This window comes from Rutidosis leptorrhynchoides, chromosome 2, assembly GCF_046630445.1.
Source record: "Rutidosis leptorrhynchoides isolate AG116_Rl617_1_P2 chromosome 2, CSIRO_AGI_Rlap_v1, whole genome shotgun sequence".
NCBI classification, from domain to species: domain Eukaryota; kingdom Viridiplantae; phylum Streptophyta; class Magnoliopsida; order Asterales; family Asteraceae; genus Rutidosis; species Rutidosis leptorrhynchoides.
In genome coordinates this window covers 161463267-161607445 of record NC_092334.1, presented here as the reverse complement: position 1 = coordinate 161607445, position 144179 = coordinate 161463267, and positions in this window count along the sequence as shown.

The following is a 144179-nucleotide window of genomic DNA, read 5'->3' as shown; positions in this document are numbered from 1 at the left end:
GAAAGGCGTTGTTCGATTTGGTAAACGAGGGAAATTAAATCCAAGGTATATTGGACCATTCAAGATTATTGATCGTGTCGGACCAGTAGCTTACCGACTTGAGTTACCTCAACAACTCGCGGCTGTACATAACACTTTCCACGTCTCGAATTTGAAGAAATTTTTTGCTAAAGAAGATCTCACTATTCTGTTAGATGAAATCCAAATCAACGAAAAACTTCAATTCATCGAAGAACCCGTCGAAATAATGGATCGTGAGGTTAAAAGACTTAAGCAAAACAAGATACCAATTGTTAAGGTTCGATGGAATGCTCGTAGAGGACCCGAGTTCACCTGGGAGCGTGAAGATCAGATGAAGAAGAAATACCCGCATCTATTTCCAGAATATTCGTCAACACCTTCAACAGCTTAAAATTTCGGGACGAAATTAATTTAACGGGTAGGTACTGTAGTGACCCGAACTTTTCCATGTTTATATATATTAATTGAGATTGATATTTACATGATTAAATGTTTCCAACATGTTAAGCAATCAAACTTGTTAAGACTTGATTAATTGAAATAGGTTTCATATAGACAATTGACCACCCAAGTTGACCGGTGATTCACGAACGTTAAAACTTGTAAAAACTATATGATGACATATATATGGTTATATATATAGTTAACATGATATTATGATAAGTAAACATATCATTAATTATATTAACAATGAACTACATATGTAAAAACAAGACTACTAACTTAATGATTTTGAAACGAGACATATATGTAACGATTATCGTTGTAACGACATTTAATGTATATATATATATATCATATTAAGAGATATTCGTACATCATAATATCATGATAATATAATAATTTAAAATCTCTTTTGATATTATAAACATTGGGTTAACAACATTTAACAAGATCGTTAACCTAAAGGTTTCAAAACAACATTTACATGTAACGACTAACGATGACTTAACGACTCAGTTAAAATGTATATACATGTAGTGTTTTAATATGTATTCATACACTTTTGAAAGACTTCAAGACACTTATCAAAATACTTCTACTTAACAAAAATGCTTACAATTACATCCTCGTTCAGTTTCATCAACAATTCTACTCGTATGCACCCGTATTCGTACTCGTACAATACACAGCTTTTAGATGTATGTACTATTGGTATATACACTCCAATGATCAGCTCTTAGCAGCCCATGTGAGTCACCTAACACATGTGGGAACCATCATTTGGCAACTAGCATGAAATATCTCATAAAATTACAAAAATATGAGTAATCATTCATGACTTATTTACATGAAAACAAAATAACATATCCTTTATATCTAATCCATACACCAACGACCAAAAACACCTACAAACACTTTCATTCTTCAATTTTCTTCATCTAATTGATCTCTCTCAAGTTCTATCTTCAAGTTCTAAGTGTTCTTCATAAATTCCAAAAGTTCTAGTTTCATAAAATCAAGAATACTTTCAAGTTTCCTAGCTCACTTCCAATCTTGTAAGGTGATCATCCAACCTCAAGAAATATTTGTTTCTTACAGTAGGTTATCATTCTAATACAATTTAATAATCATATTCAAACTTTGGTTCAATTTCTATAACTATAACAATCTTATTTCAAGTGATGATCTTACTTGAACTTGTTTTCGTGTCATGATTCTGCTTCAAGAACTTCGAGCCATCCAAGGATCCATTGAAGCTAGATCCATTTTTCTTTTTTCCAGTAGGTTTATCCAAGGAACTTAAGGTATTAATGATGTTCATAACATCATTCGATTCATACATATAAAGCTATCTTATTCGAAGGTTTAAACTTGTAATCACTAGAACATAGTTTAGTTAATTCTAAACTTGTTCGCAAACAAAAGTTAATCCTTCTAACTTGACTTTTAAAATCAACTAAACACATGTTCTATATCTATATGATATGCTAACTTAATGATTTAAAACCTGGAAACACGAAAAACACCATAAAACCGGATTTACGCCGTCGTAGTAACACCGCGGGCTGTTTTGGGTTAGTTAATTAAAAACTATGATAAACTTTGATTTAAAAGTTGTTATTCTGAGGAAATGATTTTTATTATGAACATGAAACTATATCCAAATATTATGGTTAAACTCAAAGTGGAAGTATGTTTTCTAAAATGGTCATCTAGACGTCGTTCTTTCGACTGAAATGACTACCTTTACAAAAACGACTTGTAACTTATTTTTCCGACTATAAACCTATACTTTTTCTGTTTAGATTCATAAAATAGAGTTCAATATGAAACCATAGCAATTTGATTCACTCAAAACGGATTTAAAATGAAGAAGTTATGGGTAAAACAAGATTGGATAATTTTTCTTATTTTAGCTACGTGAAAATTGGTAACAAATCTATTCCAACCATAACTTAATCAACTTGTATTGTATATTATGTAATCTTGAGATACCATAGACACGTATACAATGTTTCGACCTATCATGTCGACACATCTATATATATTTCGGAACAACCATAGACACTCTATATGTGAATGTTGGAGTTAGCTATACAGGGTTGAGGTTGATTCCAAAATATATATAGTTTGAGTTGTGATCAATACTGAGATACGTATACACTGGGTCGTGGATTGATTCAAGATAATATTTATCGATTTATTTCTATACATCTAACTGTGGACAACTAGTTGTAGGTTACTAACGAGGACAGCTGACTTAATAAACTTAAAACATCAAAATATATTAAAAGTGTTGTAAATATATTTTGAACATACTTTGATATATATGTATATATTGTTATAGGTTCGTGAATCAACCAGTGGCCAAGTCTTACTTCCCGACGAAGTAAAAATCTGTGAAAGTGAGTTATAGTCCCACTTTTAAAATCTAATATTTTTGGGATGAGAATACATGCAGGTTTTATAAATGATTTACAAAATAGACACAAGTACGTGAAACTACATTCTATGGTTGAATTATCGAAATCGAATATGCCCCTTTTTATTAAGTCTGGTAATCTAAGAATTAGGGAACAGACACCCTAATTGACGCGAATCCTAAAGATAGATCTATTGGGCCTAACAAACCCCATCCAAAGTACCGGATGCTTTAGTACTTCGAAATTTATATCATATCCGAAGGGTGTCCCGGAATGATGGGGATATTCTTATATATGCATCTTGTTAATGTCGGTTACCAGGTGTTCACCATATGAATGATTTTTATCTCTATGTATGGGGTGTGTATTGAAATATGAAATCTTGTGGTCTATTATTATGATTTGATATATATAGGTTAAACCTATAACTCACCAACATTTTTGTTGACGTTTTAAGCATGTTTATTCTCAGGTGATTATTAAGAGCTTCCGCTGTCGCATACTTAAATAAGGACGAGATATGGAGTCCATGCTTGTATGATATTGTGTAAAAACTGCATTCAAGAAACTTATTTTGTTGTAACATATTTGTATTGTAAACCATTATGTAATGGTCGTGTGTAAACAGGATATTTTAGATTATCATTATTTGATAATCTACGTAAAGCTTTTTAAACCTTTATTTATGAAATAAAGGTTATGGTTTGTTTTAAAAATGAATGCAGTCTTTGAAAAACGTCTCATATAGAGGTCAAAACCTCGCAACGAAATCAATTAATATGGAACGTTTTTAATCAATAAGAACGGGACATTTCACCTTTAAAGCTATATCTATTTTTCTCATTTCCAGTAGGTTTATATAAGGAACTTGAGGTAGTAATGATGTTCTTAACATCATTCGATTCATACATATAAAGCTATCTTATTCGAAGGTTTAAACTTGTAATCACTAGAACATAGTTTAGTTAATTCTAAACTTGTTCGCAAATAAAAGTTAATCCTTCTAAATTGACTTTTAAAATCAACTAAACACATGTTCTATATCCATATGATATGCTAACTTAATGATTTAAAACTTGGAAACACGAAAAACACGGTAAAACCGGATTTACGCCGTCGTAGTAACACCGCGGGCTGTTTTGGGTTAGTTAATTAAAAACTATGATAAACTTTGATTTAAAAGTTGTTATTCTGGGAAAATGATTTTTATTATGAACATGAAACTATATCCAAAAATTATGGTTAAACTCAAAGTGGAAGTATGTTTTCTAAAATGGTCATCTAGACGTCGTTCTTTCGACTGAAATGACTACCTTTACAAAAACGACTTGTAACTTATTTTTCTAACTATAAACCTATACTTTTTCTATTTAGATTCATAAAATAGAGTTCAATATGAAACCATAGCAATTTGATTCACTCAAAACGGATTTAAAATGAAGAAGTTATGGGTAAAACAAGATTGGATAATTTTTCTCATTTTAGCTACGTGAAAATTTGTAACAAATCTATTCCAACCATAACTTAATCAACTTGTATTGTATATTATGTAATCTTGAGATACCATAGACACGTATACAATGTTTCGACCTATCATGTCGACACATCTATATATATTTCGGAACAACCATAGACACTCTATATGTGAATGTTGGAGTTAGCTATACAGGGTTGAGGTTGATTCCAAAATATATATATAGTTTGAGTTGTGATCAATACTGAGATACATATACACTGGGTCATGGATTGATTCAAGATAATATTTATCGATTTATTTCTGTACATCTAACTGTGGACAACTAGTTGTAGGTTACTAACGAGGACAGCTGACTTAATAAACTTAAAACATCAAAATATATTAAAAGTATTGTAAATATATTTTGAACATACTTTGATATATATGTATATATTGTTATAGGTTCGTGAATCAACCAGTGGCCAAGTCTTACTTCCCGACGAAGTACAAATCTGTGAAAGTGAGTTATAGTCCCACTTTTAAAATCTAATATTTTTGGGATGAGAATACATGCAGGTTTTATAAATGATTTACAAAATAGACACAAGTACGTGAAACTACATTCTATGGTTGAATTATCGAAATCAAATATGCCCCTTTTTATTAAGTCTGGTAATCTAAGAATTAGGGAACAGACACCCTAATTGATGCGAATCCTAAAGATAGATCTATTGGGCCTAACAAACCCCATCCAAAGTACCGGATGCTTTAGTACTTCGAAATTTATATCATATCCGAAGGCTGTCCCGGAATGATGGGGATATTCTTATATATGCATCTTGTTAATGTCGGTTACCAGGTGTTCACCATATGAATGATTTTTATCTCTATGTATGGGATGTGTATTGAAATATGAAATCTTGTGGTCTATTGTTACGATTTGATATATATAGGTTAAACCTATAACTCACCAACATTTTTGTTGACGTTTAAAGCCTGTTTATTCTCAGGTGAATACTAAGAGCTTCCGCTGTTGCATACTAAAATAAGGACAAGATTTGTAGTCCATGTTTGTATGATATTGTGTAAAAACTGCATTCAAGAAACTGATTTCGATGTAACATATTTGTATTGTAAACCATTATGTAATGGTCATGTGTAAACAGGATATTTTAGATTATCATTATTTGATAATCTACGTAAAGCTTTTTAAACCTTTATTTATGAAATAAAGGTTATGGTTTGTTTTAAAAATGAATGCAGTCTTTGAAAAATGTCTCATATAGAGGTCAAAACCTCGCAACGAAATCAATTAATATGGAACGTTTTTAATCAATAAGAACGGGACATTTCAACTATTACGATTATACATAAAGGAAATTGTTTCAAGGCATGGAATACCTATTTCTATTATATCCGATCGTGATAGTAGATTTACATCAAAGTTCTGGCAATCTCTACAAGAGGCCCGGGGAACTCGTTTGGATATGAGCACCGCATATGATCTGCAAACTGACGGGCAGAGTGAAAGAACAATTCAGACTCTTCAAGACATGCTCAGGGCATGTGTGATCGATTTTGGAAACGGATGGGATAAATATCTACCATTAGCAGAATTCTCGTATAATAATAATTATCATGCGAGCATTAAAGCTGCACCATTTGAAGCACTGTATGGAAGGAAGTGTAGATCCCCTATCTGTTGGAATGAAGTAGGAGATCAACGATTAACTGGTCCCGAGATCATACACGAAACTACTGAGAATATAGTACAAATCAAGGAGAGATTGAAAACAGCCCGTAGTCGCCAAAAGAGCTACGCCGATGTTCGAAGGAAACCATTAGAGTTTCAGATCGGTGACATGGTTATGCTAAAGGTGTCACCTTGGAAAGGTGTAATACGTTTCGGCAAAAGGAGTAAACTGAACCCAAGGTATGTAGGCCCATTCAAGATCATCGAACGCATTGGACCGGTAGCTTATCGACTCGAGTTACCACAATAACTCGCCGGAGTACATAATACGTTTCACATTTCAAACCTTAAGAAGTGTCTTGCAAAGGAAGACCTCACCATTCCCCTTGAAGAAATCCAAGTCAACGAGAAACTACAATTCATAGAAGAACCAGTCGAAATCATGGACCGTGAAGTTAAACAGCTCAAGCAGAGCAACATACCAATCGTTAAGGTTCGTTGGAATGCTCGAAGGGGTCTCGAGTTTACTTGGGAACGAGAGGATCAGATGAAACAAAAGTACCCACATTTGTTTCCCGAGAACGCAAAATAGGTACAACTTTAAAATTTCGGGACGAAATTTATTTAACGGGTAGGTAATGTAACGACCCGAATCTTTTTCGATCGTTTTATACATATGAGATTAATATTTACGTAAATTAAACATTACCAACATGATAAGAAATCCAAATTATTGAGTCTTGTGTTTTTGAAAAGAGTTTTACACAACGTTTGACCGTCCAATTTGACCGATGATATCACGAACTATATAACATACGATAATTATACGGTTGTGTACATATATGTATTTATACATATTTAACATGATCTAAGGATGGTTTAACATATCATTGTGTACTAATAACAATGAGTTATAAGTATACTTTGAGACTACTAACTTAAGTTTTTAAAACGGTAACTATACGTAACGTTCTTTGACATATATACCTATAATCTATAATGCTTATACAAGTATCGTATAAATACATATTTAATCACTTTTAAAGGGCTTAAATACATAAAACAACATAAGTATATTCACAAAAGATAGTTATATTTGAATTCTCGTTCCATTTCCTCAAGATTTCTACACGTATACTTAGGGTATATGTACCCTTATTATACGCAGCTTCTAGATGTATTTACTATTGATAAATACCAATTATTAGACCTCAATTATCTGCTCTTAGTAGCCATTATCAGTCAACAACATGTGGGATTAATTAGGAAGACTTATGTGTAGTGACCCGAACTTTTCCATGTTTATATATATTAATTGAGATTGATATTTACATGATTAAATGTTTCCAACATGTTAAGCAATCAAACTTGTTAAGACTTGATTAATTGAAATATATTTCATATAGACAATTGACCACCCAAGTTGACCGGTGATTCACGAACGTTAAAACTTGTAAAAACTATATGATGACATATATATGGATATATATATAGTTAACATGATACTATAATAAGTAAACATATCATTAAGTATATTAACAATGAACTACATATGTAAAAACAAGACTACTAACTTAATGATTTTTAAATGAGACATATATGTAACGATTATCGTTGTAAAGACATTTAATGTATATATATCATATTAAGAGATATTCATACATGATAATATCATGATAATATAATAATTTAAAATCTCATTTGATATTATAAACATTGGGTTAACAACATTTAACAAGATCGTTAACCTAAAGGTTTCAAAACAACACTTACATGTAACGACTAACGATGACTTAACGACTCAGTTAAAATGTATATACATGTAGTGTTTTAATATGTATTTATTCACTTTTGAAAGACTTCAATACACTTATCAAAATACTTCTACTTAACAAAAATGCTTACAATTACATCCTCGTTCAGTTTCATCAACAATTCTACTCGTATGCACCTGTATTCGTACTCGTACAATACACAGCTTTTAGATGTATGTACTATTGGTATATACACTCCAATGATCAGCTCTTAGCAGCCCATGTGAGTCACCTAACACATGTGGGAACCATCATTTGGCAACTAGCATGAAATATCTCATAAAATTACAAAAATATGAGTAATCATTCATGACTTATTTACATGAAAACAAAATTACATATCCTTTATATCTAATCCATACACCAACGACCAAAAACACCTACAAACACTTTCATTCTTCAATTTTCTTCATCTAATTGTTCTCTCTCAAGTTCTATCTTCAAGTTCTAAGTGTTCTTCATAAATTCCAAAAGTTCAAGTTTCATAAAATCAAGAATACTTTCAAGTTTGCTAGCTCACTTCCAATCTTGTAAGGTGATCATCCAACCTCAAGAAATCTTTGTTTCTTACAGTAGGTTATCATTCTAATACAAGGTAATAATCATATTCAAACTTTGGTTCAATTTCTATAACTATAACAATCTTATTTCAAGTGATGATCTTACTTGAACTTGTTTTCGTGTCATGATTTTGCTTCAAGAACTTCGAGCCATCCAAGGATCCATTGAAGCTAGATCCATTTTTCTCTTTTCCAGTAGGTTTATCCAAGGAACTTAAGGTAGTAATGATGTTCATAACATCATTCGATTCATACATATAAAGCTATCTTATTCGAAGGTTTAAACTTGTAATTACTAGAACATAGTTTAGTTAATTCTAAACTTGTTCGCAAACAAAAGTTAATCCTTCTAACTTGACTTTTAAAATCAACTAAACACATTTTCTATATCTATATGATATGCTAACTTAATGATTTAAAACCTGAAAACACGAAAAACACCGTAAAACCGGATTTACGCCGTCGTAGTAACACCGCGGGCTGTTTTGGGTTAGTTAATTAAAAACTATGATAAACTTTGATTTAAAAGTTGTAATTCTGAGAAAATGATTTTTATTATGAACATGAAACTATATCCAAAAATTATGGTTAAACTCAAAGTGGAAGTATGTTTTCTAAAATGGTCATCTAGACGTCGTTCTTTCGACTGAAATGACTACCTTTACAAAAACGACTTGTAACTTATTTTTCCGACTATAAACCTATACTTTTTCTGTTTAGATTCATAAAATAGAGTTCAATATGAAACCATAGCAATTTGATTCACTCAAAACGGATTTAAAATGAAGAAGTTATGGGTAAAACAAGATTGGATAATTTTTCTCATTTTAGCTACGTGAAAATTGGTAACAAATCTATTCCAACCATAACTTAATCAACTTGTATTGTATATTATGTAATCTTGAGATACCATAGACACGTATACAATGTTTCGACCTATCATGTCGACACATCTATATATATTTCGGAACAACCATAGACACTCTATATGTGAATGTTGGAGTTAGCTATACAGGGTTGAGGTTGATTCCAAAATATATATAGTTTGAGTTGTGATCAATACTGAGATACGTATACACTGGGTCGTGGATTGATTCAAGATAATATTTATCGATTTATTTCGGTACATCTAACTGTGGACAACTAGTTGTAGGTTACTAACGAGGACAGCTGACTTAATAAACTTAAAACATCAAAATATATTAAAAGTGTTGTAAATATATTTTGAACATACTTTGATATATATGTATATATTGTTATAGGTTCGTGAATCAACCAGTGGCCAAGTCTTACTTCCCGACGAAGTAAAAATCTGTGAAAGTGAGTTATAGTCCCACTTTTAAAATCTAATATTTTTGGGATGAGAATACATGCAGGTTTTATAAATGATTTACAAAATAGACACAAGTACGTGAAACTACATTCTATGGTTGAATTATCGAAATCGAATATGCCCCTTTTTATTAAGTCTGGTAATCTAAGAATTAGGGAACAGACACCCTAATTGACGCGAATCCTAAAGATAGATCTATTGGGCCTAACAAACCCCATCCAAAGTACCGGATGCTTTAGTACTTCAAAATTTATATCATATCCGAAGGGTGTCCCGGAATGATGGGGATATTCTTATATATGCATCTTGTTAATGTCGGTTACCAGGTGTTCACCATATGAATGATTTTTATCTCTATGTATGGGATGTGTATTGAAATATGAAATCTTGTGGTCTATTGTTACGATTTGATATATATAGGTTAAACCTATAACTCACCAACATTTTTGTTGACGTTTAAAGCATGTTTATTCTCAGGTGAATATTAAGAGCTTCCGCTGTTGCATACTAAAATAAGGACAAGATTTGGAGTCCATGTTTGTATGATATTGTGTAAAAACTGCATTCAAGAAACTGATTTCGATGTAACATATTTGTATTGTAAACCATTATGTAATGGTCGTGTGTAAACAGGATATTTTAGATTATCATTATTTGATAATCTACGTAAAGCTTTTTAAACCTTTATTTATGAAATAAAGGTTATGGTTTGTTTTAAAAATGAATGCAGTCTTTGAAAAACGTCTCATATAGAGGTCAAAACCTCGCAACGAAATCAATTAATATGGAACGTTTTTAATCAATAAGAACGGGACATTTCATTATGAGCTAAAAAAACAAACTTAAGGATTTTTTTTCTATATAACAAGTAAATTCGTTTTTATGATTTCACCCCATTTTTCCATTCCATTTTCTCATACTTACACTCCAAATTCTCTCTCAAAATACTCCTAACATCATACTTGATCATCTCCAAGCATTTTCACCATCTTTTAGCTTCATAACCAAGGTAAAACTATGTTTAAACTTTGATTCAATTCATGTAAGTTATTTATCTTAAATCAAGATATAAACTTACTTACAACCTTTGTTTCTTTTCATGATTTCACTTCTTAATCTTCCAAGTCATCAAGAACAAGTTCATATCTTTTTTATTCAATAACTTTCTTCATCATACTTGAGGTATAACCTTTGTTCATCATCTTGTTCAATTATAACTATCTTATTAAGGATATACAAATCATAACAACAAGAACATAGTTTGAATGATTTCAAACTTGTTTGCAAACTAAATAGATCCTTCTAACTTGACTTTTAAAACACTTCAAGACCTGTAATATATCATAATGATATGCTAACTTAACAAGATACAACTTGATTTTACAAAGAACACCTTAAAACTGAATCTACATAGTTGGAGTGCAACCGGGGGCTGTTTTGGGTTGGATAATTAAAAACCATCTTAAACTTTGAATTTGGAAGTTTATATTCTGGAAAAATGATATATCTTATGAATATGTTAATAAATAAAAATCTCATGGTGTAACTCAAAGTGCAAGTATTTTTGTAAAAATGATCATCTAGGTGTTGTTTTTACAACGGAAATGATCACTTTCATAAGATTCACCAAAGTTTGACCTATAACCTGTGATTTTGAATGCAAACTAAGGTATTTAAAGTTCATAGTCATAAATAATGGCTCGATCCAAGAAAGTGGCAAGTTGAACCAACAAAAACGGAGTTGTATTGAAGAAACTGCGGCTAAAACAAAATTGGGTATCCGAAGCTAGTTTAGCTACGAAATTAATTGGAGTAAAACTAAACTAATCATGTCTTTGCTAATTAATATGATATTTTATATATATTTACTTATGATTTGATTTTATATATTTCAGGACCACCCGTAAACAACACGAGAGGATTAATTATAAGACCTCATGATTGTACGCAACACGTCATTTGACAACACGGTACTTTATGTACGCAACACGTCATTTGACAACATGGTACCATGGGTCAAGATTAATTCCGATCAATACGAATACGATGGGGTCTTTATTTATTTTATTGAGCAACTAATTGTGGACCACTAACATCGGACTGCTAACTACGGACTAATAGATATTAAAAGTATTATAAGTATATATGGAACGATTATCTGAAAAGAAAATATGTTGATACATTATATATATAGTCAGGTTCGTGATATCTATCGAAGACCAAGTCGTGTTAAATATCTTCAAGGTAAAAGTGAGTATATAGTCCCACTTTTAAACTCTAAATATTTCGGGATGAGAATACATGCATTTTATGATTTACGTTATGGACACAAGTGATAAAAAATATATATTCTACGTTGAGTTGTACCACTGGCATACTTCCATGTAACTTGGTAACTACTATTTACATGCGGTATTGTAAACGCGAATCCTGTTGATAGATCTATCGGGCCTGACAACCCCAACCGGACTGGACGACCAGTATTTAACGGTTGCACAGTACTTCGTTTCGGTAACTATACTTGGTACGGTGTAGTGAGATTTCATAATAAAGGGAATATGCGACGTTGATTAAATGTTAAGTATGGTTATCAAGTGCTCAACCACTTAGAATATTTTTATTAAAACGTTTGTGTATATGAAATCTTGTGGTCTATATTTATAACGCTGCTAGCATTAAACCTATATCTCACCAACTTTATATATATATATACATATATATATATATATATATATATATATATATATATATATATATATATAGTTTATTCTCAGGTGATAATTAAAAGCTTCCGCTGCATTATGCCGAATTTAAGCAAGATTTGGAGTATGCATATTTGTGTCAAAAATAAAACTGCATATCGGAAGATTTGTAATGTGAAATATGTTGGAAATCGTACTGTTATTATCAAATGTAAACTTTGTAAGACTAAGATTATCGCTAAACGATAATCATTATTATGTTGTTTAAGTCTTTGGTTATAATAAAGTTTATGGTTTGTATCATAAAAACGTATGCAGATTTTTTTTTTTAAAAATGTCACATATAGAGGTCAATACCTCGCAATGACACCAATGAATACGTGACGTTTATATTCGATATGAACGGGACGTCTCAAATAATAAACCTACTTAGGTCGATATATTATCTTTAACATCGGAATGTTCTCAGTATGGTAGTATCAACAAACATACCATAGAATTTCACTATGAAGAATTTCCAACGATTAGTAGTCACAAGCAACACTAATGCTTTACCAAAAACTAAGACTATTTTTATACATAGTTCAGTCAACATTCCTATAGAGGGGAATCACCTAAATTTGAAAGGAACTCATCGACCATGTATCAAACTGCTAAAGCATGTTGTACGTGTGACATTGCGGAGATAGTAAATAAAGGACCATCACAAAACATAATCGACCAAATCTAATCATTTTTATCCCTTTGACCTGCAAGTGTTTAGATCCACCCCAAATCGACTAATTCATTCAAAAGATCATCAACGTCTATTATAATCAGATATATTTTACTGGTAGTGAGAAAAAACAAACATTTTCTTGAGAGTGAAAGAGTTTAGTTATCACTTGTCTCTGTCGTCAGTCTTTATTCACGTTCAATAGCAATATACATTTAAGCTTTCCACTGTTCGAGATCAAGAACCTTGTTTAGACTTTCATCAGAAAGGGAAGGCGTGCGTATACTGTATGAAATTTGATAATTATTTTAATAAAAAAACTGAGGGTGGGAGCATATAAAAGAGGTACAGACTCTTACATTTAAAGGGAAACGGTTTGATAATCAAATAACACTTCTAATTAGACAGTGTTAACTTTTACGGAGTAAAAAATACAAATGGAACTTTGTAAAGTGCAAATGGAACATTACCTAATTTAAAAAGGCGACTTCAACCCACTGGCTCATGAACAGAAGTCAATATGGGTAAATTTAATCTCAAATGGAACTAAATGGCTACAAGGAAAGGGTATTATTATTCTTGAATAGAAGTTTCAATTTTATAGCATCTGTGATTGTGAGAAAACATACCAAATCCACATTTGGTTTTGCAAAAGTAGTTCTGGTTGATCAGAAAGCCGTTTCTCATTAACTATGCTGCCATTGGTTCAAACTTCGAATACAATAATTATATATATTAAATACAGTAAGTTAAAAACGAACCATGAGGCTTGGGAATCAGAACAATAAACACAGGTGGCCCTTGCAGTTCAGATACGATACTTTGTTTAACACATACCAACTATTAATCAAATTGATTCGACAAAAAAGGTAGTGACATAACTACTCAGTACAAAATGGTCGATGAAATTAACAGAATGTCTGTATGATTATACGAAGTGATGTACCTTGTTAATATAAAAATTATTTTCAAACTATTCAGCAGATTATATCGAATATGCAATTTCAATAAATAAAAAAATATATTTTACAATGGCATTTCATAAAACACATGGTATGCATCCATCAAAAACATACATTTGTGTATAGCTTATCAATGTGTCGACCGTATGAATGTACATAACCACACGCAAACAAAACAGATGAACGGGGAAAAAATCAACGTGAAACAATAAGCACTACAAACTAATTCCAAAAAAACGCACCTTTAAATCATACTCATCATACCCGTAATAGCGAATAAAAAAACTGAACTAATGGTAAACAAAGTTTTTGTCTGATTCACCGCCAAAGCACTCAAAATGTAATAGTTAAGTAAAACTAATCGTACCTATCTTAGGAACTTTTTGTCTAGATTAATTACGAATTGTTGTATGAATCGCATACGGAATTGCAGAGGAATTAAAGCTTGTTGATGTGTGGATTAACTATCGTCCGGCCTTTCTTCAACGACGTAACAATGGTTAAAACATGTTTGAGAGGTTTTGATAGTATATGAAGACGTACCCGAGTAGCCGACGATGGTGAATTCACGCAATTTGAAACCTCAATCATAGCCAGGCCGTCAAATGCAATCGACGTCTCAAACCAAACCCTAGCAATTATAAAAGGTTAAAAATGCAATCGTTTATCAAATTTTAAACGGATTATTTATCGATTTTGAACTCGATTTAAGAAATCGATTAAGAAATATAAATATCGATAGTAGTAACATCTTAAAAATACATATCATGCTAAGATTAAGACTGTATGATTATAACTTTTGTTCTCTTATAACAGTAGTACTCAATACTGAATACTCAATTTTGGTTCTCGTATAATTAGAAGAGAGATTTGAAAGAAAAAAAAACTACGACTCAGATTCAGATTAGTACTTATCTAATTAATAAACAAATAACAACTATTTTTATGAAAATTGGGAGATTAATTCAAACATAATACCATGAATCCAGAAATGTATCACCTTTTAATCCCCTCATACTTGAAAACATTATATATAAAAATTAATAAACTTGGACAATGAGGTTTTTTGAGCAGTTTGCCTAATCATGTTAAAAAATACCCGTGTTGACCCAACCCGTTTTGCCTGGTTATACAACCCATTTGAGTTTCTCATCACTAAACAGGTACTTGTAGTTACACTTACCATTGTAACTATTCATTAAGAATAAACATCGATTGTGATGATCGAATATTTTTCACTTGCCATTGTGGCTGAACTGTATTTGGCATCACAACGCAAGCTTATTGAAACCAAACAATATTTTTCACTTTCTCAGCATCTACAATTATATAATTACATATATTAATATAAAAATTAATTATAAATATGTATTAGGGAGTCACATTTCCCTAATTGTAACAAACATGTGTAAATAAATAGCATAATCGTAAATAACAATAAAATGTGAAACATTTCAACTTAACATGCTCACCAAGCCTTCAGCCCATCATAAACCGAGCCTGCTTATATTCCAAATTAACATGCTCACCAAGCCTTCATTCCATCATAAACTCATCCATTAATTGCCAATGCAAAGATCAAAATAAAACCAAAACCACCACCATTCTGCAGTTTGACCTAAAAAGGTCAAACTGTCTAAAAATCTCATCCTGCATAAGCTGCAAACTACCCCACAACACATCAACCCTTCATCACTTTTGAAACCTTCCTGCCATTCTATAATCCAACAGTTTCTAGCACAAATGATCCAATATAAGCATTCAACAAAATCACCAACTTTGACTTTAAGTCCACTCAAGTCAAAATAGCCCTTTAAATAACATATCCGGCCTAAACTCCAATTGCTGCCATCTATACCATGCATGTAGTGACCCAAACTTTTCCATGATTATATATTAAATGAAATTGATATTTACATGATTAAATATTTCCAACATGTTAAGCAATCAAACTTGTTAAGACTTGATTATTTGAAATGAGTTTCATGTAGACAATTGACTACCTAGTTTGTCTGATGATTCACGAACGTCATAACTTGTGATAATTATATAATCGTTTTATTTTTTTATGATGTAAGTTTTTATTTTATATATATATATATATATATATATATATATATAAGAAATACAATTAAATGAAAGATGTACAAGTAAAACACTATTTGCTACAGTAAAACACTATTTGCTACAGTAAAATACTATTTGCTACAGTAAACACAATTTACTCATATTCAATCCGTATTCGTACTCGTACAATACCCAGCCTCTAGACGTATATACTATTGGTATATACACTTCAATGATCAGCTCTTAGCAGCCTTAATGAGTCACCTAAACATGTGGGAATCATCATTTGGCAACTAGCATGAAATATCTAACAAAAATACAAACTAATGGAACCTTATATTCAAGGGTAGGATCACGTTTTTATTCACCAACCATAAAACTTTCATTTTTCAACTTTCATGCATCAAACTTATCTCTCTTTTGTTCTCTCTTGATGTTCTAAGTGTTCTTCATCACCTTCATCAAAATCTAGCTCAATCTAGCTCATAAATCCTAACCTAGATCAACTTACAAAACAACTACTCAAGAACACCTCAAAAACACTTTCAAGCTTACTAGCTTACTTCCAATCTTGCAAATCCATTTCAAGTGATCATCTAATCTCAAGAAATCTTTCTTATTTACAGTAAGATATCTTTCTAATTCAAGATAATACTCATATTCAAAATTTGATTCAATTTCTATAACTATAACAATCTTATTTCGAGTGGAAATCTTACTTGAACTTGTTTTCATGTCATGATTCTGCTTCAAGAACTTTCAAGCCATCCAAGGATCCTTTGAAGCTAGATCTATATTTCTCATTTCTAGTAGGTTTATCTACTAAAATTAAGGTAGTAATGATTTTCATAACATCATTCGATTCATACATATAAAACCATCTTATTCGAAGATTTAAACTTGTAATCACTAGAACATAGTTTAGTTAATTCTAAACTTGTTCGCAAATAAAGTTAATCCCTCTAACTTGAATTTTAAAATTAACTAAACACATGTTCTATATCTATATGATATGCTAACTTAATGATTTAAAACCTGGAAACACGATGAACATCGTAAAATCAGAGATACGACGTCGTAGTGAAACCGGAGGCTGTTTTGGGTTAGAAAAATAAAAACTATCTTAATCTTTGAATTGGAAGTATGTTTTCTGAAAAAAATGATATTTCATATGAACATGATACTATATCCAAAAATCATGGTTAAACTCAAAGTGGAAGTATGTTTTTCAAAATGGTCATCAAGATGTCGTTCTTTCGACGGAAATGACTACTTCTTTAGTAAATGACTTGTAACCTGTATTTTCAACTATAAACTTATACTTTTTCTATTTAGTTTCATAAATTTAAGTTCATTATGAAACCATAGCAACTTGAAACACTCAAAACGGATTTAAAACGAAGAAATTGTAGGTAAAACAAAATTGGAAAATTTTACTTGTTGTAGCTACGAAAATTTTACAACAAATTTACACTAATCATATCCTAGCTAACTTATATTGTATTATACATGTATTCTAACATATATTATGTAATCTTGGGATACCATAGACACGTATACAATTTTTTAACATATCATATCGACCCATCTATATATATTATTTGGAACAACCATAGACACTCTATATGCTGTAATGTTCGAGTTCGCTATACAGGGTTGAGGTTGATTCCAAAAATATATATACTTTGAGGTGTGATCTAGCCTGAGACGTGTAAACACTGGGTCGTGGATTGATTCAAGATAATATATATTGATTTATTTCTGTACATCTAACTGTGGACAACTAGTTGTAGGTTACTAATGAGGACTGCTAACTTAACAAACTTAAATCATAAAAACGTAATAAAAAATGTTGTGAATATATTTCAATCATACTTTGATATATATGTACACATTTGTTATAGGTTCGTGAATCGACCAGTGGCCAAGTCTTATTTCTAACGAAGGAAAAATCTGTGAAAGTGAGTTATAGTCTCATTTTTTACTATATAATATTTTTGGGATGAGAATACATGCAGTTTTATAAATGTTTTACAAAATAGACACAAGTACTTGAAACTACATTCTATGTTGGATTATGAATACCGAATATCGCCCTTTTTAGCTTGGTAACTTAAGAATTAGGGAACAGTACCCCTAACTGACGTGAATCCTATAGATAGATCTATGGGCCTAACAAACTCCATCCGAGGTACGGATGCTTTAGTACTTTGATTTTTATACAGACGAGAGGATTCTGTTATACAGAAGAGAGGATTCTGTTTTGGAGATATTCTATATGCATCTTGTTAATGTCGGTTACCAGCTGTTCATCATATGAATGATTTCACCATAATGCAGACGAGAGGATTCTGCTTGAGGATTATGTTTATAAAATGAAATTATGTGGTCTATTATTATTACAATTTGATATATATATAGATTAAACATATAACTCACCAACATTTTGTTGACGTTTTAAGCATGTTTATTCTCAGGTGATTATTAAGAGCTTCTGCTGTTGCATGCTAAATTAAGGAAAAGAATTGGAGTCAGCATGCTTGTATAATATTGTTTAAAAACTGCATTCGAAGACTTAAGTTATTGTGTAATATTATTGTAAACCATTATGTAATAGTCGAGTAAAAACGCTATATTTTAGATTATCATTATTTGATAATCTTCGTAATGTTTTAAACATTTATCGATAAAATAAAGGTTATGGTTTGTTTTAAAAATGAATGCAGTCTTTGAAAAACGTCTCATATAGAGGTCAAAACCTCGCAACGAAACCAATTAATATGAAACGTTTATAATTGATATGAACGGGACATTTCAGTTGGTATCTGAGCATTGGTCTTAGAGAACCAGAAATTTGCATTAGTGTGTCTTATCGAGTTCGTTAGGATGCATTAGTGAGTCTGGACTTCGACTGTGTTTACTTGAAAAACGATTGCTTAACATTTTTTTGTTGGAAACTATATATTGTTAACATGTAAATATTATGTGATATATTAATCTCTTAACGTGTTTGATATTGTGTGATAGATGTCTACCTCTAGTACAAATCCCATCGACTCACCTAATAATAATGAAGAGTCGAATATATATTGGGAAGATTCACAAATTCCCGAAGAGTTACCGGAAGAGGAGGAACCGAAAGAAGAGGAACCGGAAGAGGAAGAACCGGAAGAAGAGGAACTGGAAGAAGAGATTCCGGAGGGGGAAATATTAGAAACCACATAAAAACAGATAAATAAAAGAAAATCCTCAACCAATGGACCAAAGTTAATAATGGTCAATGGTGTTTCCGCCAAGGAAACAAAATATTGGGAAAATTACCAATTTTCTGATGAATCGGATTCCGATGAGGATTCCGATGATGTTATATAAATTACCTCGACCCAATTTGAAAAATCTAAAGAAAATAATAAGGGAAAGGGCATCAAAATAGGGAAACCTGATTCCAACCCCGATGAATTTTATATGTATCGTCAACACCCGTATTTCTTAAGTTGTAACAATAACCCGGGAACCTCTAAGCCACCAGGTTTTTCTAAACCATTTGTGAAAACAATGGCTCGTATTAGAGGAACATCATATATCCCTAGGAAATTAGCGAAATGAACCATGTCCGAATTGGAAGAAATGAGTGAGTCGGAATAAAGAGTTGTAATCATGTTGTGCAATATATGTATTGTAGTATGCTTGTATTTTCATGTTATATGTAAAAATTGCTTGTATTGTTTGTTAATTATCTTTTATGAATCTAATCCTCGTCTATTTTACAGTATAAAAACACACAATGGACGTTAAGGATAGACAACCGAATATTTTAGAAGACCTACCCGGGGACATGATTGATGAAATCTTGTCTAAAGTCGGTCAGAATTCGTCGGCACAATTATTTACGGCAAAATTAGTTTGTAGAACATTTGAAGAACTTCCAGGCATGCCTTAGTTTATAAAAGGCTTTCATTTGAAAGATGGGGTATATCACATTGGGGACACCGTAAGTTACGCCGTGTTTTCTTTAAAGCGTTAAATGCGGGGAACCCAAATGCAATTTTACGCTACGGGTTAAGAACCTATTTTAACTCAACATATCCCAACGTAGGACTTCATGAGTTAGAAAGAGCTTCTTACATGCAACATAAAGAAGCATGTTATGCTTACGAGTTAGTGATGTTCGCTTCTCACCAAAGTGAGAAAAAGAACATCGGATTACAACTTTTAAATAAAACCTTCCCACAAGTGACGGATTCAGTAGTTGGGGTGAGAAACAAGGTTTTTAGAGTATTACGGGGCTGTTGGACATTACGAAACCCTCGTCCCTTTGACGATGTTACAACATGCTATCTTGTCAACGGCCACAACGGCTATGTTCTACAAGACCAAGGATGGAAAGTAGTCTTAGTAAAACTAGAATGCATGACTTGTTTCTGGACTTATGAATTACGTGTTTTTATTGGCTTTGCTGAATGACTTGCGTATTAACTAGGATTGTTGTCACAACTATTTTGTATCAAAGTTATTATGTGCTATATTTCATGCTATATGTATAATAGCGGTATTGTAAGTTTGTAAAATATTGTATAAAAGTTTGAACGCGAAATATTATTATAATCAGTTTTTCATATAGAATTGTAGTAGTTGAATTGTATGTTAGCTACTAAGTATGAACTTAATGGGTAGGTACTACCTGAATTAAAAATTATAAAACGCTAATATGAAGAAAAAACTTTTATAAATAAGTTCATATTATGCTATGAAATACTATTGACTACTCTTAAAATTCTATATGATTAACTCAATTCTTTTGGCTATTTTTGAAGGAAATGGCACTGACTACTCATCAGAATTTGAATATGAGCGAGGAAGATTTCCGTGCATTCCTTGCTGCAAACATAGCCACAGTCCAGGCTGCGATGCAAAACAACAACAATAACTCTGGGTCTAGCAGTGGAGTTAACTCCACAGGAAACCGTGTAGGATGCTCCTACAAGGCTTTCACTGCCTGTAAACCTCTAGAATTTGATGGAACTGAAGGACTAGTCGGACTGAAACGATGGACCGAGAAGATCGAATTTGTGTTTGCTATAAGCAAATGTGCCGAAGAAGACAGGGTTAAGTACGCCACGCATACCTTCATAGGTACTACATTAACATGGTGGAACACCTACCTCGAACAGGTGGGACAAGATGCTGCTTACGCACTACCGTGGCCAGCATTCAAACACATGATGAATGAGCAGTATCGTCCCAGAAACGAAGTCAATAAGCTCAAGACAGAGCTTAGAGAATTACGAGCGCAAGGATTTGATATTACCACATACGAATGACGATTCACAGTGTTGTGTTTATTGTGTCCAAGAGTGTTCGAAGATGAAGAAGAGCAGATCGATGCATTTGTAAAAGGGTTACCAGAGAGAATTCAGGAGGATATGAGTGCGAGCGCGCCTACCTCAGTGCAAAAGGCAAGTCGAATGGCTCACAAACTTATAAATCAGATTGTGGGGAGGATTAAAGAGCAGGCGGCAGAGGAGGCCAAAATGAAACAAGTCAAGAGGAAATGGGAAGAAAACAGTGATAAGGGTCACCAACACAACAACAGTAACTATCGTTACAACAGTCAACCCAACAATCACAACTACAATCGCACCATTTTTCGCAAAAACAAACGCAACAACAACCATCTCAACAACAACAACTACAACAACCGTTCCAATAACAATAACAACCACAACAACAATAATCCCAGTAATAACAACAAGGGGCAGAAACTGTGCCAGAGGTGTGAAGGATACCATCTGAATGGGTTCTGCACGACATTTTGCACCAAGTGTAAGAGAAATGGTCATAGTGCGATGAAGTGTGAAGTCTACGGACCAATGACCAATAGAATTAAAAGAACAAATAATGTCGGAACAAATAATGTCGGAACAAATAATGCCGCCATTATTTATTATGGATGTGGGAAACCGGGCCACTTTAGGACTAACTGCCCGAACCAAGGGAATACTAATGGGCAAGGCCACGAAAGAGTCTTCAATATTAATGCGGCAGAAGCACAGGAAGACCCAAAGCTTGTTACCGAAACGTTTCTTATTGATGAAAAACCTGCTTATGTTTTATTTGATTTGGGTGTGGATAGAAGCTATAAGAGTAGAGATTTTTGTGCTAAATTGAATTATCCATTAACGCCTTTGGATAATAAGTTTTTACTCGAATTAGCAAATGGTAAATTTATTACAGCGGATAAAATATGTCAGAATCGAGAAATTAAATTAGTTGGCGAAACGTTTAAGATTAATTTGATACCAGTAGAGTTAGGGAGTTTAGATTTGATAATTGGCATGGATTGGATGAAAAAGGAGAGAGCAGAGGTTGTATGTTACAAAAACGCGATTCGCATTGTACGCGAAAAAGGAAAACCCTTAATGGTGTACGGAGAAAAGAGCAACGCGAAGTTAAATCTTATTAGTAGCTTGAAGGCGCAAAAACTAATAAGAAAAGGTTGCTATGTCATTTTAGCACACATCGAGGAAGTCAAAACCGAAGAAAAGAACATCAGTGATGTTCCCATCGCAAAAGAATTTCCCGATGTATTTCCGAAAGAATTACCGGGACTACCTCCACATCGATCCGTTGAATTTCAAATAGATCTTGTACCCGCAGCTGCACCAATAGCTCGTGCTCCATATAGACTCGCACCCAGTGAAATGAAGGAATTACAAAGCCAATTAGAAGAACTTTTGGAACGTGGTTTCATTCGACCAAGCACATCACCATGGGGAGCTCCTGTTTTATTTGTCAAGAAGAAAGATGGTACATTTAGATTGTGTATCGACTACCGGGAGTTGAACAAAGTTACCATCAAGAACCGTTATCCACTACCGAGAATCGACGACTTATTCGATCAACTGCAAGGTTTGTCAGTTTATTCGAAGATCGATTTACGTTCTGGGTATCATCAAATGCGGGTGAAAGAGGATGATATTCCAAAGACGGCATTTAGAACACGTTATGGTCATTATGAGTTTATGGTTATGCCGTTTGGTTTAACTAACGCACCAGCCGTGTTCATGGACCTCATGAATCAAGTGTGTGGACCATACCTTGACAAGTTTGTCATTGTTTTCATCGATGACATACTCATTTACTCAAAGAATGATCAAGAGCACGAAGAACATTTGAGAAAAGTGCAAGAGTTGCTGAGGAAAGAAAAACTGTATGCTAAGTTTTCAAAGTGTGCATTTTGGTTGGAAGAAGTTCAATTCCTCGGTCACATAGTGAACAAAGAAGGTATTCAGGTGGATCCGGCAAAGATTGAAACCGTTGAAAAGTGAAAAACCCCGAAAACTCCGAAGCATATACGTCAATTTTTAGGATTGGCTAGTTACTACATAAGATTCATCCAAGATTTTTCCAAAATAGCAAAACCCTTAACTACAATAACGCATAAATGAAAGAAATTTGAATGGAAGGATGAGCAGGAGAAAGCGTTTCAATTGTTGAAGAAAAAGTTAACTACGGCACATATATTGTCATTGCCTGAAGGGAATGATGATTTTGTGATATATTGTGACGCCTAAAAGCAAGGCCTCGGTTGTGTATTAATGCAACGAACAAAGGTAATTGCTTATGCGCCTAGACAATTGAAGATTCACAAACAGAATTATATGACGCATGATTTGGAATTACGCGCGGTTGTTTTTGCATTAAAAACTTGGAGGCACTACTTATATGGGGTCAAAAGTATTATATATACCGATCACAAAAGTCTTCAACACATATTTAATCAGAAACAACTAAACATGAGGCAGCGTAGGTGGATTGAATTGTTAAATGATTACGATTTTGAGATTCATTACCACCCGGGAAAGGCGAATGTGGTAGCCGACGTCTTGAGTAGAAAAGACAGAGAACCTATGCGGGTAAAAGCTATGAATATAATTATTCGTACTAACCTTACTACTCAAATAAAGGAGGTGCAACAGGGAGTTTTAAAAGAGGGAAATTTGAAGAATGAAATACCCAAAGGATCGGAAAAACATCTTAATATTCGGGAAGACGGAACCCGGTATAGGGCTGAAAGAATTTGGGTACCAAAATTTGGAGATGTGAGAGAAATGGTACTTAAGGAAGCACATAAAACCAGATATTCGATACATCCCGGAGCAGGGAAGATGTACAAAGATCTCAAGAAACACTTTTGGTGGCCGGGTATGAAAGCCGATATTGCTAAATACGTAGGAGAATGTTTGACGTGTTCTAAGGTCAAAGCTGAACATCAGAAACCATCAGGTCTACTTCAACAACCTGAAATCCCAAAATGGAAATGGGAAAACATTACCATGGATTTCATTACTAAATTGCCAAGGACTGCAAGTGGTTATGATACTATTTGGGTAATAGTCGATCATCTCACCAAGTCAGCACACTTTCTGCCAATGAGAGAAGATGATAAAATGGAGAAGTTTGCACGACTATACTTGAAGGAAGTTGTCTCCAGACATGGAATACCAATCTCTATTTGTCTCAAGGTTTTGGCAAACGTTACAACAAGCATTGGGGACTCGTCTAGACATGAGTACTGCCTATCATCCATAAACTGATGGGCAAAGTGAAAGGACGATACAGACTCTTGAAGACATGCTACGAGCATGTGTTATTGATTTTGGAAATAGTTGGGATCGACATCTACCGTTAGCAGAATTTTCCTACAACAACAGTTACCACTCGAGTATTGAGATGGCACCATTTGAGGAACTTTATGGCAGAAAGTGCAGGTCTTCGATTTGTTGGAGTGAAGTGGGGGATAGACAAATTGCGGGTCCAGAAATTTTCCAAGAAACTACCGAGAAAATCATTCAAATTCAACAACGGTTGAAAACCGCTCAAAGTCGACAAAAGAGATACGCGGACAGTAAAAGAAAGGATATAGAATTTAAAATTGGTGACATGGTCATGCTTATGGTTTCAACTTGGAAAGGCGTTGTTCGATTTGGTAAACGGGGGAAATTAAATTCGAGGTACATTGGACCATTCAAGATTATTGATCGTGTCGGACCAGTAGCTTACCAACTTGAGTTACCTCAACAACTCACGGGTGTACATAATACCTTCCACGTCTCGAATTTGAAGAAATGCTTTGCTAAAGAAGATCTCACCATTCCATTAGACGAGATTACAATTAACGAAAAACTACAATTCATTGAAGAACCCGTCGAAATAATGGATCGTGAGGTTAAAAGACTTAAGTAAAATAAAATACCAATCGTTAAGGTTCGATGGAATACTCGTAGAGGACCCGAGTTCACCTGGGAGCATGAAGATCAAATGAAGCTGAAATACCCGCACCTATTTCCAGAAGATGCGTCAACACCTTCAACAACTTAAAATTTCGGGACGAAATTTATTTAACGGGTAGGTACTGTAGTGACCTGAACTTTTCCATGATTATATATTAAATGAAATTGATATTTACATGATTAAATATTTCCAACATTTTAAGCAATCAAACTTGTTAAGACTTGATTATTTGAAATGAGTTTCATGTTGACAATTGACCACCCAGTTTGCCTGATGATTCACGAACGTCATAACTTGTGATAATTATATAATCGTTTTATTTTTTTATGATGTAAGTTTTTATTTTGTATATATATATATATATATATATATATATATATATATATATATATATATATATATATAAGAAGAAATACAATTAAATCAAAGATGTACAAGTAAACACTATTTGCTACAGTAAAACACATTTTGCTACAGTAAAACACTATTTGCTACAGTAAAACACTATTTGCTACAGTAAATTTTTGCTTTGCTGCGGTGAAATACTATTTGCTATAGTAAAATACTATTTGCTACAGTAAACACAATTTACTCTTATTCAATCCGTATTCGTACTCGTACAATACCCAGCCTCTAGATGTATATACTATTTGTATATACACTTCAATGATCAGCTCTTAGCAGCCTTAATGAGTCACCTAAATATGTAGGAACCATCATTTGGCAACTAGCATGAAATATCTAACAAAAATACAAACTAATGGAACCTTATATTCAAGGGTAGGATCACGTTTTTATTCACCAACCATAAAACTTTCATTTTTCAACTTTCATGCATCAAACTTATCTCTCTCTTGTTCTCCCTTGATGTTCTAAGTGTTCTTCATCACCTTCATCAAAATCTAGCTCAATCTAGCTCATAAATCCTAACCTAGATCAACTTAAAAAACAACTACTCAAGAACACACCAAAAACACTTTCAAGTTTACTAGCTTACTTTCAATCTGACAAATCCATTTCAAGTGATCATCTAATCTCAAGAAATCTTTCTTATTTACAGTAAGATATCTTTCTAATTTAAGGTAATACTCATATTCAAAATTTGATTCAATTTCTATAGCTATAACAATCTTATTTCGAGTGGAAATCTTACTTGAACTTGTTTTCGTGTCATGATTCTGCTTCAAGAACTTTCAAGCCATCCAAGGATCCTTTAAAGCTAGATCTATATTTTTCATTTCCAGTAGGTTTACCTACTAAAATTAAGGTAGTAATGATTTTCATAACATCATTCGATTCATACATATAAAACCATCTTATTCGAAGATTTAAACTTGTAATCACTAGAACATAGTTTAGTTAATTCTAAACTTGTTCGTAAATAAAGTTGAAATGTCCCGTTCATATTGATTATAAACGTTCCATATTAATTGATTTCGTTGCGAGGTTTTGACCTCTATATGAGACGTTTTTCAAAGACTGCATTCATTTTTAAAACAACCATAACCTTTATTTTATCAATAAAGGTTTCAAAAGCATGGCGTAGATTATCAAATAATGATAATCTAAAATATACTGTTTACACACAACCATTACATAATGGTTTACAATAGAAATATATTACATCGACATATGTTTCTTGAATGCAGTTTTTACATAATATCATATAAACATGGACTCCAAATCTTGTCCTTATTTTAGTATGCAACAGCGGAAGCTCTTAATATTCACCTGAGAATAAACATGCTTTAAACGTCAATAAAAATGTTGGTGAGTTATAGGTTTAACCTATATATATCAAATCGTAACAATAGACCACAAGATTTCATATTTCAATACACATCCCATACATAGAGATAAAAATCATTCATATGGTGAACACCTGGTAACCGACATTAACAAGATGCATATATAAGAATATCCCCATCATTCCGGGACACCCTTCGGATATGATATAAATTTCGAAGTACTAAAGCATCCGGTACTTTGGATGGGGTTTGTTAGGCCCAATAGATTTATCTTTAGGATTCGCGTCAATTAGGGTGTCTGTTCCCTAATTCTTAGATTACCAGACTTAATAAAAAGGGGCATATTCGATTTCGATAATTCAACCATAGAATGTAGTTTCACGTACTTGTGTCTATTTTGTAAATCATTTATAAAACCTGCATGTATTCTCATCCCAAAAATATTAGATTTTAAAAGTGGGACTATAACTCACTTTCACATATATTTTACTTCGTCGGGAAGTAAGACTTGGCCACTGGTTGATTCACGAACCTATAACAATATATACATATATATCAAAGTATGTTCAAAATATATTTACAACACTTTTAATATATTTTGATGTTTTAAGTTTATTAAGTCAGCTGTCCTCGTTAGTAACCTACAACTAGTTGTCCACAGTTAGATGTACAGAAATAAATCGATAAATATTATCTTGAATCAATCCACGACCCAGTGTATATGTATCTTAGTATTGATCACAACTCAAACTATATATATTTTGGAATCAACCTCAACCCTGTATAGCTAACTCCAACATTCACATATTGAGTGTCTATGGTTGTTCCGAAATATATATAGATGTGTCGACATGATAGGTCGAAACATTGTATATGTGTCTATGGTATCTCAAGATTACATAATATACAATACAAGTTGATTAAGTTATGGTTGGAATAGATTTGTTACCAATTTTCACGTAGCTAAAATGAGAAAAATTATCCAATCTTGTTTTACCCATAACTTCTTCATTTTAAATCCGTTTTGAGTGAATCAAATTGCTATGGTTTCATATTGAACTCTATCTTATGAATATAAACAGAAAAAGTATAGGTTTATAGTCAGAAAAATAAGTTACAAGTCGTTTTTGTAAAGGTAGTCATTTCAGTCGAAAGAACGACGTCTAGATGACCATTTTAGAAAACATACTTCCACTTTGAGTTTAACCATAATTTTTGGATATAGTTTCATGTTCATAATAAAAATCATTTTCCCAGAATAACAACTTTTAAATCAAAGTTTATCATAGTTTTTAATTAACTAACCCAAAACAGCCCGCGGTGTTACTACGACGGCGTAAATCCGGTTGTACGGTGTTTTTTGTGTTTCCAGGTTTTAAATCATTAAGTTAGCATATCATATAGATATAGAACATGTGTTTAGTTGATTTTAAAAGTCAAGTTAGAAGGATTAACTTTTATTTGCGAACAAGTTTAGAATTAACTAAACTATGTTCTAGTGATTACAAGTTTAAACCTTCGAATAAGATAGCTTTATATGTATGAATCGAATGATGTTATGAATATCATTACTACCTCAAGTTCCTTGGATAAACCTACTGTAAATGAGAAAAATGGATCTAGCTTCAAAGGATCCTTGGATGGCTTGAAAGTTCTTGAAGCAGAATCATGACACGAAAACAATTTCAAGTAAGATTTCCACTCGAAATAAGATTGTTATAGTTATAGAAATTGAATTAAAGTTTGAATATGATTATTACCTTGTATTAGAAAGATAACCTACTGTAATTAACAAAAGTTTCTTGATCTTGGATGATTACTTGGAATGGATTTAGAAAACTTGGAAGTAAACTTGCAATCTTGGAAGTATTCTTGATTTTATGAAACTAGAACTTTTGGAATTTATGAAGAACACTTAGAACTTGAAGATAGAACTTGAGAGAGATCAATTAGATGAAGAAAATTGAAGAATGAAAGTGTTTGTAGGTGTTTTTGGTCGTTGGTGTATGGATTAGATATAAAGGATATGTAATTTTGTTTTCATGTAAATAAGTCATGAATGATTACTCATATTTTTGTAATTTTATGAGATATTTCATGCTAGTGGCCAAATGATGGTTCCCACATGTGTTAGGTGACTCACATGGGCTGCTAAGAGCTGATCATTGGAGTGTATATACCAATAGTACATACATCTAAAAGCTGTGTATTGTACGAGTACGAATACGGGTGCATACGAGTAGAATTGTTGATGAAACTGAACGAGGATGTAATTGTAAGCATTTTTGTTAAGTAGAAGTATTTTGATAAGTGTCTTGAAGTCTTTCAAAAGTGTATGAATACATATTAAAACACTACATGTATATACATTTTAACTGAGTCGTTAAGTCATCCTTAGTCGTTACATGTAAATGTTGTTTTGAAACCTTTAGGTTAACGATCTTGTTGAATGTTATTAACCCATTGTTTATTATAACAAATGAGATTTTAAATTGTTATATTATCATGATATTATGATATATAATATATCTTAGTATGATATATATACAGTTAAATTCCGTTACAACGATAATCGTTACATATATGTCTCGTTTCGAAATCATTAAGTTAGTAGTCTTATTTTTACATATGTATTTCAATGTTAATACACTTAATAATATATTTACTTATCATTTAACATAATTAACCAAGTGTATCAATATCTTAATATGATTCATACGTACCTAGTAAGACGTTGTTATAACGATAATCGTTATATATATCGTTTTCGAGTTTCTTAAATTAATAGTCTCATTTTTATGTATATAACTCATTGTTAAAATACCTAATGAGATACATACTTATATTAAAATCATGTTAACTATATATATAACCATATATATGTCATCGTATAGTTTTTACAAGTTTTAACGTTCGTGAATCACCGGTCAACTTGGGTAGTCAATTGTCTATATGAAACCTATTTCAATTAATCAAGTCTTAACAAGTTTGATTGCTTAACATGTTGGAAACACTTAATCATGTAAATAACAATTTCATTTAATATATATATAAACATGGAAAAGTTCGGGTCACTACAGTACCTACCCGTTAAATAAATTTCGTCCCGAAATTTTAAGCAGTTGGAGGTGTTGACGTATCTTCTGGAAATAAATGCGGGTATTTCTTCTTCATCTGATATTCACGCTCCCAGGTGAACTCGGGTCCTCTACGAGCATTCCATCGAACCTTAACAATCGGTATCTTGTTTTGTTTAAGTCTCTTAACCTCACGATCCATTATTTCGACGGGTTCTTCAATGAATTGAAGTTTTTCATTGATTTGGATTTCGTCCAACGGAATAGTGAGATCTTCTTTAGCAAAACATTTCTTCAAATTTGAGACGTGGAAAGTGTTATGTACAGCCGCGAGTTGTTGAGGTAGCTCCAGTTGGTAAGCTACTGGTTCGATACGATCTATAATCTTGAATGGTCCAATGTACCTTGGATTTAGTTTCCCCCGTTTACCAAATCGAACAACGCCTTTCCAAGGTGATGAAATGTCCCGTTCTTATTGATTAAAAACGTTCCATATTAATTGATTTCGTTGCGAGGTTTTGACCTCTATATGAGACGTTTTTCAAAGACTGCATTCATTTTTAAACAAACCATAACCTTTATTTCATCAATAAAGGTTTAAAAAGCTTTACGTAGATTATCAAATAATGATAATCTAAAATATCCTGTTTACACACGACCATTACATAATGGTTTACAATACAAATATGTTACAACAAAATAAGTTTCTTGAATGCAGTTTTTACACAATATCATATAAGCATGGACTCCAAATCTTGTCCTTATTTAAGTATGCGACAGCGGAAGCTCTTAATAATCACCTGAGAATAAACATGCTTAAAACGTCAACAAAAATGTTGGTGAGTTATAGGTTTAACCTATATATATCAAATCGTAACAATAGACCACAAGATTTCATATTTCAATACACATCCCATACATAGAGATAAAAATCATTCATATGGTGAACACCTGGTAACCGACAATAACAAGATGCATATATAAGAATATCCCCATCATTCCGGGACACCCTTCGGATATGATATAAATTTCGAAGTACTAAAGCATCCGGTACTTTGGATGGGGTTTGTTAGGCCCAATAGATCTATCTTTAGGATTCGCGTCAATTAGGGTGTCTGTTCCCTAATTCTTAGATTACCAGACTTAATAAAAAGGGGCATATTCGATTTCGATAATTCAACCATAGAATGTAGTTTCACGTACTTGTGTCTATTTTGTAAATCATTTATAAAACCTGCATGTATTCTCATCCCAAAAATATTAGATTTTAAAAGTGGGACTATAACTCACTTTCACAGATTTTTATTTCGTCGGGAAGTAATACTTGGCCACTGGTTGATTCACGAACCTATAACAATATATACATATATATCAAAGTATGTTCAAAATATATTTACAACACTTTTAATATATTTTGATGTTTTAAGTTTATTAAGTCAGCTGTCCTCGTTAGTAACCTACAACTAGTTGTCCACAGTTAGATGTACAGAAATAAATCGATAAATATTATCTTGAATCAATCCACGACCCAGTGTATACGTATCTCAATATTGATCACAACTCAAACTATATATATTTTGGAATCAACCTCAACCCTGTATAGCTAACTCCAACATTCACATATAGAGTGTCTATGGTTGTTCCGAAATATATATAGATGTGTCGACATGATAGGTCGAAACATTGTATACGTGTCTATGGTATCTCAAGATTACATAATATACAATACAAGTTGATTAAGTTATGGTTGGAATAGATTTGTTACCAATTTTCACGTAGCTAAAATGAGAAAAATTATCCAATCTTGTTTTACCCATAACTTCTTCATTTTAAATCCGTTTTGAGTGAATCAAATTGCTATGGTTTTATATTGAACTCTATTTTATGAATCTAAACAGAAAAAGTATAGGTTTATAGTCGTAAAAATAAGTTACAAGTCGTTTTTGTAAAGGTAGTCATTTCAGTCGAAAGAACGACGTCTAGATGACCATTTTAGAAAATATACTTCCACTTTGAGTTTAACCATAATTTTTGGATATAGTTTCATGTTCATAATAAAAATCATTTTCTCAGAATAACAACTTTTAAATCAAAGTTTATCATAGTTTTTAATTAACTAACCCAAAACAGCCCGCGGTGTTACTACGACGGCGTAAATCCGGTTTTACGGTATTTTTCGTGTTTCCAGGTTTTAAATCATTAAGTTAGCATATCATATAGATATAGAACATGTGTTTAGTTGATTTTAAAAGTCAAGTTAGAAGGATTAACTTTTGTTTGTGAACAAGTTTAGAATTAACTAAACTATGTTCTAGTGATTACAAGTTTAAACCTTCGAATAAGATAGCTTTATATGTATGAATCGAATGATGTTATGAACATCATTACTACCTTAAGTTCCTTGGATGAACCTACTGGAAAAGAGAAAAATGGATCTAGCTTCAATGGATCCTTGGATGGCTCAAAGTTCTTGAAGCAAAATCATGACACGAAAACAAGTTCAAGTAAGATCATCACTTGAAATAAGATTGTTATAGTTATAGAAATTGAACCAAAGTTTGAATATGATTATTACCTTGTATTAGAATGATAACCTACTGTAAGAAACAAAGATTTCTTGAGGTTGGATGATCACCTTACAAGATTGGAAGTGAGCTAGCAAACTTGAAAGTATTCTTGATTTTATGAAACTAGAACTTTTGGAATTTATGAAGAACACTTAGAACTTGAAGATAGAACTTGAGAGAGTTCAATTAGATGAAGAAAATTGAAGAATGAAAGTGTTTGTAGGTGTTTTTGGTCGTTGGTGTATGGATTAGATATAAAGGATATGTAATTTTGTTTTCATGTAAATAAGTCATGAATGATTACTCATATTTTTGTAATGTTATGAGATATTTCATGCTAGTTGCCAAATGATGGTTCCCACATGTGTTAGGTGACTCACATGGGCTGCTAAGAGCTGATCATTGGAGTGTATATACCAATAGTACATACATCTAAAAGCTGTGTATTGTACGAGTACGAATACGGGTGCATACGAGTAGAATTGTTGATGAAACTGAACGAGAATGTAATTGTAAGCATTTTTGTTAAGTAGAAGTATTTTGATAAGTGTATTGAAGTCTTTCAAAAGTGTATAAATACATATTAAAACACTACATGTATATACATTTTAACTGAGTCGTTAAGTCATCGTTAGTCGTTACATGTAAGTGTTGTTTTGAAACCTTTAGGTTAACGATCTTGTTAAATGTTGTTAACCCAATGTTTATAATATCAAAAGAGATTTTAAATTATTATATTATCATGATATTATGATGTACGAATATCTCTTAATATGATATATATACATTAAATGTCGTTACAACGATAAACGTTACATATATGTCTCGTTTCAAAATCATTAAGTTAGTAGTCTTGTTTTTACATATGTAGTTCATTGTTAATATAATTAATGATATGTTTACTTATCATAATATCATGTTAACTATATATATAACCATATATATGTCATCATATAGTTTTTTACAAGTTTTAACGTTCGTGAATCACCGGTCAACTTGGGTGGTCAATTGTCTATATGAAACATATTTCAATTAATCAAGTCTTAACATGTTTGATTGCTTAACATGTTGGAAACATTTAATCATGTAAATATCAATCTCAATTAATATATATAAACATGGAAAAGTTCGGGTCACTACAGTACCTACCCGTTAAATAAATTTCGTCCCGAAATTTTAAGCTGTTGAAGGTGTTGACGAATCTTCTGGAAATAGATGCGGGTATTTCTTCTTCATCTAATCTTCACGCTCCCAGGTGAACTCGGGTCCTCTACGAGCATTCCATCGAACCTTAACAATTGGTATCTTGTTTTGCTTAAGTCTTTTAACCTCACGATCCATTATTTCGACGGGTTCTTCGATGAATTGAAGTTTTTCGTTCATTTGGATTTCATTTAACGGAATAGTGAGATCTTCTTTAGCAAAACATTTCTTCAAATTCGAGACGTGGAAAGTGTTATGTACAGCCGCGAGTTGTTGAGGTAACTCAAGTCGGTAAGCTACTGGTCCGACACGATCAATAATCTTGAATGGTCCAATATACCTTGGATTTAATTTCCCTCGTTTACCAAATCGAACAACGCCTTTCCAAGGTGCAACTTTAAGCATGACCATCTCTCCAATTTCAAATTCTATATCTTTTCTTTTAATGTCAGCGTAGCTCTTTTGTCGACTTTGGGCGGTTTTCAACCGTTGTTGAATTTGGATGATCTTCTCGGTAGTTTCTTGTATAATCTCCGGACCCGTAATCTGTCTATCCCCCACTTCACTCCAACAAATCGGAGACCTGCACTTTCTACCATAAAGTGCTTCAAACGGCGCCATCTCAATGCTTGAATGGTAGCTGTTGTTGTAGGAAAATTCTGCTAACGGTAGATGTCGATCCCAACTGTTTCCGAAATCAATAACACATGCTCGTAGCATGTCTTCAAGCGTTTGTATCGTCCTTTCGCTCTGCCCATCAGTTTGTGGATGATAGGTAGTACTCATGTCTAGACGAGTTCCTAATGCTTGCTGTAATGTCTGCCAGAATCTTGAAATAAATCTGCCATCCCTATCAGAGATAATAGAGATTGGTATTCCATGTCTGGAGACGACTTCCTTCAAATACAGTCGTGCTAACTTCTCCATCTTGTCATCTTCTCTTATTGGCAGGAAGTGTGCTGATTTGGTGAGACGATCAACTATTACCCAAATAGTATCAAAACCACTTGCAGTCCTTGGCAATTTAGTGATGAAATCCATGGTAATGTTTTCCCATTTCCATTCCGGGATTTCGGGTTGTTGAAGTAGACCTGATGGTTTCTGATGCTCAGCTTTGACCTTAGAACACGTCAAACATTCTCCTACTTATTTAGCAACATCGGCTTTCATACCCGGCCACCAAAAATGTTTCTTGAGATCCTTGTACATCTTCCCCGTTCCAGGATGTATTGAGTATCTGGTTTTATGAGCTTTTCTAAGTACCATTTCTCTCATATCTCCAAATTTTGGTACCCAAATCCTTTCAGCCATATACCGGGTTCCGTCTTCCTGAATATTAAGATGCTTCTCCGATCCTTTGGGTATTTCATCCTTTAAATTTCCCTCTTTTAAAACTCCTTGTTGCGCCTCCTTTATTTGAGTAGTAAGGTTATTATGAATCATTATATTCATAGATTTTACTCGAATGGGTTCTCTGTCCTTCCTGCTCAAGGCATCGGCTACCACATTTGCCTTCCCCGGGTGGTAACGAATCTCAAAGTCGTAATCATTCAACAATTCAATCCACCTACGCTGCCTCATATTCAGTTGTTTCTGATTAAATATGTGTTGAAGACTTTTGTGGTCGGTATATATAATACTTTTGACCCCATATAAGTAGTGCCTCCAAGTCTTTAATGCAAAAACAACCGCTCCTAATTCCAAATCATGCGTCGTATAATTTTGTTCGTGAATCTTCAATTGTCTAGACGCATAAGCAATCACCTTCGTTCGTTGCATTAATACACAACCGAGACCTTGCTTTGATGCGTCACAATAAATCACAAAATCATCATTCCCTTCAGGCAATGACAATATAGGTGCCGTAGTTAGCTTTTTCTTCAATAACTGAAACGCTTTCTCTTGTTCATCATTCCATTCAAATTTCTTCCCTTTATGCGTTAATGCAGTCAAGGGTTTTGCTATTCTGGAAAAATCTTGGATGAACCTTCTGTAGTAACCAGCTAGTCCTAAAAACTGGCGTATGTGTTTCGGAGTTTTCGGGGTTTCCCACTTTTCAACAGTTTCTATCTTTGCCGGATCCACCTTAATACCTTCTTTGTTCACTATGTGACCGAGGAATTGAACTTCTTCCAACCAAAATGCACACTTTGAAAACTTAGCGTACAATTCTTTTTTCCTCAATACTTCTAACACCTTTCTCAAATGTTCACCGTGTTCTTGGTCATTCTTTGAGTAAATAAGTATGTCATCAATGAAAACAATAACAAACTTGTCAAGGTATGGTCCACACACTCGGTTCATAAGGTCCATGAACACAGCTGGTGCATTAGTTAAACTAAACGGCATGACCATAAACTCGTAATGACCGTAACGTGTTCTGAAAGCAGTCTTTGGAATATCATCTTCTTTCACCCACATTTGATGATACCCGGAACGTAAGTCAATCTTTGAATAAACAGACGAGCCTTGTAGTTGATCAAATAAGTCGTCGATTCTCGGTAGTGGGTAGCGGTTCTTGATGGTAAGTTTGTTCAACTCTCGGTAGTCGATACACAACCTGAATGTACCATCTTTCTTCTTGACAAACAAAACAGGAGCTCCCCACGGTGATGTACTTGGTCGAATGAAACCAAGCTCTAAAAGTTCTTGTAATTGGCTTTGCAGTTCTTTCATCTCGCTGGGTGCGAGTCTGTAAGGAGCATGAGCTATTGGTGCAGCTCCTGGTACAAGATCTATTTGAAATTCAACGGATCGATGTGGGGGTAATCCCGGTAATTCTTTCGGAAATACATCGGGAAATTCTTTTGCGACGGGAACATCATTGATGCTCTTTTCTTCAGTTTGTACTTTCTCGATGTGTGCTAGAACAACATAGCAACCTTTTCTTATTAGTTTTTGTGCCTTCAAATTACTAATAAGATGTAGCTTCGTGTTGCCCTTTTCTCTGTACACCATTAAGGGTTTTCCTTTTTCTCGTATAATGCGAATTGCATTTTTGTAACAAACGATCTCCGCTTTCACTTCTTTCAACCAGTCCATACCGATTATCACATCAAAACTCCCTAACTCTACTGGTATCAAATCAATCTTAAATGTTTCGCTAACCAGTTTAATTTCTCGATTCCGACATATATTATCTGCTGAAATTAATTTACCATTTGCTAATTCGAGTAAAAATTTACTATCCAAAGGCGTCAATGGACAACTTAATTTAGCACAAAAATCTCTACTCATATAGCTTCTATCCGCACCCGAATCAAATAAAACGTAAGCAGATTTATTGTCAATAAGAAACGTACCCGTAACAAGCTCCGGGTCTTCCTGTGCCTCTACCGCATTAATATAGAAAACTCTTCCACGGCCTTGTCCATTCGTGTTCTCCTGGTTCGGGCAATTTCTAATAATGTGGCCCGGTTTTCCACATTTATAACAAACTACATTGGCATAACTTGCTCCGACACTACTTGCTCCGCCATTACTCGTTCCGACACCATTTGTTCCTTTTGTTCTATTAACCCCTGGTCCGTAGACCTCACACTTCGCCGCGCTATGACCATTTCTTTTACACTTGTTGCAAAATTTGGTGCAGAACCCCAAGTGATACTTTTCACACCTTTGGCATAGCTGCTTCTGATTGTTGTTGTTATTGCGGTTATTATTGTTGTTGGGATGATTGTTGTAGTTGTTATTGTTGTTGTTGTTGTTGGGCCGTTTGTTGTAGTTGCGATTGATGTTGCGATTGTTGGGATAATTATTGCGATTATTGTTGTAATTGTTGTTGTTGTTGTATTGGTGATTCTTATCACCGTTTTCCTCCCACTTTCTTTTGACTTGCTTCACATTGGCCTCTTCAGGAGTCTGTTCTTTAATTCTTTCTTCAATCTGGTTCACTAGTTTGTGAGCCATTCTACATGCCTGTTGTATGGAGGCAGGCTCGTGTGAACTTATATCTTCTTGGATTCTTTCCGGTAATCCTTTCACAAATGCGTCGATCTTCTCTTCCTCATCTTCGAATGCTCCCGGACACAATAGGCACAATTCTGTGAATCGTCTTTCGTACGTGGTAATATCAAATCCTTGGGTTCGTAACCCTCTAAGTTCTGTCTTGAGCTTATTGACCTCGGTTCTGGGACGGTATTTCTCGTTCATCAAGTGCTTGAATGCTGACCACGGTAGTGCGTACGCATCGTCTTGTCCCACTTGCTCTAGATAGGTATTCCACCATGTTAACGCAGAACCTGTGAAGGTATGCGTAGCATACTTCACTTTGTCCTCTTCAGTACACTTACTTATGGCAAACACCGATTCGACCTTCTCGGTCCACCGTTTCAATCCGATCGGTCCTTCGGTTCCATCAAATTCCAAAGGTTTGCAGGCAGTGAATTCTTTGTAGGTGCATCCTACACGATTTCCTGTACTGCTAGATCCAAGGTTATTATTGGTATGTAGCGCAGCCTGTACTGCGGCTATGTTTGAAGCTAGAAAAGTACGGAATTCCTCTTAATTCATATTCACGGTGTGTCGAGTAGTCGGTGCCATTTCCTTCAAAATAGTCAAATGGAACAAGTTAATCATACAGAATATTAAGAGTAGTTAATAGTATTTCATAGCATAATATGAACTCATTTATAAAAGCTTTTTCTTCATATTAGCGTTTTATAAGTTTAAATTCGGGTAGTACCTACCCGTTAAGTTCATACTTAGTAGCTAATATACAATTCAACTACTACAATTCTATATGAAAAACTGATTATAATAATATTTCACGTTCAAACTTTTACATAATATTTTACAAACTTACAATACCGCTTATTTTACATATAGCATGAAATATAGCACACAATAAATTTGATACAAGATTGGTTGTGAAGATAATTCTAGCTAGTACACAAGTCGTTCAGCAAAGGCAATAAAGACACGTAATTCATACGTCCAGAAACAAGTCATGCATTCTGGTTTTACTAGGACTACTTCCCATCCTTGGTCTTGTGGAACATAACCGTTATGGCCGTTGATAAGACAGCGTGTTGTAATGTCGTCAAAGGGACGAGGGTTACGTAATGTCCAACAGTCCCGTAACAATCTAAAAACCTCATTTCTTACCCCAATTACCGACTCCGTCACTTGTGGAAACATTTTGTTTAATAGTTGTAGCCCGATGTTCTTGTTCTCACTTTGGTGAGAAGCGAACATTACTAATCCGTAAGCATAACATGCTTCTTTATGTTGCATGTTAGCCGCTTTTTCTAAATCTCGAAGTCCAATATTCGGATATATTGAGTCAAAATAATTTCTTAACCCGTTGCGTAAAATAGCATTTGGGTTCCCCGCAATATATGCGTCAAAGTAAACACATCGTAACTTATGGGTTTCCCAATGTGATATCCCCCATCTTTCAAACGAAAGTCTCTTATAAACCAAGACATTCTTGGAACGTTCTTCGAATGTCTTACAAACTGATCTCGCCTTAAATAGTTGTGCCGAGGAATTCTGACCGACTCTAGACAAGATTTCATCAATCATGTCTCCGGGTAGGTCTCTTAAAATATTGGGTTGTCTATCCATTTTGTGTTTTTAAACTGTAAAATAGACAAGAGTTAGATTCATAAAAAAATACTTATTAATACAAGCAATTTTTACATATATCATAAAGCATAAGCACACTATATTACATATATTACACCACACGAATACAACTATCTTATTCCGACTCGCTCGTTTCTTCTTCTTCGGTTTTGGTTCGTTTTGCCAAGTTTCTAGGGATATATGATGTTCCCCTAATACTAACTGTCATTTTCCACAACGGTTTAGAAAAACCTGGTGGTTTAGAGGTTCCCGGGTCATTGTTACAACTTAAGGACTTCGGGGGTTGACGATACATATAAAGTTCATCGGGGTTGGAATTAGATTTCTCTATTTTTATGCCCTTTCCCTTATTATTTTCTTTTGCCTTTTTAAATTCAGTTGGGGTAATTTCTATAACATCATCGGAATCCTTGTCGGGATCCGATTCAGCGGAGAATTGGTAATCCTCCCAATACTTTACTTCCTTGGCGGAAACACCATTGACCATAATTAACTTTGGTCGGTTGGTTGAGGATTTTCTTTTACTTAACTGTTTTATTATTTCCCCCACTGGTTCTATTTCTTCTTCCGGTTCCAATTCTTCTTCCGGTTCCGACTCTTCTTCCGGTTCCGACTCTTCTTCCGGTTCCTCTTCGGGAACTTGTGAATCAGTCCACGAATCATTCCAATTTACATTTGACTCTTCATTATTATTAGGTGAGTCAATGGGACTTGTTCTTGAGGTAGACATCTATCACATAATATCAAACACGTTAAGAGATTAATATATCACATAATATTCACATGTTAAAAATATATAGTTTCCAACAAAAATGTTCAGCAATCATTTTTAAAGAAAACACGGTCGAAGTCCAGACTCACTAATGCATCCTAACAAACTCGATAAGACACACTAATGCAAATTTTCTGGTTCTCTAGGACCAACGCTCTGATACCAACTGAAATGTCCCGTTCTTATTGATTAAAAACGTTCCATATTAATTGATTTCGTTGCGAGGTTTTGACCTCTATATGAGACGTTTTTCAAAGACTGCATTCATTTTTAAACAAACCATAACCTTTATTTCATCAATAAAGGTTTAAAAAGCTTTACGTAGATTATCAAATAATGATAATCTAAAATATCCTGTTTACACACGACCATTACATAATGGTTTACAATACAAATATGTTACAACAAAATAAGTTTCTTGAATGCAGTTTTTACACAATATCATACAAGCATGGACTCCAAATCTTGTCCTTATTTAAGTATGCGACAGCGGAAGCTCTTAATAATCACCTGAGAATAAACATGCTTAAAACGTCAACAAAAATGTTGGTGAGTTATAGGTTTAACCTATATATATCAAATCGTAACAATAGACCACAAGATTTCATATTTCAATACACATCCCATACATAGAGATAAAAATCATTCATATGGTGAACACCTGGTAACCGACAATAACAAGATGCATATATAAGAATATCCCCATCATTCCGGGACACCCTTCGGATATGATATAAATTTCGAAGTACTAAAGCATCCGGTACTTTGGATGGGGTTTGTTAGGCCCAATAGATCTATCTTTAGGATTCGCGTCAATTAGGGTGTCTGTTCCCTAATTCTTAGATTACCAGACTTAATAAAAAGAGGCATATTCGATTTTGATAATTCAACCATAGAATGTAGTTTCACGTACTTGTGTCTATTTTGTAAATCATTTATAAAACCTGCATGTATTCTCATCCCAAAAATATTAGATTTTAAAAGTGGGACTATAACTCACTTTCACAGATTTTTATTTCGTCGGGAAGTAATACTTGGCCACTGGTTGATTCACGAACCTATAACAATATATACATATATATCAAAGTATGTTCAAAATATATTTACAACACTTTTAATATATTTTGATGTTTTAAGTTTATTAAGTCAGCTGTCCTCGTTAGTAACCTACAACTAGTTGTCAACAGTTAGATGTACAGAAATAAATCGATAAATATTATCTTGAATCAATCCACGACCCAGTGTATACGTATCTCAATATTGATCACAACTCAAACTATATATATTTTGGAATCAACCTCAACCCTGTATAGCTAACTCCAACATTCACATATAGAGTGTCTATGGTTGTTCCGAAATATATATAGATGTGTCGACATGATAGGTCGAAACATTGTATACGTGTCTATGGTATCTCAAGATTACATAATATACAATACAAGTTGATTAAGTTATGGTTGAAATAGATTTGTTACCAATTTTCACGTAGCTAAAATGAGAAAAATTATCCAATCTTGTTTTACCCATAACTTCTTCATTTTAAATCCGTTTTGAGTGAATCAAATTGCTATGGTTTTATATTGAACTCTATTTTATGAATCTAAACAGAAAAAGTATAGGTTTATAGTCGTAAAAATAAGTTACAAGTCGTTTTTGTAAAGGTAGTCATTTCAGTCGAAAGAACGACGTCTAGATGACCATTTTAGAAAATATACTTCCACTTTGAGTTTAACCATAATTTTTGGATATAGTTTCATGTTCATAATAAAAATCATTTTCTCAGAATAACAACTTTTAAATCAAAGTTTATCATAGTTTTTAATTAACTAACCCAAAACAGCCCGCGGTGTTACTACGACGGCGTAAATCCGGTTTTACGGTATTTTTCGTGTTTCCAGGTTTTAAATCATTAAGTTAGCATATCATATAGATATAGAACATGTGTTTAGTTGATTTTAAAGGTCAAGTTAGAAGGATTAACTTTTGTTTGTGAACAAGTTTAGAATTAACTAAACTATGTTCTAGTGATTACAAGTTTAAACCTTCGAATAAGATAGCTTTATATGTATGAATCGAATGATGTTATGAACATCATTACTACCTTAAGTTCCTTGGATGAACCTACTGGAAAAGAGAAAAATGGATCTAGCTTCAATGGATCCTTGGATGGCTCAAAGTTCTTGAAGCAAAATCATGACACGAAAACAAGTTCAAGTAAGATCATCACTTGAAATAAGATTGTTATAGTTATAGAAATTGAACCAAAGTTTGAATATGATTATTACCTTGTATTAGAATGATAACCTACTGTAAGAAACAAAGATTTCTTGAGGTTGGATGATCACCTTACAAGATTGGAAGTGAGCTAGCAAACTTGAAAGTATTCTTGATTTTATGAAACTAGAACTTTTGGAATTTATGAAGAACACTTAGAACTTGAAGATAGAACTTGAGAGAGTTCAATTAGATGAAGAAAATTGAAGAATGAAAGTGTTTGTAGGTGTTTTTGGTCGTTGGTGTATGGATTAGATATAAAGGATATGTAATTTTGTTTTCATGTAAATAAGTCATGAATGATTACTCATATTTTTGTAATGTTATGAGATATTTCATGCTAGTTGCCAAATGATGGTTCCCACATGTGTTAGGTGACTCACATGGGCTGCTAAGAGCTGATCATTGGAGTGTATATACCAATAGTACATACATCTAAAAGCTGTGTATTGTACGAGTACGAATACGGGTGCATACGAGTAGAATTGTTGATGAAACTGAACGAGAATGTAATTGTAAGCATTTTTGTTAAGTAGAAGTATTTTGATAAGTGTATTGAAGTCTTTCAAAAGTGTATAAATACATATTAAAACACTACATGTATATACATTTTAACTGAGTCGTTAAGTCATCGTTAGTCGTTACATGTAAGTGTTGTTTTGAAACCTTTAGGTTAACGATCTTGTTAAATGTTGTTAACCCAATGTTTATAATATCAAAAGAGATTTTAAATTATTATATTATCATGATATTATGATGTACGAATATCTCTTAATATGATATATATACATTAAATGTCGTTACAACGATAAACGTTACATATATGTCTCGTTTCAAAATCATTAAGTTAGTAGTCTTGTTTTTACATATGTAGTTCATTGTTAATATAATTAATGATATGTTTACTTATCATAATATCATGTTAACTATATATATAACCATATATATGTCATCATATAGTTTTTTACAAGTTTTAACGTTCGTGAATCACCGGTCAACTTGGGTGGTCAATTGTCTATATGAAACATATTTCAATTAATCAAGTCTTAACATGTTTGATTGCTTAACATGTTGGAAACATTTAATCATGTAAATATCAATCTCAATTAATATATATAAACATGGAAAAGTTCGGGTCACTACAGGTGAAACCTTAAGCATGACCATTTCTCCAATTTCAAACTCTATATCTTTTGTTTTACTGTCCGCGTAGCTCTTTTGTCGACTCTGGGCGGTTTTCAATCTTTGATGAATTTGGATGATTTTCTCGGTAGTTTCTTGTATTATCTCCGGACCCGTAATCTGTCTATCCCCCACTTCACTCCAACAAATCGGAGACCTGCACTTTCTACCATAAAGTGCTTCAAACGGCGCCATCTCAATGCTTGAATGGTAGTTGTTGTTGTAGGAAAATTCTGTTAACGGTAGATGTCGATCCCAACTATTTCCGAAATCAATAACACAAGCTCGTAGCATGTCTTCAAGCGTTTGTACCGTCCTTTCGCTCTGCCCATCTATTTGTGGATGATATGCAGTACTCATGTCTAGACGAGTTCCCAATGCTTGCTGTAATGTCTGCCAGAATCTTGAAATAAATCTGCCATCCCTATCAGAGATAATAGAGATTGGTATTCCATGTCTGGAGACGACTTCCTTCAAATACAGTCGTGCTAACTTCTCCATCTTGTCATCTTCTCTTATTGGCAGGAAGTATGCTGACTTGGTGAGACGATCAACTATTACCCAAATAGTATCATAACCACTTGCAGTCCTTGGCAATTTAGTAATGAAATCCATGGTAATGTTTTCCCATTTCCATTCCGGGATTTCAGGTTGTTGTAGTAGACCTGATGGTTTCTGATGTTCAGCTTTTACTTAGAACACGTCAAACATTCTCCTACATATTTAGCAATATCGGCTTTCATACCTGGCCACCAAAAATGTTTCTTAAGATCCTTGTACATCTTCCCCGTTCCAGGATGTATTGAGTATCTGGTTTTATGAGCTTCTCTAAGTACCATTTCTCTCATATCTCCAAATTTTGGTACCCAAATTCTTTCAGCCCTATACCGGGTTCCGTCTTCCCGAATATTAAGATGCTTCTCCGATCCTTTGGGTATTTCATCCTTTAAATTTCCCTCTTTTAAAACTCCTTGTTGCGCCTCATTTATTTGAGTAGTAAAGTTAGTGTGAATCATTATATTCATAGATTTTACTCGAATGGGTTCTCTGTCCTTTCTGCTCAAGGCGTCGGCTACCACATTTGCCTTCCCCGGGTGGTAACGAATCTCAAAGTCGTAATCATTCAACAATTCAATCCACCTACGCTGCCTCATATTCAGTTGTTTCTGATTAAATATGTGTTGAAGACTTTTGTAGTCGGTATATATAATACTTTTGACCCCATATAAGTAGTGCCTCCAAGTCTTTAATGCAAAAACAACCGCGCCTAATTCCAAATCATGCATCATATAATTTTGCTCGTGAATCTTCAATTGTCTAGACGTATAAGCAATCACCTTCGTCCGTTGCATTAATACACAACTGAGACCTTGCTTTGATGCGTCACAATAAATCACAAAATCATCATTCCCTTCAGGCAATGACAATATAGGTGCCGTAGTTAGCTTTTTCTTCAATAATTGAAACGCTTTCTCTTGTTCATCCTTCCATTCAAATTTCTTCCCTTTATACGTTAATGCAGTCAAGGGTTTTGCTATTTTGGAGAAATCTTGGATGAATCTTCTGTAGTAACCAGCCAATCCTAAAAATTGACGTATATGCTTCGGAGTTTTTGGGGTTTCCCACTTTTCAACGGTTTCGATCTTTGCCGGGTCCACCTGGATACCTTCTTTGTTCACTATGTGACCGAGGAATTGAACTTCTTCCAACCAAAATGCACACTTTGAAAACTTAGCGTACAGTTTTTCTTTCCTCAATACTTCTAGCACTTTTCTCAAATGTTCTTCGTGCTCCTGATCATTCTTTGAGTAAATAAGTATGTCATCGATGAAAACAATGACAAGCTTGTCAAGATATGGCCCACACACTCGGTTTATAAGTTCCATGAAAATAGCTGGTGCGTTAGTCAATCCAAATGCCATAACCATAAACTCGTAATGACCGTAACGTGTTCTGAAAGCAGTCTTTGAAATATCATCTTCTTTCACCCGCATTTGATGATATCCAGAACGTAAATCGATCTTCGAATAAACCGACGAGCCTTGTAGTTGATCAAATAAGTCATCGATTCTCGGTAGTGGGTAGCGGTTCTTGATGGTAAGTTTGTTCAACTCTCGGTAGTCGATACACAACCTGAATGTACCATCTTTCTTCTTGACAAACAAAACAGGAGCTCCCCACGGTGATGTGCTTGGTCGAATGAAACCACGCTCTAAAAGTTCTTGTAATTGGCTTTGCAGTTCTTTCATCTCGCTGGGTGCGAGTCTGTAAGGAGCACGAGCTATTGGTGCAGCTCCTGGTACAAGATCTATTTGAAATTCAACGGATCGATGTGGGGGTAATCCCGGTAATTCTTTCGGAAATACATCGGAAAATTCTTTTGCGACGGGAACATCATTGATGCTCTTTTCTTCAGTTTGTACTTTCTCGACGTGTGCTAGAACAAAATAGCAACCTTTTCTTATTAGTTTTTGTGCCTTCAAATTACTAATAAGATGTAGCTTCGTGTTGCCCTTTTCTCCGTACACCATTAAGGGTTCTCCTTCTTCTCGTACAATGCGAATTGCATTTTTATAACATACGATCTCTTCTTTCACCTTCTTCAGCCAGTCCATGCCAACTATTACATCAAAACTCCCAAACTCTACTGGTATCAAATCAATCTTAAATATTTCGCTACCCAGTTTAATTTCTCGATTCCGGCATATATTATCTGCTGAAATTAATTTACCGTTTGCTAATTCGAGTAAAAATTTACTATCCAACGGCGTCAATGGACAACTTAATTTAGCTCAAAAATCTCTACTCATATAGCTTCTATCCGCACCCGAATCAAATAAAACATAAGCAGATTTATTGTCAATAAGAAACGTACCCGTAACAAGCTCCGGGTCTTCTTGTGCCTCTGCCGCATTAATATTGAAAACTCTTCCGCGGCCTTATCCATTCTTGTTCTCCTGGTTCGGGCAATTTCTAATAATGTGGCCCGGTTTTCCACATTTATAACAAACTACATTGGCATAACTTGCTCCGACACTACTTGCTCCACCATTACTCGTTCCGACACCATTTGTTCCTTTCGTTCTGTTAACCCCTGGTCCGTAGACCTCACACTTCGCCGCGCTATGACCATTTCTTTTACACTTGTTGCAAAATTTGGTGCAGAACCCCGAGTGATACTTTTCACACCTTTGGCATAGCTGCTTCTGATTGTTGTTATTGTTGCGGTTGTTATTGTTGTTGGGATGATTGTTGTAGTTGCTGTTGTTGTTGTTGTTGTTGTTGTTGTTGTTGTTGGGCCATTTGTTGTAGTTGCGATTGATGTTGCGATTGTTGGGGTAATTGTTGCGATTATTATTGTAATTGATCTTGTTGTTGTATTGGTGATTCTTATCACCGTTTTCCTCCCACTTTCTTTTGACTTGCTTCACATTGGCCTCTTCAGCCGTCTGTTCATTAATTCTTTCCTCAATCTGGTTCACTAGTTTGTGAGCCATTCTACATGCCTGTTGTATGGAGGCGGGCTCGTGTGAACTTATATCTTCTTGGATTCTTTCCGGTAATCCTTTCACAAACGCGTCGATCTTCTCTTCCTCATCTTCGAACGCTCCCGGACACAATAAGCACAATTCTGTGAATCATCTTTCGTACGTGGTAATATCAAATCCTTGGGTTCGTAACCCTCTAAGTTCTGTCTTGAGCTTATTGACCTCGGTTCTGGGACGGTACTTCTCGTTCATCAAGTGCTTGAATGCTGACCACGGTAGTGCGTACGCATCATCTTGTCCCACTTGCTCTAGATAGGTATTCCACCATGTTAACGCAGAACTTGTGAAGGTATGCGTAGCGTACTTCACTTTGTCCTCTTCAGTACACTTACTTATGGCAAACACCGATTCGACCTTCTCGGTCTACTGTTTCAATCCGATCGGTCCTTCGGTTCCATCAAATTCCAAAGGTTTGCAGGCAGTGAATTCTTTGTAGGTGCATCCTATACGATTTCCTGTACTGCTAGATCCAAGGTTATTGTTGGTATGTAGCGCAGCCTGTACTGCGGCTATGTTTGAAGCTAGAAAAGTACGGAATTCCTCTTCATTCATATTCACGGTGTGTCGAGTAGTCGGTGCCATTTCCTTCAAAATAGTCAAATGGAACAAGTTAATCATACAGAATATTAAGAGTAGTTAATTGTATTTCGTAGCATAATATGAACTCATTTATAAAAGCTTTTTCTTCATATTAGCGTTTTATAAGTTTAAATTCGGGTAGTACCTACCCGTTAAGTTCATACTTAGTAGCTAATATACAATTCAACTACTACAATTCTATATGAAAAACTGATTATAATAATATTTCGCGTTCAAACTTTTATACAATATTTTACAAACTTACAATACCGCTTATTTTACATATAGCATGAAATATAGCACACAATAAATTTGATACAAGGTGGTTGTGAAGATAATTCTAGCTAGTACACAAGTCGTTCAGCAAAGGCAATAAAGACACGTAATTCATACGTCCAGAAACAAGTCATGCATTCTGGTTTTACTAGGACTACTTTCCATCCTTGGTCTTGTGGAACATAACCATTATGGCCGTTGATAAGACAGCGTGTTGTAACATCGTCAAAAGGATGAAGGTTACGTAATGACCAACAGTCTCGTAATAACCTAAAAACCTCATTTCTTAACCCAATTACCGACTCCGTCACTTGTGGGAAGGTTTTGTTTAATAGTTGTAGTCCGATGTTCTTGTTCTCACTTTGGTAAGAAGCGAACATTACTAACCCGTAAGCATAACATGCTTCTTTATGTTGCATGTTAGCCGCTTTTTCTAAATCACGAAGTCCTATATTCGGATATATTGAGTCAAAATAATTTCTTAACCCGTTGCGTAAAATAGCATTTGGGTTCCCCGCAATATATGCGTCAAAGTAAACACATCGTAACTTATGGATTTCCCAATGTGATATCCCCCATCTTTCGAACGAAAGCCTTTTATAAATCAAGGCATTCTTGGAACGTTCTTCGAATGTCTTACAAACTGATCTCGCCTTAAATAGTTGTGCCGAGGAATTCTGACCGACTCTAGACAAGATTTCATCAATCATGTCTCCGGGTAGGTCTCTTAAAATATTGAGTTGTATATCCATTTTGTGTTTTTATACTGTAAAATAGACAAGAGTTAGATTCATAAAAAAATACTTATTAATACAAGCAATTTTTACATATATCATAAAGCATAAGCACACTATATTACATATATTACACGACACGAATACAACTATCTTATTCCGACTTGCTCGTTTCTTCTTCTTCAGTTTTGGTTCGTTTTGACAAGTTTCTAGGGATATATGATGTTCCCCTAATACGAGCCGTCGTTTTCCACATTGGTTTAGAAAAACCTGGTGGTTTAGAGGTTCCCGGGTTATTGTTACAACTTAAGAAATACGGGTGTTGACAATACATATAAAGTTCATCGGGGTTGGAATCAGATTTCTCTATTTTTATGCCCTTTCCCTTATTGTTCTCTTTTGCCTTTTTAAATTCAGTTGGGGTAATTTCTATAACATCATCGGAATCATCGTCGGGATCCGATTCATTGGATAATTGGTAATCCTCCCAATATTTTGCTTCCTTGGCGGAAACACCGTTGACCATAATTAACCGTGGTCGGTGGTTGAGGATTTTCTTTTACTTAACCGTTTTATTATTTCCCCCACCGGTTTTATTTCTTCTTCTGGTTCCTCCTCCTCCGGTTCCGATTCTTCTTCCGGTTCCTCTTCGGGAACTTGTGAATCAGTCCACGAATCATTCCAAATTACATTTGACTCTTCATTATTATTAGGTGAGTCAATGGGACTTGTATTAGAGGTAGACATCTATCACATAATATCAAACACGTTAAGAGATTAATATATCACATAATATTCACATGTTAAAAATATATAGTTTCCAACAACATTTGTTAAGCAATCATTTTTCAAGTAAACACGGTCGAAGTCCAGACTCACTAATGCATCCTAACAAACTCGATAAGACACACTAATGTAAAATTCTGGTTCTCTAAGACCAACTCTCTGATACCAACTGAAATGTCCCGTTCATATTGATTATAAACGTTCCATATTAATTGATTTCGTTGCGAGGTTTTGACCTCTATATGAGACGTTTTTCAAAGACTGCATTCATTTTTAAAACAACCATAACCTTTATTTTATCAATAAAGGTTTTAAAAGCATTACGTAGATTATCAAATAATGATAATCTAAAATATACTGTTTACACACAACCATTACATAATGGTTTACAATAAAAATATATTACATCGACATATGTTTCTTGAATGCAGTTTTTACATAATATCATACAAACATGGACTCCAAATCTTGTCCTTATTTTAGTATGCAACAGCGGAAGCTCTTAATATTCACCTGAGAATAAACATGCTTTAAACGTCAACAAAAATGTTGGTGAGTTATAGGTTTAACCTATATATATCAAATCGTAACAATAGACCACAAGATTTCATATTTCAATACACATCCCATACATAGAGATAAAAATCATTCATATGGTGAACACCTGGTAATCGACATTAATAAGATGCATATATAAGAATATCCCCATCATTCCGGGACACCCTTCGGATATGATATAAATTTCAAAGTACTAAAGCATCCGGTACTTTGGATGGGGTTTGTTAGGCCCAATAGATCTATCTTTAGGATTCGCGTCAATTAGGGTGTCTGTTCCCTAATTCTTAGATTACCAGACTTAATAAAAAGGGGCATATTCGATTTCGATAATTCAACCATAGAATGTAGTTTCACGTACTTGTGTCTATTTTATAAATCATTTATAAAACCTGCATGTATTCTCATCCCAAAAATATTAGATTTTAAAAGTGGGATTATAACTCACTTTCACAGATTTTTTACTTCGTCAGGAAGTAAGACTTGGCCACTGGTTGATTCATGAACCTATAACAATATATACATATATATCAAAGTATGTTCAAAATATATTTACAACACTTTTAATATATTTTGATGTTTTAAGTTTATTAAGTCAGCTGTCCTCGTTAGTAACCTACAACTAGTTGTCCACAGTTAGATGTACAGAAATAAATCGATAAATATTATCTTGAATCAATCCACGACCCAGTGTATACGTATCTCAGTATTGATCACAACTCAAACTATATATATTTTGGAATCAACCTCAACCCTGTATAGCTAACTCCAACATTCACATATAGAGTGTCTATGGTTGTTCCGAAATATATATAGATGTGTCGACGTGATAGGTCGAAACATTGTATACGTGTCTATGGTATCTCAAGATTACATAATATACAATACAAGTTGATTAAGTTATGGTTGGAATAGATTTGTTACCAATTTTCACGTAGCTAAAATGAGAAAAATTATCCAATCTTGTTTTACCCATAACTTCTTCATTTTAAATCCGTTTTGAGTGAATCAAATTGCTATGGTTTCATATTGAACTCTATTTTATGAATCTAAACAGAAAAAGTAAAGGTTTATAGTCAAAAAAATAAGTTACAAGTCGTTTTTGTAAAGGTAGTCATTTCAGTCGAAAGAACGACGTCTAGATGACCATTTTAGAAAACATACTTCCACTTTGAGTTTAACCATAATTTTTGGATATAGTTTCATGTTCATAATAAAAATCATTTTCCCAGAATAACAACTTTTAAATCAAAGTTTATCATAGTTTTTAATTAACTAACCCAAAACAGCCCGCGGTGTTACTACGACGGCGTAAATCCGGTTTTACGGTGTTTTTTGAGTTTCCAGGTTTTAAATCATTAAGTTAGCATATCATATAGATATATAACATGTGTTTAGTTGATTTTAAAAGTCAAGTTAGAAGGATTAACTTTTATTTGCGAACAAGTTTAGAATTAACTAAACTATGTTCTAGTGATTACAAGTTTAAACCTTCGAATAAGATAGCTTTATATGTATGAATTGAATGATGTTATGAACATCATTACTACCTCAATTTCCTTAGATAAACCTACGGGAAATGAGAAAAATAGATCTAGCTTCAAAGGATCCTTGGATGGCTTGAAAGTTCTTGAAGCAGAATCATGACACGAAAACAATTTCAAGTAAGATTTCCACTCGAAATAAGATTGTTATAGTTATAGAAATTGAATTAAAGTTTGAATATGATTATTACCTTGTATTAGAAATATAACCTACTGTAAGTAACAAAGGTTTCTTGATCTTGGATGATTACTTGGAATGGATTTAGAAAACTTGGAAGTAAACTTGCAATCTTGGAAGTATTCTTGATTTTATGAAACTAGAACTTTTGGAATTTATGAAGAACACTTAGAACTTGAAGATAGAACTTGAGAGAGATCAATTAGATGAAGAAAATTGAAGAATGAAAGTGTTTATAGGTGTTTTTGGTCGTTGGTGTATGGATTAGATATAAAGGATATGTAATTTTGTTTTCATGTAAATAAGTCATGAATGATTACTCATATTTTTGTAATTTTATGAGATATTTCATGCTAGTTGCCAAATGATGGTTCCCACATGTGTTAGGTGACTCACATGGGCTGCTAAGATCTGATCATTGGAGTGTATATACCAATAGTACATACATCTAAAAGGTGTGTATTGTACGAGTATGAATACGGGTGCATACGAGTAGAATTGTTGATGAAACTGAACGAGGATGTAATTGTAAGCATTTTTGTTAAGTAGAAGTATTTTTATAAGTGTCTTGAAGTCTTTCAAAATTGTATGAGTACATATTAAAACACTACATGTATATACATTTTAACTGAGTCGTTAAGTCATCGTTAGTCGTTACATGTAAATGTTGTTTTGAAACCTTTAGGTTAACGATCTTGTTGAATGTTGTTAACCCATTGTTTATTATAACAAATGAGATTTTATATTGTTATATTATCATGATATTATGATATATAATATATCTTAGTATGATATATATACAGTTAAATGCCGTTACAACGATAATCGTTACATATATGTCTCGTTTCGAAATCATTAAGTTAGTAGTCTTATTTTTACATATGTATTTCATTGTTAATACACTTAATAATATATTTACTTATCATTTAACATAATTAACCAAGTGTATCAATATCTTAATATGATTCATACGTACCTAGTAAGACGTTGTTATAACGATAATCGTTATATATATCGTTTTCGAGTTTCTTAAATTAATAGTCTCATTTTTATGTATATAACTCATTGTTAAAATACCTAATGAGATACATACTTATAATAAAATCATGTTAACTATATATATAACCATATATATGTCATCGTATAGTTTTTACATGTTTTAACGTTCGTGAATCACCGGTCAACTTGGGTAGTCAATTGTCTATATGAAACCTATTTTAATTAATCAAGTCTTAACAAGTTTGATTGCTTAACATGTTGGAAACACTTAATCATGTAAATAACAATTTCATTTAATATATATATAAACATGGAAAAGTTCGGGTCACTACAAAAGTTAATCCCTCTAACTTGAATTTTAAAATCAACTAAACACATGTTCTATATCTATATGATATGCTAACTAAATGATTTAAAACCTGGAAACACGATGAACACCGTAAAACCGGACATACGCCGTCGTAGTGAAACCGGAGGCTGTTTTGGGTTAGAAAAATAAAAACTATCTTAATCTTTGAATTGGAAGTTTGTTTTCTGGAAAAATGAAATTTCATATGAACATGATACTATATTCAAAAATCATGGTTAAACTCAAAGTGGAAGTATGTTTTTCAAAATGGTTATCAAGATGTCGTTCTTTCGACGGAAATGACTACCTCTTTAGTAAATAACTCGTAACCTGTATTTTCGACTATAAACTTATATATTTTCTATTTAGTTTCATAAATTTCAGTTCATTATGAAACCATAGCAACTTGAATCACTCAAAACGGATTTAAAACGAAGAAATTATAGGTAAAACAAAATTGGAAAATTTTACTTGTTGTAGCTACGAAAATTTTACAACAAATCTACACTAATCATATCCTAGCTAACTTATATTGTATTATACATGTATTCTAACATATATTATGTAATCTTGGGATACCATAGACACGTATACAATGTTTTGACATATCATATCGACCCATCTATATATATTATTTGGAACAACCATAGACACTCTATATGATGTAATGTTCGAGTTTGATATACAGGGTTGAGGTTGATTCCAAAAATATATATACTTTGAGTTGTGATCTAGCCTGAGACGTGTATACACTGGGTCGTGGATTGATTCAATATAATATATATATTGATTTATTTCTGTACATCTAACTGTGGACAACTAGTTGTAGGTTACTAACGAGGACTGCTAACTTAACAAACTTAAATCATAAAAACGTAATAAAAAATGTTGTGAATATATTTCAATCATACTTTGATATATATGTACACATTTGTTATAGGTTCGTGAATCGACCAGTGGCCAAGTCTTATTTTCAACGAAGGAAAAATCTGTGAAAGTGAGTTATAATCTCATTTTTTATTATATAATATTTTTGGGATGAGAATACATGCAGTTTTATAAATGTTTTACAAAATAGACACAAGTACTTGAAACTACATTCTATGTTGGATTATGAATACCGAATATCGCCCTTTTTAGCTTGGTAACCTAAGAATTAGGAAACAGTACCCCTAATTGACGCGAATCCTAAAGATAGATCTATGGGCCTAACAAACTCCATCCGAGGTAAGGATGCTTTAGTACTTCGATTTTTATACAGACGAGAGGATTTTGTTATACAGACGAGAGGATTCTATTTTGGGGATATTCTATATGCATCTTGTTAATGTCGGTTACCAGGTGTTCATCATATGAATGATTTTACCTTAATGCAGACGAGAGGATTCTGCTTGAGGATTATGTTTATAAAATGAAATCTTGTGGTCTATTATTATTACAATTTGATATATATAGATTAAACCTATAACTCACCAACATTTTGTTGACGTTTTAAGCATGTTTATTCTCAGGTGATTATTAAGAGTTTCCGCTGTTGCATGCTAAATTAAGGACAAGAATTGGAGTCAGCATGCTTGTATAATATTGTTTAAAAACTGATTTCGAAGACTTAAGTTATTGTGTAATATTATTGTAAACCATCATGTAATGGTCGAGTAAAAATGCTATATTTTAGATTATCATTATTTGATAATCTTCTTAATGTTTTCAACCTTTATCGATAAAATAAAGGTTATGGTTTGTTTTAAAAACGAATGCAGTCTTTGAAAAACGTCTCATATAGAGGTCAAAACCTCGCAACGAAACCAATTAATATGAAACGTTTATAATTGATATGAACGGGACATTTCAATGCATATAAAAGTTATTGCCACTATTATTTTCACCATACTAATTTGACTACAAAAGTCAACCCAAACCTTAATACCCAAATATACTTTATATAAAACTAATTCAATAAGTATGTTATGAGAACAATTTAATTACAATGAAAATATTTATCTAATATTCTAATAATAGTGAAGTGATTTATAACCCAAATAAATCACTATAGTGCTCGAAAACAAAAGTTCAGAGCTACAGCACACAAGAACAATTCTCACAATCTCGCCATATATAAACATATCGAACGATGTAAATTAGGTCAATAACTATAGTGCTCAAAACCAAAAATAAGCTTCCTCAGTCGTAATTGCTTACGTGAAAAATTATAGTTCTTGACATTTTACTAAAAAGAGCACATTGCATAGAAAAGGTAACCAACATCGGTCCAATTTCTAAAGCTGCCATGTTTTTTGAAAATATAGGATGCAAGGAGATGGCGCCATGTAAGCGATCCATCCCTTGATTAACTTTGACATATATCATTTGTAGGCTAATAAAAAAATAATACACACGCGTAGTAATCATGATTATCCATATATTTTAAACTAGTTATTAGCCCTTGGGCCAAGGCCCAATATTTTCATGGGTGCTACCTACAATTTTTATGACAAAACGACATGTTAAGGACCTAAACGGCAAACGTACCTTCTGTCATTATTAGTAATAGAATTAAAAGCTCGTTCAATTGTATATCGAACATTTTCTATTATATTGCTAAAATGATGGTGTTATTAGGTTAATTCCTTTGTTAAAAAAAATAAAAAATAAAAATAAAAAAATCTAATCATGGTGGGTGATGTCATTAATCTAAATAATTTTGAATTAAAATTAAATCTTATTAATTAATTATTATTATTAAATCTTATAATAATTATTTTAATTATTAAAATTAAATAGTTTTAAATTATTTTAACTAATTATTTTGAATTGAGTACGAGAATGTATAAAAGTTAGGCAGAAGGAAACCAAATCCACATTTATATTTTGATTTACACTTTTAAAATAAAATGACAACCGATATTATATCTTATGATTGGATGTAGATTGTTAAATATGCATTTTAAGTGTTTGATGAAATGTTCAGCTGACGAGTTTCTTAATCGTACTATGTGATTCCACGGGTCATAAAACTAAATAACTTTAGCATGTACGTTCACTTAATACCTATCATTAAATTGTTTCGTTTAAACAAACCCGTAGTTCCACGAGTCATTTCACTAGTTTAATAATATATATTACTTGATAAATAAAATAAAAATGTATATTGCGGATTCAAGATAGCGGCATTTATCAATGTATCTAACAAAAAGATCATCTTTTTGTTAAAATATACATAAATTTGTCTAGTCTTTAAATACTTTTGTGTTTGGTTCATTGGTGTGTTACTGTGTTGTGTCCCATGTAACAACCCAACCCGTTAACCTTCCGAAAATGTGCCATAAAAAAAAAAATTCCGGAACAGTTGATCTGGACGGCGTCCAAAAGCTTGGACGGCGTCCAGCGATTAAGACTGAGACGGCGTCCAGACATCTGGGACGGCGTCCAGATGTACTAAAACATTCTGATCAGTTTTTCGAACACACGCGGGCGAAAACCCGCTTCCCGACACTTTTAAACCAAAATACTTTCACAATAGATTACAATAGTTTAAACTAAGAGTTTTTCACAATAAAACCGAGTTTTACGACACCGGGCCCACATCGACCCAAAATACCACAAGTGACTATTTCGACCCATTAGTTTATACAAAAACATAGACCGAGCATGGGATTGGGGACACGCTACCCAATCCTAATCAAATCCAAAAGCAAGTCTTCTAAAGCAACTACGCATGTCCACTAGTCCCCGCGCTTACCCGAGCCACCGCATCCATTCAATCTATAAAAATGTAAACAACGAGAGGGTAAGCTAACGCTTAGTGAGTGAGAATATACTACATACATATATATGCATAAAATGAAATGCGCATCGCTAACACACAAATACGAGTCACATACCGCAATCCAAGCATAACTAAGCAATGTTATACCTAACTTACCACCAAGTCAAACTGCAAGATTAGTTACAACAATATAAGTAAATACGCGTACATAAATGGGTAACCAAACTACAAGGTTAACCCCTTAACCTCAATCATACGATCATTGGCCGAACAACCCGAGCCTTAGTGAATTCGCACAACCCGAAATTCACTCCTCCACCAATTCAACAACCGAGGTTGGCCGTACCACCCGAGCCTTAATGAATTCGCACAACCCGAAATTCATTACCTCATCAATAAGATGACCGCACAACCCGAGTCATCATGAATCCGCACTACCCGAGATTTACTTCTCAATACCAAAACCCACGGTCACGGGATTATAAAATCCACCACATCGGGGTCATCCACGTCACAACAATATCAACCATTCGCCATTGGGGTTATAACATCCAAATCACAACCACGTGTGATAACGTGCACACAAAACGTGCATCACGCCAAAGGTAATCAACCAAAATGCACAACCGTGCCAATTGGACTCATACAAAAGCCCATCAAGTCCACCTATATGTGAAGTGAGCTCTATAGCCGAGAATCACTTCACCCGACCCGCACCCATCCTACACATACATATGCACATAGGATATTAACACTCACCTTGTCGCCTTGATGAATGCTTCCAAATAAACCGCCACGCGCCAATGGAAAGTATCTATTCCATTATCACAAATACAACAACACAATTAGGGTTGACTTACAAACCAACCTAATTTACCCTTAGTGCAATTTCGACCCAAATGCACTTTCAAACACAAACCGCACCATAACTAACCAATAGTCACTAACACGAGTGAAAATGGTCCTAACACACCAATTAAACCGTAACACAAGTGTTAAACACGTGTCATACCCATTTTGACACCAAAATCCTAATTTTGACCCATTTCAAAATTAGTTAACCAAACTCACTCAAAAAGGGTTCCATCACTTCCATAATCACTAATCCAAGTGATTAAACTCCAATCAAAGCCTAATCAAGGCCAAATCATCAACCGACCCAAAACCCGCCATGTGACAAGAATAACAAGTCACGATAAACCCATTTCATCATCTAAAAGGGTTTCATAACAATCTAGCTCAAAACTCTAAATTGAATATCAAATCTAAGGAATGAAATTCGGAGTTTGAGCTTACCAATACCACCACAACGTAGCTAGGAGCGAGATGAACAACTTTAGAACCCGAGCTTTTGCGAGAATCCGACTCCTTCTTCTCCAAACCCACCTCTCTCTCTCTCTAGAACTTCTCCTCTCTCTAGATAATGTTGGGAGTGTTTGTGAGGATGAAATATGATCCACAAAAGACTAAGGAACCAGCCTTGAAGGCTATAAAACCGGCATCTAAGTAATTTTACCATTTTACCCCTTTTAAAATAATTAAAACAGCTGGCTCGACAGACCATTTGGACGGCGTCCCACCTTTTGTTGCTGGACGGCGTCCTACCTTTTGTTGCTGGACGGCGTCCCTCCTATCTGGACGGTGTCCCGACCTACTGCAAAAATCAGAAACAAAAACAGGGTGTTACATCCCAATACCCAACTTTTTTTGTGTCCTCAAGACAAAATACATACAATGAGGAATATATTTTTTCTCTTTACATTTTTCCACGTGATATCAATGAACTTCGTTAACATGTTATTATTTTAATAGGAAAACATTCGAAAAAATAATATTCATCGATAAATGTTTCTGATAACATTCATCTTGATGCATGTTATTCTTCGAATATTTTTTTAGAGTTTAGAATTTAGGATTCAGGGTTTAGATTTAAGATTTATATTGAATTTTTAATATGAACGGTTTAGAGTTTAGGGTTTTGAGTTTATGAACTAAACTCAAAACATTAAACCCTAAAACTTATACCCTAAACCGTAAACTTTAAATCGGGCTAAATTTTGAAAAAAAATCACCGAAGATAAAAAAAACGATCGAAGAATAACATGCATCACGATGAATGTTATCAGGAACATTTATCGATGATTGTTATTTTTGCTTCGAGCTTTTTCTGGTCAAAATAATAACATTTATCATAAAATATCTTTTTTTAAATATTCATACTTTTAACTAATCTTGATTTTTGTGAATTTTTTTTAAAAATAAAAAAATGAGAAAAAAATTACTTTCTTTCATACTAAAAAAATGTTCCCTCTTGATTAATCTCTTTATATATAAATATATATTATTTATATTTATTTTTAGAGTTGTAATCACTCGCATCCAATTATTTGTTTAAAATCAAAGGGACCAATGAGAACACGACATGTGGCGCGACAATCACATGTGATTTAAAAAAAAAAAATTGGGAAAGAAAATTTCGAATTTTTTTCAATATTTTTTTTTCAAATTTTCTTTTTTACAGTAACATGTGATTGGATTTTACAATCACATGTGATTGGATTTAACATACAGAATCACGTGTGATTGAGTTTACAATCACGTGTGATTGGCATGTAGAATCACATGTCATTATGTTATACAATCACATGTGATTGGCTTTTTCTAACTGAAACTTATAAACAGTCGCGAATGTATTCAATCAACCACAAACATTGATTTTTTGAATCGATTGTATTCAGGCCACAATCTCAGCATAAAAAATGTTGTAAATCCAGTAACAATCACTCGTCGATCGAAATCAGTGCCTGAAACAACACATAGACTTCAAATTTGATGATAAACAATGCGGTTTACTTTTAATTTCGAACTTTTGACTTCAAAATTCGAACTCGATATTGAAGCTTGAGATTTGAGATTTTGCATAGAACATCACGAGCTGAATATGAAATATCTGCAATTTTAGTTTTTGTTAAACGACTCTGAATTGTTCCAGACTAATCGATGTTTGCACTTTTCAGACAAAGGATGAACATGATCGAAAATGCTGAGATTTGTTGTTGTTAATCACTAATTATGTATCACGTAGCTTAGGATTCAATTAATGAACATTTTTCTGAACTCAAATCGTGTTAACAAACACTTAATTATTGAATTTGATTTTTGAAGTATGATGAACTTTGAAGAACACGTACACTAGTAGCACTCATGAACTGTAATATTCGAAGTTACGATTTCTAGACTTTCAGTTCGAGATCTCTACACGAAATATGTTTCAAATACATCAAGGATTGCTCGCCAATCGTTTTTAGCCTTTGAATTTAACATAATCAAGCCAATTGAAATGTTAACCGAAAATCTTCATTCGTTGACTTTAAAATCTAGAATCACTCACTGAATTTCTGTCTAATTTTAAGCTTCACGAAGCTTAAATGAATGATAATGAATTTGAAAATAAGCACAATTCGATCTAAAACTTGCGGAGTTGTTCCGGAGACCAAATCACTATGAGTTTTCGCATAACGAAGAACACGAATTGAAAAATCATTGAATATGAGATTGTTGTTGAAAATTGAAGATCAACGAGTGTTAGGCTTCAATTGAGGATCATGATTCTGTTTTTGTATCGAACTTATAAGCATCTCATGAAGAATTTGATTTTAAGCTTAAGAAGATGAACAAGTTGACTGTAATTGATCTGTGATGAACAAGATGAACGAGTAATATAGATAATGGTTTGAGAGTATTAGATCTGAGATTAATCCAAAGGCTGAGATCTGCTCCTTGAATTTCAACTTAATAACAGGTTTCAAATGAATAATCCTCCTTATATTTATATACAATTATAAGGAATATAGTATTTGGTGTAAAATGTGTAATGTTTCACGTTATGATAATTACATTGAGAGTTGGGACCTCACATACATTATTTAATTTATAATGTATTAACGTCAAAACTCTGGTAAATTTAATTTTTTTGTTTCTTTTTGATTTTTATTTTTAAATAAACTTGCCACGCATCTGAAAAAAACTTATACTAGTGTTACGGCACATATTATGTATTTTTATACTAACATATAGTGAAAGGATTCCGAGAGAACTAAGTGTGAGAGAGAACCACATATTAAGTTTAGTTTGTGAGTTCTCTCAGTTCTCTCATACCATTGGTTCTCTCTAGATCATCACCCTTAATGTATAAAACAAGTCTTTAATAATTGTCCAAAGTTTTACGATTTCAAAATTATTTTTGAATTAAATAGCCCTAATGTTTGAAAATAATCCATTGTTGGTCCCTGAATATAATAAACATTATTTCCTCATCGTTAGTATGAATTACATGAGATGTACACAAGAGCTTTTTAGTCATTAACGATGCACACTCACACCATGTACACACTAACGATTGAAAACTAACTCTGTACATACATAAAATAACTAAAAAGCCCTTATGTCATCTCACGTAATACACTAACGATGGAAAAATAAAATCTATTATATTCTGGGATCAATAACTAACATTTTTAAATATCAGATGTCATTCACATCAAAATAATATAATACTTTATATTCATTCATGTGTCACGACCCTACTTTTTTCGTTATCTTTTATCGTTTGTATTTAACGTCCGTTAATTGTTATTCGTGCCACGTCATTTTTTTGACTTATATTATTATTTTTGTAATAATATATTATTTATTATGTGTTATATGAATATTTGCATTCGTATTTACAGTTGTACATTTCTACTTGTCTTGGATTTCTATCCGGCGAATTATTTCGGTTTTCAAACCAACTGTTAGACTTTTGAGATTTTTGAATCCAAACTATTTTAATTATGATATTTTATATCATATTAATATATAGAGTATCTATATATTTTATTTTTCGCGCATGTATAATTCTTCCAAATATTTAATCGCGTAACGGTGTTTTCGTGTTTCGGGTTTCGTTCGGGCATTTGGGCCACAAGCAATTAGACATTTAATAAATTTGGGCCACAAAAGGGCCCACCCCATCAAAAATTCGGCCGAACCATCCCCATATCCCTCCCATTTTCCCATTTTGCAATTTACTAGTTATTTTGATTATTTTCACATTTTAATTCCAAACCTATTTTCTCTCATATTTTTCTCCTTCCTCTTTTTCTCTCTTTGAATCCACCACCATCACACACAATTATCATCATCATCTTCAATCAATACTTGCTTGGATCAAAGGGATTTTAGTGTAATCGGATTCACCGCATCGTTCTCTACGCGCTCATATCTTTTATTTCTTGATTAGGGTATAAAACCTAACCCTAGTCTTTTCATTTCTATGTATTTTTACTGTTTTTTAACCATATTATGATAGTTTAGTACTTGTGTATTGTTGTATTGATGATTTGATGCATAGAAATACTCGTTTATGTATGTTTTTGGTTTGATAATTTTTAGACAGCAGCTTGTTGGTTAAAATCAGTGAACTTAACATGGATTTTTGATTAAATAAAGTATATAGATGAGTTCCTCTCATCAAAACAATAATTTTAGGCTTTGGATTCATGTCGTTTTGAGTTTCGGATCAAAAGTTATGCCCGATTTAGGGTTTTGATGAAATTAAAATGTAAAAGCTTGTGATATCAGTTTTGGTCTGACTTTGTGACCATTTTTGGAGTCTCTAGGGTGTACCATTGGATTAAGATTGATGATTAGATGAACATTCATGTTCGCGTCATCGAAATTCGAGCCACGGATCACCCGGAAGGGCTAAAACAAGATTTAAAACGGATTAAGGATTTCGATTGGTTCATGGCTGTTCTTCACGACTTATGAACTGACCTTAGGGTGTTCTTGAGTTCAATAAAGAGTCAGGTTGGTTGGGTAGACGAGCATATATATAAAATTCGTCGAAAACCGACACCCGAGGCTCGAGTTATGACCCGACGAACTTTTAATTAAACTTATGGTTATAAAATTTAACCTTAGGTTATAAATAATGATTTGCATTATAATTAAATTACTTATGATATAAAAGTAATTATTTTTAATTAAGACTTATGATATATATTTATTATATCATTTAATAATTACATTATGATTTAATTATGTTTATAATTAAACTAATGATTAATAATACTTTTATTATTAATGAAAATACTTATGATAAGTATTAAACTTATATTATGGGATTATTATATCAAGACTTATAATAAAGATTATTTATTTATTTATTTATTATAAGACTTAGTTATTATTTAATTATAATTTAATTATTAAATACTTATGGTTTAATAATTATATTAAATACTTATGATATGATTAATAATTCATTATTAATTAATAATACTTATGATATGATTAAAATTTTATTATTAATTAATAATACTTATGTTATGATTAATATTTAATTAATTAATTAAATACTTATGTTATAGTAATTATATCATTTAGACTTATGTTAACTTTATAATTTAATTTAATTTAATTAAACTTATGATATGACATGAGTGTTGTTCAATGTTGATCACTTTATCTTTTAGACTTATGTTAACTTTATCATTTAGACTTACACTTTTAATTTCAATGTTGACTAAGTTTGACTTTCGATTGACTTTTGAGTTGACTTTCTAATGACTTTGACTTTCAGTTGACTTTTGTTGACTTTTCTAATTACGAAAACTTTCCTAAGATAGAAACTTTCCAAAATAGAAACTTTCTAAAATTAGAAAGTACGTGTTTATACGCTGTCCTTATCATACCGAAACATACCGAGTGTTGTTCAATGTTTATTTGCAACAAGTACTATAGCTATCATACTAAGACTTGACCTAAGTTAGTTATTTATATCGACCGGCTTTATTTATAGGTTGGCGTTGTGATCATTCTTGATCACTTTATCTTTTGATGTTCGCATTACTGTGTTGTTGCTTCGTTTACGTTAAGGTGAGTTATAGTCCCATTTTTCTATTTTAAATCTATTGGGATGAGAATACATGTAATTTATTTTACATATTGGACACAAGTGAAAATTGGTTTAAATTATTCATTGTGAGTTGAACGAAAATATTCCCTAATCTGGTAATTTTAATCACTGGTTTTTACTGGTGAACGTGAATTCTATGGATAGATCTATCGGGCCTGACAGCCCCATTTCGTGCTAGCTAGCAGTTACAGACGGAATGTATTAGTACTTCGTATTTTGGAAGATACACCGGTTCAGTGTATATTGTTATATTGGTTTTTGTTAAGGGTAAGGAGTTGTTAAGTGAATTACCAGGTGGCTCACGGGTTAATGGAATAATGTTTTTATATGTTTTCGAGCATAGAATTTTGTGGTCCAAGATGAGTCTTTATGTTTTCAAGCATAAATTTTTATGGTTTAAATTAATTATTGTTTGCAATATTAAACCTATAATTCACTCAACATTTTTGTTGACAGTTTACTCGCATGTCTTATTCTCAGGTTCATGATTGATTGCTTCCGCTGTGCTTAGAGAGTCTGCATTGTCTGTTGCATATTTTGATTTAAACATTAAACATTGCATTCAACTTTTGGGTTTAATACTTTCTGGGCGTGTTGTTGGCTTGGTTTTTGGTCAACTTTGAATATTTACATATGATGGGTTTTTCTAAACTTACACACTTTGAAAGATTTCCTTTATAGGAAATCATTTTTAAATAAAGAATGCAATGTTATTTATTAAATTCATATAGAGTTACGATCAAGCTGTGGGATCAAGTGACGGAGCCGTTAAGGGTACTTGACGGGCCATCACATCATGAGACTTTCAGTTTACATTGAGTCCAATCACGTCGTTTAACCACACTGTTTTATTGAAGAGTGCGTACCGCAGACAAGCTCTAATCCAAATGCAGCTAACAAATGCGTAGGAGAAGCATGTAAACAATCTTGTGAAAAAATACGGGCTAGATGCCGGGATCAAAATGCCATTGTTAAACCTCCTAAATTTCTTCAAGACAAACAAGCTGTTGCATCCACTTCCGAAAATATACTTGAGCCTGATGTAGTCATTAACATAGCAGGTTACTTTGATACAATAAGTGAAATATCACATGTTGTAAGTTACTCGCTCAATGCCAAAAAAGTATAATCTAAAGGGCACTTGATTGATGCTAAGAAGCTTACTTTCAAGGAGGAAATGGCCAATTTCGATGCTATTTTGAAAAATATGGCCGATAACGATACTCCCATCAAAAGCACTAAACCATGAGGATCGCCTCATGGAACACCCGAGGCCTTGGCAACAAATCAAGGGGACGATTGGCAGGTGTGTTTGTCAACCACTTTCAAATACATTTGGCTAGCTCACCACGATTTTATTTTCAATGCCAAGCACACGTGTCGGTCGATGATCGTAAGGAGTATAAAACTCAAGACGTTTCTTTTGGAACTTTCCTCAACTTATGCCATAACCTTCAAGCTCTTGTGTGGGAGTTGATGCCAATATTGTTACTTCACTAGCATTTCATTTTAGTTGTTATTTCATCTCACGTATTCTTTTCTTTTTAGACTAGTTTCCCTTCATGTATTTTGGGCTAGTGTCATGAGCTTCAATCCTCTTTCATTGTAATGTCTGTAAGCCTTCATAGTTTTAATGAAGGTTTACTTTCAATGTATTAATTTTTTCGAAAAAAAAGAAAAAGAAAACAAAAGTGATATTCTTTTCTTTAGTGCCTTATTTAGATGCTTTATTTAGATGGCGATTGAGAGGTTGCTCAATAAAGAGTACTCCTTCCATCCTATTTTAATAATCCCCAGACAAAAAATACACAGTTTAAGAAAAAGTGATTGGTACATGTACTTTTTTGTCTACAGTTTTGCCTTTTACTTTTTACCTATATTTTTGTTTCACTTAAATAAAATAAATAAATAAAAGTAGTTTAATCAATTATTCTTATTTATTTGTAAAATTAGACTATTAATTTGATACAGACGAAAAAAGAAAGCATGCCTATCTAATTGAGAGGGAAGGAGTAACAAATAGTGTAATTTTGTCAAATATAAATAATTTTTTTTTAGCGAAAAAACGAACAACTTTTATAACAAAGGAAACTCATCAAAAAAATGAAACCTCCTAAAAACGTACAAACTAAACTACCGAGCTAAACTAATAAACGAGTAACCAAACTAAGCTCACAACAATAACAGTAAAGCGAAATAAGAATACAAATTAAACGACACAACTACAGAGAATAAACCATCTTGCCACAAACAAATCAAGCGTCTTTGATGAAAATGCCAAAGGACTTCTTTTCCGCGTCTTGAACCAACCTTTTCTTCCTTCCTTTCGTCGCCTTATGTTGCTTTTTAGAATGCGCCAAATCGGAAGGCGGGATACTAGAATTACCATCGGAACCTTTTTGAACACCCATATTGTCCATAACTTCACAAAAAGCCGCTAGTGAGTCACCAACGCCCCTTCTGCTAGATTCCGAAAAATGGGCTTCTTCCCACTAGATTTATCAAATTTGGAAGCAACGGAATCGAAACCAATTGAGCCCTTAGAAATACATAGCCCCGGGCCAGAATTGTTGCGCGAGCTAGGCTCCACCCCAAATGGGTCTGAGACAGAAGATAAAACAAGGCCGGAGTCAGGACAATGAACCGGATTATCACCTGTTTCTGCCTTCTTCCTCGATTCCTTAGTCGATAACAAACCGGAATCTGTTTCTAAACCAGTAGGCAAATCGTCAGCAGCCTCCTCGAGTTCTTCAACATAATTGAAAGTCGGAAGAATAACTTCAATCGATGAAACCTTACAACGAAAATCACCAACTGGATCTGATTGAAAAGCAACCGGAGAAGAAATCGGCGCACTTCCGACGAAGAATTCCTTAATCGGAGAACAATTAGAGCCCGGGATTGCTAATGATTCAGGTGGATCAGCAGCATCAAAATCAAGATCACGAGCACAAGATTTACGCAACAGACACTCAAAAGCGATGTTATTCCTTAAACAAGACTTCCAAGACTTCACACAATTTATCTCACATGATTTACCGAGACATGGACACAATGTGGAAACAACAATAGGATCAGTACCAGCGGACGGAGTGACAAACGTATGCACATGATCAGAAGAAACTGTCCCAAATATAACATCGAGAAGGGTACCAGGTAAAACCGTATCCGAAACTGAAACCTCAGCATGAGCAGGAGACATAATGGCGGGTGTCATGTGTTTTCTCACCTTCGCAGAGACATCAACCAAATTAACGGGATAATTAGACCCGAAACCATTATTAACTGAAGGAGTTCCTTTAAGTGAACCAAAAATGCCATCCCCCATTGTAATAATATCGCCATCACACACAGCCCGGTTAGAAATAACCAAGTCCGACAAAGGGAAATCTTTCATAACCCGTACTAATCCATCTGGACGAAGTTCATATTGATTACAAACGATTCACAATAGTTGATTACATTGCGAGGTATTTGACCTCTATATGATATATTTTACAAACATTGCATTCGTTTTTAAAAGATAAACTTTCTTTACACCGAAAATTTACAGGCATGCATACCATTTCATAATATCAACTATCCAACTATAATTGACTTAATAATAATCTTGATGAACTCAATGACTCGAATGCAATGTCTTTTGAAATATGCCATGGATGACTCCAATTACGATCACTAAAATGAGCTAATGCACAGCGGAAGATCTCTTTAATACCAGAGAATAAACATGCTTTAAAGTGTCAACCAAAAGGTTGGTGAGTTCATTAGTTTATCATAAACGATCATTTTCATCATTTTAATAGACCACAAGATTTTCATTTCTCATAAATACACATCTCATATCAGGTATTTCGCAAACTGCATAGAGATAAAAATCATTCATATGGATTAAACAATTGGTAACTGACCTTAACAAGATGCATATAGAATATCCCCCAGTATACAGCGCACAGCTAATATACTAAATAATACCTTGAAGTACTAAAGCATCCATACCCTGGATGGGGATCGTTTGAAATGTCCCGTTCATATTGATTATAAACGTTCCATATTAATTGATTTCGTCGCGAGGTTTTGACCTCTATATGAGACGTTTTTCAAAGACTGCATTCATTTTTATAACAACCATAACCTTTATTTTATCGATAAAGGTTTAAAAAGTATTACGTAGATTATCAAATAATGATAATCTAAAATATACCATTTACACACGACCATTACATAATGGTTTACAATAAAAATATATTACAACAAAGTAAGTTTCTTGAATGCAGTTTTTACATAATATCATACAAGCATGGACTCCAAATCTTGTCCTTATTTTAGTATGCAACAGCGGAAGCTTTTAATAATCACCTGAGAATAAACATGCTTAAAACGTCAACAAAAATGTTGGTGAGTTATAGGTTTAACCTATATATTATCAAATCATAATAATAGACCACAAGATTTCTCATTTTTCATAAATATCATTACACTCGCAAGTGCATAAAAATCATTCATATGTTAAACACCTGGTAACCGACGTTAACTTAATGCATAGAATATCCCCAAAATAGAACCTCGTCTGTATAATAATCTCGAAGTACTAAACCATCCATAACCAGAATGGGGGTTGTTAAGCCTAATAAATCTATCTTTAGGATTCGCGTCAATTAGGGGCCATTTTCCTAATTCTTAGGCTACCAGACTTGAAGGGCGATATTCGGTTTAATAATCCAACCATAGAATGTAGTTTCGTATACTTGTGTCTATTTTGTAAAACATTTATAAAACTGCATGTATTCTCATCCCAAAAATATTAGATTTTAAAAATGGGACTATAACTCACTTTCACAGATTTTTTACTTCGTCGGGAAGTAAGTCTTGGCCACTGGTCGATTCACGAACCTATAACAAATATGTACATATATATCAAAGTATGTTCAAAGTATATTTACAACATTTTTAATACGTTTTACTGTTTTAAGTTTTCTTAAGTCAATTGTCCTCGTTAGCAACCTACAAATAGTTGTCCAGAGTTAGATGTACAGAAATAAATCAATATATATTATCTTGAATCAATCAACGACCCAGTGTATACACGTCTCAGGCTAGATCACAACTCAAAGTATATATATTTTTGGAATCAACATCAACCCTGTATAGCTAACTCCAACATTACTACATATAGAGTGTCAATGGTTGTTCCAAATAATATATATACATGGGTCGATATGATATGTCAAAACATTTGCATACGTGTCTATGGTAGCCCAAGATTATATAATATATTAGAATACATGTATAAATAATACAATATGAGTTAGCTAGGATATGATTAATATAGATTTGTTACAATATTTCCCGTAGCTACAACAATAAAAAAATATCCAATCTTGTTTTACCCATAACTTCTTCGTTTTAAATCCGTTTTGAGTGAATCAAATTGCTATGATTTCATATTGAACTCTATTTTATGAATCTAAACAGAAAAAGTATAGGTTTATAGTCGGAAATATAGGTTACAAGTCATTTTTGTAAGAGATAGTCGTTTCAGTCGAAAGAACGACGTCTTGATGACCATTTTGAAAAACATACTTCCACTTTGAGTTTAACCATGATTTTTGAATATAGTTTCATGTTCATAATAAAAATCATTTTCTCAGAAGTACAACTTTTAAATCAAAGTTTATCATAGTTTTTAATTATCAAACCCAAAACAGCCCGCGGTGTTACTACGACGGCGTATGTCTGGTTTTACGGTGTTTTTCGTGTTTCCAGGTTTTAAATCATTAAGTTAGCATATCATATAGATATAGAACATGTGTTTAGTTGATTTTAAAAGTCAAGTTAGAAGGATTAACTTCTGTTTGCGAACAAGTTTAGAATTAACTAAATTATGTTCTAGTGATTACAAGTTTAAATCTTCGAATAAGATAGCTTTATATGTATGAATCGAATGATGTTATGAACATCATTACTACCTCAAGTTTTGTGGATAAACCTACTGGAAATGAAAAAAATGGATCTAGCTTCAAAGGATCCTTGGATGGCTTGAAAGTTCTTGAAGCAGAATCATGACACGAAAACAAGTTCAAGTAAGGTTTTCGCTCGAAATAAGATTGTTATAGTTATAGAAATTGAATCAAAGTTTGAATATGAGTATTACCTTGAATTAGAAAGATATCTTACTGTAAATAAGAAAGATTTCTTGAGATTGGATGATCACTTGAAATGGATTTGCAAGATTGGAGGTAAGCTAGAAAGATTTCTTGAAGTGTTCTTGAATGGTTATTTTTATGATGATTAAAGCTTGTAATTGAAGCTAAAAGATGGTGAAAATGCTTGGAGATGATCAAGTATGATGTTAGGAGTATTTTGAGAGAGAATTTAGAGTGTAAGTATGAGAAAATAGAATGGAAAAATGGGGTGAAATCATAAAAACGAAATTACTAGTTATAAAGAAAAAAAAGATCCTTAAGTTTGTTTTTATCTCATTAGTCATACAAGTTGTTAAATAATGGTTCCACGTGTTTTTGACACTAAGATGGCTGCTAATAATGAATGATTAAAGGTGTATATACCAATAGTAAATACATCTAGAAGCTGTGTATTGTACGAGTACAAATACGGGTGTACACGAGTAGAATTGTTGATGGAAACGAATGAGAATGTAATTTTGAGCATTTTTGCTAAGTAGAAATACTTTGATATATGTCTTGAAGTCTTTCAAAAGTTTATTAATACATCTTAATACACTACATGTATATACATTTTAACTGAGTCGTTAAGTCACCGTTAGTCATTACATGTAAGTGTTGTTTTAAGACCTTTAAGTTAACGATCTTGTTAAATGTAATTAATTCATTGTTATTATACTTAAATGAGATGTTAAATTATTACATTATCATGATATTATAATGTATGAATATATCTTAATATGATATATATACATTAAAATGTCGTTACAATGATAATCGTTACATATATGCCTCGTTTCGAAATTCTTAAGTTAGTAGTCTTGTTTTACATATGTAGTTCATTGTTAACACACTTAATGATATACTTAATTATCATTTTCTCATGTTAAACATAGTGTATCAATATCTTAATATGATTCATATGTATTTAGTAAGACGTTGTTATAACGATAATCGTTATATATATCGTTTCGAGTTTCTTAATTCAATAAACTCATTTTTATGTATATCACTCATTGTTAATATACTTAGTGATATACTTACTTATCATAGTCTCATGTTAACCATATATATATCCATATATATATCATCATGTAGTTTTTTTACAAATTTTTAACGTTCGTGAACCGCCGGTCAACTTGGGTGGTCAATTGTCTATATGAAGCACATTTCAAATAATCAAGTCTTAACAAGTTTGATTGCTTAATATGTTGGAAATATTTAATCATACAAATATAGTTTTCATTTAATATATAACATGAAAAAGTTCGGGTCACTACAGTACCTACCCGTTAATTAAATTTCGTCCCGAAATTTTATGCAGTTGGAGGTGTTGATGCATCTTCTGGAAATAGGTGCGGGTATTTCTTCTTCATCTAATCTTCATGCTCCTAGGTAAACTTGGGTCCTCTACGGGCATTCCATCGAACTTTAACAATTGGTATCTTGTTTTGCTTAAGTCTTTTAACCTCACGATCCATTATTTCGACGGGTTCTTCAATAAATTGAAGTTTTTCGTTGATTTGGATTTCGTCTAATGGAATAGTGAGATCTTCTTTAGGAAAACACTTTTTCAGATTCGAGACATGAAAAGTGTTATGTATAGCCGCAGGTTGTTGAGGTAACTCTAGTTGGTAAGATACTGGTCCGACACGATCTATAATCTTGAATGGTCCAATGTACCTTGGATTTAGTTTCCCCCATTTATCAAATCGAACAACGCCTTTCCAAGGTGAAACCTTAAGCATGACCATCTCTCCAATCTCAAATTCTATATCTTTTCTTTTACTGTCCGCATAGATCTTTTGTCGACTCTGGGCGGTTTTCAATCGTTGTTGATTTTGGATGATTTTCTCTGTAGTTTCTTGGATTATCTCTGGACCTGTAATCTGTCTATCCCCTAATTCATTCCAATAAATTGGAGATCTGCACTTTCTACCATAAAGTGCTTCGAACGGTGCCATTTCGATACTCGAGTGGTAACTGTTGTTGTAGGAAAATTCTGCTAATGGTAGATGTCGATCCCAACTGTTTCCAAAATCAATAACACATGCTCGTAGCATGTCTTCAAGAGTCTGTATCGTCCTTTCACTCTGCCCATCGGTTTGTGGATGATAGACAGTACTCATGTCTAGATGAGTTTCCAATGCTTGTTGTAATGTCTGCCAAAACCTTGAAACAAATCTGCCATCCCTATCAGAGATTATAGAGACTGGTATTCCATGTCTGGAGACAACTTTCTTCAAGTATAATCTCGCCAACTTCTCCATTTTATCATCTTCTCTCATTGGTAGAAAGTGTGCTGACTTGGTGAGACGGTCGACTATTACCCAAATAGTATCATAACCACTTGCAGTCCTTGGCAATTTAGTAATGAAATCCATGGTAATGTTTTCCCATTTCCATTCTGGGATTTCAGGTTGTTGGAGTAGACCTGATGGTTTCTGATGTTCAGCTTTGACCTTTGAACACGTCAAACATTCTCCTACATATTTAGCAATATCGGCTTTCATACCCGGCCACCAAAAGTGCTTCTTGAGATCTTTGTACATTTTTCCTGCTCCGGGATGTATTGAGTATTTGGTTTTATATGCTTCCTTAAGTACCATTTCCCTCACATCTCCAAACTTTGGTACCCAAATTCTTGCAGCCCTATACCGGGTTCCGTCTTCCCGAATATTAAGATGTTTCTTTGATCCTTTGGGTATTTCATTCTTCAACTTTCCTTCTTTTACAACACCCTGCTATGCCTCCTTTATTTGAGTAGTAAGGTTAGTACGAATAATTATATTCATAGCTTTTACCCGCATAGGTTCTCTGTCCTTTCTACTTAAAGCGTCGAGTACCACATTTGCCTTCCCCGGGTGGTAACGAATCTCGAAATCGTAATCATTCAATAACTCAATCCACCTACGCTGCCTCATGTTCAGTTGTTTCTGATTAAATATATGTTGGAGATTTTTGTGGTCGGTATATATAATACTTTTGACCCCATATAAGTAGTGCCTCCAAGTCTTTAATGTAAAAACAACAGCGCCCAATTCCAAATCATGAGTTGTATAATTTTGCTCGTGAATCTTCAATTGTCTGGATGCATAAGCAATTACCTTCGTTCGTTGCATTAATACACAACCGAGGCCTTGCTTTGAGGCATCACAATATATCACAAAATCATCATTCCCTTCAGGCAATGACAATATAGGTGACGTAGTTAACTTTTTCTTCAACAATAAAATTTCTTTCCTTTATGCGTTAATGCAGTCAAGGGTTTTGCTATTTTGGAAAAATCTTGGATGAATCTTCTGTAGTAACTAGCCAATCCTAAAAATTGACGTATATGCTTCAGAGTTTTCGGGGTTTTCCAGTTTACAACGGTTTCAATCTTTGCCGAATCAACCTGAATACCTTCTTTTCTCACATGTCCGAGGAATTGAACTTCTTTCAACCAAAATGCACACTTTGAAAACTTAGCGTACAGTTTTTCTTTCCTCAACAATTCCAGTACTTTCCTCAAATGTTCTTCATGCTCTTGATCATTCTTTGAGTAAATAAGTATGTCATCGATGAAGACAATGACAAACTTGTCGAGATATGGTCCACACACTCTGTTCATGAGGTCTATGAACACAGCTGGTGCGTTAGTCAAACCAAACGGCATAACCATAAACTCGTAATGACCGTATCGCGTCCTGAAAGCAGTCTTTGGAATATCATCCTCCTTTACCCGCATTTGATGATATCCGGAACGTAAATCGATCTTCGAATAAATCGACGAGCCTTGTAGTTGATCAAATAAGTCGTCGATTCTCGGTAGTGGGTAACGGTTCTTGATGGTAAGTTTGTTCAACTCTCGGTAGTCGATACACAACCAGAATATACCATCCTTCTTTTTGGCAAACAAAACAGGAGCTCTCCATGGTGATGTACTTGGTCGTATGAAACCACGCTCTAGAAGTTCTTGTAATTGGCTTTGAAGTTCCTTCATTTCGCTGGGTGCGAGTCTGTATAAAGCACGAGCTATTGGTGCAGCTCCTGGTACAAGATCTATTTGAAATTCAACGGATCGGTGTAGAGGTAATTCCGGTAATTCTTTTGGAAATACATCGGGAAATTCTTTTGCGACGGGAACATCATTGATGCTCTTTTCTTCAGTTTGTACTTTCTCGACGTGTGCTAGAACAGCATAGCAACCCTTTCTTATTAGCTTTTGCGCCTTCAAATTACTAATAAGATTTAGCTTCGAGTTGCTCTTTTCTCCGTACACCATTAAGGGTTTTCCTTCTTCTCGTACAATGCGAATTGCATTTTTGTAACATACGATCTCTGCTTTCACCTCTTTCAACTAGTCCATGCCGATTATCACATCAAAACTCCCTAACTCTACTGGTATCAAATCAATCTTAAACGTTTCGCTACCCAGTTTAATTTCTCGATTCTGACATATATTATCTGCTACAATTAATTTACCGTTTACTAATTCTAGTATAAACTTATTATCCAAAGGCGTCAATGGACAACTTAATTTAGCACAGAAATCGTTACTCATATAGCTTCTATCCGCACCCAAATCAAATAAAACATAAGCAGATGTATTGTCAATAAGAAACGTACCCGTAACAAGCTCCGGGTCTTCCTGCGCTTCAATCGCATTAATGTTGAAGACTCTTCCTCGGCCTTGCCCATTATTATCCCCCTGATTTGGACACATATTTTTGTAATGGCCCTTCTTCCCGCATCCGAAACAGGTAATGTCGGCATAACTTGTTCCGGTATTATTTGTTCCCTTAGCTATTGATCCGTAGATTTTGCACTTTGTCGCACCATGGCCCTTTCTATTACACTTAGTACACACTGCTGTACAGAGCCCAGTTGGATGGTATCTTTCACATCTCTGGCAGAATTTCTACCTCTTGTTGTTATTGTTGGGATTGTTGTTGTTACGGTTGTTATTGTTGTTGAAATGGTTGTTGTAGTTGTTGCTGGGGTGGTTTTTGTTGCGTTTGTTGTTGCGAAAATTGGTGCGATTGTAGTTGTGATTGTTGGGTTGATTATTGAAATTGTGACCCTTGTCACTGGTTTCTTCCCATTTCCTCTTTACTTGTTTCGTATTGGCTTCTCCGACCGCCTGTTCTTTAATCCTTTCCTCAATTTGATTTATAAGTTTATGAGCCATTCGACTTGCCTTTTGTATGGATGCGGGCTCGTGTAAACTTATATCCTCTTGGATCCTTTCCGGTAACCCTTTTACAAATGCGTCGATTTTCTCTTCTTCATCTTCGAACGCTCCCGGACACAATAGGCTCAACTCTGTGAATCGTCGTTCGTACGTGGTAATATCAAACCCTTGTGTTCGTAACCCTCTAAGCTCTACCTTGAGCTTATTAACCTCGTTTCTGGGACAGTACTGCTCATTCATTAAGTGTTTGAATGCTGACCACGGTAGTGCGTAAGCAGCATCTTGTCCTACCTGTTCTAGATAAGTGTTCCACCATGTTAACGCAGTACCCGTGAAGGTATGCATAGCGTACTTTACTTTGTATTCTTCAGTGCACTTACTTATGGTAAACACCGATTCAACCTTCTCAGTCCACCGTTTTAATTCGATTGGACCCTCGGTTCCATCGAATTCCAAAGGTTTACAGGCAGTGAATTCTTTATAGGAGCATCCTATACGAGTTCTCGTGGCGTTAGTTCCATTGCTGGATTCAGAGTTATTGTTATTTTGCATCGCAGCCTGTACTGCGGCTATGTTTGCTGCAAGGAAAGCACGGAATTCTTCCTCGCTCATATTCAGGGTGTGTCGAGTAGTTGGTGCCATTTCCTTCAAAAATAGCCAAAAGAATTTAGTTAATCATATAGAATATCAAGAGTAGTCAATAGTATTTCGTAGCATAATATGAACTTATTTATAAAAGCTTTTTCTTCATATTAGCATTTTATAGTTTTTTTTTTCCATTCGGGTAGTACCTACTGAAATGTCCCGTTCTTATTGATTAAAAACGTTCCATATTAATTGATTTCGTTGCGAGGTTTTGACCTCTATATGAGACGTTTTTCAAAGACTGCATTCATTTTTAAACAAACCATAACCTTTATTTCATCAGTAAAGGTTTAAAAAGCTTTACGTAGATTATCAAATAATGATAATCTAAAATATCCTGTTTACACACGACCATTACATAATGGTTTACAATACAAATATGTTACAACAAAATAAGTTTCTTGAATGCAGTTTTTACACAATATCATACAAGCATGGACTCCAAATCTTGTCCTTATTTAAGTATGCGACAGCGGAAGCTCTTAATAATCACCTGAGAATAAACATGCTTAAAACGTCAACAAAAATGTTGGTGAGTTATAGGTTTAACCTATATATATCAAATCGTAACAATAGACCACAAGATTTCATATTTCAATACACATCCCATACATAGAGATAAAAATCATTCATATGGTGAACACCTGGTAACCGACAATAACAAGATGCATATATAAGAATATCCCCATCATTCCGGGACACCCTTCGGATATGATATAAATTTCGAAGTACTAAAGCATCCGGTACTTTGGATGGGGTTTGTTAGGCCCAATAGATCTATCTTTAGGATTCGCGTCAATTAGGGTGTCTGTTCCCTAATTCTTAGATTACCAGACTTAATAAAAAGGGGCATATTCGATTTCGATAATTCAACCATAGAATGTAGTTTCACGTACTTGTGTCTATTTTGTAAATCATTTATAAAACCTGCATGTATTCTCATCCCAAAAATATTAGATTTTAAAAGTGGGACTATAACTCACCTTCACAGATTTTTACTTCGTCGGGAAGTAAGACTTGGCCACTGGTTGATTCACGAATCTATAACAATATATACATATATATCAAAGTATGTTCAAAATATATTTACAACACTTTTAATATATTTTGATGTTTTAAGTTTATTAAGTCAGCTGTCCTCGTTAGTAACCTACAACTAGTTGTCCACAGTTAGATGTACAGAAATAAATCGATAAATATTATCTTGAATCAATCCACGACCCAGTGTATACGTATCTCAGTATTGATCACAACTCAAACTATATATATTTTGGAATCAACCTCAACCCTGTATAGCTAACTCCAACATTCACATATAGAGTGTCTATGGTTGTTCCGAAATATATATAGATGTGTCGACATGATAGGTCGAAACATTGTATACGTGTCTATGGTATCTCAAGATTACATAATATATAATACAAGTTGATTAAGTTATGGTTGGAATAGATTTGTTACCAATTTTCACGTAGCTAAAATGAGAAAAATTATCCAATCTTGTTTTACCCATAACTTCTTCATTTTAAATCCGTTTTGAGTGAATCAAATTGCTATGGTTTCATATTGAACTCTATTTTATGAATCTAAACAAAAAAAGTATAGGTTTCTAGTCGGAAAAATAAGTTACAAGTCGTTTTTGTAAAGGTAGTCATTTCAGTCGAAAGAACGACGTCTAGATGACCATTTTAGAAAACATACTTCCACTTTGAGTTTAACCATAATTTTTGGATATAGTTTCATGTTCATAATAAAAATCATTTTCTCAGAATAACAACTTTTAAATCAAAGTTTATCATAGTTTTTAATTAACTAACCCAAAACAGCCCGCGGTGTTACTACGACGGCGTAAATCCGGTTTTACGGTGTTTTTCGTGTTTCCAGGTTTTAAATAATTAAGTTAGCATATCATATAGATATAGAACATGTGTTTAGTTGATTTTAAAAGTCAAGTTAGAAGGATTAACTTTTGTTTGCGAACAAGTTTAGAATTAACTAAACTATGTTCTAGTGATTACAAGTTTAAACCTTCGAATAAGATAGCTTTATATGTATGAATCGAATGATGTTATGAACATCATTACTACCTTAAGTTCCTTGGATGAACCTACTGGAAAAGAGAAAAATGGATCTAGCTTCAATGGATCCTTGGATGGCTCAAAGTTCTTGAAGCAAAATCATGACACGAAAACAAGTTCAAGTAAGATCATCACTTGAAATAAGATTGTTATAGTTATAGAAATTGAACCAAAGTTTGAATATGATTATTACCTTGTATTAGAATGATAACCTACTGTAAGAAACAAAGATTTCTTGAGGTTGGATGATCACCTTACAAGATTGGAAGTGAGCTAGCAAACTTGAAAGTATTCTTGATTTTATGAAACTAGAACTTTTGGAATTTATGAAGAACACTTAGAACTTGAAGATAGAACTTGAGAGAGTTCAATTAGATGAAGAAAATTGAAGAATGAAAGTGTTTGTAGGTGTTTTTGGTCGTTGGTGTATGGATTAGATATAAAGGATATGTAATTTTGTTTTCATGTAAATAAGTCATGAATGATTACTCATATTTTTGTAATCTTATGAGATATTTCATGCTAGTTGCCAAATGATGGTTCCCACATGTGTTAGGTGACTCACATGGGCTGCTAAGAGCTGATCACTGGAGTGTATATACCAATAGTACATACATCTAAAAGCTGTGTATTGTACGAGTACGAATACGGGTGCATACGAGTAGAATTGTTGATGAAACTGAACGAGAATGTAATTGTAAGCATTTTTGTTAAGTAGAAGTATTTTGATAAGTGTATTGAAGTCTTTCAAAAGTGTATAAATACATATTAAAACGCTACATGTATATACATTTTAACTGAGTCGTTAAGTCATCGTTAGTCGTTACATGTAAGTGTTGTTTTGAAACCTTTAGGTTAACGATCTTGTTAAATGTTGTTAACCCAATGTTTATAATATCAAAAGAGATTTTAAATTATTATATTATCATGATATTATGATGTACGAATATCTCTTAATATGATATATATACATTAAATGTCGTTACAACGATAAACGTTACATATATGTCTCGTTTCAAAATCATTAAGTTAGTAGTCTTGTTTTTACATATGTAGTTCATTGTTAATATAATTAATGATATGTTTACTTATCATAATATCATGTTAACTATATATATAACCATATATATGTCATCATATAGTTTTTTTACAAGTTTTAACGTTCGTGAATCACCGGTCAACTTGGGTGGTCAATTGTCTATATGAAACCTATTTCAATTAATCAAGTCTTAACAAGTATGATTGCTTAACATGTTGGAAACATTTAATCATGTAAACATCAATCTCAATTAATATATATAAACATGGAAAAGTTCGGGTCACTACAGTACCTACCCGTTAAATAAATTTCGTCCCGAAATTTTAAGCTGTTGAAGGTGTTGACGAATCTTCTGGAAATAGATGCGGGTATTTCTTCTTCATCTGATCTTCACGCTCCCAGGTGAACTCGGGTCCTCTACGAGCATTCCATCGAACCTTAACAATTGGTATCTTGTTTTGCTTAAGTCTTTTAACCTCACGATCCATTATTTCGACGGGTTCTTCGATGAATTGGAGTTTTTCGTTGATTTGGATTTCATCTAACGGAATAGTGAGATCTTCTTTAGCAAAACATTTCTTCAAATTCGAGACGTGGAAAGTGTTATGTACAGCCGCGAGTTGTTGAGGTAACTCAAGTCGGTAAGCTACTGGTCCGACACGATCAATAATCTTGAATGGTCCAATATACCTTGGATTTAATTTCCCTTGTTTACCAAATCGAACAACGCCTTTCCAAGGTGAAACTTTAAGCATGACCATCTCTCCAATTTCAAATTCTATATCTTTTCTTTTAATGTCAGCGTAGCTCTTTTGTCGACTTTGGGCGGTTTTCAACCGTTGTTGAATTTGGATGATCTTCTCGGTAGTTTCTTGTATAATCTCCGGACCCGTAATCTGTCTATCCCCCACCTCACTCCAACAAATCGGAGACCTGCACTTTCTACCATAAAGTGCTTCAAACGGCGCCATCTCAATGCTTGAATGGTAGCTGTTGTTGTAGGAAAATTCTGCTAACGGTAGATGTCGATCCCAACTGTTTCCGAAATCAATAACACATGCTCGTAGCATGTCTTCAAGCGTTTGTATCGTCCTTTCGCTCTGCCCATCAGTTTGTGGATGATAGGCAGTACTCATGTCTAGACGAGTTCCTAATGCTTGCTGTAATGTCTGCCAGAATCTTGAAATAAATCTGCCATCCCTATCAGAGATAATAGAGATTGGTATTCCATGTCTGGAGACGACTTCCTTCAAATACAGTCGTGCTAACTTCTCCATCTTGTCATCTTCTCTTATTGGTAGGAAGTGTGCTGATTTGGTGAGACGATCAACTATTACCCAAATAGTATCAAAACCACTTGCAGTCCTTGGCAATTTAGTGATGAAATCCATGGTAATGTTTTCCCATTTCCATTCCGGGATTTCGGGTTGTTGGAGTAGACCTGATGGTTTCTGATGCTCAGCTTTGACCTTAGAACACGTCAAACATTCTCCTACGTATTTAGCAACATCGGCTTTCATACCCGGCCACCAAAAATGTTTCTTGAGATCCTTGTACATCTTCCCCGTTCCAGGATGTATTGAGTACCTGGTTTTATGAGCTTCTCTAAGTACCATTTCTCTCATATCTCCAAATTTTGGTACCCAAATCCTTTCAGCCCTATACCGGGTTCCGTCTTCCCGAATATTAAGATGCTTCTCCGATCCTTTGGGTATTTCATCCTTTAAATTTCCCTCTTTTAAAACTCCTTGTTGCGCCTCCTTTATTTGAGTAGTAATGTTATTATGAATCATTATATTCATAGATTTTACTCGAATGGGTTCTCTATCCTTCCTGCTCAAGGCATCGGCTACCACATTTGCCTTCCCCGGGTGGTAACGAATCTCAAAATCGTAATCATTCAATAATTCAATCCACCTACGCTGCCTCATATTCAGTTGTTTCTGATTAAATATGTGTTGAAGACTTTTGTGGTCGGTATATATAATACTTTTGACCCCATATAAGTAGTGCCTCCAAGTCTTTAATGCAAAAACAACCGCGCCTAATTCCAAATCATGCGTCGTATAATTTTGTTCGTGAATCTTCAATTGTCTAGACGCATAAGCAATCACCTTCGTTCGTTGCATTAATACACAACCGAGACCTTGCTTTGATGCATCACAATAAATCACAAAATCATCATTCCCTTCAGGCAATGACAATATAGGTGCCGTAGTTAGCTTTTTCTTCAATAACTGAAACGCTTTCTCTTGTTCATCATTCCATTCAAATTTCTTCCCTTTATGCGTTAATGCAGTCAAGGGTTTTGCTATTCTGGAAAAGTCTTGGATGAACCTTCTGTAGTAACCAGCTAGTCCTAAAAACTGGCGTATGTGTTTCGGAGTTTTCGGGGTTTCCCACTTTTCAACAGTTTCTATCTTTGCCGGATCCACCTTAATACCTTCTTTGTTCACTATGTGACCGAGGAATTGAACTTCTTCCAACCAAAATGCACACTTTGAAAACTTAGCGTACAATTCTTCCTTCCTCAATACTTCTAACACCTTTCTCAAATGTTCACCGTGTTCTTGGTCATTCTTTGAGTAAATAAGTATGTCATCAATGAAAACAATGACAAACTTGTCAAGGTATGGTCCACACACTCGGTTCATAAGGTCCATGAACACAGCTGGTGCATTAGTTAAACCAAACGGCATAACCATAAACTCGTAATGACCGTAACGTGTTCTGAAAGCAGTCTTTGGAATATCATCTTCTTTCACCCGCATTTGATGATACCCGGAACGTAAGTCAATCTTTGAATAAACAGACGAGCCTTGTAGTTGATCAAATAAGTCGTCGATTCTCGGTAGTGGGTAGCGGTTCTTGATGGTAAGTTTGTTCAACTCTCGGTAGTCGATACACAACCTGAATGTACCATCTTTCTTCTTGACAAACAAAACAGGAGCTCCCCACGGTGATGTGCTTGGTCGAATGAAACCACGCTCTAAAAGTTCTTGTAATTGGCTTTGCAGTTCTTTCATCTCGCTGGGTGCGAGTCTGTAAGGAGCACGAGCTATTGGTGCAGCTCCTGGTACAAGATCTATTTGAAATTCAACGGATCGATGTGGGGGTAATCCCGGTAATTCTTTCGGAAATACATCGGGAAATTCTTTTGCAATGGGAACATCATTGATGCTCTTTTCTTCAGTTTGTACTTTCTCGACGTGTGCTAGAACAGCATAGCAACCTTTTCTTATTAGTTTTTGTGCCTTCAAATTACTAATAAGATGTAGCTTCGTGTTGCCCTTTTCTCCGTACACCATTAAGGGTTTTCCTTTTTCTCGTATAATGCGAATTGCATTTTTGTAACAAACGATCTCCGCTTTCACTTCTTTCAACCAGTCCATACCGATTATCACATCAAAACTCCCTAACTCTACTGGTATCAAATCAATCTTAAATGTTTCGCTAACCAGTTTAATTTCTCGATTCCGACATATATTATCTGCTGAAATTAATTTACCATTTGCTAATTCGAGTAAAAATTTACTATCCAAAGGCGTCAATGGACAACTTAATTTAGCACAAAAATCTCTACTCATATAGCTTCTATCCGCACCCGAATCAAATAAAACGTAAGCAGATTTATTGTCAATAAGAAACGTACCCGTAACAAGCTCCGGGTCTTCCTGTGCCTCTACCGCATTAATATTGAAAACTCTTCCACGGCCTTGTCCATTCGTGTTCTCCTGGTTCGGGCAATTTCTAATAATGTGGCCTGGTTTTCCACATTTATAACAAACTACATTGGCATAACTTGCTCCGACACTACTTGCTCCGCCATTACTCGTTCCGACACCATTTGTTCCTTTCGTTCTATTAACCCCTGGTCCGTAGACCTCACACTTCGCCGCGCTATGACCATTTCTTTTACACTTGTTGCAAAATTTGGTGCAGAACCCCGAGTGATTCTTTTCACACCTTTGGCATAGTTGCTTCTGATTGTTGTTGTTGTTGCGGTTATTATTGTTGTTGGGATGATTGTTGTAGTTGCTGTTGTTGTTGTTGTTGTTGTTGTTGTTGGGCCGTTTGTTGTAGTTGCGATTGATGTTGCGATTGTTGGGATAATTGTTGCGATTATTGTTGTAATTGATGTTGTTGTTGTATTGGTGATTCTTATCACCGTTTTCCTCCCACTTTCTTTTGACTTGCTTCACATTGGCCTCTTCAGCAGTCTGTTCTTTAATTCTTTCTTCAATCTGGTTCACTAGTTTGTGAGCCATTCTACATGCCTGTTGTATGGAGGCGGGCTCGTGTGAACTTATATCTTCTTGGATTCTTTCCGGTAATCCTTTCACAAACGCGTCAATCTTCTCTTCCTCATCTTCGAATGCTCCCGGACACAATAGGCACAATTCTGTGAATCGTCTTTCATACGTGGTAATATCAAATCCTTGGGTTCGTAACCCTCTAAGTTCTGTCTTGAGCTTATTGACCTCGGTTCTGGGACGGTACTTCTCGTTCATCAAGTGCTTGAATGCTGACCACGGTAGTGCGTACGCATCATCTTGTCCCACTTGCTCTAAATAGGTATTCCACCATGTTAACGCAGAACCTGTGAAGGTATGCGTAGCGTACTTCACTTTGTCCTCTTCAGTACACTTACTTATGGCAAACACCGATTCAACCTTCTCGGTCCACCGTTTCAATCCGATCGGTCCTTCGGTTCCATCAAATTCCAAAGGTTTGCAGGCAGTGAATTCTTTGTAGGTGCATCCTACACGATTTCCTGTACTGCTAGATCCAAGGTTATTGTTGGTATGTAGCGCAGCCTGTACTGCGGCTATGTTTGAAGCTAGAAAAGTACGGAATTCCTCTTCATTCATATTCACGGTGTGTCGAGTAGTCGGTGCCATTTCCTTCAAAATAGTTAAATGGAACAAGTTAATCATACAGAATATTAAGAGTAGTTAATAGTATTTCGTAGCATAATATGAACTCATTTATAAAAGCTTTTTCTTCATATTAGCGTTTTATAAGTTTAAATTCGGGTAGTACCTACCCGTTAAGTTCATACTTAATAGCTAATATACAATTCAACTACTACAATTCTATATGAAAAACTGATTATAATAATATTTCGCGTTCAAACTTTTATACAATATTTTACAAACTTACAATACCGCTTATTTTACATAAAGCATGAAATATAGCACACAATAACTTTGATACAAGATAGTTGTGAAGACAATTCTAGCTAGTACACAAGTCGTTCAGCAAAGGCAATAAAGACACGTAATTCATACGTCCAGAAACAAGTCATGCATTCTGGTTTTACTAGGACTACTTCCCATCCTTGGTCTTGTGCAACATAACCGTTATGGCCGTTGATAAGACAGCGTGTTGTAACGTCATCAAAGGGACGAGGGTTACGTAATGTCCAACAGTCCCGTAATAATCTAAAAACCTCATTTCTTACCCCAATTACCGACTCTGTCACTTGTGGAAACGTTTTGTTTAATAGTTGTAGCCCGATGTTCTTGTTCTCACTTTGGTGAGAAGCGAACATTACTAATCCGTAAGCATAACATGCTTCTTTATGTTGCATGTTAGCCGCTTTTTCTAAATCACGAAGTCCAATATTCGGATATATTGAGTCAAAATAATTTCTTAACCCGTTGCGTAAAATAGCATTTGGGTTCCCCGCAATATATGCGTCAAAGTAAACACATCGTAACTTATGGGTTTCCCAATGTGATATCCCCCATCTTTCAAACGAAAGTCTCTTATAAACCAAGACATTCTTGGAACGTTCTTCGAATGTCTTACAAACTGATCTCGCCTTAAATAGTTGTGCCGAAGAATTCTGGCCGACTCTAGACAAGATTTCATCAATCATGTCTCCGGGTAGGTCTCTTAAAATATTGGGTTGTCTATCCATTTTGTGTTTTTAAACTGTAAAATAGACAAGAGTTAGATTCATAAAAAAAATACTTATTAATACAAGCAATTTTTACATATATCATAAAGCATAAGAACACTATATTCCATATATTACACCACACGAATACAACTATCTTATTCCGACTCACTCGTTTCTTCTTCTTCGGTTTTGGTTCGTTTTGCCAAGTTTCTAGGGATATATGATGTTCCCCTAATACGAGCCGTCGTTGTCCACATTGGTTTAGAAAAACCTGGTGGTTTAGAGGTTCCCGGGTCATTGTTACAACTTAAGGACTTCGGGGGTTGACGATACATATAAAGTTCATCGGGGTTGGAATTAGATTTCTCTATTTTTATGCCCTTTCCCTTATTATTTTCTTTTGCCTTTTTAAATTCAGTTAGGGTAATTTCTATAACATCATCGGAATTATCGTCGGAATCCGATTCATCGGAGAATTGGTAATCCTCCCAATATTTTGCTTCCTTGGCGGAAACACCATTGACCATAATTAACTTTGGTCGGTTGGTTGAGGATTTTCTTTTACTTAACCGTTTTATTATTTCCCCCACCGGTTCTATTTCTTCATCCGGTTCTGATTCTTCTTCCGGTTCCGATTCTTCTTCCGGTTCCGACTCTTCTTCCGGTTCCTCTTCGGGAACTTGTGAATCAGTCCACAAATCATTCCAATTTACATTTGACTCTTCATTATTATTAGGTGAGTCAATGGGACTTGTTCTAGAGGTAGACATCTATCACATAATATCAAACACGTTAAGAGATTAATATATCACATAATATTCATATGTTAAAAATATATAGTTTCCAACAAAAATGTTAAGCAATCATTTTTAAAGAAAACACGGTCGAAGTCCAGACACACTAATGCATCCTAACAAACTCGATAAGACACACTAATGCAAATTTTCTGGTTCTCTAAGACCAACGCTCGGATACCAACTGAAATGTCCCGTTCTTATTGATTAAAAACGTTCCATATTAATTGATTTCGTTGCGAGGTTTTGACCTCTATATGAGACGTTTTTCAAAGACTGCATTCATTTTTAAACAAACCATAACCTTTATTTCATCAGTAAAGGTTTAAAAAGCTTTACGTAGATTATCAAATAATGATAATCTAAAATATCCTGTTTACACACGACCATTACATAATGGTTTACAATACAAATATGTTACAACAAAATAAGTTTCTTGAATGCAGTTTTTACACAATATCATACAAGCATGGACTCCAAATCTTGTCCTTATTTAAGTATGCGACAGCGGAAGCTCTTAATAATCACCTGAGAATAAACATGCTTAAAACGTCAACAAAAATGTTGGTGAGTTATAGGTTTAACCTATATATATCAAATCGTAACAATAGACCACAAGATTTCATATTTCAATACACATCCCATACATAGAGATAAAAATCATTCATATGGTGAACACCTGGTAACCGACAATAACAAGATGCATATATAAGAATATCCCCATCATTCCGGGACACCCTTCGGATATGATATAAATTTCGAAGTACTAAAGCATCCGGTACTTTGGATGGGGTTTGTTAGGCCCAATAGATCTATCTTTAGGATTCGCGTCAATTAGGGTGTCTGTTCCCTAATTCTTAGATTACCAGACTTAATAAAAAGGGGCATATTCGATTTCGATAATTCAACCATAGAATGTAGTTTCACGTACTTGTGTCTATTTTGTAAATCATTTATAAAACCTGCATGTATTCTCATCCCAAAAATATTAGATTTTAAAAGTGGGACTATAACTCACCTTCACAGATTTTTACTTCGTCGGGAAGTAAGACTTGGCCACTGGTTGATTCACGAATCTATAACAATATATACATATATATCAAAGTATGTTCAAAATATATTTACAACACTTTTAATATATTTTGATGTTTTAAGTTTATTAAGTCAGCTGTCCTCGTTAGTAACCTACAACTAGTTGTCCACAGTTAGATGTACAGAAATAAATCGATAAATATTATCTTGAATCAATCCACGACCCAGTGTATACGTATCTCAGTATTGATCACAACTCAAACTATATATATTTTGGAATCAACCTCAACCCTGTAAATATTATCTTACAGGGTTGAGGTTGATTCCAAAATATATATAGTTTGAGTTGTGATCAATACTGAGATACGTATACACTGGGTCGTGGATTGATTCAAGATAATATTATCGATTTATTTCTGTACATCTAACTGTGAACAACTAGTTGTAGGTTACTAACGAGGACAGCTGACTTAATAAACTTAAAACATCAAAATATATTAAAAGTGTTGTAAATATATTTTGAACATACTTTGATATATATGTATATATTGTTATAGGTTCGTGAATCAACCAGTGGCCAAGTCTTACTTCCCGACGAAGTAAAAATCTGTGAAAGTGAGTTATAGTCCCACTTTTAAAATCTAATATTTTTGGGATGAGAATACATGCAGGTTTTATAAATGATTTACAAAATAGACACAAGTACGTGAAACTACATTCTATGGTTGAATTATCGAAATCGAATATGCCCCTTTTTATTAAGTCTGGTAATCTATGAATTAGGGAACAGACACCCTAATTGACGCGAATCCTAAAGATAGATCTATTGGGCCTAACAAACCCCATCCAAAGTACCGGATGCTTTAGTACTTCGAAATTTATATCATATCCGAAGGGTGTCCCGGAATGATGGGGATATTCTTATATATGCATCTTGTTATTGTCGGTTACCAGGTGTTCACCATATGAATGATTTTTATCTCTATGTATGGGATGTGTATTGAAATATGAAATCTTGTGGTCTATTGTTACGATTTGATATATATAGGTTAAACCTATAACTCACCAACATTTTTGTTGACGTTTTAAGCATGTTTATTCTCAGGTGATTATTAAGAGCTTCCGCTGTCGCATACTTAAATAAGGACAAGATTTGGAGTCCATGCTTGTATGATATTGTGTAAAAACTGCATTCAAGGAACTTATTTTGTTGTAACATATTTGTATTGTAAACCATTATGTAATGGTCGTGTGTAAACAGGATATTTTAGATTATCATTATTTGATAATCTACGTAAAGCTTTTTAAACCTTTATTGATGAAATAAAGGTTATGGTTTGTTTAAAAATGAATGCAGTCTTTGAAAAACGTCTCATATAGAGGTCAAAACCTCGCAACGAAATCAATTAATATGGAACGTTTTTAATCAATAAGAACGGGACATTTCAGTTGGTATCCGAGCGTTGGTCTTAGAGAACCAGAAAATTTGCATTAGTGTGTCTTATCGAGTTTGTTAGGATGCATTAGTGAGTCTGGACTTCGACCGTGTTTTCTTTAAAAATGATTGCTTAACATTTTTGTTGGAAACTATATATTTTTAACATATGAATATTATGTGATATATTAATCTCTTAACGTGTTTGATATTATGTGATAGATGTCTACCTCTAGAACAAGTCCCATTGACTCACCTAATAATAATGAAGAGTTAAATGTAAATTGGAATGATTCGTGGACTGATTCACAAGTTCCCGAAGAGGAACCGGAAGAAGAGTCGGAACCGGAAGAAGAATCGGAACCGGAAGAAGAAATAGAACTGGTGGGGGAAATAATAAAACGGTTAAGTAAAAGAGAATCCTCAACCAACCGACCAAGGTTAATTATGGTCAATGGTGTATCCGCCAAGGAAGCAAAATATTGGGAGGATTACCAATTCTCCGATGAATCGGATTCCGACGAGAATTCCGATGATGTTATAGAAATTACCCCAACTGAATTTAAAAAGGCAAAAGAAAATAATAAGGGAAAGGGCATAAAAATAGAGAAATCTAATTCCAACCCCGATGAACTTTATATGTATCGTCAACCCCCGAAGTCCTTAAGTTGTAACAATGACCCGGGAACCTCTAAACCACCAGGTTTTTCTAAACCAATGTGGATAACGACGGCTCGTATTAGGGGAACATCATATATCCCTAGAAACTTGGCAAAACGAACCAAAACCGAACAAGAAGAAACGAGCGAGTCGGAATAAGATAGTTATATTCGTGTGGTGTAATATATGTAATATAGTGTGCTTATGCTTTATGATATTTGTAAAAATTGCTTGTATTAATAAGTATTTTTTTTATGAATCTAACTCTTGTCTATTTTACAGTTTAAAAACACAAAATGGATAGACAACCCAATATTTTAAGAGACCTACCCGGAGACATGATCGATGAAATCTTGTCTAGAGTCGGCCAGAATTCTTCGGCACAACTATTTAAGGCGAGATCAGTTTGTAAGACATTCGAAGAACGTTCCAAGAATGTCTTGGTTTATAAGAGACTTTCGTTTGAAAGATGGGGGATATCACATTGGGAAACCCATAAGTTACGATGTGTTTACTTTGACGCATATATTGCGGGGAACCCAAATGCTATTTTACGCAACGGGTTAAGAAATTATTTTGACTCAATATATCCGAATATTGGACTTCGTGATTTAGAAAAAGCGGCTAACATGCAACATAAAGAAGCATGTTATGCTTACGGATTAGTAATGTTCGCTTCTCACCAAAGTGAGAACAAGAACATCGGGCTACAACTATTAAACAAAACGTTTCCACAAGTGACGGAGTCGGTAATTGGGGTAAGAAATGAGGTTTTTAGATTATTACGGGACTGTTGGACATTACGTAACCCTCGTCCCTTTGATGACGTTACAACACGCTGTCTTATCAACGGCCATAACGGTTATGTTGCACAAGACCAAGGATGGGAAGTAGTCCTAGTAAAACCAGAATGCATGACTTGTTTCTGGACGTATGAATTACGTGTCTTTATTGCCTTTGCTGAACGACTTGTGTACTAGCTAGAATTGTCTTCACAACTATCTTGTATCAAAGTTATTGTGTGCTATATTTCATGCTTTATGTAAAATAAGCGGTATTGTAAGTTTGTAAAATATTGTATAAAAGTTTGAACGCGAAATATTATTATAATCAGTTTTTCATATAGAATTGTAGTAGTTGAATTGTATATTAGCTACTAAGTATGAACTTAACGGGTAGGTACTACCCGAATTTAAACTTATAAAACGCTAATATGAAGAAAAAGCTTTTATAAATGAGTTCATATTATGCTACGAAATACTATTAACTACTCTTAATATTCTGTATGATTAACTTGTTCCATTTAACTATTTTGAAGGAAATGGCACCGACTACTCGACACACCGTGAATATGAATGAAGAGGAATTCCGTACTTTTCTAGCTTCAAACATAGCCGCAGTACAGGCTGCGCTACATAGCAACAATAACCTTGGATCTAGCAGTACAGGAAATCGTGTAGGATGCACCTACAAAGAATTCACTGCCTGCAAACCTTTGGAATTTGATGGAACCGAAGGACCGATCGGATTGAAACGGTGGACCGAGAAGGTTGAATCGGTGTTTGCCATAATCGGTGGAATACCTATCTAGAGCAAGTGGGACAAGATGATGCGTACGCACTACCGTGGTCAGCATTCAAGCACTTGATGAACGAGAAGTACCGTCCCATAACCGAGGTCAATAAGCTCAAGACAGAACTTAGAGGGTTACGAACCCAAGGATTTGATATTACCACATACGAAAGACGATTCACAGAATTGTGCCTATTGTGTCCGGGAGCATTCGAAGATGAGGAAGAGAAGATCGACGCGTTTGTGAAAGGATTACCGGAAAGAATCCAAGAAGATATAAGTTCACACGAGCCCGCCTCCATACAACAGGCATGTAGAATGGCTCACAAACTAGTGAACCAGATTGAAGAAAGAATTAAAGAACAGACTGCTGAAGAGGCCAATGTGAAGCAAGTCAAAAGAAAGTGGGAGGAAAACGGTGATAAGAATCACCAATACAACAACAACAGCAATTACAACAATAATCGCAACAATTATCCCAACAATCGCAACATCAATCGCAACTACAACAAACGGCCCAACAACAACAACAACAACAACAACAACAACAGCAACTACAACAATCATCCCAACAACAATAATAACCGCAACAACAACAACAATCAGAAGCAACTATGCCAAAGGTGTGAAAAGAATCACTCGAGGTTCTGCACCAAATTTTGCAACAAGTGTAAAAGAAATGGTCATAGCGCGGCGAAGTGTGAGGTCTACGGACCAGGGGTTAATAGAACGAAAGGAACAAATGGTGTCGGAACGAGTAATGGCGGAGCAAGTAGTGTCGGAGCAAGTTATGCCAATGTAGTTTGTTATAAATGTGGAAAACCAGGCCACATTATTAGAAATTGCCCGAACCAGGAGAACACGAATGGACAAGGCCGTGGAAGAGTTTTCAATATTAATGCGGTAGAGGCACAGGAAGACCCGGAGCTTGTTACGGGTACGTTTCTTATTGACAATAAATCTGCTTACGTTTTATTTGATTCGGGTGCGGATATAAGCTATATGAGTAGAGATTTTTGTGCTAAATTAAGTTGTCCATTGACGCCTTTGGATAGTAAATTTTTACTCGAATTAGCAAATGGTAAATTAATTTCAGCAGATAATATATGTCGGAATCGAGAAATTAAACTGGTTAGCGAAACATTTAAGATTGATTTGATACCAGTAGAGTTAGGGAGTTTTGATGTGATAATCGGTATGGACTGGTTGAAAGAAGTGAAAGCGGAGATCGTTTGTTACAAAAATGCAATTCGCATTATACGAGAAAAAGGAAAACCCTTAATGGTGTACGGAGAAAAGGGCAACACGAAGCTACATCTTATTAGTAATTTGAAGGCATAAAAACTAATAAGAAAAGGTTGCTATGCTGTTCTAGCACACGTCGAGAAAGTACAAACTGAAGAAAAGAGCATCAATGATGTTCCCGTCGCAAAAGAATTTCCTGATGTATTTCCGAAAGAATTACCGGGATTACCCCCACATCGATCCGTTGAATTTCAAATAGATCTTGTACCAGGAGCTGCACCAATAGCTCGTGCTCCTTACAGACTCGCACCCAGCGAGATGAAAGAACTACAAAGCCAATTACAAGAACTTTTAGAGCGTGGTTTCATTCGACCAAGCACATCACCGTGGGGAGCTCCTGTTTTGTTTGTCAAGAAGAAAGATGGTACATTCAGGTTGTGTATCGACTACCGAGAGTTGAACAAACTTACCATCAAGAACCGCTACCCACTACCGAGAATCGACGACTTATTTGATCAACTACAAGGCTCGTCTGTTTATTCAAAGATTGACTTACGTTCCGGGTATCATCAAATGCGGGTGAAAGAAGATGATATTCCAAAGACTGCTTTCAGAACACGTTACGGTCATTACGAGTTTATGGTCATGCCGTTTGGTTTAACTAATGCACCAGCTGTGTTCATGGACCTTATGAACCGAGTGTGTGGACCATACCTTGATAAGTTTGTCATTGTTTTCATTGATGACATACTTATTTACTCAAAGAATGACCAAGAACACGGTGAACATTTGAGAAAGGTGTTAGAAGTATTGAGGAAGGAAGAATTGTACGCTAAGTTTTCAAAGTGTGCATTTTGGTTGGAAGAAGTTCAATTCCTCGGTCACATAGTGAACAAAGAAGGTATTAAGGTGGATCCGGCAAAGATAGAAACTGTTGAAAAGTGGGAAACCCCGAAAACTCCGAAACACATACGCCAGTTTTTAGGACTAGCTGGTTACTACAGAAGGTTCATCCAAGACTTTTCCAGAATAGCAAAACCCTTGACTGCATTAACGCATAAAGGGAAGAAATTTGAATGGAATGATGAACAAGAGAAAGCGTTTCAGTTATTGAAGAAAAAGCTAACTACGGCACCTATATTGTCATTGCCTGAAGGGAATGATGATTTTGTGATTTATTGTGACGCATCAAAGCAAGGTCTCGGTTGTGTATTAATGCAACGAACGAAGGTGATTGCTTATGCGTCTAGACAATTGAAGATTCACGAACAAAATTATACGACGCATGATTTGGAATTAGGCGCGGTTGTTTTTGCATTAAAGACTTGGAGGCACTACTTATATGGGGTCAAAAGTATTATATATACCGACCACAAAAGTCTTCAACACATATTTAATCAGAAACAACTGAATATGAGGCAGCGTAGGTGGATTGAATTGTTGAATGATTACGACTTTGAGATTCGTTACCACCCGGGGAAGGCAAATGTGGTAGCCGATGCCTTGAGCAGGAAGGACAGAGAACCCATTCGAGTAAAATCTATGAATATAATGATTCATAATAACATTACTACTCAAATAAAGGAGGCGCAACAAGGAGTTTTAAAGGAGGGAAATTTAAAGGATGAAATACCCAAAGGATCGGAGAAGCATCTTAATATTCGGGAAGACGGAACCTGGTATAGGGCTGAAAGGATTTGGGTACCAAAATTTGGAGATATGAGAGAAATGGTACTTAGAGAAGCTCATAAAACCAGATACTCAATACATCCTGGAACGGGGAAGATGTACAAGGATCTCAAGAAACATTTTTGGTGGCCGGGTATGAAAGCCGATGTTGCTAAATACGTAGGAGAATGTTTGACGTGTTCTAAGGTCAAAGCTGAGCATCAGAAACCATCAGGTCTACTTCAACAACCCGAAATCCCGGAATGGAAATGGGAAAACATTACCATGGATTTCATCACTAAATTGCCAAGGACTGCAAGTGGTTTTGATACTATTTGGGTAATAGTTGATCGTCTCACCAAATCAGCACACTTCCTACCAATAAGAGAAGATGACAAGATGGAGAAGTTAGCACGACTGTATTTGAAGGAAGTCGTCTCCAGACATGGAATACCAATCTCTATTATCTCTGATAGGGATGGCAGATTTATTTCAAGATTCTGGCAGACATTACAGCAAGCATTAGGAACTCGTCTAGACATGAGTACTGCCTATCATCCACAAACTGATGGGCAGAGCGAAAGGACGATACAAACGCTTGAAGACATGCTACGAGCATGTGTTATTGATTTCGAAAACAGTTGGGATCGACATCTACCGTTAGCAGAATTTTCCTACAACAACAGCTACCATTCAAGCATTGAGATGGCGCCGTTTGAAGCACTTTATGGTAGAAAGTGCAGGTCTCCGATTTGTTGGAGTGAGGTGGGGGATAGACAGATTACGGGTCCGGAGATTATACAAGAAACTACCGAGAAGATCATCCAAATTCAACAACGGTTGAAAACTGCCCAAAGTCGACAAAAGAGCTACGCTGACATTAAAAGAAAAGATATAGAATTTGAAATTGGAGAGATGGTCATGCTTAAAGTTGCACCTTGGAAAGGCGTTGTTCGATTTGGTAAACGAGGGAAATTAAATCCAAGGTATATTGGACCATTCAAGATTATTGATCGTGTCGGACCAGTAGCTTACCGACTTGAGTTACCTCAACAACTCGCGGCTGTACATAACACTTTCCACGTCTCGAATTTGAAGAAATGTTTTGCTAAAGAAGATCTCACTATTCCGTTAGATGAAATCCAAATCAACGAAAAACTTCAATTCATCGAAGAACCCGTCGAAATAATGGATCGTGAGGTTAAAAGACTTAAGCAAAACAAGATACCAATTGTTAAGGTTCGATGGAATGCTCGTAGAGGACCCGAGTTCACCTGGGAGCGTGAAGATCAGATGAAGAAGAAATACCCGCATCTATTTCCAGAAGATTCATCAACACCTTCAACAGCTTAAAATTTCGGGACGAAATTTATTTAACGGGTAGGTACTGTAGTGACCCGAACTTTTCCATGTTTATATATATTAATTGAGATTGATATTTACATGATTAAATGTTTCCAACATGTTAAGTAATCAAACTTTTTAAGACTTGATTAATTGAAATATGTTTCATATAGACAATTGACCACCCAAGTTGACCGGTGATTCACGAACGTTAAAACTTGTAAAAAAAAAACTATATGATGACATATATATGGTTATATGTATAGTTAACATGATATTATGATAAGTAAACATATCATTAATTATATTAACAATGAACTACATATGTAAAAACAAGACTACTAACTTAATGATTTTTAAACGAGACATATATGTAACGATTATCGTTGTAAAGACATTTAATGTATATATATCATATTAAGAGATATTCATACATGATAATATCATGATAATATAATAATTTAAAATCTCATTTGATATTATAAATATTGGGTTAACAACATTTAACAAGATCGTTAACCTAAAGGTTTCAAAACAACACTTACATGTAACGACTAACGATGACTTAACGACTCAGTTAAAATGTATATACATGTAGTGTTTTAATATGTATTTATACACTTTTGAAAGACTTCAATACACTTATTAAAATACTTCTACTTAACAAAAATGCTTACAATTACATCCTCGTTCAGTTTCATCAACAATTCTACTCGTATGCACCCGTATTCGTACTCGTACAATACACAGCTTTTAGATGTATGTACTATTGGTATATACACTCCAATGATCAGCTCTTAGCAGCCCATGTGAGTCACCTAACACATGTGGGAACCATCATTTGGCAACTAGCATGAAATATCTCATAAGATTACAAAAATATGAGTAATCATTCATGACTTATTTACATGAAAACAAAATTACATATCCTTTATATCTAATCCATACACCAACGACCAAAAACACCTACAAACACTTTCATTCTTCAATTTTCTTCATCTAATTGATCTCTCTCAAGTTCTATCTTCAAGTTCTAAGTGTTCTTCATAAATTCCAAAAGTTCTAGTTTCATAAAATCAAGAATACTTTCAAGTTTGCTAGCTCACTTCCAATCTTGTAAGGTGATCATCCAACCTCAAGAAATCTTTGTTTCTTACAGTAGGTTATCATTCTAATATAAGGTAATAATCATATTCAAACTTTGGTTCAATTTCTATAACTATAACAATCTTATTTCAAGTGATGATCTTACTTGAACTTGTTTTCGTGTCATGATTCTGCTTCAAGAACTTCGAGCCATCCAAGGATCCATTGAAGCTAGATCTATTTTTCTCTTTTCCAGTAGGTTTATCCAAGGAAATTAAGGTAGTAATGATGTTCATAACATCATTCGATTCATACATATAAAGCTATCTTATTCGAAGGTTTAAACTTGTAATCACTAGAACATAGTTTAGTTAATTCTAAACTTGTTCGCAAACAAAAGTTAATCCTTCTAACTTGACTTTTAAAATCAACTAAACACATGTTCTATATCTATATGATATGCTAACTTAATGACTTAAAACCTGGAAACACGAAAAACACCGTAAAACCGGATTTACGCCGTCGTAGTAACACCGCGGGCTGTTTTGGGTTAGTTAATTAAAAACTATGATAAACTTTGATTTAAAAGTTGTTATTCTGAGAAAATGATTTTTATTATGAACATGAAACTATATCCAAAAAAATTATGGTTAAACTCAAAGTGGAAGTATGTTTTCTAAAATGGTCATCTAGACGTCGTTCTTTCGACTGAAATGACTACCTTTACAAAAACGACTTGTAACTTATTTTTCCGACTATAAACCTATACTTTTTCTGTTTAGATTCATAAAATAGAGTTCAATATGAAACCATAGCAATTTGATTCACTCAAAACGGATTTAAAATGAAGAAGTTATGGGTAAAACAAGATTGGATAATTTTTCTCATTTTAGCTACGTGAAAATTGGTAACAAATCTATTCCAACTATAACTTAATCAACTTGTATTGTATATTATGTAATCTTGAGATACCATAGACACGTATACAATGTTTCGACCTATCATGTCGACACATCTATATATATTTCGGAACAACCATAGACACTCTATATGTGAATGTTGGAGTTAGCTATACAGGGTTGAGGTTGATTCCAAAATATATATAGTTTGAGTTGTGATCAATACTGAGATACGTATACACTGGGTCGTGGATTGATTCAAGATAATATTATCGATTTATTTCTGTACATCTAACTGTGAACAACTAGTTGTAGGTTACTAACGAGGACAGCTGACTTAATAAACTTAAAACATCAAAATATATTAAAAGTGTTGTAAATATATTTTGAACATACTTTGATATATATGTATATATTGTTATAGGTTCGTGAATCAACCAGTGGCCAAGTCTTACTTCCCGACGAAGTAAAAATCTGTGAAAGTGAGTTATAGTCCCACTTTTAAAATCTAATATTTTTGGGATGAGAATACATGCAGGTTTTATAAATGATTTACAAAATAGACACAAGTACGTGAAACTACATTCTATGGTTGAATTATCGAAATCGAATATGCCCCTTTTTATTAAGTCTGGTAATCTATGAATTAGGGAACAGACACCCTAATTGACGCGAATCCTAAAGATAGATCTATTGGGCCTAACAAACCCCATCCAAAGTACCGGATGCTTTAGTACTTCGAAATTTATATCATATCCGAAGGGTGTCCCGGAATGATGGGGATATTCTTATATATGCATCTTGTTATTGTCGGTTACCAGGTGTTCACCATATGAATGATTTTTATCTCTATGTATGGGATGTGTATTGAAATATGAAATCTTGTGGTCTATTGTTACGATTTGATATATATAGGTTAAACCTATAACTCACCAACATTTTTGTTGACGTTTTAAGCATGTTTATTCTCAGGTGATTATTAAGAGCTTCCGCTGTCGCATACTTAAATAAGGACAAGATTTGGAGTCCATGCTTGTATGATATTGTGTAAAAACTGCATTCAAGGAACTTATTTTGTTGTAACATATTTGTATTGTAAACCATTATGTAATGGTCGTGTGTAAACAGGATATTTTAGATTATCATTATTTGATAATCTACGTAAAGCTTTTTAAACCTTTATTGATGAAATAAAGGTTATGGTTTGTTTAAAAATGAATGCAGTCTTTGAAAAACGTCTCATATAGAGGTCAAAACCTCGCAACGAAATCAATTAATATGGAACGTTTTTAATCAATAAGAACGGGACATTTCAACATGGGCTGCTAAGAGCTGATCATTGGAGTGTATATACCAATAGTACATACATCTAAAAGCTGTGTATTGTACGAGTACGAATACGGGTGCATACGAGTAGAATTGTTGTTGAAACTGAACGAGAATGTAATTGTAAGCATTTTTGTTAAGTAGAAGTATTTTGATAAGTGTATTGAAGTCTTTCAAAAGTGTATAAATACATATTAAAACACTACATGTATATACATTTTAACTGAGTCGTTAAGTCATCGTTAGTCGTTACATGTAAGTGTTGTTTTGAAACCTTTAGGTTAACGATCTTGTTAAATGTTGTTAACCCAATGTTTATAATATCAAAAGAGATTTTAAATTATTATATTATCATGATATTATGATGTACGAATATCTCTTAATATGATATATATACATTAAATGTCGTTACAACGATAAACGTTACATATATGTCTCGTTTCAAAATCATTAAGTTAGTAGTCTTGTTTTTACATATGTAGTTCATTGTTAATATAATTAATGATATGTTTACTTATCATAATATCATGTTAACTATATATATAACCATATATATGTCATCATATAGTTTTTTTACAAGTTTTAACGTTCGTGAATCACCGGTCAACTTGGGTGGTCAATTGTCTATATGAAACCTATTTCAATTAATCAAGTCTTAACAAGTTTGATTGCTTAACATGTTGGAAACATTTAATCATGTAAACATCAATCTCAATTAATATATATAAACATGGAAAAGTTCGGGTCACTACACCTACCCGTTAAGTTCATACTTAGTAGCTACTATACAATTCAACCACTACAATTCTATATGAAAAACTGATTATAATAATATTTCGCGTTCAAACTATTACACAATATTTTACAAACTTACAATAACGCTATATAGTATAAAATATAGCACACAATAACATTGATACAAAGCAGTTTCGATGACAATCCTAGTTAATACGCAAGTCATTCAACAAAGGCAATAAAGACACGTAGTTCATAAGTCCAGAAACAAATCATGCATTCTGGTTTTACTAAGACTACTTCCCATCCTTGGTTTTATGGAACATAACCGTTGTGGCCGTTGATAAGACAGCATATTGTAACATCGTCAAAGGGACGAGGGTTTCGTAATGCCCAACAGCCCCGTAACAATCTAAAAACCTTGTTTCTCACCCCAACTACTGAGTCCATTACTTGTGGGAATGTTTTCTTTAATAGTTGTAATCCGATGTTCTTTTTCTCACTTTGGTGAGAAGCGAACATCACTAACCCATAAGCATAACATGCTTCTTTATGTTGCATGTTAGAAGCTCTTTCTAATTCACGAAGTCCTATGTTGGGATAAGTTGAGTCAAAATAGGTTCTTAATCTGTAGCGTAAAATTGCACTTGGGTTCCCCGCATTTAATGCTTTAAAGAAAACGCGGCGTAGCTTACGGTCTCCCCAATGTGATATACCCCAACTTTCAGAGGAAAGCCTTTTATAAACTAAGGCATTTTTGGAATTTTCATCAAATGTTCTACAAACTAATTTCGCAGTAAATAATTGTGCCGACGAATTCTGACCAACTTTAGACAAGATTTCATCAATCATGTCCCCGGGTAGGTCTTCTAAAATTTTTAGTTGTCTATCCTTAACGTCCATTGTGTTTTTATACTGTAAAACAGACGAGGATTAGATTTGTAAAAGATAATTATCAAATAATACAAGCAAATTTTTTTTTTTTACATACAACATAAAAGTACAAGCACACTTATATTACATATATTACACCGCATATTACAACCCTTTATTCCGACTCGCTTGTTTCTTCTTCTTCGGACTTAGTTCGTTTCGCTAATTTTCTAGGGATATATGGTGCTCCCCTAATACGAGCTGTCATTTTCCACAATGGTTTCGAAAAACCTGGTGGTTTAGAGGTTCCCGGATTATTGTTACAATTTAGGAAATATGGATGTTGTCGATACATATAAATTTCATCAGGGTTGGAATCAGGTTTCTCTATTTTTATACCTTTTCCCTTATTATTTTCTTTTGCCTCTTTAAATTGGGTCGGGGTAATTTCTATAACATCATCGGAATCCTCATCGGGATCCGATTCATCGGAGAATTGGTAATCTTCCCAATATTTTGCTTCCTTAGCGGAAACACCATTGACCATTATTAACTTTGGTCCATTGGTTGAGGATTTTCTTTTATTTGACCGTTTTTCTGTGGTTCCTAATATTTCCCCCTCCGGAACCTCTTCCTCTTCCGGCTCCTCTTCTTCCGGTTCTTCTTCTTCCGGTTCTTCTTCTTCCGGTTCTTCCGGAATTTGTGAATCTTCCCAATATATATTCGACTCTTCATTATTATTAGGTGAGTCAATGGGATTCGTGCCAGAGGTAGACATCTATCACACAATATCAAACACGTTAAGAGATTAATATGTCACATAATATTTACATGTTAATAATATAGAGTTTCCAACAAAAATGTTAAGCAATCATTTTTAAAGAAAACACGGTCGAAGTCCAGACTCACTAATGCATCCTAACAAACTCGATAAGACACACTAATGCAAATTTTCTGGTTCTCTAAGACCAACGCTCTGATACCAACTGAAATGTCCCGTTCATATTGATTATAAACGTTCCATATTAATTGATTTTGTCGCGAGGTTTTGACCTCTATATGAGACATTTTTCAAAGACTGCATTCATTTTTATAACAACCATAACCTTTATTTTATCGATAAAGGTTTAAAAAGTATTACGTAGATTATCAAATAATGATAATCTAAAATATACCGTTTACACACGACCATTACATAATGGTTAACAATAAAAATATATTATTACAAAGTAAGTTTCTTGAATGCAGTTTTTACACAATATCATACAAGCATGGACTTCAAATCTTGTCCTTATTTTAGTATGCAACAGCGGAAGCTTTTAATAATCACCTGAGAATAAACATGCTTAAAACGTCAACAAAAATGTTGGTGAGTTATAGGTTTAACCTATATATTATCAAATCATAATAATAGACCACAAGATTTCTCATTTTTCATAAATATCATTACACTCGCAAGTGCATAAAAATCATTCATATGTTGAACACCTGGTAACCGACGTTAACTTAATGCATAGAATATCCCCAAAACAGAACCTCGTCTGTATAATAATCTCGAAGTACTAAACCATCCATAACCTGAATGGGGGTTGTTAATCCCAATAGATCTATCTTTAGGATTCGCGTCAATTAGGGGCCATTTCCCTAATTCTTAGGCTACCAGACTTGCAGGGCGATATTCGGTTTAATAATCCAACCATAGAATGTAGTTTCACATACTTGTGTCTATTTTGTAAAACATTTATAAAACTGCATGTATTCTCATCCCAAAAATATTAGATTTTAAAAATGGGACTATAACTCACTTTCACCGATTTTTACTTCGTCGGGAAGTAAGACTTGGCCACTGGTCGATTCACGAACCTATAACAAATATGTACATATATATCAAAGTATGTTCAAAGTATATTTACAACATTTTTAATATGTTTTACTATTTTAAGTTTATTAAGTCAGCTGTCCTCATTAGTAACCTATAACTAGTTGTCCACAGTTAGATGTACAGAAATAAATAGATATATATTATCTTGAATCAATCCACGACCCAGTGTATACACGTTTCAGGCTAGATCACAACTCAAAGTATATATATTTTTGGAATCAACCTCAACCCTGTATAGCTAACTCCAACATTACTGCATATAAAGTGTCTATGGTTGTTCCAAATAATATATATACATGGGTCGATATGATATGTCAAAACATTTGCATACGTGTCTATGGTATCCCAAGATTACATAATATATTAGAATGCATGTATAAATATGTCATAACCCGACCTTAACCATAAGGACGAATAAAATAACATATGATTTCATCTCGAGGTATTGACCTCTATATGCGACATTTTTCAAAAACTGCATTCGTTTTTACAATACAAACCATAGCTTTTATTACAAATACAAGGTTTAAACAACTTAATAATGATTATCGTTTAGCGATAATCTTAGACTTACAAACTTTACATGTGATAATAACAATACGACCTCCAACATATTTTACATTACAAATCCTCCGATATGCAGTTTTATTTTTGACACAAATATGCATACTCAAGATCTTGCTTAAATTCAACATGTTGCAGCGGAAGCTTTTAGTTATCACCTGAGAATAAACATGCTTAAAACGTCAACATAAAGTTGGTGAGATATAGGTTTAATGCCGGCAGTGTTATGAATATAGACCACAAGATTTCATATATAAACGTTTTAATAAAAATATTCTAAGTTGTTGAGCACTTGATAACCATACTTAACATTTAATCAACGTCGCATATTCCCTTTATTATGAAATCTTACTACACCGTACCAAGTGTAGTCACCGAAACGAAGTACTGTGCAACCGTTGAATACTGGTCGTCCAGTCCGGTTGGGGTTGTCAGGCCCGATAGATCTATCAACAGGATTCGCGTTTACAATACCTCATGTAAATAATAGTTACCAAGTTACAGGGAAGTATGCCAGTGGTACAACTCAACGTAGAATATATATTTTTAATCACTTGTGTCCATAATGTAAATCATAAAATGCATGTATTCTCATCCCAAAATATTTAGAGTTTAAAAGTTGGACTATATACTCACTTTTGCCTTGAAGGTAATAAACACGACTTGGTCTCCGATTGATATCACAAACCTAACCATATATATAATATATCAACATATTTACTTTTCAAGTAATCGTTACATATATATATATATATATATATATATATATATATATATATATATATATACTTTTAATATTTTCTTAGTCCGTAGTTAGCAGTCCGATGTTAGTGGTCCACAATTAGTTGCTTAAATAAAATAAATAAAGACCCCATCGTATTCGTATTGATCAGAATTAATCTCGACCCATGGTACCATGTTGTCAAGTGACGTGTTGCGTACATAAAGTACCGTGTTGTCAAATGACGTGTTGCGTACAATCATGAGGTCTTATGATTAATCTTCTCGTGTTGTTTACGGGTGCTCCTGAAATATATAAAATCAAATCATAAGTAAATATATATTAAATATTATGTTAATTAGCCAAGATATGATTAATCCAATTTTGTCATAATATGATATATTACAGGTCTTGAAGTGTTTTTTTAAAAATCAAATTAGAAGGATCTATTTAGTTTGCGAACAAGTTTGAAATCACTCAAACTATGTTCTTGTTGTTAAAATTTTATAACACAAAATATGATAGCTATATAAATATGAATCGAATAAGGTTATCAATAAGGTTACTACCTCAAGTTACTTGGACAAAGCTACTGGAAAAGGTAAGAAAGATCTTGGAATCAAAAGAGTGGTGGAGTGGGATTGAAAGATTGGAAGTAATCTCCTTGAAATCGGATGACTATATTGATACGTTCTTGAGTAGGTAAATGAAGAGAGATTAGGGAGTGAATTAACTTGAAAGAAAATTGGAAATGAAATTGTATGTGTGTGTGTGTAAAATAGCATGATTATGGGATGGATATATAGGAGATTTAGTTTGTTTTCTTGCACAAAAGTCACACATGAGGTTAAATGGCTGGTTCCCACATGTAACATCATGTCTAGTGGCTGATCATTGAAGTTTATTGTTGGTATATACCAATAGTAAATACGTATAGAAGCTGGGTATGATACGGTTACATATACCCTAGATATACTTGTAGATATTTTGAGGAATCGGAACGAGAATTCAAATATGGACGGGTTTATAACTGTAAAAGAGGCTCAAAACTGGGCTTTTATTTTTGGGTCAAACCGGGCCAAAATAAAATTTTAAGACATTTTTAATAAAGCAATGTTAGCCCAGGAGCTGCCACCCCTTGGACCCCGCTTATCGGGGGCGCTGCCCCCGAACCCCCGTCATAATCAAGATAAGTTCAAACAAGTGTGCACTCCACACTTCCCCAAACTTGTTCGATATTTATCAAGATTATTTTGGTTACAAATTAATCCCATTACACTTAAATCATATTGGTGACATAGATCATCAACACATTATATATTGTAAGTATATATGTCAAAGAATGTTACATATAGTTATCGTTTTGAAAACTTAAGTTAGTGGTCTCAAAGTATACTTATAACTCATTGTTGTTAGTTCACAATGAAATGTTAAACCATCCTTAAATCATGTTAAATATGTATAGTGTAACACCCTAGGCAAATCCCACATCGCCCACGAACATGAGTGATCATGGGATTATAAGGTAATACTCACGCTTAAATGACACAACGCGTTTTGGGATCATAGGCTGAGTAGAAGTGCGAGTACATTGTGGTTAAGCGTGCTCGGGCGAGAGCACTACCAGGATGGGTGACCTCCTGGGAAAGTGCTTCTCGTGTGTGGTCGCCAAGAAAAAGCCGTGCGCCTGCGGGCAAAGCAGACAATATTGTGGTCATGTTAAGCTGGGGTGTTACAGAATGGTATCAGAGCCACTCATGTGCCGTTGGGGGTGGTGGGGCAAACCTCATCGAGGACGATGAGTCCCTAAGGGGGGGGGTGAATGTAACACCATAGGCAAATCCCACATCGCCCACGAACATGAGTGATCATGGGATTATAAGGTAATACTCACGCTTAAATGACACAACGCATTTTGGGATCATAGGCTGAGTAGAAGTGCGAGTACGTTGTGGTTAAGCGTGCTCGGGCGAGAGCACTACCAGGATGGGTGACCTCCTGGGAAAGTGCTTCTCGTGTGTGGTCGCCAAGAAAAAGCTGTGCGCCTGCGGGCAAAGCGGACAATATTGTGGTCATGTTAAGCTGGGGTGTTACATATAGATATGTACATATATATAATCGTATAATTATCGTGTGTTATATAGTTCGTGATATCATCGGTCAAATTGGACGGTCAAACGTTGTGTGAAACACTTTTCAAAAACATAAGTCTCAACAGTTTGGATTGCTTATCATGTTGGTAAGGTTTATTTTATGTAAATATTAATCTCATAAGTATGAAATGATCGGAAAAATCCGGGTCGTTACAGTACCTACCCGTTAAATAAATTTCGTCCCGAAATTTTAAAGTTGTACCTATTTTGCGTTGTCGGGAAACAAATGTGGATACTTTTGTTTCATCTGATCCTCTCGTTCCCAAGTAAACTCGGGACCCCTTCGAGCATTCCAACGAACCTTGACGATTGGTATGTTGCTCTGCTTGAGTTGTTTAACTTCACGGTCCATGATTTCGACTGGTTCTTCTATGAATTGTAGTTTCTCGTCGACTTGGATTTCTTCAAGAGGAATGGTGAGATCTTCCTTTGCAAGACATTTCTTGAGGTTTGAGACGTGAAATGAATTATGTACCCTGTCCAGTTGTTGTGGTAACTCGAGTCGATAAGCTACCGGTCCGATGCGTTCGATGATCTTGAACGGGCCTACATACCTTGGGTTCAGTTTACCCCTTTTTCCAAAACGTATTACACCTTTCCAAGGTGACACCTTTAGCATAACCATGTCACCGATCTGAAACTCTAATGGTTTCCTTCGGACATCGGCGTAGCTCTTTTGGCGACTACGGGCTGTTTTCAATCTCTCCTTGATTTGCACTATCTTCTCAGTAGTTTCATGGATGATCTCGGGACCAGTTAATTGTCGATCTCCTACTTCATTCCAACAGATAGGGGATCTACACTTCCTTCCATACAGTGCTTCGAATGGTGCAGCTTTAATGCTCGCATGATAACTATTATTATACGAGAATTCTGCTAATGGTAGATATTTATCCCATCCGTTTCCAAAATCGATCACACATGCCCTGAGCATGTCTTCAAGAGTCTGAATTGTTCTTTCACTCTGCCCGTCAGTTTGCGGATGATATGCGGTGCTCATATCCAAACGGGTTCCCAGGGCCTCCTGTAGTGATTGCCAAAACTTTGATGTAAATCTACTATCACGATCGGATATAATGGAAATAGGTATTCCATGCATTGAAACAATTTCCTTTATGTATAATCGTAATAGTTTCTCCATTCTATCTGTTTCCTTTATAGGCAAGAAATGTGCAGATTTGGTGAGACGATCAACTATTACCCAAATGGTGTCATAACCCCAGGCAGTCTTAGGTAACTTTGTGATGAAATCCATGGTAATACCATCCCATTTCCATTCTGGGATTTCTGGTTGTTGAAGTAACCCTGACGGCTTCTGGTGTTCTGCTTTGACTTTGGAACAAGTTAAACATTCCCCAACATATGTTGCAACATCTGTCTTTAAATTAGGCCACCAATAATGCATCTTAAGATCTTGATACATCTTTCCAACTCCAGGATGTATCGAGTATCTTGTCTTATGTGCCTCGTTCAATATCAACTTCCTTAATCCACCCAACTTCAGTACCCAAATACGGTTTGTGAAATATTGAATTCCGTCTTCCCGTATAACGAGTTGCTTCTCATACTTCTTCATTATTTCATTTCCTATGTTTTCTTTAGTAAGAGCTTCTCGTTGAGCCTCTTTGATTTATGAGTTGAGATTCATGCGAATTTTTATGTTCATTGCTCGTACTCGAATTGGTTCCCGTTCCTTTCTGCTTAGAGCGTCGGCCACTACATTCGCTTTCCCGGGATGATAGCGAATCTCACAATCATAGTCGTTTATCAGCTCGACCCACCTACGTTGCCTCATGTTCAGCTGTTTCTGATCAAAAATATGTTGAAGGCTTTTATGATCAGTAAACACAGTGCATTTAACCCCATATAAATAGTGTCTCCATATCTTCAATGCAAACACTACTGCTCCCAATTCTAAATAATGCGTCGTATAATTCCGCTCGTGAATCTTCAATTGTCGGGATGCGTATGCTATAACTTTCTTCCGTTGCATAAGGACGTAACCAAAACCTTATCGCGAAGCGTCACAATATATCTCAAAATCATCGTCCCCTTCAGGTAACGATAAAATAGGTGCTGTAGTCAACTTCTTCTTCAGTAATTGAAATGCACTCTCTTGCTCAGAAGTCCATTTGTACTTCTTCCCTTTTTGCGTTAACGCTGTTAATGGTTTAGCTATTCGGGAAAAATCTTGAATAAACCTTCTATAATAACCAGCTAAACCCAAAAATTGGCGTATCTGCGTTGGTGTCTTAGGAGTCTCCCATTTTTCAATGGCCTCAATTTTAGCTGGATCAACCTGAATTCCTTTGCTACTAACAACGTGGCCAAGAAATTGCACTTCTTTCAACCAAAATGCACACTTAGAAAATTTGGCGTATAACTGTTCTTTTCTTAACAATTCTAATACCAACCTTAAATGCTGCTCATGCTCTTGCTTACTCTTGGAATAGATAAGAATATCTTCAATGAAAACGATAACAAACTTATCTAAATACGGACTACAAACTCGATTCATGAGGTCCATGAATACAGCTGGCGCATTAGTCAACCCAAACGGCATGACCAAAAATTCATAATGACCATAGCGTGTTCGAAAAGCAGTTTTCGGAATATCTTCTTCTTTGACACGTAATTGATGATAGCCCGATCTTAAGTCAATTTTCGAGTACACACATGATCCTTGAAATTGATCAAATAAGTCATCAATTCTCGGTAGTGGATACCGATTCTTGATAGTTAACTTATTTAATTTACGATAATCTATACACATTCGGAAAGATCCATCTTTCTTCTTGACGAATAAAATCGGAGCTCCCCACGGTGAAGTGCTCGGTCGAATGAAACCACGGTCCAGTAATTCTTGTAACTGGCTTTGTAACTCTTTCATCTCAGATGGTGCAAGTCTATATGGAGCACGAGCCACTGGTGCAGCTCCTGGTACTAGATCTATTTGAAATTCTACAGATCTAAATGGAGGTAATCCCGGCAACTCTTCCGGAAATACTTCAGGAAAATCTCTTGCCACAGGCACGTCGTTGATGCTCTTCACTTTTTCCTTCGTTTCAACTTTATTAACATGTGCTAGGATAGCATAGCACCCTTTCTTCAAGCACTTTTGAGCTTTCAAACAACTAATGAGTTTTAGCTTTGAGTTACCCTTCTCTCCATAAATCATTAATGGCGTTCTATCCTTACGAGGAATGCGAATTGCCTTCTTGGCGCACACAACTTCAGCTCCTATTTTAGATATCCAGTCCATGCCGACTATTACATCAAAACTTCCTAATTCTACGGGTATCAAATCAATCTTAAATGTTTCTCCGGCTAAATTTATTTTACAATCACGGCAAATTTTATCGGCTTTAATTAGTTTACCATTAGCTAACTGAATCATGTACTTAGCATCTAGAGGTAATGATGAACAATTCAATTTAGCGTGAAAGTCTCTACACACGTAACTTCTATCGGCACCAGTATCAAATATAATAGATGCGGATAAGTTATTAATGGTAAACGTACCCGTAACAAGCTCCGGGTCTTCATACGCCTCTCTAGCATTAATAACAAATGCTCTTCCACGTGCAGATCCGTTATTCTTCTCTGGATTCGGGCACTAACTCTTATAATGACCCTGTTTCCCACACCCATAACAAGTAACAGTGGCCAAGTCAGTTCTATTTGCATTGGTGGCAGGAGTCTTGGTACCATTTGTATTTGTAGCGGGAACCCTACAATCTTCAGCAAGATGACCTTTTCGATTACAATTGTTGCACACCACATTATAATAACCAGAGTGATGTTTGTGGCATCTGTTACATAAAGGATTTCGTCCCTTGTAACCTGAGTTCGAACCGCTACCCGCACCTTGCGTGGTTTCTTGTTTCTTGTTGGATTGTTGATGATTACATTCCCACTTTCTTTTGTTTCCCGATGTCTTGACATCGGTGTTCTTATCCAGAATAATCTGGTCCATCAACTCATTCGCCATGGTGATAGCTTCATGAATAGTCTTGGGTTTGGATGCTGTAACATTTGCCTTGACCTTTTTAGGCAAACCATCTTTGTACAGTTCAATCTTCCGTTCTTCGGTTGGTACCAATTCGGGACATAGCAAAGCTAATTCCATGAATCGCTGATTGTAGGTGGTGAGTTCAGTACCAACAGCTTTCAGGCTTCGTAATTCAGCTTCCAACTTCCTAACCTCGTTCCTTGGACAATATTCGTTGATTAGCATTGTTTTGAATTCTTCCCAAGGAGTATCATAAGCTACATCTCCTCCTACGGCCTTCACATAGTTTTTCCACCACGTGAGTGCACTATCTTGTAGGGTGCACGATGCATACTTGGTCATGTCCTTCTCAATACAACCACTGATTTTAAACACAGACTCAATCTTTTCGATCCACCGGGTTAAACCAACCGGTCCTTCTGTTCCACTGAATGATGAGGGCTTGCAACCTTGAAAAGTTTTGTAAGTGCACCCCACACGAGGATTTGGGTTAACTGCAGCACCGCTTGCAGCCTCGACCCATAACATTCTGTCGTTCACTCGCTGATTGATGAGTTCCTGGATTTCTTGTTCCGTCATTCGGTTCAATCGGGCCATAATTTTCAACAAGAATGAAAAAAATAATTATTCACATGTAGTATGTATTTACAGTACATCGTAGCTTATTAATAATATGAACCAGTTATTATTATAAAAGCCTTTTCTTCTTATTAGCGTTTTATAATTATATCTAGGGTAGTACCTACCCATTAAAGTTCATACTTAATAGCTTAATACGAAAATCAATTACTACCACCCAAATAATACTTAACCATGGAAAATTATTGCATTTCACACTTCACTATTTTACATATGCTTATCTTACATCAAACATTAAGCAAACCACACTAGTAATATTATACAAAACATTATATGATCCCATGGTTTAAAACAACAGCGCATCATTTAACCCAAAGCATTTGTGTTCAAAGAAATCGCTTAAAGGTTATCCTGGTTGTCTCCCTGCATTTTGGCTGAGGAACCGAAGAACTGGATGTCGGGATAGAACTAATAGGAATAGCGGGAATAGGTGTGGAAGTATCTGGTGGAGTTGGTGCCACAACATCCTCTCTAGACTTGGGATTTAGATTTTCCATTTCAGTAGCCTTTCGTTTCTTTCCTCGTTCGAACTTGTCTTTCATAATTTCCTATATTTCTTCCTCCTCAGGATCACTTTCCGGTTCCTCTTCAATTGATTCATCCGGAACTTGTGAGTCTTCCCCAAAGGTATCGTTTTCATCATCAGATAGATTAATGACTGGAACACCATCTGAAGAGTCTGGTTCGGAGTCGCTGAATGTGATAATAAGTTCTAAGCCAGACATCTATCACATAACAACTAGCACGTTAATACCACATAATATTTACATATTAATTTTTAACCAACAAGGATAAGCAATAGTTTTCGAAATCAAACACGGTCAAAGTCCAGACTCACTAATGCATCCTAACAAACTCGATAAGACACACTAATGCAAATTCTCTGGTTCTCTAAGACCAACGCTCTGATACCACATGTCATAACCCGACCTTAACCATAAGGACGAATAAAATAACATATGATTTCATCTCGAGGTATTGACCTCTATATGCGACATTTTTCAAAAACTGCATTCGTTTTTACAATACAAACCATAGCTTTTATTACAAATACAAGGTTTAAACAACTTAATAATGATTATCGTTTAGCGATAATCTTAGACTTACAAACTTTACATGTGATAATAACAATACGACCTCCAACATATTTTACATTACAAATCCTCCGATATGCAGTTTTATTTTTGACACAAATATGCATACTCAAGATCTTGCTTAAATTCAACATGTTGCAGCGGAAGCTTTTAGTTATCACCTGAGAATAAACATGCTTAAAACGTCAACATAAAGTTGGTGAGATATAGGTTTAATGCCGGCAGTGTTATGAATATAGACCACAAGATTTCATATATAAACGTTTTAATAAAAATATTCTAAGTTGTTGAACACTTGATAACCATACTTAACATTTAATCAACGTCGCATATTCCCTTTATTATGAAATCTTACTACACCGTACCAAGTGTAGTCACCGAAACGAAGTACTGTGCAACCGTTGAATACTGGTCGTCCAGTCCGGTTGGGGTTGTCAGGCCCGATAGATCTATCAACAGGATTCGCGTTTACAATACCTCATGTAAATAATAGTTACCAAGTTATAGGGAAGTATGCCAGTGGTACAACTCAACGTAGAATATATATTTTTAATCACTTGTGTCCATAACGTAAATCATAAAATTCATGTATTCTCATCCCGAAATATTTAGAGTTTAAAAGTGGGACTATATACTCACTTTTACCTTGAAGGTAATAAACACGACTTGGTCTCCGATTGATATCACAAACCTAACCATATATATAATATATCAACATATTTTCTTTTCAAGTAATCGTTATATATATATATATATATATATATATATATATATATATATATATATATATATATATATATATATATATATATATATATATATATATATATATACTTTTAATATTTTCTTAGTTCGTAGTTAGCAGTCCGATGTTAGTGGTCCACAATTAGTTGCTTAAATAAAAAAATAAAGACCCCATCGTATTCGTATTGATCAGAATTAATCTCGACCCATGGTACCATGTTGTCAAGTGACGTGTTGCGTACATAAAGTACCGTGTTGTCAAATGACGTGTTGCGTACAATCATGAGGTCTTATGATTAATCTTCTCGTGTTGTTTACGGGTGCTCCTGAAATATATAAAATCAAATCATAAGTAAATATATATTAAATATTATGTTAATTAGCCAAGATATGATTAATCTGATTTTATCATAATATGATATATTACAGGTCTTGAAGTGTTTTTTTAAAAATCAAATTAGAAGGATCTATTTAGTTTGCGAACAAGTTTGAAATCACTCAAACTATGTTCTTGTTGTTAAAATTTTATAACACAAAATATGATAGCTATATAAATATGAATCGAATAAGGTTATGAATAAGGTTACTACCTCAAGTTACTTGGACAAAGCTACTGGAAAAGGTAAGAAAGATCTTGGAATCAAAAGAGTGGTGGAGTGGGATTGAAAGATTGGAAGTAATCTCCTTGAAATCGGATGACTATATTGATACATTCTTGAGTAGGTAAATGAAGAGAGATTAGGGAGTGAATTAACTTGAAAGAAAATTGGAAATGAAATTGTATGTGTGTGTGTGTAAAATAGCATGATTATGGGATGGATATATAGGAGATTTAGTTTGTTTTCTTGCACAAAAGTCACACATGAGGTTAAATGGCTGGTTCCCACATGTAACATCATGTCTAGTGGCTGATCATTGAAGTTTATTGTTGGTATATACCAATAGTAAATACGTATAGAAGCTGGGTATGATACGGTTACATATACCCTAGATATACTTGTAGATATTTTGAGGAATCGGAACGAGAATTCAAATATGGACGGGTTTATAACTGTAAAAGAGGCTCAAAACTGGGCTTTTATTTTTGGGTCAAACCGGGCCAAAATAAAATTTTAAGACATTTTTAATAAAATTTTAAGACATTTTTAATAAAAGAGGCTCTGCCCCTTGGACCCCGCCAGGGGTTGCCACCCCTTGGACCCCGCTTATCGGGGGCGCTGCCCCCGAACCCCCGTCATAATCAAGATAAGTTCAAACAAGTGTGCACTCCACACTTCTCCAAACTTGTTCGATATTTATCAAGATTATTTTGGTTACAAATTAATCCCATTACACTTAAATCATATTGGTGACATAGATCACCAACACATTATATATTGTAAGTATATATGTCAAAGAATGTTACATATAGTTATCGTTTTGAAAACTTAAGTTAGTGGTCTCAAAGTATACTTATAACTCATTGTTGTTAGTTCACAATGAAATGTTAAACCATCCTTAAATCATGTTAAATATGTATAGATATGTACATATACATAATCGTATAATTATCATGTGTTATATAGTTCGTGATATCATCGGTCAAATTGGACGGTCAAACGTTGTGTGAAACACTTTTCAAAAACAAAAGTCTCAACAGTTTGGATTGCTTATCATGTTGGTAAGGTTTATTTTATGTAAATATTAATCTCATAAGTATGAAACGATCGGAAAAATCCGGGTCGTTACAAAATAATACAATATGAGTTAGCTAGGATATGATTAATATAGATTTGTTACAATATTTTCCGTAGCTACAACAATCAAAAAATATCCAATCTTATTTTACCCATAACTTCTTCGTTTTAAATCCGTTTTGAGTGAATCAAATTGCTATGGTTTCATATTGAACTCTATTTTATGAATCTAAACAGAAAAATTATAGGTTTATAGTTGTAAATATAGGTTCAAGTCATTTTTGTAAGAGGTAGTCATTTCAGTCGAAAGAACGACGTCTTGATAACCATTTTGAAAAACATACTTCCACTTTGAATTTAACCATGATTTTTGGATATAGTTTCATGTTCATAAGAAAAATCATTTTCCCAGAAGTACAACTTTTAAATCAAATTTTATCATAGTTTTTAATTATCAAACCCAAAACAGCCCGCGGCGTTACTACGACGGCGTATGTCCGGTTTTACGATGTTTTTCGTGTTTCCAGGTTTTAAATCATTAAGTTAGCATATCATATAGATATAGAACATGTGTTTAGTTGATTTTAAAAGTCAAGTTAGAAGGATTAACTTCTGTTTGAGAACAAGTTTAGAATTAACTAAACTATGTTTTAGTGATTACAAGTTTAAACCTTCGAATAAGATAGCTTTATATGTATGAATCGAATAATGTTATGAACATCATTACTACCTCAAGTTTTGTGGATAAACCTACTGGAAAAGAGAAAAATGGATCTAGCTTCAAAGGATCCTTGGATGGCTTGAAAGTTCTTGAAGCAGAATCCTGACACGAAAACAAGTTCAAGTAAGGTTTCCGCTCGAAATAAGATTGTTATAATTATAGAAATTGAATCAAAGTTTGAATATGAGTATTACCTTGAATTAGAAAGATATCTTACTATAAATAAGAAATATTTCTTGAGATTGGATGATCACTTGAAATGGATTTGCAAGATTGGAAGTAAGCTAGAAAGATTTCTTGAAGTGTTCTTGAATGGTTGTTTTTATGATGATTAATGAAATGTCCCGTTCTTATTGATTAAAAACGTTCCATATTAATTGATTTCGTTGCGAGGTTTTGACCTCTATATGAGACATTTTTCAAAGACTGCATTCATTTTAAAACAAACCATAACCTTTATTTCATCAATAAAGGTTTAAAAAGCTTTACGTAGATTATCAAATAATGATAATCTAAAATATCTTGTTTACACACGACCATTACATAATGGTTTACAATACAAATATGTTACAACAAAATAAGTTTCTTGAATGCAGTTTTTACACAATATCATACAAGCATGGACTCCAAATCTCGTCCTAATTTAAGTATGCGACAGCGGAAGCTCTTAGTATTCACCTGAGAATAAACATGCTTTAAACGTCAACAAAAATGTTGGTGAGTTATAGGTTTAACCTATATATATCAAATCGTAACAATAGACCACAAGATTTCATATTTCAATACACATCCCATACATAGAGATAAAAATCATTCATATGGTGAACACCTGGTAACAGACATTAACAAGATGCATATATAAGAATATCCCCATCATTCCGGGACACCCTTCGGATATGATATAAATTTTGAAGTACTAAAGCATCCGGTACTTTGGATGGGGTTTGTTAGGCCCAATAGATCTATCTTTAGGATTCGCGTCAATTAGGGTGTCTGTTCCCTAATTCTTAGATTACCATACTTAATAAAAAGGGCATATTCGATTTCGATAATTCAACCATAGAATGTAGTTTCATGTACTTGTGTTTATTTTGTAAATCATTTATAAAACCTGCATGTATTCTCATCCCAAAAATATTAGATTTTAAAAGTGGGACTATAACTCACTTTCACAGATTTTTACTTCGTCGGGAAGTAAGACTTGGCCACTGGTTGATTCACAAACCTATAACAATATATACATATATATCAAAGTATGTTCAAAATATATTTACAACACTTTTAATATATTTTGATGTTTTAAGTTTATTAAGTCAGCTGTCCTCGTTAGTAACCTACAACTAGTTGTCCACAGTTAGATGTACAGAAATAAATCGATAAATATTATCTTGAATCAATCCACGACCCAGTGTATACGTATCTCAGTATTGATCACAACTCAAACTATATATATTTTGGAATCAACCTCAACCCTGTATAGCTAACTCCAACATTCACATATAGAGTGTCTATGGTTGTTCCGAAATATATATAGATGTGTCGACATGATAGGTCGAAACATTGTATACGTGTCTATGGTATCTCAAGATTACATAATATACAATACAAGTTGATTAAGTTATGGTTGGAATAGATTTGTTACCAATTTTCACGTAGCTAAAATGAGAAAAATTATCCAATCTTGTTTTACCCATAACTTCTTCATTTTAAATCCGTTTTGAGTGAATCAAATTGCTATGGTTTCATATTGAACTCTATTTTATGAATCTAAACAGAAAAAGTATAGGTTTATAGTCAGAAAAATAAGTTACAAGTCGTTTTTGTAAAGGTAGTCATTTCAGTCGAAAGAACGACGTCTAGATGACCATTTTAGAAAACATACTTCCACTTTGAGTTTAACCATAATTTTTGGATATAGTTTCATGTTCATAATAAAAATCATTTTCTCAGAATAACAACTTTTAAATCAAAGTTTATCATAGTTTTTAATTAACTAACCCAAAACAGCCCGCGGTGTTACTACGACGGCGTAAATCCGGTTTTACGGTGTTTTTCGTGTTTCCAGGTTTTAAATCATTAAGTTAGCATATCATATAGATATAGAACATGTGTTTAGTTGATTTTAAAAGTCAAGTTAGAAGGATTAACTTTTGTTTGCGAACAAGTTTAGAATTAACTAAACTATGTTCTAGTGATTACAAGTTTAAACCTTCGAATAAGATAGCTTTATATGTATGAATCGAATGATGTTATGAACATCATTACTACCTTAAGTTTCTTGGATAAACCTACTGGAAAAGAGAAAAATAGATCTAGCTTCAACGGATCCTTGGATGGCTCGAAGTTCTTGAAGCAGAATCATGACACGAAAACAAGTTCAAGTAAGATCATCACTTGAAATAAGATTGTTATAGTTATAGAAATTGAACCAAAGTTTGAATATGATTATTACCTTATATTAGAATGATAACCTACTGTAAGAAACAAAGATTTCTTGAGGTTGGATGATCAACTTACAAGATTGGAAGTGAGCTAGCAAACTTGAAAGTATTCTTGATTTTATGTAACTAGAACTTGTAGAATTTATGAAGAACACTTAGAACTTGAAGATAGAACTTGAGAGAGATCAATTAGATGAATAAAATTGAAGAATTAAAGTGTTTGTAGGTGTTTTTGGTCATTGGTGTATGGATTAGATATAAAGGATATGTAATTTTGTTTTCATGTAAATAAGTCATGAATGATTACTCATATTTTTGTAATTTTATGAGATATTTCATGCTAGTTGCCAAATGATGGTTCCCACATGTGTTAGGTGACTCACATGGGCTGCTAAGAGCTGATCATTGGAGTGTATATACCAATAGTACATACATCTAAAAGCTGTGTATTGTACGAGTACGAATACGGGTGCATACGAGTAGAATTGTTGATGAAACTGAACGAGGATGTAATTGTAAGCATTTTTGTTAAGTAGAATTATTTTGATAAGTGTATTGAAGTCTTTCAAAAGTGTATAAATACATATTAACACACTACATGTATATACATTTTAACTGAGTCGTTAAGTCATCGTTAGTCGTTATATGTAAGTGTTGTTTTGAAACCTTTAGGTTAACGATCTTGTTAAATGTTGTTAACCCAATGTTTATAATATCAAATGAGATTTTAAATTATTATATTATCATGATATTATCATGTATGAATATCTCTTAATATGATATATATACATTAAATGTCTTTACAACGATAATCGTTACATATATGTCTCGTTTAAAAATCATTAAGTTAGTAGTCTTGTTTTTACATATGTAGTTCATTGTTAATATACTTAATGATATGTTTACTTATCATTGTATCATGTTAACTATATATATATATCCATATATATGTCATCATATAGTTTTTACAAGTTTTAACGTTCGTGAATCACCGGTCAACTTGGGTGGTCAATTGTCTATATGAAACATATTTCAATTAATCAAGTCTTAACAAGTTTGATTGCTTAACATGTTGGAAACATTTAATCATGTAAATATCAATCTCAATTAATATATATAAACATGGAAAAGTTCGGGTCACTACAGTACCTACCCGTTAAATAAATTTCGTCCCGAAATTTTAAGCTGTTGAAGGTGTTGACGAATCTTCTGGAAATAGATGCGGGTATTTCTTCTTCATCTGATCTTCATGCTCCCAGGTGAACTCGGGTCCTCTACGAGCATTCCATCGAACCTTAACAATTGGTATCTTGTTTTGCTTAAGTCTTTTAACCTCACGATCCATTATTTCGACGGGTTCTTCGATGAATTGGAGTTTTTCGTTGATTTGGATTTCATCTAACGGAATAGTGAGATCTTCTTTAGTAAAACATTTCTTCAAATTCGAGACGTGGAAAGTGTTATGTACAGCCGCGAGTTGTTGAGGTAACTCAAGTCGGTAAGCTACTGGTCCGACACGATCAATAATCTTGAATGGTCCAATATACCTTGGATTTAATTTCCCTCGTTTACCAAATCGAACAACGCCTTTCCAAGGTGCAACTTTAAGCATGACCATCTCTCCAATTTCAAATTCTATATCTTTTCTTTTAATGTCAGCGTAGCTCTTTTGTCGACTTTGCGCGATTTTCAACCATTGTTGAATTTGGATGATCTTCTCGGTAGTTTCTTGTATAATCTCCGGACCCGTAATCTGTCTATCCCCCACTTCACTCCAACAAATCGGAGACCTGCACTTTCTACCATAAAGTGCTTCAAACGGCGCCATCTCAATGCTTGAATGGTAGCTGTTGTTGTAGGAAAATTCTACTAACGGTAGATGTCGATCCCAACTTTTTCTGAAATCAATAACACATGCTCGTAGCATGTCTTCAAGCGTTTGTATCGTCCTTTCACTCTGCCCATCAGTTTGTGGATGATAGGCAGTACTCATGTCTAAACGAGTTCCTAATGCTTGCTGTAATGTCTGCCAGAATCTTGAAATAAATCTGCCATCCCTATCAGAGATAATAGAGATTGGTATTCCATGTCTGGAGACGACTTCCTTCAAATACAGTCGTACTAACTTCTCCATCTTGTCATCTTCTCTTATTGGCAGGAAGTGTGCTGATTTGGTGAGACGATCAACTACTACCCAAATAGTATCAAAACCACTTGCAGTCCTTGGCAATTTAGTGATGAAATCCATGGTAATGTTTTCCCATTTCCATTTCGGGATTTCGGGTTGTTGAAGTAGACCTGATGGTTTCTGATGCTCAGCTTTGACCTTAGAACACGTCAAACATTCTCCTACGTATTTAGCAACATCGGCTTTCATACCCGGCCACCAAAAATGTTTCTTGAGATCCTTGTACATCTTCCCCGTTCCAGGATGTATTGAGTATCTGGTTTTATGAGCTTCTCTAAGTACCATTTCGCTCATATCTCCAAATTTTGGTACCCAAATCCTTTCAGCCCTATACCGGGTTCCGTCTTCCCGAATATTAAGATGCTTCTCCGATCCTTTGGGTATTTCATCCTTTAAATTTCCCTCTTTTAAAACTCCTTGTTGCGCCTCCTTTATTTGAGTAGTAAGGTTATTATGAATCATTATATTCATAGATTTTACTCGAATGGGTTCTCTGTCCTTCCTGCTCAAGGCATCGGCTACCACATTTGCCTTCCCCGGGTGGTAACGAATCTCAAAGTCGTAATCATTCAATAATTCAATCCACCTACGCTGCCTCATATTCAGTTGTTTCTGATTAACTATGTGTTGAAGACTTTTGTGGTCGGTATATATAATACTTTTGACCCCATATAAGTAGTGCCTCCAAGTCTTTAATGCAAAAACAACCGCGCCTAATTCCAAATCATGCGTCGTATAATTTTGTTCGTGAATCTTCAATTGTCTAGACGCATAAGCAATCACCTTCGTTCGTTGCATTAATACACAACCGAGACCTTGCTTTGATGCGTCACAATAAATCACAAAATCATCATTCCCTTCAGGCAATGACAATATAGGTGCCGTAGTTAGCTTTTTCTTCAATAACTGAAACGCTTTCTCTTGTTCATCATTCCATTCAAATTTCTTCCCTTTATGCGTTAATGCAGTCAAGGGTTTTGCTATTCTGGAAAAGTCTTGGATGAACCTTCTGTAGTAACCAGCTAGTCCTAAAAACTGGCGTATGTGTTTCGGAGTTTTCGGGGTTTCTCACTTTTCAACAGTTTCTATCTTTGCCGGATCCACCTTAATACCTTCTTTGTTCACTATGTGACCGAGGAATTGAACTTCTTCCAACCAAAATGCACACTTTGAAAACTTAGCGTACAATTCTTCCTTCCTCAATACTTCTAACACCTTTCTCAAATGTTCACCGTGTTCTTGGTCATTCTTTGAGTAAATAAGTATGTCATCAATGAAAACAATGACAAACTTGTCAAGGTATGGTCCACACACTCGATTCATAAGGTCCATGAACACAGCTGGTGCATTAGTTAAACCAAACGGCATGACCATAAACTCGTAATGACTGTAACGTGTTCTGAAAGCAGTCTTTGTAATATCATCTTCTTTCACCCGCATTTGATGATACCCAGAACGTAAGTCAATCTTTGAATAAACAGACGAGCCTTGTAGTTGATCAAATAAGTCGTCGATTCTCGATAGTGGGTAGCGGTTCTTGATGGTAAGTTTATTCAACTCTCGGTAGTCGATACACAACCTGAATGTACCATCTTTCTTCTTGACAAACAAAACAGGAGCTCCCCACGGTGATGTGCTTGGTCGAATGAAACCACGCTCTAAAAGTTCTTGAAATTGGCTTTGCAGTTCTTTCATCTCGCTGGGTGCGAGTCTGTAAGGAGCATGAGCTATTGGTGCAGCTCCTGGTACAAGATCTATTTGAAATTCAACGGATCGATGTGGGGGTAATCCCGGTAATTCTTTCGGAAATACATCGGGAAATTCTTTTGCAATGGGAACATCATTGATGCTCTTTTCTTTAGTTTGTACTTTCTCGACGTGTGCTAGAACAGCATAGCAACCTTTTCTTATTAGTTTTTGTGCCTTCAAATTACTAATAAGATGTAGCTTCGTGTTGCCCTTTTCTCCGTACACCATTAAGGGTTTTCCTTTTTCTCGTATAATGCGAATTGCATTTTTGTAACAAACGATCTCTGCTTTCACTACTTTCAACCAGTCCATACCGATTATCACATCAAAACTCCCTAACTCTACTGGTATCAAATCAATCTTAAATGTTTCGCTAACCAGTTTAATTTCTCGATTCCGACATATATTATCTGCTGAAATTAATTTACCATTTGCTAATTTGAGTAAAAATTTACTATCCAAAGGCGTCAATGGACAACTTAATTTAGCACAAAAATCTCTACTCATATAGCTTCTATCCGCACCCGAATCAAATAAAACGTAAGCAAATTTATTGTCAATAAGAAACGTACCCGTAACAAGCTCCGGGTCTTCGTGTGCCTCTGCCGCATTAATATTGAAAACTCTTCCGCGGCCTTGTCCATTCGTGTTCTCCTGGTTCAGGCAATTTCTAATAATGTGGCCCGGTTTTCCACATTTATAACAAACTACATTGGCATAACTTGCTCCGACACTACTTGCTCCGCCATTACTCGTTCTGACACCATTTGTTCCTTTCGTTCTATTAACCCCTGGTCCGTAGACCTCACACTTCGCTGCGCTATGACCATTTCTTTTACACTTGTTGCAAAATTTGGTGCAGAACCCCGAGTGATACTTTTCACACCTTTGGCATAGCTGCTTCTGATTGTTGTTGTTGTTGCGGTTATTATTGTTGTTAGGATGATTGTTGTAGTTGCTATTGTTGTTGTTGTTGTTGTTGTTGTTTTTGTTGTTGTTGTTGTTGTTGTTGGGCCGTTTGTTGTAGTTGCGATTGATGTTGCGATTGTTGGGATAATTGTTGCGATTATTGTTGTAATTGCTGTTGTTGTTGTATTGGTGATTCTTATCACCGTTTTCCTCCCACTTTCTTTTGACTTGCTTCACATTGGCCTCTTCAGCAGTCTGTTCTTTAATTCTTTCTTCAATCTGGTTCACTAGTTTGTGAGCCATTCTACATGCCTGTTGTATGGAGGCGGGCTCGTGTGAACTTATATCTTCTTGGATTCTTTCTGGTAATCCTTTCACAAACGCGTCGATCTTCTCTTCCTCATCTTCGAATGCTCCCGGACACAATAGGCACAATTCTGTGAATCGCCTTTCGTACGTGGTAATATCAAATCCTTGGGTTCGTAACCCTCTAAGTTCTGTCTTGAGCTTATTGACCTCGGTTCTGGGACGGTACTTCTCGTTCATCAAGTGCTTTAATGCTGACCACGGTAGTGCGTACGCATCGTCTTGTCCCACTTGCTCTAGATATGTATTCCACCATGTTAACGCAGAACCTGTGAAGGTATGCGTAGCGTACTTCACTTTGTCCTCTTCAGTACACTTACTTATGGCAAACACCGATTCGACCTTCTCGGTCCACCGTTTCAATCCGATCGGTCCTTCGGTTCCATCAAATTCCAAAGGTTTGCAGGCAGTGAATTCTTTGTAGGTGCATCCTACACGATTTCCTGTACTGCTAGATCCAAGGTTATTGTTGGTATGTAGCGCAGCCTGTACTGCGGCTATGTTTGAAGCTAGAAAAGTACGGAATTCCTCTTCATTCATATTCACGGTGTGTCGAGTAGTCGGTGCCATTTCCTTCAAAATAGTCAAATGGAACAAGTTAATCATACAGAATATTAAGAGTAGTTAATAGTATTTCGTAGCATAATATGAACTCATTTATAAAAGCTTTTTCTTCATATTAGCGTTTTATAAGTTTAAATTCGGGTAGTACCTACCCGTTAAGTTCATACTTAGTAGCTAATATACAATTCAACTACTACAATTCTATATGAAAAACTGATTATAATAATATTTCGCGTTCAAACTTTTACACAATATTTTACAAACTTACAATACCGCTTATTTTACATATAGCATGAAATATAGCACACAATAAATTTGATACAAGATGGTTGTGAAGATAATTCTAGCTAGTACACAAGTCATTCAGCAAAGGCAATAAAGACACGTAATTCATACGTCCAGAAACAAGTCATGCATTCTGGTTTTACTAGGATTACTTCCCATCCTTGGTCTTGTGGAACATAACCGTTATGGCCGTTGATAAGACAGCGTGTTGTAACGTCGTCAAAGGGACGAGGGTTACGTAATGTCCAACAGTCCCGTAACAATCTAAAAACCTCATTTCTTACCCCAATTACCGACTCCGTCACTTGTGGAAACGTTTTGTTTAATAGTTGTAGCCCGATGTTCTTGTTCTCACTTTGGTGAGAAGCGAACATTACTAATCCGTAAGCATAACATGCTTCTTTATGTTGCATGGTAGCCGCTTTTTCTAAATCACGAAGTCCAATATTCGGATATATTGAGTAAAAATAATTTCTTAACCCATTACGTAAAATAGCATTTGGGTTCCCCGCAATATATGCGTCAAAGTAAACACATCGTAACTTATGGATTTCCCAATGATATATCCCCCATCTTTCGAACGAAAGCCTTTTATAAACCAAGGCATTCTTGGAACGTTCTTCGAATGTCTTACAAACTGATCTCGCCTTAAATAGTTGTGCCGAAGAATTCTGACCGACTCTAGACAAGATTTCATCAATCATGTCTCCGGGTAGGTCTCTTAAAATATTGGGTTGTCTATCCATTTTGTATTTTTATACTGTAAAATAGACAAGGGTTAGATTCATAAAAAAAATACTTATTAATATAAGCAATTTTTACATATATCATAAAGCATAAGCACACTTTATTACATATATTACACCACACGAATACAACTCTCTTATTCCGACTCGCTTGTTTCTTCTTCTTCGGTTTTGGTTCGTTTTGCCAAGTTTCTAGGGATATATAATGTTCCCCTAATACGAGCCGTCGTTTTCCACATTGGTTTAGAAAAACCTGGTGGTTTAGAGGTTCCCAGGTCATTGTTACAACTTAAGGACTTCGGGGGTTGACGATACATATAAAGTTCATCGGGGTTGGAATTAGATTTCTCTATTTTTATGCCCTTTCCCTTATTATTTTCTTTTGCCTTTTTAAATTCAGTTGGGGTAATTTCTATAACATCATCGGAATTCTCGTCGGAATCCAATTCATCGGAGAATTGGTAATCCTCCCAATATTTTACTTCCTTGGCGGAAACACCATTGACCATAATTAACCTTGGTCGGTTGGTTGAGGATTTTCTTTTACTTAACCGTTTTGTTATTTCCCCCACCGGTTCTATTTCTTCATCCGGTTCCGATTCTTCTTCCGGTTCCGATTCTTCTTCCGGTTCCGACTCTTCTTCCGGTTCCTCTTCGGGAACTTGTGAATCAGTCCACGAATCATTCCAATTTACATTTGACTCTTCATTATTATTAGGTGAGTCAATGGGACTTGTTTTAGAGGTAGACATCTATCACATAATATCAAACGCGTTAAGAGATTAATATATCACATAATATTCACATGTTAAAAATATATAGTTTCCAACAAAATTTGTTAAGCAATCATTTTTCAAGTAAACACGGTCGAAGTCCAGACTCACTAATGCATCCTAACAAACTTGATAAGACACACTAATGCAAAATTCTGGTTCTCTAAGACCAACGCTCGGATACCAACTGAAATGTCCCGTTCTTATTGATTAAAAATGTTCCACATTAATTGATTTCGTTGCGAGGTTTTGACCTCTATATGAGACATTTTTCAAAGACTGCATTCATTTTAAAACAAACCATAACCTTTATTTCATCAATAAAGGTTTAAAAAGCTTTACGTAGATTATCAAATAATGATAATCTAAAATATCCTGTTTACACACGACCATTACATAATGGTTTACAATACAAATATGTTACAACAAAATAAGTTTCTTGAATGCAGTTTTTACACAATATCATACAAGCATGGACTCCAAATCTCGTCCTTATTTAAGTATGCGACAGCGGAAGCTCTTAGTATTCACCTGAGAATAAACATGCTTTAAACGTCAACAAAAATGTTGGTGAGTTATAGGTTTAACCTATATATATCAAATCGTAACAATAGACCACAAGATTTCATATTTCAATACACATCCCATACATAGAGATAAAAATCATTCATATGGTGAACACCTGGTAACCGACATTAACAAGATGCATATATAAGAATATCCCCATCATTCCGGGACACCCTTCGGATATGATATAAATTTCGAAGTACTAAAGCATCCGGTACTTTGGATGGGGTTTGTTAGGCCCAATAGATCTATCTTTAGGATTCGCGTCAATTAGGGTGTCTGTTCCCTAATTCTTAGATTACCAGACTTAATAAAAAGGGCATATTCGATTTCGATAATTCAACCATAGAATGTAGTTTCACGTACTTGTGTCTATTTTGTAAATCATTTATAAAACCTGCATGTATTCTCATCCCAAAAATATTAGATTTTAAAAGTGGGACTATAACTCACTTTCACATATTTTTACTTCGTCGGGAAGTAAGACTTGGCCACTGGTTGATTCACGAACCTATAACAATATATACATATATATCAAAGTATGTTCAAAATATATTTACAACACTTTTAATATATTTTGATGTTTTAAGTTTATTAAGTCAGCTGTCCTCGTTAGTAACCTACAACTAGTTGTTCACAGTTAGATGTACAGAAATAAATCGATAAATATTATCTTGAATCAATCCACGACCCAGTGTATACATATCTCAGTATTGATCACAACTCAAACTATATATATTTTGGAATCAACCTCAACCCTGTATAGCTAACTCCAACATTCACATATAGAGTGTATATGGTTGTTCCGAAATATATATAGATGTGTCGACATGATAGGTCGAAACATTGTATACGTGTCTATGGTATCTCAAGATTACATAATATACAATACAAGTTGATTAAGTTATGGTTGGAATAGATTTGTTACCAATTTTCACGTAGCTAAAATGAGAAAAATTATCCAATCTTGTTTTACCCATAACTTCTTCATTTTAAATCCGTTTTGAGTGAATCAAATTGCTATGGTTTCATATTGAACTCTATTTTATGAATCTAAACAGAAAAAGTATAGGTTTATAGTCGGAAAAATAAGTTACAAGTCGTTTTTGTAAAGGTAGTCATTTCAGTCGAAAGAACGACGTCTAGATGACCATTTTAGAAAACATACTTCCACTTTGAGTTTAACCATAATTTTTGGATATAGTTTCATGTTCATAATAAAAATCATTTTCTCAGAATAACAACTTTGAAATCAAAGTTTATCATAGTTTTTAATTAACTAACCCAAAACAGCCCGCGGTGTTACTACGACGGCGTAAATCCGATTTTACAGTGTTTTTCGTGTTTCCAGGTTTTAAATTATTAAGTTAGCATATCATATAGATATAGAAAATGTGTTTAGTTGATTTTAAAATTCAAGTTAGAAGGATTAACTTTTGTTTGCGGACAAGTTTAGAATTAACTAAACTATATTCTAGTGATTACAAGTTTAAACCTTCGAATAAGATAGCTTTATATGTATGAATCGAATGATGTTATGAACATCATTACTACCTTAAGTTCCTTGGATAAACCTACTGGAAAAGAGAAAAATGGATCTAGCTTCAACGGATCCTTGGATGGCTCGAAGTTCTTGAAGCAGAATCATGACACGAAAACAAGTTCAAGTAAGATCATCACTTGAAATAAGATTGTTATAGTTATAGAAATTGAACCAAAGTTTGAATATGATTATTACCTTGTATTAGAATGATAACCTACTGTAAGAAACAAAGATTTCTTGAGGTTGGATGATCACCTTACAAGATTGGAAGTGAGCTAGCAAACTTGAAAGTATTCTTGATTTTATGTAACTAGAACTTGTAGAATTTATGAAGAACACTTAGAACTTGAAGATAGAACTTGAGAGAGATCAATTAGATGAATAAAATTGAAGAATGAAAGTGTTTGTAGGTGTTTTTGGTCGTTGGTGTATGGATTAGATATAAAGGATATGTAATTTTGTTTTCATGTAAATAAGTCATGAATGATTACTCATATTTTTGTAATTTTATGAGATATTTCATGCTAGTTGCCAAATGATGGTTCCCACATGTGTTAGGTTACTCACATGGGCTGCTAAGAGCTGATCATTGGAGTGTATATACCAATAGTACATACATCTAAAAGCTGTGTATTGTACGAGTACGAATACGGGTGCATACGAGTAGAATTGTTGATGAAACTGAACGAGGATGTAATTGTAAGCATTTTTGTTAAGTAGAATTATTTTGATAAGTGTATTGAAGTCTTTAAAAAGTGTATAAATACATATTAACACACTACATGTATATACATTTTAACTGAGTCGTTAAGTCATCGTTAGTCGTTATATGTAAGTGTTGTTTTGAAACCTTTAGGTTAACGATCTTGTTAAATGTTGTTAACCCAATGTTTATAATATCAAATGAGATTTTAAATTATTATATTATCATGATATTATCATGTATGAATATCTCTTAATATGATATATATATACATTAAATGTCTTTACAACGATAATCGTTACATATATGTCTCGTTTAAAAATCATTAAGTTAGTAGTCTTGTTTTTACATATGTAGTTCATTGTTAATATACTTAATGATATGTTTACTTATCATTGTATCATGTTAACTATATATATATCCATATATTTGTCATCATATAGTTTTTACAAGTTTTAACGTTCGTGAATCACCGGTCAACTTGGGTGGTCAATTGTCTATATGAAACATATTTCAATTAATCAAGTCTTAACAAGTTTGATTGCTTAACATGTTGGAAACATTTAATCATGTAAATATCAATCTCAATTAATATATATAAACATGGAAAAGTTCGGGTCACTACAATTAAAGCTTGTAATTGAAGCTAAAAGATGGTGAAAATGCTTGGAGATGATCAAGTATGATGTTAGGAGTATTTTGAGAGAGAATTTGGAGTGTAATTATGAGAAAATGGAATGGAAAAATGTGGTGAAATCATAAAAACGAAATTACTTGTTATAAAGAAAAAAAGATCCTTAAGTTTGTTTTTATCTCATTAGTCATACAAGTTATTAAATAATGGTTTCACATGTTTTTGACTCTAAGATGGCTGCTAAGAATGAATGATTAAAGGTGTATATACCAATAGTAAATACATCTAGAAGCTGTGTATTGTACGAGTACAAATACGGGTGTACACGAGTAGAATTGTTGATGGAAACGAATGAGAATGTAATTTTGAGCATTTTTGCTAAGTAGAAATACTTTGATATATGTCTTGAAGTCTTTCAAAAGTGTATTAATACATCTTAATACACTACATGTATATACATTTTAACTGAGTCGTTAAGTCACCGTTAGTCATTACATGTAAGTGTTGTTTTAAGACCTTTAAGTTAACGATCTTGTTAAATGTAATTAATTCATTGCTATTATACTTAAATGAGATGTTAAATTATTACATTATCATGATATTATAATGTATGAATATATCTTAATATGATATATATACATTAAAATGTCGTTACAATGATAATCGTTACATATATGCCTCGTTTCGAAATTCTTAAGTTAGTAGTCTTGTTTTACATATGTAGTTCATTGTTAACACACTTAATGATATACTTAATTATCATTTTATCATGTTAAACATAGTGTATCAATATATTAATATGATTCATATTTATTTAGTAAGACGTTGTTATAACGATAATCGTTATATATATCGTTTCGAGTTTCTTAATTCAATAAACTCATTTTTATGTATATCACTCATTGTTAATATACTTAGTGAGATACTTACTTATTATAGTCTCATGTTAACCATATATATATATATATATATATATATATATATATATATATATATATATATATATATATATATATATATATATATATATATATATATATATATATATATATATATATATATATATATATATCCATATATATATCATCATGTAGTTTTTTTACAAATTTTTAACGTTCGTGAATTGCCGGTCAACTTGGGTGGTCAATTGTCTATATGAAGCACATTTCAAATAATCAAGTCTTAACAAGTTTGATTGCTTAATATGTTGGAAACATTTAATCATATAAATATAGTTTTCATTTAATATATAACATGGAAAAGTTCGGGTCACTACATCGTTGGGCCCGATAGATCTATCTTTAGGATTCGTGTCAATTAGAGGCCATTTCCCTAATTCTTAGGTTACCAGACTTGAAGGGGCGATATTCGGTTTAATAATCCAATCATAGAATGTAGTTTTGCGTACTTGTGTCTATTTCGTCAAACATTTATAAAATTAGCGCATGTATTCTCAGTCCCAAAAATATATATAAAAAATGAGTAATGAAACTCACAATATTGTATTTTGTAGTAAAAATACATATGACGACATTGAACAATGCATGGTTCGCCTCGGATTCACGAACCTATATTAAGTATATATATTTATATAATGATCAATATTTGTCTAACAATATAGGTCAAGTCATAGTGTACCACAATCCTAATGCTCGAGACTAATATGCAAAAGTCAACAAAAGTCAATTTGTCCCAAAATAATTTCCAAAATTTATACATGATTATTATATAGTTTAAATATCGTCATTTTATATTTTTAAATATTTTTAAAAGATTTATTAGAGTAAATAATATAATTCATTTATTAATAAATAGAATTTTATATAAAAATATAATTTTATATATATTAAGTAATAAAATTTATAAAGTTCATTTAATATCATAAAAATATTATGATAGGTTTTATTAAGGTAATTATATTATTTGTATTACATATTTATTTGATAAAATAACATTGATAATAATAATAATAAGTACAATTTGTATTATTTTGTAATAATTATTATTATTCTATTAATAAAAAATATCAATATTTATATTTACTAAAAATGATTTTATGATAAAATGATAATTCTAATTATGATAACTTTAATATTTACAATACTTTTTAATATTAACTTTAAATTATTAATTCTATTTAAAATGATAATAATAATGATATTTTATAATAACAATGACATTTCTATTAAAATGATAATTTTTGTTAAAATAATAGTTTTAATGCTAACGATACTTTTAATAATAATAGTAATGATAAAAATAATAAGAACGATAATTTTATCTAAATCAATATCTTACAATATTTAATTTTATCATGATACTCATACTCATTATTTCCTAATCAATTTGTTAATAGCTTTTAATCGTCTTTTATATCGCGTTTATAATAATAATAATAATAATAATAATAATAATAATAATAATAATAATAATAATAATAATAATAATAATAATAATAATAATCATAATAATCATAATAGTAATCATAATAATTGGGTGTTACTAATATTAATTTTAATTATAATAATACTAATAATAATAAAGATTATGATAATATTAATGATAATATTAATAACTATGATAATAATAATAATAATAATAATTATAACTTTAACGATAATAACGATAGTAATAATAATAAAAATAACAATTTTTAATGATAATATCTTTTATTGATAATGATAATAATAATAATAATAATAATAGTAGTAGTAGTAGTAATAATAATAATAATAATAATAATAATAATAATAATAATAATAATAATAATAATAATAATAATAATAATAATAATAATAATAATAATAATAATAATAATAATAATAATAATAATTAGATAAAAACTATAACGACGATAATAATAATCATTTTTAATAATAATACAAAAATTCAATTGACTATAACTTCTAATCAGTTCATCGAAATCATTCGAGTTCTAAATGAAAAGTTCTTAATTTTTCGTAAGCTTTCCAACGACATGCATATCATATACCTTGTCTCAACCGCATATGTAACTAATTCAGGATTTAACATAACCTATCTAACAGCAATATCAAAAGTACAAGCATGCATAATACTATATACTCGAGCACTAGTCAGGAATACACTATTAATATATAAAAGTTAAGTTATGAGTGCTCACGTATCAATATTGAGATTCAATATTGCAGGAAAGTACGTAGACGCAACGGAGACGATAAACACTAGATTAACCTCACGTGCATACCCTCGAACATTACACATCACCTCCATAGCTATAACCTATAATTTCCTTAGCCCTATCCTACTCATAAAACCCGTTTTGAAATAGCTCGCTCATGACCTCGTCGTAATATTTTATGTGTAATACTATTAATAATAATATTATTAATCTTAATAATAATAATAATAATAATAATAATAATAATAATAATAATAATAATAATATTAATAATAATAATAATAATAATAATAATTTAAATAAATAAATAACATACGGAGTAATATTTTTTTTTTTGGTGAAATGAATCGCAGAAACAGTTCGAGCTTTATAGTCCCCGACCTGTGACCCACATTTCCGCGATTGCGAAGTATTTTAGGGTGAAATCTCCGCGATTGCGGAGGTACTGTTTCCAGCTCATTCTGCACTCATTTGAGGCTGCCGACGGTTTATATTATATTTTATATATAATATATTTAATTTATATAATTAATTATATATTATATTATATTTATGTGTATAGTTAACTCGTAATTTTAGTTCCAACGAATTGTACTTTGTCACTCGACTTATGTCTCGGTTCCGGTTTCCCGAACACATTTTCGTATGCTTAGAAAACTAGCACTTTACGTTATGCGACGTGTACCTTTATAAATAATTAGACTTAATCTTCTAAAGATTATATTACCTAAAGCACAACTTTTGTATTTAAGTGTCGTGGTCATTTGCTTCTATAAATCAAAGTCTCGTTGTTTATCAAAATATATTATTTTAAATCAACCGTTAAATATTATATTTTCGTCACTTGTAAAATATATATATCCTTTAAAATAAATTTGTTCATATTGAAATATTTACTTAATAATACAATATTTAGTTTTTCAAAACTAATTATATTTTAAAGTTCATTTTGGAATCGTTTTGATAGTAGAAAAGTATTATATCAAATCACGTTTACGTTTTTGAAACACTTTATATATTTGTAATTTATAATATAAGCTCTATTTAAATTCCCCAAAGGCCATATACAACCTATCTTAATAAACGTCCTAATTGATAAAGTTCTTTTTAAACTAAAACGTTTTTATATGTTTAAATCAAATATGATAACTTTGTTTTCTAAAACTAGATATATTAAATAATTATTTTATTAAAAGGTTAAAATAGTAAAAGTTGTTATATCGTAAAACGTTTTAGAAAAGTAAAATTAAATATACTTTTTAATAGATTTCAAGTTTTTAACGTTCGTTGGTGCAACGTGATATAAAGTCTAAAGGTTAGATAAACGTACGAAATTATCTTATTAAAATCACGAGAAAAATGTTGTAAAGTATGAATTGAAAATCAAATAGGAATCTTCACTAACTCTTGTCTATTTTCCCTTAATTGACTCTTTGTTCTTATTTGTGAAATCACTTTACCATTTTTCCGAATATGGTTAAAAAGGAAAAGTTTCCTAATTCAAAGTGGACCTCTCAACAGAGACTCGTAATCATAATTCAATGTATCTGATAACTCAATCATTTGATATTATCTTATAATTCCATCTATAGACACATTGAAACAAATACGTTCATGTAAAGTATTATTCATTTAATACTTTGTTAATATTTCAGGTTATAATATATACACATATACATACAATCATGTCCGTTCATATAATGGTTCGTGAATCGTTGGAATTTGGTCGAGGTTAAATGAATGTATGAACACAGTTTAAAATTCTTGAGATTTAACTTAACAAACTTTGCTTACCATGTCGGAATAATATAAAGATTAAAGTTTAAATTTGTTCGAAAATTTCCGGGTAGTCACAGTACCTACCCGTTAAAGAAATTTCGTCCCTGAAATTTGATAGAGGTCGTCATGGCTAATAATGAGAATGTTATTATGACGATTATAGAGTTTTATCATGTCTAAGGAGTAGGGATAAAATAATTCGATTACTCGAAGCGTATGAGGGAAGTTATCGTAAATGAATGAAATAAGATTATAGTGATTCGTCATATCCTTTGACGTCATCACAATTGATCTCCGAATTTAAAGAAAATCTTTGTAATCTATATTGGATTTGATTCTTCGGCGATTAAGGAAATTATGATCCTCTTCGAATTAATGCGATAATCCATCTTGATTTCTCTGTCGGATATTTCGCGATAAATCTACCTCCTTCGTTTCCTTTTAACTCACACCTTCTATTCTTTCTTTCTCAAATCATATTTCCAATAGATTGTGGAAATGCTTCATCCAGTTCTAATCCTTGATATACTCCTAACTTTCATATCTGTCATTCTTCTTTTTCATCTACTACCGGAGGATTTTATTTACTTTTACTATTAACTTGGGGTCATAGTATTATTAATTCTCCTGTGCCTTTACGTTGCAATACGTATTGATATGCACGGTTTTCAATTTACGTGTTGTTGTCGAACTTTATATTTTCTTTTATTTCAAAAGTTCCATACTTTTGTCTCCTTTTCCCGACTTCAGGCGAATAATGATCCAGAATTTTTAGGTATGGATTTCGAAATAAACATAGTTAATATTCTAAGAAGAGAATTGTAATGTCACGATCTTGATTTGTCAAATTACCAGAATACCTCGAAAAAGACCGAATCATCAAGAAATATTTTCTTGATATTTTAGAGGTTAAATAGAATATAATAGTCTTGTAACATGGCACATGGTGACATTATGATCTGTGAATCATCACGTTCCATTTAGGAACTCAGCATGACTTACTGTAATATAATCACGTTGATCAAGTGTCATTATATTATACTAACTCATGCTTCAGTTCCCAACACTACTTCAAAACATTCATAATTTAAACACGACGGTTTCAGAATTTAGAAACTAAAACAGTTTCCTTTATGATGAATACAGATAACGCGAGGAGATAAATGATTTCATATAAGAATAGCTATGAAAATATCTTCAGAAATATGGAAGATATTTATAATGAAAGATACGATGATATCTTAGAATTTCTAATATCAGAGGATGATGAAGAATATTGTCCGTAGGGGTTTAGAGTCAGGAGTAAGGTATTCGTTAATTTCTTCAGCAGATACTGAATTATTTGGATTCTTTGAAGGCAGGTTTAGTCTTTATGATTTGTCCACAGCCTCCTTCATACTTTGCTCAATCCGTTTTCCGGTACCAAATTTTTTGTTTGAGCTTTTCCAACCTACTATTCTTTATTATCAAACTTCTGATCGTAATTACTGTCTACAGTTCTTACCACTTCATCAGCCTTTTTCAAAACTTCATAGTACTGATTCGTAGACTGAGATGTTTTTCAGAAACTTCACATTCGAGGTACGTAAGTATAGGAGATAGATGTTATATGTATACATATAACTGTTGGCGTAGAATCGTTGCGAGATTCGAGAATAGTGATTCAAGTTTTTCGATATGGTAACTACTATTACAAGGTACAGACGAGTACATGATAGGGTTTCAATGAATGAGTATAGTGATTTTTCGAAGAGGCTAAAGTCAAAGGGTAATGAAGTTACTGGTACATCTGCTGATAATGTGGTGGAATGTAAAAGGTTCCCCGGTAACGATATATCTCAAGGTTATAATAAGGTTAGTCTGACTGAAAAGTCGAAGTTGACTTGCTGGAGCTGTGATAAAATTTGCTATTTTGAAAAGAAATTGCAAGGTTATTTTTGCTAATAAATGCCAAAGGATCTGTCGTAGGTACATGTTAAACTATGACTTTGGTTTCGAGAGTTTTTCAGGTGCATGACTGTGGGTAACATGTGGTTGGATCATCATCTCGATTGTTTATTATTTGAAGTGTCTTCAGGAATTTCGGAGGGTTTGAACGCAGATTGTAATCGTTAATATACATATGATGTTCTAACACAGTTTTGAAGTCAAAGTATAGCTTTGAAAGATTTAGGAATCTAAGAGGGATGATACCGATTATAGCTCGAGTTGAATTTTGTGATTTCAAAATCAAAATATGTAATTAGATTTTGAATGAGTATGGTTGTTTTGATTTCTATAAAAGAATGTATATCGTTATGAAAATAGTGAGTATAGTTGATGATTGCGGAATCAGATTCGAAGAATGTATCATATTAATTGTGAATTTACATATTTTTCGGGTTTTACCTACCCGTTAAAAAAAATTCACAATTAATATTTTGTACAAAAGAATTTTATTACAATCTTTATGAAAAAATATATGTATATATTTTCTTCAGATGTAGCATATATTTAATGAGTTAATATTAAATTAAACTCATTTGATTTACGGTTGAAACTAGAATTAAATAATTCCTAAAACTTTAGAAATTACGTAATCTTCGTGGATTATTTCTTCAACATAAATGAAATCATGAATCAATACTTCATTATTCATTTTTATTGATATTTCTTCAGTGAATGGTGTTAGTGTTCGTGGAATTTTTTGTAAACTTCGCAAGGTACGAATGGTGTTGTTAGAAAAGTTTCGGGTGCATCGATAATGAAGGTGTAAAATCAAACATATATTTGAATAATACACTTGATTTATTATGAAATGGAATTCATTGAATTGAAATAGAGATTGTAGTTAACGATGGTTAAGTTGCTGACGAAGGATGTATATCATAGCATATTAGTAATATGAATTAACTGAGTGGTTAAGATTCACACCTATTAGCTTAGTACGGAAAGATTTATTATGGTTTAAAAATTTATATATATAAAATATACATATAAATCCTTCAGTGGAAATGAGTTAATACTTCATAACTCATTGATATGACATACTGGTTGTTGATTTGTAATGATGTTCACAGTGATTCTTGAACTGACGGAGTTTGTGATGTTATAGGTGCTGCTGATTTTTACGATGCTGATGGCACTGACTGTGCTGGTGATGCTACGGTACTATTGATGTTGTTGGTAAAACAATTCTAGCTTGTAAATCTCACACCATTCTTGTCAGGGCTTCTACTCTTCCTTTTATCATTTCGGTTCACACAATTGATTATGGTTAAGGCTGAAATAGATAATCTCTAAGACTTTTGAGACTACATTATCGTCGTGGAATGTTTCTCTAATGAGGTTACGAATCAACACTTCATCGTTCGTTGTTGTTGGTATTCCTTGGTATCTTCAGGGCGTATGACGTTGATGCTTGTGGGACAAATTGTAAAGTTAAGGTTTACGACGCGGTTGTGGTTGGAGGTGGTAATGGTACTATTGGTGTTGATGATGGTGGTACTGGTTATGCTGCTGATGCTGCTGCTGGTGTTTGTAACCTTTGCACCATATTCTCCAAAGCCACTACCCGAGAGCGAAGCTCGTTGACTTCTTCTATTACACCGGGGTGATTGTCAGTTAGGACAAGCGGATAAATAAAATCTAGAATTTGATGTAGTATATAATCGTGATGAGACACTCTGGAAATGAGAGAGAAAATGGTGTTTCGGACAGGTTCGCCGGTAAGTGCTTCAGGTTCATCACCAAGAGGGCAATGTGGTGGATGGAAGGGATCACCTTCTTCTTGTCTCCAATGATTGAGGAGGCTACGAACCCATCCCCAATTCATCCAGAATAGATGATGGCTGATTGGTTGATCCATTCTGGTCACACTGCTTTCAGAGCTTGAATGGGATTCCATTTCTGAATCCGAGGGACTTGAACTGATGATGAATTCCATTTCGTACGATTGGATAAAGGATTTTTCGATATAAACAGATTTTCGGCTATCGAATGGTATTCTAATTACATAGAATACCTATATATAGAGAGTAAAAGATTTCGTAGATTATGGAGGGATTTACGGGGTATGTCAGGCAATGTTTACAGTAACAGATACGCTAAGATATGAATTAGCAGATACGTTAAGATACGAATTTTGTCTATACACTATTCATGAAATCAATGCAATAAAATGTGTCTAGACTAAAAATGATAAGCTGGTAATTTTCTAAGGATGATAAGTAGATGATTTCCAACTAGAAATGATAAGCAAAACTTTTGACATGCAGACACGGTCGAAGTCCAGACTCACTAATTCATCCTAATGACTTATCAGTTAGACACACTAATGCAGACCTGGTACGCTAAGAACACCGCTCTGATACCAACTTTCATAACCCGTCCTAATCCATCTGGATGAAGTCCATATTGATTACAAACGATTCACAATAGTTGATTACATTGTGAGGTATTTGACCTCTATATGATACATTTTACAAACATTACATTCGTTTTTAAAAGATAAACTTTCTTTACACTTAAAATTTACAGGCATGCATACCATTTCATAATATCCACTATCCAACTATAATTGACTTAATAATAATCTTGATGAACTCAATGACTCGAATGCAATGTCTTTTGAAATATGCCATGAATGACTCCAATTACGATCACTAAAATGAGCTAATGCACAACGGAAGATCTCTTTAATACCTGAGAATAAACATGCTTTAAAGTGTCAACCAAAAGGTTGGTGAGTTCATTAGTTTATCATAAACGATCATTTTCATCATTTTAATAGACCACAAGATTTTCATTTCTCAAAAATACACATCTCATATCAGGCATTTCGCAAACTGCATAGAGATAAAAATCATTCATATGGATTGAACACCTGGTAACCGATGTGATGAACCGGAAATTTCCGATCGAATTTAAACTTTAATCTTTATATGTTCCCGACACGATAAGCAAAATCTGTAATATTGAGTCTTAAAAATTTCGAACTGTTTACATGAATTCATTTAACCTGTGACTATTCCCGACGATTCACAAACATTGATGAATAAATAAATATGTGATATATATATATATATATATATATATATATATATATATATATATATATATATATATATATATAATTAATAAATAAATATTCAATAAATTGTATAACTGATAAATATTATATAATAAGTGGTAATATACTAAACTTAATTACAAGTTGAATATAAATATTATATTAATACTATTATCATTACTAGTATTATATTATTATTATTATTAGGCAATATTAATAATATAGATTGTTATTATTAGTGTATATATATATATATATATATATATATATATATATATATATATATATATATATATAATGTATAAATATTAAATATTAATTGTATGTTATTACATAACTAATAAATTGTAATATTAAATGAAATTACAAATTTAAAACAAAAACATTATAATAATGTTATTTTTACTTTCATTATAACTATTAATATTAACAGTAATATTTGTATGATTAACACTATTATTTTTTGATATAATATATATATAAATATATAAAATTTGATATATTATTATAAATGTTATTATTACTAATATTTGTATCAACAATAATATAATTTGTATTATTAATATAATTATCATTATTATTATCAACTCCATTAAAAATTTTATTATTATTATTATTATTATTATTATTATTATTATTATTATTATTATTATTATTATTATTATTATTATTATTATTATTTGTATTTAGATTACTATAATCATAATTATCGATTATTAAATAAATCGTATGTACCAAGTAACATCCAATTTCAGTTGCAGGCATCTATTAAAAACTGTATTTGATTTTTGTCGGAATGTCCTAATTTGTTAAACATCCCAATCGATTAGTACAATTTGTTAGAAGTCATATTCACCTTTGATTTTTATTTATTTATTTCTGTACTAAACGAATAATCTGTGTCGAGCAAATCAAGCTATCAAACAAACGTAATTGAGTCACATTAGCTGTGAATATGCCTTTTAACCTCTATACAACTCTTCACTAATGCAATTTAGAAGTAGAAAAGTAAAGAACAAAATCAATTAAATAAATAAAGAAACCGTTGTCTTCTGTGCTTGAATTCGTTTTAGCCAAAATCATATTGTAAGTATTCCTGTCTCCTCTTTAATTAGATGAAACCAAACACACCACGACTTGCAACTCCTTCTCGTTGTTGTTGCTATTTAGTTACCCATGTTTCTGTTACCATCAACAACCACCTACACATGTGTTTTCCGTCTTCTCTTCTTTCTTCTGTCCGAGGTAAATCCCATAACACCATCGTCATTTTTTTTTTAGTTTGTTTCACACTTTCACGATGTAAACCGCCACCACCCAACACCCAATTGTAACTGATATGTTGCCGTATCCTGCCCGAGATACCATGTCTATTTTTCTGCCCAAACAGCCCCACCATAAGCTACACTATATCTCTATTGTTGCTGCTATTTTTTTTTACTGTTTTGGTCAAGTAAAACGCAGACCCAAACCACCCTAACAACTGCAACCTGCTGCCATATTATTTCTGTTTTCTACTTCAGTTATAAACCTTTGAAACCCTTTTACTGCTGCGTTTATTTCTGGTTTCAAGCAACAAAAAAATAAAAAAAATAGAAAGATGATGATTTGTGATACAGAGAGAAGATGAGCTGTGATAGTAATATATTGATAAGAGGATGAGTTGGTGATTTAAAAGAAAATAAGAGGATATTGATTGATGATGATGATGGACGGTTCTTTCTTCTTTTTGGTCGACAAACCCTAATCAAACTAACCCCACTTCAATCAACATGCAACTTGTGTTCCTCAATTATAATTAGCGGCTTTAAATTCTACACGTTTCCCTTCATTTTTTTTTTATGATTGCCAACAACTACAAAGCCTAATTACCCCACTTGAATTATTATTAAAGGAGCACTATAATATTAATCATAGCCGACATGTTACAATCCACAAATCCCACTCAGAATTTGATACAATGTTACGGAGTATTGGTTTTCATCTTGGGCCATTGAGGATCAGTTGGGCCATCAAATATCTACTTTTACATATTAGCCCGTAAGCCAAGCCCCATTCCTTTTCACAAAACCCAACTGCAGCTACGTGTTTATTTCTATTTTTTTTCAGTTGACGTAAATGATACATGATAATGGTTACACAATATAAGCTTGAAGAGGAAGAATGGTTAAATTAAGCTGTACGTTTTGGTCTTGGTTTCTGTTAAACTAACGAATACACAACGATGATGAGGATCGTTAATGATGAATGATTTGGATAACGATAGTAAAGATTATGATAACAATTAGGATAGTAAGAATCATGATAATAAGCATGATGGTAATGATAACGAAGATGATGAATAATAATTATGATTTCATGCGAGTACGAGATTGATAAAGATGATGTTTATGCAACGAGAGTTAGGATGATGATGATAATCGTTTAAGGTTATGAGATGGAGATTCGATATGATGATGATCATGATCATGGAAGGTGTATGATGATGATATAGGTGAAGGATAATAGGATGACGAGTGATGATTATTGATGATAGTAATTAGACTATGATGATGATGATTATGATCATAAATAAAAGAGATGATGAAGATGAATAAGAAAAAGCAAAATTATAAAGGCTTAAGAGAACTTAAAATTCGTAATAAGAATAGAAAGAATCAGATGGAAGAGTGGTTAGGGTGATGCGGGCAAGTGAGAGGTCTCGGGTTCGAGCCTCGTCTCTGCCATTTTCTTTTTGGAAGGCTTTTAGAAAGGTAGCTATTATTATTATTATTATTATTATTATTATTATTATTATTATTATTATTATTATTATTATTATTATTATTATTGTTATTATTATTATTATTATTATTATTATTATTATTATTATTATTATTATTATTATTATTATTATTATTATCAATATTATCATTATTAGGAATATAAATATTAGCATGATTGTTAAGTTTATCAATTTTTTTTTTGTAAAATTATTATTAACATTATTATTATTAATTTTTATAATTATTATTATTATCATTATTTTCATTTTTAATATTAGTAACATTCTTATTATTATTATTATGAGTATAGATACAAATATTATTATAGAAACAATTAAGTTACAAATTAAATAAAATTATTAATTTTATTATTACTACCATTACTATATTACTATTATGACAAACAAATATTTTTATCTATAAATAACTACATTTAATACATGTAACATAACTATATTAATATTCTTACTAATTATTTATCTAAAGTATATAAAATAGATATATTTAATTAAATTATTTATAACACCTATAAATTATTAAACATAACAAATATATCACTAATAATAATATATAAATCTGTTCGATTACAATTATATGTGTTAATATATATAGTATGGATATAGGTTCATGAATCCGAGGCCAACCCTACACTTGTTCAATGTCGTCATATGTATTTTTACTACAAAATACAGTATAGTGAGTTCATTTGCTCCCTTTTACTCTTTACATTTTTGGGACTGAGAATACATGCGCTGTTTTTACAACTGCTTTATTAAATGCTTTTGAAATATATTTTTGAACTGCGAATACATGAAATGCCTTTATAAATGTTTGACGAGATAGACACAAGCAAAACATTCCTCGAATGAATTATTATGCAGACAGAAGTTCTATTGATTATTATTGAATTATGTGGACATGATAATTGCCACCATTGAATTATGTGGACATGATAATTGCCACCATTGAATTATGTGGACATGATAATTGCCACCAATTGAAGTGAATTTTATGTATCGAGAGAATGATTTTATACACAGGTTATGTGTATGTTATTTTTGTGCACAAGATATGTGTAAGGTTACTAAGATTTATGAAAGATGATTTCGTACACGAGAAAGGTGTACTGTATTTAAAAATATCGCATGTACATTACAGGTGGGTATAGGATTTGGGCCCATTTGTACCATGCAGGATTTAAATCTTGTGGTCTATCAAAATGATGAATTTTATTGTTTTATGATAAACTTATGAACTCACCAATCTTTTGGTTGACACTTTTAAGCATGTTTATTCTCAGGTATGAAAGAAATCTTCCGCTGTGCATTTGCTCATATTACATGGAGCCGTTCATAGCATATAGAGGTCAGAACCTCGCAATGGGACCAACTGTTGAAGACTTCATCCAGATGGATTAGGACGGGGCATTTCAACCGACCTTAACGAGATGCATATAGAATATCCCCCAGTATACAGCACGCAGCTAATATACTAAATAATACCTCAAAGTAATAAAGCATCCATACCCTGAATGGGGCTCGTTGGGCCCGATAGATCTATCTTTAGGATTCGCGTCAATTAGGGGCCATTTCCCTATTCTTAGGTTACCAGACTTGAAGGGGCGATATTCGATTTAATAATCCAACCATAGAATGTAGTTTTGCGTACTTGTGTCTATTTCGTCAAACATTTATAAAAGTAGCTCATGTATTCTCAGTCCCAAAAATATATATAAATAGGGAGTAACGAAACTCACAATACTGTATTTTGTAGTAAAAATACATATGACGACATTGAACAATGCAAGGTTGGACTCGGATTCACGAACCTATATTAAGTATATATATTTATATAATGATCAATATTTGTCTAATAATATAGGTCAAGTCATAGTGTACCACAATCCTAATGCTCGAGACTAATATGCAAAAGTCAACAAAAGTCAATTTGTCCCAAAATAATTTTCAAAATTTATACATGATTATTATATAGTTTAAATATCGTCATTTTATATTTTTAAATATTTTTAAAAGATTTATTAGAGTAAATAATATAATTCATTGATTAATAAATAGAATTTTATATAAAAATATACTTTTATATATATTAAGTAATAAAATTTATAAAGTTCATTTAATATCATAAAAATATTATGATAGGTTTTATTAAGGTAATTATATTATTTGTATTACATATTTATTTGATAAAATAACATTGATAATAATAATAATAAGTACAAGTTTTATTATTTTGTAATAATTATTATTATTCTATTAATAAAAAATATCAATATTTATATTTACTAAAAATAATTTTATGATAAAATGATAATTCTAATTACGATAACTTTAATATTTACAATACTTTTTAATATTAACTTTAAATTATTAATTCTATTTAAAATGATAATAATAAAGATATTTTATAATAACAATGACATTTCTATTAAAATGATATTTTTTGTTAAAATAATAGTTTTAATGCTAACGATACTTTTAATAATAATAGTAATGATAAAAATAATAAGAACGATAATTTTATCTAAATCAATATTTTAATTTCATCATGATACTCATACTCATTATTTCCTAATCAATTTGTTCATAGCTTTTAATCGTCTTTTATATCGCGTTTATAATAATAATAATAATAATAATAATAATAATAATAATAATAATAATAATAATAATAATAATAATAATAATAATAATAATAATAGTAATCATAATAATTGGGTGTTACTAATATTAATGATAATATTAATAACTATGATAATAATAATAATAATAATACTAATTATAACTTTAACGATAATAACGATAGTAATAATAATAAAAATAACAATTTTTAATGATAATACCTTTTATTGATAATGATAATAATAATAATAATAATAGTAATAATAATAATAATAATAATAATAATAATAATAATAATAATAATAATAATAATAATAATAATAATAATAATAATAATAATAATAATAATAATAATAATTAGATAAAAACTATAACGACGATAATAATAATCATTTTTAATAATAATACAAAAATTCAATTGACTATAACTTCTAATCCGTTCATCGAAATCATTCGAGTTCTAAATGAAAAGTTCTTAATTTTTCGTCAACTTTCTAACGACATGCATATCATATACCTTATCTCTAATGACCCGTCCTAATCCATCTGGACGAATACATTATATTTGGTTACATCGCGAGGTACTTGACTTCTATATGATACATTTTACAAACATTGCATTCGTTTTTAAAAGACAAACTTTCGTTACATCAAAAGTTGACGGCATGCATACCATTTCATAATATATCCAACTGTAATTGACTTAATAATAATCTTGAAGAACTCAACGACTCGAATGCAACGTCTTTAGAAATATGTCATGAATGACTCCAAGTAATATCTCTAATATGAGCAAATGCACAGCGGAAGATTTCTTTCATACCTGAGAATAAACATGCTTTCAAGTGTGAAGCAAAAGGTTGGTGAGTTCATTAGTTTATCATAAAACAATAAAATTCATCATTTTGATAGACCACAAGATTTAAATCTTGCATGGTACAAATGGGCCCGAATCCTATACCCACCTGTAATGTACATGCGATATCTTTTAAATACAGTACACCTTTCTTGTGTACGAAATCATCTTTCATAAATTTTAGTAACCGTACACATATCTTGTGCACAAAAATAACATACACATAACCTGTGTATAAAATCATTCTCTCGATACATAACATTCATTTTGATTATATTGCTCAACATGGTAACCGACCTTAACATATAATGCGCATCAATAATATCCCCAAAACAGAACCTCTCGTCTGTATGATAATAATAATCTTCGAAGTACTAAACACCACGCC